At 36.7% G+C, this 142,197-nt stretch overlaps 15 protein-coding genes, 1 long non-coding RNA gene, 1 other non-coding gene and 1 pseudogene across 25 annotated transcripts; 10 read left to right on the top strand and 8 right to left on the bottom strand.

The window, feature by feature from the left end:
• Positions 1-7,506: 7,506 nt before the first annotated feature.
• Positions 7,507-9,446, bottom strand: LOC104790522 (uncharacterized protein At3g28850 pseudogene; annotated as a pseudogene). The gene has a single exon (XR_015559405.1). The product of XR_015559405.1 is annotated as an uncharacterized protein At3g28850 pseudogene (transcript).
• Positions 9,447-35,671: 26,225 nt separating this feature from the next.
• Positions 35,672-37,260, top strand: LOC147942319 (uncharacterized). The gene has a single exon (XM_087456014.1). It carries the CDS (start codon positions 35,710-35,712, stop codon positions 37,258-37,260), a length of 1,551 nt encoding a protein of 516 aa, XP_087312140.1. The 5' UTR covers positions 35,672-35,709.
• Positions 37,261-46,894: 9,634 nt separating this feature from the next.
• LOC104698742 (glutathione S-transferase T3-like) lies at positions 46,895-47,823 on the top strand. The gene has a single exon (XM_010414145.2). It carries the CDS (start codon positions 46,895-46,897, stop codon positions 47,819-47,821), a length of 927 nt encoding a protein of 308 aa, XP_010412447.2. The 3' UTR covers positions 47,822-47,823.
• A 900-nt stretch (positions 47,824-48,723) lies between these two features.
• LOC147942318 (uncharacterized) lies at positions 48,724-49,494 on the top strand. Its single transcript, XM_087456013.1, has 2 exons — positions 48,724-49,219; positions 49,391-49,494. The coding sequence occupies exons 1-2, from the start codon at positions 48,724-48,726 to the stop codon at positions 49,492-49,494; spliced, it is 600 nt and encodes a 199-aa protein (XP_087312139.1).
• Positions 49,495-53,292: 3,798 nt separating this feature from the next.
• LOC104790521 (uncharacterized) lies at positions 53,293-54,510 on the bottom strand. The gene is made up of 2 exons (XM_019246518.2): positions 54,094-54,510; positions 53,293-53,983 (listed from the first exon to the last, which is right to left on the bottom strand). The coding sequence occupies exons 1-2, from the start codon at positions 54,289-54,291 to the stop codon at positions 53,462-53,464; spliced, it is 720 nt and encodes a 239-aa protein (XP_019102063.1). The 5' UTR covers positions 54,292-54,510; the 3' UTR covers positions 53,293-53,461.
• Positions 54,511-56,266: 1,756 nt separating this feature from the next.
• On the bottom strand, positions 56,267-57,845 carry LOC104790520 (uncharacterized). Its single transcript, XM_010516298.2, has 3 exons — positions 57,780-57,845; positions 56,860-57,687; positions 56,267-56,776 (listed from the first exon to the last, which is right to left on the bottom strand). The coding sequence occupies exons 1-3, from the start codon at positions 57,813-57,815 to the stop codon at positions 56,522-56,524; spliced, it is 1,119 nt and encodes a 372-aa protein (XP_010514600.2). The 5' UTR covers positions 57,816-57,845; the 3' UTR covers positions 56,267-56,521.
• A 2,904-nt stretch (positions 57,846-60,749) lies between these two features.
• Positions 60,750-62,748, bottom strand: LOC147942317 (uncharacterized). Its single transcript, XM_087452872.1, has 3 exons — positions 62,349-62,748; positions 61,383-62,267; positions 60,750-61,285 (listed from the first exon to the last, which is right to left on the bottom strand). Exons 1-3 carry the CDS (start codon positions 62,697-62,699, stop codon positions 61,025-61,027), a joined length of 1,497 nt encoding a protein of 498 aa, XP_087308998.1. The 5' UTR covers positions 62,700-62,748; the 3' UTR covers positions 60,750-61,024.
• Positions 62,749-73,267: 10,519 nt separating this feature from the next.
• On the top strand, positions 73,268-75,266 carry LOC104790519 (uncharacterized). Its single transcript, XM_010516296.2, has 3 exons — positions 73,268-73,666; positions 73,748-74,632; positions 74,730-75,266. Exons 1-3 carry the CDS (start codon positions 73,316-73,318, stop codon positions 74,988-74,990), a joined length of 1,497 nt encoding a protein of 498 aa, XP_010514598.1. The 5' UTR covers positions 73,268-73,315; the 3' UTR covers positions 74,991-75,266.
• An 11,771-nt stretch (positions 75,267-87,037) lies between these two features.
• Positions 87,038-87,144, top strand: LOC147942316 (small nucleolar RNA R71). The gene has a single exon (XR_015560559.1). It is a non-coding gene; the product is annotated as a small nucleolar RNA R71 (small nucleolar RNA).
• Positions 87,145-93,074: 5,930 nt separating this feature from the next.
• LOC104790518 (uncharacterized) lies at positions 93,075-95,689 on the top strand. The gene is made up of 3 exons (XM_010516294.3): positions 93,075-93,614; positions 93,714-95,078; positions 95,174-95,689. The coding sequence occupies exons 1-3, from the start codon at positions 93,261-93,263 to the stop codon at positions 95,414-95,416; spliced, it is 1,962 nt and encodes a 653-aa protein (XP_010514596.2). The 5' UTR covers positions 93,075-93,260; the 3' UTR covers positions 95,417-95,689.
• Positions 95,690-97,138: 1,449 nt separating this feature from the next.
• LOC104790517 (uncharacterized) lies at positions 97,139-99,085 on the top strand. The gene is made up of 2 exons (XM_087454048.1): positions 97,139-97,592; positions 97,675-99,085. The coding sequence occupies exon 2, from the start codon at positions 97,705-97,707 to the stop codon at positions 98,773-98,775; it is 1,071 nt and encodes a 356-aa protein (XP_087310174.1). The 5' UTR covers positions 97,139-97,592; positions 97,675-97,704; the 3' UTR covers positions 98,776-99,085.
• Positions 99,086-100,949: 1,864 nt separating this feature from the next.
• On the bottom strand, positions 100,950-108,219 carry LOC104698740 (uncharacterized). The gene is made up of 3 exons (XM_087454021.1): positions 107,863-108,219; positions 101,639-107,581; positions 100,950-101,555 (listed from the first exon to the last, which is right to left on the bottom strand). Exons 1-3 carry the CDS (start codon positions 108,202-108,204, stop codon positions 101,184-101,186), a joined length of 6,657 nt encoding a protein of 2,218 aa, XP_087310147.1. The 5' UTR covers positions 108,205-108,219; the 3' UTR covers positions 100,950-101,183.
• Positions 108,220-111,246: 3,027 nt separating this feature from the next.
• On the top strand, positions 111,247-113,752 carry LOC104790516 (uncharacterized). Of its 7 annotated transcripts, none has more exons than XM_087456287.1 (10): positions 111,247-111,423; positions 111,641-111,895; positions 111,988-112,154; positions 112,229-112,327; positions 112,412-112,480; positions 112,556-112,696; positions 112,802-112,891; positions 112,976-113,143; positions 113,245-113,326; positions 113,419-113,752. In XM_087456287.1, exons 1-10 carry the CDS (start codon positions 111,348-111,350, stop codon positions 113,547-113,549), a joined length of 1,278 nt encoding a protein of 425 aa, XP_087312413.1. In that variant the 5' UTR covers positions 111,247-111,347; the 3' UTR covers positions 113,550-113,752. The 7 variants fall into 7 exon arrangements, with proteins under 7 accessions (XP_087312413.1, XP_087312412.1, XP_087312415.1 ...); XM_087456286.1 differs by having other exon boundaries at positions 111,266-111,423; positions 112,556-112,711; XM_087456289.1 differs by having other exon boundaries at positions 111,275-111,423; positions 111,724-111,895.
• Positions 113,753-113,834: 82 nt separating this feature from the next.
• On the top strand, positions 113,835-114,994 carry LOC147942315 (uncharacterized). The gene has a single exon (XM_087456293.1). It carries the CDS (start codon positions 114,023-114,025, stop codon positions 114,776-114,778), a length of 756 nt encoding a protein of 251 aa, XP_087312419.1. The 5' UTR covers positions 113,835-114,022; the 3' UTR covers positions 114,779-114,994.
• A 262-nt stretch (positions 114,995-115,256) lies between these two features.
• Positions 115,257-117,652, top strand: LOC147942314 (cytochrome P450 81D11-like). Its single transcript, XM_087456285.1, has 3 exons — positions 115,257-115,974; positions 116,367-116,750; positions 116,874-117,652. The coding sequence occupies exons 1-3, from the start codon at positions 115,474-115,476 to the stop codon at positions 117,492-117,494; spliced, it is 1,506 nt and encodes a 501-aa protein (XP_087312411.1). The 5' UTR covers positions 115,257-115,473; the 3' UTR covers positions 117,495-117,652.
• A 6-nt stretch (positions 117,653-117,658) lies between these two features.
• On the bottom strand, positions 117,659-122,098 carry LOC104790513 (FACT complex subunit SSRP1). The gene is made up of 16 exons (XM_010516282.3): positions 121,643-122,098; positions 120,976-121,164; positions 120,763-120,868; positions 120,496-120,632; positions 120,315-120,398; positions 120,142-120,236; positions 119,921-120,029; positions 119,700-119,786; positions 119,490-119,582; positions 119,201-119,398; positions 118,973-119,118; positions 118,730-118,880; positions 118,538-118,642; positions 118,266-118,451; positions 118,012-118,090; positions 117,659-117,925 (listed from the first exon to the last, which is right to left on the bottom strand). The coding sequence occupies exons 1-16, from the start codon at positions 121,694-121,696 to the stop codon at positions 117,798-117,800; spliced, it is 1,947 nt and encodes a 648-aa protein (XP_010514584.2). The 5' UTR covers positions 121,697-122,098; the 3' UTR covers positions 117,659-117,797.
• A 5,994-nt stretch (positions 122,099-128,092) lies between these two features.
• LOC147942313 (uncharacterized) lies at positions 128,093-129,088 on the bottom strand. Its single transcript, XM_087456011.1, has one exon. The coding sequence runs from the start codon at positions 129,086-129,088 to the stop codon at positions 128,093-128,095; it is 996 nt and encodes a 331-aa protein (XP_087312137.1).
• A 967-nt stretch (positions 129,089-130,055) lies between these two features.
• LOC104790512 (uncharacterized) lies at positions 130,056-133,387 on the bottom strand. Of its 2 annotated transcripts, XR_768698.3 has the most exons (7): positions 132,979-133,387; positions 132,166-132,419; positions 131,506-131,591; positions 131,280-131,395; positions 130,983-131,102; positions 130,822-130,900; positions 130,394-130,661 (listed from the first exon to the last, which is right to left on the bottom strand). It is a non-coding gene; the product is annotated as an uncharacterized LOC104790512 (long non-coding RNA). The 2 variants fall into 2 exon arrangements; XR_015560472.1 differs by lacking the exons at positions 130,394-130,661; positions 130,822-130,900; positions 130,983-131,102; positions 131,280-131,395; positions 131,506-131,591 and adding an exon at positions 130,056-130,147 and having other exon boundaries at positions 132,074-132,419; positions 132,979-133,374.
• Positions 133,388-142,197: the final 8,810 nt, after the last annotated feature.

Here is a 142,197-nt window from a genome sequence, read left to right as displayed (position 1 = left end):
AATTGGGGCTCCCAATGGTGATCGAATAAATCCCTTCTCAAGTAAATCCTCCAATTGGGTCTTGAGTTTGGCTAACTCGGGTGAGGCCATTTGATATGGTTCCTTAGCAATTTGGGTTGCACCCGACTCCAGGTTTATTGTAAAATGATGACTTCTCGGTGGAGCTAATCCTTCTAATGGCTTGAACACATCTCCATAGTCCTTGACTATATCAATGTCATTAACCTTCAAGTCTTTTATGTCACCTCCCCCAACAGCGGTAAGAGTGACAAGATAGACGCTATCTTCCTCAATCGAGTTTCCAACTCTTATGGTCTATGCGAAATATGCCCCTCTAGTTGGACTAATCCCATGGAAGATTAAAGGTGGCTCGCCTCCTCTCTCCATTGTCACTCTACTCTTACTGTAGTCGAGACAAGCTTCTTACCTTGATCGCCATTCCATACCTAAAATGATTTCTAATCTTTTCAACGGCATAACAAGATGATTTGCCGGGAGATTTGTGTCATGCACGGCCACTGACACTCCTTTCAATATCCTCTGGGTCTCTAAAGGTGGTTGGTTACTGATAGAGAGCGGAAGCTTAATAACGGACGAGAACGCTAGATCTCATGGAGAACTCGGATTCACGAACGGATTTTGCTTAGAAGTCGTAACTTGACGAAGAATCAATAGGGATAGGGTCGAGATCGGGAGCGATATCGACGTGGTTTTGCAAGTCATCCTTGCAGGGCTTGAACAAAGACTCTTAGGTTGAGAGTCCTCCTCTCTAGGCTTTACACAAAACTCTCGTAAAACTTGTTTATTCAATAATCGATAGTTCTCCCATTATACAAAACCTAAAACAACTATTTATAATAAATCTAAACACTCTACAAAAACCCTAAAACAATTAAAAGGAAATTATCTAAATTATAATAAAAAGACTTATAAAATATTTGGAGTTATCCAAATATTATGCTACATCAGTTATCTAAATATTACGCTACATCACTTCTCCTCGAGTTGGAAAAGATTCGTCCTCGAATCTTGAGGGGTTCTTGATCGAAGCTGGTTATTTATATTTATTTTTTTCCTCTTCTTCCAACCATAGTAATTTCCAAAAGTGAAGATACAACGTGCCTTCCATCCACACTCCTTTAATGCTTTGTTGAATCGTTGGGGAATTTGACTCATGATGTCATGAGGTGGAATTGGGGGTAACTTTGAAAAAGCCCAAAACATTGTGTTGCTCTTCACGTGATTGATGCCGTAGAATACAGAGACATCCGCCATGGAGGTGGAGTTTTGATGAAGTAGTTCAAGTCTCGCCACCTACAGCCTTTGAATGTCAATTAAATCTTCAACATAGTTTGCATATAAATATGTGAATACTTCACCACCATTACTATCATCGATTGGCTTGTCGTTTGCTGCATACACGTCGAAGATAGGATCACCACTTATATCTGCTAAAGTGTTGTCGTTGTGGACAGCCTTGTCATGGAACGCATCTGCATCGGCTTCTAAGAAAACCTTGTCGAAAACTAGAAAAGTGTTGCCTCCGTTGGTAAATATAACAGGTTTTGTGTGTATAAATTTCACATATTCCACCGCTTGATTAGCGACGTCGTCAACGTCGTCTTGAACCGGAGCCTGGTCGACTCTATTTTGAATAGGATCGTCGTGAACCCCGTCTCGGACCTCGTCCTCCATGTTGAAAACACCAACCTCTTGACAATGATCATCATGCCCAACACGATCTGCATCATCATCGTCATCGTCTTCGTCATATGTGTCGTTGGTATTGACACGATCATCGTTGGCTTTTACATCGGCAACACCGACACCGTCCTCCGAGTCGACAACAACTTCGTTGACATCAAATTTTGGATCTGTAACATACACCATATGATTCAAATCTTTGTTATCACCGTAGATATCAAGAACGATGAAATCTTTGTCGTCAAAGTAACAACTCTCTTTGTAAGCCACCAAAGACCTTCGTCGTTTCAAATTTTGCAAACGATTATACACCAAACTATGGTAATGATGAGGCAAAAAGTGTGTGCATAGCTTCTGCTTAAGTTTATCACAAGATTTAATAGGGTTTTTGCCAGCTTGCTTGCGTGTTTTCTTGACATGTTGCCACCATGTTGCAGCGTGTCCTCGAAATTGTTTAACCACAAGTGAAACAAATCGATCATCTGAAACGCTTTGAAACTCCAAAATCTCTTCAACATCCATCATCCAATCTAGTAATAATTCACTAGAAAATCCACCGTGGAACTTGGGAATATCTACCTTAAAGTCCGTGAACATGATCGAAAGGAAATCAAACCACCAGGAACGTGATGGCTCTGATACCAACTGATAGAGAGCGGAAGCTTTATAATGGATGAGAACGCTAGATATCCTGGAGAACTCGGATTCACGAACGGATCTTACTTAGAACGTCGTAATTTGACGAAGAATCAATAGGGATAGGGTCGAGATCGGGAGCGATATCGACGTGGTGTTGAAAGTCCTCCTTGTAGGGCTTGAACACAAGCTCTTAGGTTAAGAGTCCTCCTCTCTAGGCTTTACACAAAGCTCTCGTAAAACTTTTTTATTCAATAATCGATAGTTCTCCCATTATACAAAAAACCTAAGACAACTATTTATAATAAATCTAAACACTCTACAAAAACCCTAAAACAATTAAAAGGAAATTATCTTAATTATAATAAAAAGACTTATAAAATATTTGGAGTTATCCAAATATTACGCTACATCAGTTACCATCAGTGTGAACAATAACACTAACTTCCTCTTCCTCAAACCCTTTCTCAAACTGGTCGACCATCTCAGTTGTCACAAAACTGTTGGTCGCCCCAAATTTGAATAATACATGCATTGGGTTACCACCCACCAGTAAGTTTCCTTACCACGGTTGAAGTTCCGGTTTCGATTGATCTCTTGTTTGCTCCTTCGAGAATTCACCACCCTACCTTGTGGCATCATCTCTTCCTTTTTCTCCTGACCCACTCTACCTTTTTCCTGTTTACTCCCTTCTTCAACGTTTTCGCATCTCTCTTCAAGTTAGGTGACACTCGCATAGGTAACATCTTGTAATCTACTCGAAATCTCTGGTCGGAGTCCCTTGAGGAATCTTCGAACAATTGAGGCTTCATCATCATTTCCATTATAAAAGTACTTCTGAAGTGTCGTAAATACTTGGCCATAGTCTCGAATGCTCCTTTCCCATTGCTCTATCCCTATGAATTGCTTCTCCAAGCGATCACGGGACTCATGAGGAAAGTACTTGAGCTCGAACTCCTTCTTAAATGTTTCCCAGAATATTGGTAAGTAAAGATAGAGAGAAGCCTCTGTTTCTCACCATGCTCATGCATCTTCCTCCATAAAATTAACTGAGATCTGCCTCATGTACCATCGGTCTCGAAATGCATCTCCAGAGTGTGTAACCATCGGTCTACTTGCACAGTGTTGGTCTCTCCCGTAAACTTTCGAACCCCAAACATCTCATCGTCTTCACCAGCTTCACAATCTGGCCCATTGACATCTCAGCCTGCTGGTATTGGATCCTATGAGTCAAAAGATTCTGAATCATTGAGAGAGTCTATTGAGTCTCTGTAACGCCCGCGAACCAATTTATGAAGTTTTGGTTAGGGTGTCGATCGACACCACTTGTGGTTACGGTCGACACCGTTTGTAGACGGTTTGATGGGTTTGATTTTAATCGTCCGGTTTGCATGGTTGGTTTAGGGGAAGCCCTAAACTCGAGTTAAAAGGGGAACTCGACTTATTTCGTCCTTTTTAGCCGTTTTTGTCAGAGAAACAGAGAGAAGAAGGAGAAAACGTTTTTGAGAGAGATTTGTGAGATCCTTGGCTGTTCCTGATAGATCTAATACTGTGGAGTGAAGATCTTGTGCTTGGAACAAAGGAGAAGGCTTCTAAGTGTTTGATTCGTCGTGGTTGAGTGAGAATCTTCCTGCAAAAGAGGTGAGTGCATGACCATGGCTTATCTAAGTCTGAGAATCCTTTGTTTGATTGATTGGTTTTGTTTTGTAGTGTTGTTCTTGCTTGTGGTGGTTGTGTTATGGTTCTTATAGGTTCCTGAAGCTTTTGGGTGAGTTTGGAACGGATTGGAGGTGGTTAAAAACGGAGATACGAGGATCGGCTTCGAGCAGAACGCGTCTGCGGAGTTGGTGTCGGTCGACACCATGTTTGGGCCAGTGTCGATCAACACCATGTTGGTGTCGGTCGACACCAACTTGTCTGATTCGTGATTTCCTGGTTTGCTGAGTTTGTTTGTTGTTTGTTAAACATTGGAATCTCAGTTGCTTGTGTGTATAGCCCAGTAGATGGGAGGATTGCCTCACTAAGTGTTTATTAAATACTCATGCATCTCAATTTGTGTTTGCGGTGCAAGTAAAGGCAAAGTGTGAACCTGGAATCAAGGCGATGAGGAGGAGGATGATCTAGGGTCTCGTTTGTGTGATGTTGGTTATGTATGGTTATGTTGTTGGAACCTTGGTTAGAGTCATGTTAGGTTGTTGGATAGAATGGCTAGGAATGATATTATATTAATGATATATTGGTTTGGTATTATTAGTATGTTTCCGATGTGCATAATGTTTGTTACTGGTTTAATGATGAGTTGTGGTTTGTTTGGTTTAGTTAAGTAGTATGGGATGCTTAATTATATCTTGTATTTATTATTTAAAAATAAAAAACGGGTTGTTTCAGTCTCAAACACTCTCTGCTCTCCATTGTTTCCTTTCTGACCTCTTTGACCTCCCCTTTGCTTAGCCGGGTTTAGTTGTGCAGCAAACTGCTCGACATGACTGTATTGCCGAGTTCGCGGATATGTAAACTCTGGCGCGTCATAACACATGGGCTCCATCGGAGAATTCCTTGATGTATCTCTGGTATAATTCAAACTAAATATGTTACCCACGTCTAGTGTTTGGTGATCATTTAATTTGATTATTATTTGAAATCCTGGATAGTGCATAGAGAGAAGTTATAAACTCTCTCGGGGATGAATAGTATCTGGAATGACCTTCTAGTGATCGACAATATTTTTTGTTTGTAAAGATTTCACTCTGTATAAACGATAATTTATGCTCAGTCTAGGACGGCACCCCATTTTTAGTTACCATCAACACCAAAATCCAAAGCTCAATTTTCTTTTAACTACTCATTTTTAAATAATGGCTGTGATTGGAGACTTATCTTTTGCGGAATTCATTTTTTTTTTTGAAAAACGCACATGAACACCAATCAACAATTTTGTTTAATAAATTTGTAGTTTTGTACCGAAAGCAAAAAGTGACATACTGCGGTTTTGTAAGTAGAAAATGGCTTTAGACCGCTTTTTTAGAATGAATTTGTTTTTAACCAGCGGTCCGATCAAATACGCAACAGTTCTTTTTTTAATAATTAAAATATAGTGTATTATAGATGTATTATTATTTCTTCCACAAATATATTTTTATCTAGCTAATATTTCTTCTATCCTATCAAACAATATAACAATAATACTGTATTTTATTTTATTTTAGTATTAGATAAACATTGAAAATATGTGATATTATGGCGTACTAATTTTTGTTAAAAACATGTTATAAGAATAATATTCTCACCCTCAACATGTTATAAATATAATTATTCTCTCACTTTTTTTTAAAACATTTTTCTCTTTCTTTTTTCTATTGGACAAAATCTATTGTACATCTTCATTAAAATTCATAATGGTATTTAAAATTCAGAAATTAAAAATTTATTTGTTAATAAAAATAAAAATAGATAATTATACTAGTTATTAATAAAATAATATGAAATCCGCACCACAAATTTTTTTCACCGATCAAACATTATTTTGTACCGCTTATTTTGGAATAACCGCACTTGTCCCGCAAATATATTTGTCCCGCACGTACCGCAGTTGAACCGTACCGCACTATCAAATTTTTTGTCCCGCACAACTAAATCCGCGGTTACCATTCGGACCTAATGTCCACACTGTTCAGAGTGTGAAGCACATACCTCACCTACTTACCTTGTATATTAAATAAAAAAAATCAATATGCATAAATAACTATGTATATTAAATAAATAAAAAAAGTCAATGTGTTTAAAATAAATATTCAATAGAACACAAGAGTTTTGCATATCTATAAATGAAGCAGTCAACTTTTCAGATACACAATTTTATAAAATAGAAAAATCAATTGTATCATAAAATCAAATCTGATAAAAAAATCATGAATTTAACTCGACATCCAGGCGAGACGAATCAAAATAATGATCTCACATATCATAAACCATATCTTGGACCACCAGGAAAACGAAAAATTTTTATCATCATGATCGCTACCACCTATGTTTACGTGTTTTTTATTCAATGTTTTCTTATTTTTCATATTGTTTTTCTTGTCATTTTCTTTGTCAAATGTCGTGGTAATTGTCATCGTTACATTTACCGTTTGGTTCTTCGTTATACTCTTTTTGTTCTTCTTCCTCGTCAACTTCTTCACATTCTTCCACTGAAATTTTTTTTTAGAGTACCACACAACTTGTTAACCCAGTAAACTCCAAGAACAAAATCATTTCTTTTCTCATAAAAATAAAAAATAAGATAGATTTGAACCTTCTAAAAATTTTCAATATTTATAATAGTTTAAAATTTTAAACTTATAATATTTAAAAACTTTGTAAAAGCTAAGAACTTTTAAAAGTTTCAGTATTTATAATATTTAAACTTTTAAAAATTTTAAATATTGTAATATATTTTTTTGAAACTTTTTAAAGTTTTAATTTGATCAAATAAAAAACCGGATCAAACCGAATATACTTTTAAACTTGAACGGCTGATAAATCAAGATTTCCTGCTCATTCGTTGTTGGAAACATATTAATCTTATTTATACTGGTTCTGAACCATTGTATAAAAAATTTCTAGCCGATGTGGGATATTGTGCATAGTTCTTTTATTTCCATAAATTTAAAATTTTCTTTTTTTTTCTAAAAATTTCTGGAAATTTAAAAAATGTTAATACATATCAAATATATATTAGTATATATTTGACGCATATCAAATATATATTCAATAAATGTATTTTATAAACTAGTACAGTACATTTAATTTAATTCCAAGGTGGAATCAGAAAATTGCATTTACTTAAATATAATCTTCACATTGCGGTTTACCCTGAACAAATACACTTTTTGTTCCTCCATGTCTCTCAACTATGCTTTATATAACAATTAAAAAGGGAACATCATATAAGAAGAGTCTGACGTATCGACAAAAAGAAAAGCTCTAGAATTTTGACAAATTCTCCTTTTTCTCCGGTCATATTTTGTTAGCTGACAAATACACTCACCTTTTAAATATATGAGTCAAACATAGATGTAAAAGCATGACTAGAATGTCAAAGAATAGACGACGACAACAACAACACATCCTGAATTTAAATTTGACACTTTCTGAATCAAAAACCTCTTTATGTACAACAAAATCTTTAGAGGCAAGAAAATTAAACTCTCAATCACTCAAAACACAAATTTTGTAAAACAAACATAAATTTAAGGTTCCCTTTTTTTTTTTATGTATGTATGTAAACTAATCACAACAAACAGGACATCTAACAAGACCATTCTCATTACAATCAGGACATGTTTGAAACCCATACTCTCTCTCTTCCTTTACACTTTCATCATCATCCTCTTCTTCATCCTCATTGTCTTCATCTTCATATTCATAGTACACTTTGCAGCTCCCTGAACATGTCTCACACGGCACAAACCTTACATCTCCACAAGCCTCGCATTCTTGACCATTACCATTTTGGTTTTCTTCCAGCCTCTCGCAGCTTTCAAGAAGCTTCTCCAACTTCCCATCTTCATTCAACTTTCGAATCTCCTCTGCTCCACCAAGATACTTCCTCCCCAAGAAAACTCTAGGCAATGTGATCCCAACGCCATTGTTGAACTTATCCCCTAGCAGCTCCTTCAACTCCTCCTTGAAACCCGAATGCATCGATACATCTCGCTCATCCACTCTAATCCCAAGACTTTTTAGTATAACCCGGACATCGCAGCTTTCCTCATATGTCTTCCTTATACCTCTAAGACTTGTGAAGTAAAGTGTCACTTTCTCTTTAGCAACAACACATTCTCTTGTTTCATCCAAAGACTCCTCCTTTTCATCAACAGAGAAACTAAAACTTGGATTCAATCTGAAATCGTGAACCGAAATGTGAAACGGATGATCAGAAGGAAGTTCTTGAAGCGATTTCCTAAACGAAGAAATGATCTCAGGATCAAAATCTTCAAACCCTTCTGCTTCCTCCATTTGAAGCCAAAGCGTCTCACCATTACCATTCGACTTAGCATGTTCGCAATCACCACCATTACGTGAAACATTAAACGAAAAGCTCCTCACATGATTTGGTGATCGTAAAGGACTAAGATTGTCTTCAAGCCCATCCATCATTTCCCATGTATTAATCGTTTCAGGCTCCCCTGGAGGCGTCTCAATCGGTGTCTTCGGCACAACCTTTGGGATCTTCTCATTCATCATACTTGACCAAACCTTTGCCTCCATAAGCTTAGCCTGCAATTCCAAATTCATTTTCTCCTTATCAGACTTCTCTCTGACCACATTTGAACCAAACCCATTACCCGTTTTCGCAGATTCATCGGAAACAAGCTTATCGCTCAAGTCTGCCAAGTGTTTGTGATTAAGCCCAAAAGAAGAATCGCATAGCTTGAGAGATCCGAGGCTAGAGGAACTTAGAGCCACCATGTGACAGCTGCTATCTTCAGAGTTTTGTGGTTGGTGATGCACAGAGTGGCTTCTCGGTACGTTTACCGGAGAATACCCTCGCTGGCAATGAACACAACGCTTACTACGATGCTTGGAACTCGCACAACCCATAACTGATCTCAAAATCAAAAGCACAAAAAAAATGGATTTGGGGAATAAAAAGTTGGATTTGGAGACAAGGATTTTGTGAAATCGAGATGAGTTATGTCGAGATTTGTGAAAATAATAGCTGGAAACAAAAAAGCAAAAAGATTTCGAGATAAATCTGAAATAAAAATTAAAACTTTTTTCTCTTCTCTGGATTTGAGATCAATCTCCAAAAACAGAGATCCCAGAACAGAGACCAAAACAGAGGATTATGGATTCTAAGGAAGAAAAAAAAAAAAGAACGAGAAAGAGAATGATTTTAACAAAGAGAACACAAGGACATGTTGTTCATCATGATGATCATCGTCTGGGTTTTACAAAGTCTCTCTCTCTCTCTCTCTCTCTCTCTCTCTTTTTAAAAATGTTCGAAGAAGGAAGGAGAGAATGTCAAAGTTTTAGAAAAGTTGAATAATTTTTATTTCAAGGTCACAACACAATTTGGTAATTTTTTCAATTTGACTCTCCTTCTAGTCGTGTTTTAAGGGTATGTGAAGGTGCGTGATAACACGCTCCATTTTATTTTAAAACTTTTTTGGATTGCTTAAATTAGGAATCATATCTACTAGTTTTTGATATGTCATTTTCTTTAATTTCATTTTTTTTTCCTTCTTCTTCATTTCGTAAAATAGTAGATTTGATATTTAATTTTATAAATGATGAATTTGATTTTATAGGAATTTATTTTGTTTTTGTATCTACTAACTGTGTGATAGTTATTAATGGCCGGCATAGTATTTCAAAAATTTATAAGAATTGTAGGTAAGGTTTAAGGATCACCACAAATTATTTCTATACATTTTTTTGATATTTTAATTAATTAATATTATATATATGGATATCCATGATAAGATAGAAATTAATCAAAAATTAAAATAAAATATAAAATAAATAGCAAGAGAATTTTGTTTACTAATATATAGAGGTATATAAAATAATATACATAAATGGTTTGCTTATATATAGAAAAGTCTCCTTATATATAGTACTGATAAATTCTATTTAATCATTTATTTTCATTTTAACATTATCACATTATTCAAGACTTTGGATATATATATATATATATATAATAAATTACTAAGGTTAAAAACATTATCTATTAAAATTTTGTATTTAGTTACAACAGACATATTTAATACACATAATTAAATATACTTTAAGTAAATTTATGAGACTCTGGTATCTTATTATATAAAGTTAGGTTTTGAAAGTTAGCCATTAACAAAATTTTGACATGTGTCAAGCTATCAAGATTTTGACATATGTAAAAGTTAATAATTAATAGAAAGAATTTGATTACAAAAAAAAATATTATTTATAAAAAAAGATACAAAGTTTTTCTATATACTTATAAGGAGATTATATATATATATATTTCATAAAATTCGAAACTATATTTATTTACTTATTTTTAATTTTAAGTTATTAATTCTACAAAAAAATAGAAAACGGGAAAAGAAAATATACAGTTAATTATTAATTCTAAATTTCAGAAATAATTTATTAATTCTCATATTTAAATAATTTATTCAAAAACAAAGTTTTCAACTTTTTTTAATTGAAGGAAAAAATTAATGAGAAGGTAAATTTTTTCTTATTTTTTTAAACCAAAATTTTCTCCTACTTACTCTTTTTTCAGTTAGGAATAGATAAGAATTAATATGTTGACCCAAAAAGGTTAATATATGCGTCTTCTTTTTCTACTACTGTATTTTAAAATTTCTTGTAGTACTTTTAGATTGTTTTATTTAATTTATATTTTTATCTTTGAAATATTTGGGATTCATATATTACCATGCTTATAATTTTTGATTGTTTCTTTAATTATGCCAATTAATTTTCTTCTAATTTTTCAACCTTGATTGGTTGGTCAGAATCCCTTTTTTTTTTTTGCAAACATAATTGTTACCATTATTAATTCAATCTCAAAGGAAGATAACTAGTAGAATCTCATCAATTTAATGAATGGATAAAATAGGCTAATCAAACACAAGCGTACAACAAACATAGATAGATAGATTGGAAAAAAATAAATCGTTGTTGATAGATCCATAGGAACTCAAAGACTCTAACACCCTGGTTTGTGGAAAAGTTTAAAAGAATTGATTTGGTCACATACGTCACCAAAATATACTTATTTTTTTGTCAAAGGTCATGAGAGAACTTCGTAATAGGTGACCTTCCTGGAAGTGATTGTCGGAACTGTGCTAGTGAGGACAAAAAACAGGAAAATATCATTTGTTGATTTATAAGGTCGGTAAACAAGTTTTTAAAACCTCCCAGACGTAACAAACCGGCCATGGAATATGGGTGGGTCCACAAGCCATGAATAGATGTAGGGCCCACTTAGAAAGGTGAGACCATGGATTGAGAGTGGACATGGGCTCACTAAGCAAGGCGGCGGTTAAGGCGTTATAGAGAAAGATGCTACATAATGGTGTGTCAAAGACAATTCCACGAATACATTAAGAAATTTAACATTAGTTACTATCAAAAAAATTTGTGACGTTAGAAAAACGTTTTTACTTTCATTGGTTGTCGGAGCAAGCCATTTTGAGATAGCAAAAAGACGTGAACATATTCTCTCCATACAGGAGGAGCACAGACCCGAGGTTCTCTCTATGGTAGAGAAAGTTGAACATAACGTTTTCTACCCAAGAGAGGAAGGTCGAGGAGGTTGGACGCAAGGTTGTCTTCCCAAGGGAGGAAGGTGAACCAAGGTTCTTGAAACGATCTGACCCGTTTTTTTTTAATAATAATAATAATAATAATAATAATAATAATAATAATAATAATAATAATAATAATAATAATAATAATAATAATAATAATCATAATAATAATAATAATAATAATAATAATAATAATAATTAACTACGACTAGTATTCCCATACCCACTAGCCACCTAACCACAATCACAAAACAACAGTGGAATAACAATACCAATTAAATAACCAATAATAATCCAATATAGAATAAGCAATATCCAATCCTAACCATTTCAATGTCAAACAACAGGAAAACAAGGAACCGGCAACCTAGCAAGTTCTAAAGACAACCTCTAGCAACCTAGCAACGCGAGACAACATCCAAGACAACATCCAATCGAGTCCCTACAACATCTTCCTCTTCATTGCCTTGATTCCACGATCACACTTTGCCTTTACCTGCACCACAAACACAAATTGAGATGCATGAGTATTTGATAAATACTCAGTGAGGCAATCCTCCCATCTACTGGGATATACACACAAGCAACAATGACTCCAATGTTCCAAACAATCAACAAACAAAACACACAAACCAGGAAAACGAACATCGTCACACTGGAAAGGAGGTGTCGACCGACACCAGCTTAGTGTTGACCGACACCAGCCTAGTGTCGACCAACACTGGCATTGGTGTCGACCGACAATACCCCACAGTGTCGATCGATGCCCATTTTTTCTGGTGTCGACCGACACCAAGTGGTGTCGATCGACACTCCACCTGCAACTGCGATCCGCACGAAGCCGAGAGTCGAATCTGGCTTCCCAATTTCCTCCAAATCATCCAATACTCAAAACCCATGCCAGAAACATCATTAGGAACCTATATAATCCAATCTCCAGCAAGAAAACACACAAAAACAACAACAAACAAGCAAGAACAATGAAATTAAGGGCTTAGATTAGCCAGAGTCATGCACTCACCTCTTTGCACGAAGATTCAGACCAATAGCAACGAATCCAACCCTCCTAGCAAGCTTCTATCTCCCCCTTAGCCTCAAATCTCCCAAGAACAGCCAACAATCTTCTCAAAAAATCACCAAAATCTCAAGAACAAGGTTTTTCTCTCTTTTCTCTCAAAAACAAGAGAACGGCGACAAACACCACTTGCCAAAACCCTCTTCTGCGACAAAACACCTAAATAGTTCGGTTTCAATGGTTTTCTCTGAACCAAACCAGTTCAAATCGATAATTAAATCGATTTGATCAAACCATAATCGATTTGACACCACATGAGTGTCGATCGACACCCACCCCCAAAACGCAGAGTTTTTGTTCGCGGGCGTTACAATTCTCCCCCACCAAAATAAATTCGTCCTCGAATCTCGAACAACTCCCAGTCAAGGACTCATGTGCTACCGACTCCACGGCCCGCACTCCTCCGACTGATATACGAAAGGTCACCTTTTGGTGATAGACTCACGCTCCATGCGTTATTTGCTCTCGAATTTTGGACTCACCTTTTTTTACTCACATGCCCAAACCTTGAGTTTTTATTGGCTCATCATCAGACCGAAGTCTGCATGCCATAATATTAGCTCCTCATCGGGCCTTAACCCGCATGCCATAATGTATATAAGGGAGTCCAATACTCGTCTCTCGGGTTGCCACCCTACAGCGCGCCCCCGGATCGTCATCCGAAGTCGATATACCAGCCATACTCCCAAGCCACAAAGTCTTAGAATATGACAGTTCCCCAAGAGTCGCGAGCAAACAATTCTGCACACGTCTGAGTCCTATCCCTATCCAGGTTTCCTTCCCGTGACTCACATAAGACAACACAATGTCCTACCAACCATATATCCCCTCACTGGAATACCCCATGACCACAAAAGGATCATCTCACTGCCCCACGGGCCGCCACAAATGCCAAACAAATGTCCTAAACAGGACCGCCACAAAGGCCAAACAAATGTCATTAACAGGGCCGCCACAAAGGCCAAACAAATGTCCTAAACAGGACCGCTACAAAGGCCAAACAAATGTCCTAAACAGGACCGCCACAAAGGCCAAAAAAATGTGCTCAACAGGACCGCCACCAAGGCCACTCGTCCCGAAGGACCGTCACGAAGACCATCTGTCCCAAAGGACCGCCTCAACAGGCACTCTGGCTAAACAGCCTGCCACGAAGGCCATACAATGGCTAAACAGCCCGCCACGAAGGCCACACAATGGCTAAACAGCCCGTCACGAAGGCCACACAATGGCTGAATAGCCCGCCACGAAGGCCACTCAATGGCTAAACAGCCCGCCACGAAGGCCACACAATGGCTAAACAGCCCGCCACAAAGGCAACACAACGGCTAAACAACCTACCACAAAGGCCAGACAAGCCCTCCCCCAGGCTCTCTGCCACCAAAAATGGACAAATTCTATCTCACATAAAACTTTCTATTTTTAGCAATTACCACTTTTGGAAACTTTCCACTTATAGCAACTTCTAATTCAGGGAACTTCCCACCAAACACTGCGTTGGGGAAATTTTGTACCCCAAACACCACCTCATCTTGTTACTGAGTTGCACAACCAACCACCCCAAGCGACCGAGTAACAAGGGAGATGGGCCGGAATAATCCATTCCTGCTCCAGCCATGGACTACAGATGGGACCAGGCTAGGCAAACTCAAGTCGTGGCTTGCTTCTCATACCACTGCTTAAACCTTGCCTTCATCCTCGCCTCAGGCTCCCAAGTCTGATCCTCAACAATATCACAATCCCAAAAGACTCTCATCAAAGGAATCTTCTTCTTCTGAAGTTCCTTGATCCTCCTCTCGAGAACCCTCACTTGTCTCGCCTCCAAAGTTATGTTGGGCTGAAGATCCTCAAGGATCTTAGCCAACAACTGGTCATCCTCACGGAGACACTTCCGCAAAATAGACATGTGGAAAACCTTATGAAATGCACGCATAACCTCAGCTAACTCCAGCCTATATACCACTGGTCCAACTCGCTCGCTCACTCTGAACGAACCCATATAACTCGGACTCAACTTTGTCTCAGTCAATGAACTGTTCGGACCCCGCAACATGGCCATCTTGAGGTACACTCTATCTCCAACCTGAAACTCAAGATCTATCCTCCTCCTATCGGCATAACTCCTCTGCCGATCCTGAGCTTCCTTCATGTTCAGCTTGAGAACCCGAATCTTCTCCGAAATCTCTTGAACAAAATCTGCCCCGTACATGCTCCTCTCCCCCACCTGAGTCCAGCATAACGGTGTACGACACGGCCTCCCATACAAAGCCTCATAAGGAGCCTTGCCAATACTCGCCTGGTAACTGTTGTTATAAGCAAACTCTACCAAGCTCAAGTGATCTGCCCAATGACCACCCCAATCCAACACACACATCCTCAGCAAATCCTCCAACGTCTAGATCGTCCTCTCCGACTGTCCATCTGTCTGGGGATGATAAGCTGTACTAATATGCACCTTAGTGCCCATCTCTGCCTGAAATGCCTTCCAGAACACCAAAGTGAACTTGGAATCCCTATCAAACACAATACTCGCTGGCACCCCATGCAACCTGACTATCTCCTTCACATACTTCTTAGCCAAGACTGCTGCTCCATCAGTCTTCTTAATGGCCAGAAAATGAGCCGACTTAGTCAACCGGTCCACAATGACCCAGATAGCATCAAACGCCCTGGACACTGGCAAACTCACCACGAATTCCATAGTAATCATATCCCACTTCCACTTTAGAATGGAAAGACTCTTCAGCAAACCACCAGGTACCCGATGCTCAGCCTTCACTAGCTGACGCACATCGCACCTCGCAACCCAACTAGCCACGTCCTTCTTCATCCCGATCCAGTGATAGTACTTCTTGAGATCTCGGTACATCTTAGTCGTTCCTGGATGAATAGAGAACATGCTAGCATGAGCTTCTCTCAGAATCTCCTGCCTCAACTCCTCATCCTTTGGCACTTAGATCCGCCCATGCACTAGAATAGTACCATTAGCCGAAACCTGATACTCTGAGTCAACATCCTTTGAGGCATTCACCAGCCCCAAATTCGACTCCTGAGCCAACCGCACTCTGCTCAACAGATCTGCTCGATCAGCTGTAACCAAACCCAATGGTCCTGAGAAACCGCACACAAGCTCAACGCACTGATCTCCCCTACCAGAGAATCCATATCCTGCTTCTGAGCCGAAGCCGCCTGCTTCCGACTCGAAGCATCAGCAACGAAGTTAGCCTTACCGGGATGATAGGCTATCTCAAGATCATAATCCACCACCAGCTCCATCCACCGCCTCTGCCTCAAGTTCAGCTCGGGCTGAGTGAATATATACTTAAGGTTCTTAGGATCTGTAAACACCTGTACCTTTGCACCATAAAGATAATATCTCCAAATCTTCAGGGCAAGGACTACAGCACCCATCTCCAAATCATGAGTAGGATAGTTGTCCTCATGCTTCCGCAACTGCCGCGAAGCATAGGCAATCACCTTCCCATGCTGCATCAACACACATCCCAAACCAACTCTGGATGCGTCTGTATAAACCACATAGGGTTCTCCCTGCTCAGGCAAAGCAACCACCGGAGCAGTGGCCAACATCTCCTTCAGGCTTGCAAAGCCCTCCTCACACTCCTTTGACCACACAAAAGGGACATCCTTCCCTGTCAACTTAGTCATAGGTCGTGCTATGCTCGAAAGCCCCTGCACAAACTTCCTGTAGTATCCTGCCAACCCAAGAAAACTCCTGATATTCGTGGCATTTTGCGGTCTAGGCCAATCCTTGATAGCCCGAATCTTCTCCGGATCTATAAAAACCCCATCTGCACACACAATGTGATCCCAAAAACCCATCTCACGCTGCCAGAAACTACACTTGCTCAGCTTAGCAAACAACTTCTACTCCCACAGCTTCTCTAGAACTGTCCTCAAATGCACTGCATGTTCTTGAGGACTCTTAGAATAATCCAGGATGTCGTCGATGAAAATGATGACAGACACGTCCAGAAACTCCTGAAACTCGCTGTTCATCAATCTCATAATCGCAGCTGGTGCGTTAGCCAACCCAAACGGCATCGCCATGAACTCATACCCATACCACGTCCTTTTACTTGACGAACAACACCGATGCTCCCCACGGTGAAGTAATAAGACGTAAGAATCCCCAATTTTCTTCCTCAGCTCTACTAGACTAATAATCAAGTATGCTGACATCAACTCACCACCACCCGGATATCCACACCTCTTGTCCATCCAAGAACCTCTAGTAACTTGCCTCTTAGGGAAACTTCCACAAGATAGCTTATTAGAAAGTTAGCTTTTCGCTTAGCAATTCTCCACAGCAAATCATCAATACGAGCATAATAAAACAAACAAGTACCATACGTTCGCACATTCTGATTCACCGCATCAAATGCTTTGCAAGCCGCCAACTCAAACCACTTGCCTTATTTCCCTCAGCAAGCTTACCAAAACCTTGAATCTAGCAACCTTGTCCATCTCCAATGAACGTAATCCAAATCGTCGAAACGATTAGATTATCCTGCCATGAAAGCTTCTCGTGAACTTATGTATCTGGCAAACATGCCTTTCCCGGCTCAAACCTGCTGCAATTCCCCTTCCCGGGACTCCAGCACCCCGACCTCATAATCCTGGCGCAACAGCCACACATTCATAACCGCTCCAGTCAATAAAACCCTGGCCCATTGGTCAACACATCTAAAACCCGAGATTAAACCACCATCAATCTCTCAAGGTCTACAATAAATCCTTATGTTTATACTCACGTCCTAGGCATTGCTTGCTCCCAACTCCTCCACCCTTAGGTCGTAACCTTTGAGCCCTACCGATCTCACTTTCAGACCAGCGTCTTCGAGTTATACCGTCTCACTCTTGGACCACCATCCGCAAGATCTCGGTATCAGGGGAACTACTCATCCCCTCAGGGGAACATAATCCCCTTTGCCACTCTCGGAGCCCCAGCCCCTCGAGCTATCAGTATCCAGGTGAAACACCATCCCCTCAGGAGCAACAATCCTTAACGACTATAAACATATCTCGACCAAAAGTTCCTCCTATGGTTCGAGTATAACATTGCAATGTTACACCTTCCCACTCAACTTCTCATAACAACCAGGATTACCCATCAAACAGAGAAGTATCTGATCCAACTGCATATAAAAACCTATCTGCCCCTCTAGGCTCGATACCTCTCGAGAAGAATCTCGTACCGGTCATCTACAACTGCTCCATCCTCCTAATAAAAGATGGATAGTCCTCAACATCCACAACCTCGGCTGCACTCCGCCTCATGCGGTACACTGGAGCCTGAACTGGTATCCCTCTCGGTAACCGCTCCCACAACATGCCAACAGATCCACCAAGCGATCATCTCGACCCTGGGCTCCACCTGCTACAACCCCACACTTGGGTTCCCAGCCCTGGCACGCTCTCCAGCTAACCCCCTCTGGGACCTCCTGATACGCTTACGATCCTACGACGTACCTCCTCGTGGAACTCTGGACCACACACTCACTGGCCTCGGGAACCCGCCCGACCACGACCACGACAACGCCCATGTCCACGACCAAAAACTCAAACACCTTTAAACATTGCACTTCCAAGAATAGGGGCTAACAAACAATCTTAACATAACACAAAAACACAAAAACTCACCGTGGAATCACACTGTAGGCTCGAAGAGATGTTCTAGGACTCCATGCCATACACAATTGACTAACTCACATCAATCAATCAAGACATGCAATCCCACACAACACAACAGAAACCTAGTGAATCCAAACCTAGAACCGTAAGGGCTCTGATACCAAACTGAAACGACCTGACCCGTTTTTTTTTTTTTTTTTTTTTTTTTTTTTTTTTTTAAATAATAATAATAATATGAATAATAATAATAATAATAATAATAATAATAATAATAATAATAATAATAATAATAATAAACTACGACTAGTGGTCCCAGACCCACTAGCCACCTAATCACCATCACAAAACAACAGCGGAATAACAATACCAATTAAATAACCAATAATAATCCAATATAGAATAACCAAAATCCAATCCTAACCATTTCAATGTCAAACAACAGGAAAACAAGGAACCGACAACCTAGCAATTTCTAAAGACCCACTATAGCAACCTAGCAACGCCAGACAACATCCAAGACAACATCCAATCGAGTCCCTAGAACATTTTCCTCTTCATTGCCTTGATTCCACGATCACACTTTGCCTTTACCTGCACCACAAACACAAATTGAGATGCATGAGTATTTGATAAATACTCAGTGAGGCAATCCTCCCATCTACTGGGCTATACACACAAGCAACAATGACTCCAATGTTCCAAACAATCAACAAACAAAACACACAAACCAGGAAAATGAACATCGTCACACTTGAAGGGAGGTGTCGACCGAAACCAGCCTAGTGTCGACCGACACTACCCCACAGTGTCGATCGATGCCCATTTTTGCTGGTGTCGATCGGCACTCCACCTGCAACTGCGATCCGCACGAAGCCGAGAGCCCAATCTCCTCCAAATCATCCAATACTCAAAACCCATGCCGGAAACATCATTAGAAACCTGTATAATCCAATCCCCAGCAAGAAAACACACAAAAACAACAACAAACAAGCAAGAACAAGGAAATCAAGGGCTTAGATTAGCCATGGTCATGCACTCACCTCTTTGCACGAAGATTCATACCAATAGCAACGAATCCAACCCTCCTAGCAAGCTTCTATCTCCCCCTTAGACTCAAATCTCCCAAGAACAGCCAACAATCTTCTCAAAAAATCACCAAAATCTCAAGAACAAGGTTTTTCTCTCTTTTCTCTTAAAAATAAGAGAACGGCGACAAACACCACTTGCCAAAACCCTCTTCTGCAACAAAACACCTAAATAGTTCGGTTCAATGGTTTTCCCTAAACCAAACCGGTTCAAATAGATAATTAAATCGATCTGATCGAACCAGAATAAATGGTGTCGACCGACACCACATGAGTGTCGATCGACACCCACCCCAAAAATGCAGAGTTTTGGTTCGCGGGCGTTATTGTTGTTTCTATGGTGGAGGAGGTTGGACGCAAGGTTCTCTCAATAGGGGATGAGGGTGGAGCTGAGGTTTTTTCCTTGGCGTTCATACATTATTGTTCTGATACATCATTGATTAGTATATTGTGTAATATTTTTTTTATTGAAAATGTTTTTTGAGTAACCAATTTAGTAATTAAAAAACTATGTACAAGTGAAAGTAAAATAGTTGGTTTAATGTGTTTATATAGACATTTCTAGGTGGTGATAAAGTATACATTTGTAACATAGAGTATATTTAGGTGTAAAAAATACACTTTTAATAGTAACATACATAAAGTATTTGTAAATGGATATAAATCAGTGTATTTTAACAATAATAAAAATTTATAAATAGCATACAACACATTTTAATATATTTTGTTAAATTTAATTTAATTTATAAAACTCTAAACCCGCACATCGGGCGGGTCCTTATCTAGTTCATTTATATACATAAAGAAATTTTGACTTATCACAAACATAAATTACTTATCAAAACATAAAAAAAGTTTGACTTATCAGAAATTATGCTACCATTGGTAGCTACTCGTAATTTGTTATAGGCAAAAAAAGTTTAATAGCACATTTTGACACTTACATAAACTACAATTTTGCCTATAACAAATTGGAAGACTTTATTAGGCGCTAAACCAACACCTAGACGACCGCCTAAACCGCCTAAAATCACATATATTTTGATTTAATATATTATTTAATTTTTAATTATGTATATTTAAAATTTAAAGTTTTTATTTATATACATAATAATAAACCTTTATATGTTGTTGATATCAATTAAAAAAATATTTTTTTTTCTAATTTTTGTTTATGATTTATTACTTTTATATTTGTATCTATAATATCACATATATAATGTTCTATGTTGAAAATGTTTAAATCGCCTAAAATCGCTTACACCCCGATTAAGTGTTCTAGGCGGTAGGTGTAACGCCCGCGAACCAATTTCTGGAATTTTGGTTAGGGTGTCGATCGACACCACATGTGGTGTCGGTCGACACCGTTTGCTGACGGTTCGATTGGTTCGATTTTAATCGTCCGGTTTGCGTGGTTGGTTTAAGAGAAGTCCTGAACTCAAGTTTAAAAGGGAAAATTGACTTATTTCGTCCTTTTAGCCATTTTTGGACAGAGAAGCAGAGAGAAGAAGGAAAACACGTTTTTGAGAAAGATTTGTGAGATCCTTTGTTGTTCTTGAGAGATCTATTGCTATGGAGTGAAGATCTTGTGTTAGGAACGAAGGAGAAGGCTTCTAATTGCTGGATTCATCGTTGTTGAGTGAGAATCTTCCTGCAAAAGAGGTGAGTGCTTGACCATGGCTGATCTAAGCCTGAGATTTCTGTTGTTTTGGTTGTTTCTTTTTGTTTGTGGTGTTTTGCTTGTGCGGGTTGGTTTTATTCATGTTCCCATAGGTTCCTGAGAAGTTTGGAAGAGTTTGGGACGGTTTGAAAGCGGTTTGAAACGGAGGTTCGTCGTTCGGCTTCATGCATATCGATTCTGCGAAGGTGGTGTCGATTGACACCAGTTGGTGTCGGTCAACACCATGTTGGTTGACTGTTGGTCGACACCGACCTAGTGTCGGTCGAAACTAGTGACGCGTTAGCGTCGGTCGACCCCAACTTAGTGTCGGTCGACCCCAACTTAGTGTCGGTCGACACCAGACTTAACCGAGTCTTGTTTTCCTGGTTTGTTGTGTTGTTTGTGTTTTGGTTGTTGGCTTTAATAATAGAATCTCAGTTGTTTGTGTGTATAGCCCAGTAGATGGTAGGATGGCCTCACTGAGTGTTTATTAAATACTCATGCATCTCAATTTGTGTTTGCGGTGAAGGTAAAGGCAAGTGTGTGTTGTTGGTTATTTATGGTTATGTGTTGGAATCTTGGTTAGAGTTATGATAGGTTGTTAGATAGAATGGTTAGGAATGTTATTATGTTAAGGATATGTTGGTTTGGTATTGTTTGTACATTTCTGCTGTGTAAGATGGTTATGGCTGGTTTAAATGATGTTTTGTGGTTTGAGTTGATTTAATTAAGTAGTATGGGATGCTTAATTATATATATAGTATTAAAAAAAAAACGAGTCTGGTCGTTTGAATTTCGTATCAGAGCGTATACGGTTCTAGGATGGTCATGTGGATGTTGTGGAGCGGTTTAGGGATTTAATTGGTTGAATTGATCTCTATGTTGTTTGATACTTGATGTTTGGTGATGAAATTGATTATGAGTAGTTAGTCAATTTGCTTGTTGTATGGAGTCCTAGCATCATCCTTTTCGAGCCTTCAATGAGATTCCACGGTAAGATGTGTGTGTGCTCTGTGTGTGGTTTTGAATTGTGTGCTTAGCCTTCTGTTCTGTCAGTGCAGAGATATGGTTAGAGAGGGTGCTGTTGCTGGTCGTGGTCGAGGGCGCGGACGTGGTCGTGGACGCGGACGTGGTCGTGGTAAGGATAGAGTTCCAGTTATTAGTGAGACTGCGGACCAGAGTGTGACAGCCGAGGGTGTTGACGAGTCGCAGGGTGTCCGGGGAGATTCCATGAGTGTGACCGGAGGGGGTGGTGTTGATGCCCCAGTAGCCGGTGATGTTAGGGCCCCAGGTGTGGGAGTCTCAGTGGGTGGAGTCCCGGGTGTCGACCTTGCGGGTTTGCTGGCACAGTTGTTAGAGCGGTTGCCACCAGTGGCACCGGCTTGGACTCAGGTAGTGCCACCAGTGGTGGCGGAGGAGCAGCAGCCAGTGGCAGAGGAGCGGCAGCCAGTGGCTGCGGATGTGCGGGTTCATTCTCATTATGTCATTATGCTGAGGGAGATGTACAACATCGGTACTGAGCAGTTTTTGGGTGGTACTGATCCTACTGTTGCAGATGCATGGAGGACGAGTGTGGAACGTAACTTTCAATCTCTCAGATGTCCTGAGGATTTTTGGGTGGACATAGGGGTCCACCACTTGATTGGCGATGCTCAGTTGTGGTGGAGATCAGTGGCTGCTAGGAGAGTGCAGAGGAAGATGTCTTGGGCTGACTTCGTCGAGGAGTTCAACCGCAAGTATTTTTCTTGAGAGGCATTGGACCGATTGGAGGTACAGTTTCTACAATTATCTCAGGGGACTCGGTCGGTGCGGGAGCTGGACTTGGAGTTTAGTCGGCTTCTAATGTATGGTGGTCAGGTGATGGAGTCTGAGGTGGCTCAGATTAGGAGGTTCATGAGGGCGCTTCGTGAGAACTTGAGGGCCCACTGCAGAGGGAGGAATTATGCTACGAGGGCGGAGCTAGTGGAGACTGCAGCTGAGATAGAGGATGAATTGAGGGGGAAGACTGTGGTGGTTAGCCCTACCGGTCAGACAGAGGAGACATTGGAGCCGAGCGTTCCGAGCAATGGTAACAAATCAGAACAAAGGCATAAGAGGGAGCGGGAGGAGACGTCGGTGACAAACCAAGGCGGTTAGAGATGCTACGGGTGCGGGAGCATGGATCACAGGTTGGCAAGCTGCCCCAAGAGAAGCGGGACGCAAGAGAACATTCGAATGTGCTTTTATTGCAAGGAGGTGGGACATATCAGGCCACATTGTCCAAGGTTAAAGCGGTTGACAGTGAGAGGGGCGCAGCCGAGGGAGGGGTCGGGCGTCAATCCCGGAGTTTAGTTTCTTTATGTTTTCATTGGTTTTGTTAAGCTTTTGCGTTTTGGAATTGTAGACGTTTGTTGCATTTGAGAATTTAATAAGATGATTAGTTCTTATGAAATTTTGATGCGTAATGGATGAATGTTTATGTGATTTGTAAATGGAGAGAAATTCCTGATATAGACGTTTCTATAAGTGGACAATTTCCAAAAGAGGAAAATTCTAAAAATGGAAAGTTTTAGAGAAGATAGAAGTTGCCATTTTTAGCGGTTGTGAGCCTTGGAGGGGCTTGTGTGGCCTTTTTGGCGGGCTGTTTAGCCAATTGTGTGGCCGATGTGCTTACTGGTGTTGTTGAAGAGGATTTAATAAGATGATTAGTTCCTATGGAATCCTGAGGTATACTGGGTTGAAGGATTATTCGATTTCTATAAATGGAAAGTTTCCATCAATAGAAAGTTTATAAAAATGTAAAGTTCTATGAATAGTTAGGACTTGTCTATCTCTGGAAAGGGGATGTGAAACACCGGAGTTTCGGCTTGCAAAGCATTTGATGCGGTGAATCAGAATATGCGAACGTATGGTACTTGTTTGTTTTATTACGCTCCTATTGATGATTTGCTGTGGATAATTGCCAAGCGGAAAAAGCTATTTATGGAGATTGCAGTTGCAAACAAATAAAACGTTCTATAAATAGTTAGAACTTGTCTGTTTATGAAAAGGGCGTGTGTAAACACCCGAATGGTTAAGATGTGTTAGAGTTGGCCTGATTAGTGGTCATGATGGTCTTGATATTCCAGTGAGGGAATATGGGGGTTGGTAGGACATTGTGATGGTTTATGCAAACCATGGAAGGTGGTTCCGATTAGGAGATGCTTATAGACATTAGGACTTGTTTGCTCATGAGGAGAAGATTAGTTCTCCTGGGGGAGATGGTTAGTTCTCCTGGGGGAGATGATTAGTTCTCCGGAGGAGATGATTAGTTCTCCTGAGGGGGTGATTAGTTTCCCTAGTGCACCGCGGGCTTGACGGGTTGCATCCTGAGAGCGGCAGAGGAGATGATTAGTTCTCCTAAGGGATGATTAGTTCCCCGGAGGGGATGAGTAGTTCCCCTGGTACCGAGATCTCGAGGGTGACGATCCGAGAGTGAGACGGTATGGCTTGAGGATGATGGTCTGAGAGTGCAGGTGGTGTAGTTCGAAGGTTGCGACCTGAGAACGTATGAGTGAGAGAGCAAACATTGTCTAGGATGTGGGTATGAGCATAGTGGCTGGATGTAGACCTTGGACGTCGGGATTGATCTTGTCTTTTTTGCGTTGTGATGACTAGTGGAGTCAGGGCTGTGTGGACCATTGAGTCACCTGGATGTGCGGGCTGTTGCGACAGTTGCACAGAAAACTTTGGCCTGACAGTGTTCAGTCCGGTCGGATATTGTGCAGGCCGTGGTGACGGTTGCACGGGGGTTCTTGCTGGAGGGATGATTTTGCGGGATTCTAGGACAAATCCTTTTTGGTGGGGGAGAATTGTAACGCCCGCGAACCAATTTCTGGAATTTTGGTTAGGGTGTCGATCGACAACACGTTTTTGAGAAAGATTTGTGAGATCCTTTGTTGTTCTTGAGAGATCTATTGCTGTGGAGTGAAGATCTTGTGTTAGGAACGAAGAAGAAGACTTCTAAGTGTTGGATTCGTCGTTGTTGAGTGAGAATCTTCCTGCAAAAGAGGTGAGTACTTGACCATGGCTGATCTAAGCCTGAGATCTCTGTTGTTTTGGCTGTTTCTTTGTGTTTGTGGTGTTTTGCTTGTGTGGGTTCGTTGTTTTCATGTTCCAATAGGTTCCTGAGAAGTTTGGAAGAGTTTGGAAGCGGTTTGGAACGGAGGCTCGTCGTTCGGCTTCGTGCAGATCGATTCTGCGAAGGTGGTGTCGATCGACACCAGTTGGTGTCGGTCGACACTATGTTGGTTGAGTGTTGGCCGACACCGACCTAGTGTTGGCCGACACCGACCTAGTGTCGGTCGACACCAGTGACGCGTTAGCGTCGGTCGACACTGACTTAGTGTCGGTCGACAACGACTTAGTGTCGGTCGACACCGACTTAGCGTCGGTCGACACCGGACTTAACCGAGTCTTGTTTTCCTGGTTTGTTGTGTTGTTTGTGTTTTGGTTGTTGGCTTTAATAATAGAATCTCAGTTGCTTGTGTATATAGCCCAGTAGATGGGAGGATGGTATCACTGAGTGTTTATTAAATACTCATGCATCTCAATTTGTGTTTGCGGTGCAGGTAAAGGAAAGTGTGAACGTGGAATCAAGGCGATGAGGAGGAGGATGATCTAGGGTCTCATTTGTGTGTTGTTGGTTATTTATGGTTATGTATTGGAACCTTGGTTAGAGTTATGATAGGTTGTTGGATAGAATGGTTAGGGATGTTTTTCCGCAGTGTAAGATGGTTATGGATGGTTTAAATGATGTTTTTTGGTTTGGGTTGATTTAATTAAGTAGTATGGGATGCTTAACTATATATATAGTATTTAAAAAAAAAAAAAAAACGGGTCGGGTCGTTTCACTAGGCATTGGGTCACCGCCTAGTTACCTCCTAGCATTTTCTTAAACATTGGAAAAAACATGTGCAAATATTCTAGGGACATCAAGAAATCTATGAGTAGCTACCAATGAGTGCGGTAACTTATACACACTCTCGCATTTTTCATCCCACTGAAAATCCTTTTTCCCCGCATAAAAGTTGATAAAACGGTAAGCATCTATCAGTTGATCAGTCGATGAAACGATTCAAAGTCTATGATGCAACATGACAATCACTATATCCTTCTTGTTTTTTTGACGAAAGAAATTTGATTACAGTGACAATCTTTTTCAGATTGGCTTCAATCCCTGTCTCAGTAACTATGTATCCAAGGAACTCTGTTGACGCGATGCCAAAAGTGTATGTACCTGGTTCAAAATTCATTTAGAACTAATCCTATATATTGAAATAGCCCCTCATATGGTCATTATGATTCTTTACAAAAAGAGATAAATTTGATAAGCATGTCGGCAATGTAAAATTTCATCTTATAACAGAGGATATCAACGAACATATTTTTGACATGTCGCTGGTAGTTTGTACTGAGGTTTTCAATCCAAAGTGCCTCGGTTTTTACGAATATGTTCTATTGTCGGTTATGAAGATGATTTTCTCTCATCATTGGTTTTATCTTTCTTTTTCCATCATAGGTTTGTGTAGAGCTCATCGGACTTATGTTGACGGGCTGAATATGACATTATTGGTTTATTCTTGATTTGAACCAAGATAACCTGAGCAGAGGCAGAGCTAGTGTACAACCATGTGGGTTAAATGATCCTGGTGAATTTTTAAAACTAATTAATTTTTTAGGGAAAAAAATCAAATTGACTCTTGTAAAATAGCACAATTGACCCCAGTAAACTTTTTTTAACCTTGGTAAACTGATTTCTTTTGTAGAGTCCGCCACTGAACCGGATGATTCTAAAAATTCGTCATATACAAAAATTTCATATAAAGCGATCTTAAAAATCAATATTTTTGTTTGTTTATCTCGGTCTTTTGTACCTCTACTTTATACTATATTAACTATGTTTTTATCGCTTACTACTTTCTTCACCTGCAAAATTTTTGTATGGCGTTGTGTTAAAAGTCATACCTATTAATTTATTTTAGATTTCATCCTAATCTTTATTTTATCTCAAATCCCAAGTATGAAAACTCTTGTTGGTTACTTTAAACAACATATAACATGTATAAATATCCATAAATGAAACAATGGACATAGGCATTTAAAATTATTTATACAGATTCACGAATTCAGCTAAGGTTAAACAAAATGTATAGTGTCTTGAGTAGTTCGAGCTAGATTCTCGTGGTTGACTCTCGGCATAAATGCCTTGTAAAATAGTTTTTAGTTAGGCCATGATACAACAACTAAGAAGGTTTTCAGGATCAAATATATAAAGCTAAGTTTTTATGAAGTATTTAGAGAATGATTATCAAAAGATATAATAAAGATCTTTATATAAAGCGAGAAGCTTTTATTATTTAAACACTTAAAGAATTACAAGGATTTTTGAAATTTTTACTCAAACACACTCTCTCAAGCTTGAATGAAACTCTTCACCAACCCTCGCTATTTATAGTAGAAGTCTTACGAAATATTACATAGAACATTCTTTAAGATATTTTCATACTTTATTTTACAACATCATATTTATTCAACTCCTCTCACAACCATATACTTTCACATCATATTTTGTCTTTTATTTATCACACATGTTTTTATGATCTATCACACACTTGTGTCACACTTATTCCCCTGTCTCCAAAAGAGAGGCGACATCCATCTTATCTGTTGTCGTATTTTTTTGCTCTTTGAGGCGACTTCTGTGACATAGATCTTTTGGTCTATAACGTATCGCTTTATCTTATATGTTTTTCCTTCAACTCTATAGACTGGATGATCTAGATTAGATTGTGGCCACGCGTATTGATCATGGAAGTCTGCTAACACTTGTCGTATTTCTTCTACCAATCCTAACGGATAGACGTGTCTATTGGGTCAGTGCTATGTGTGAGGACAACAAAAATTGGGGTCAATTTCAAATTCATCAAATCCATTTAGTAATGCTATTTGCTTTGTGTGTTAATGAAAGTTCCCCAAGTTAAAAGCGTCATTATTGTAGCTTGTCTCAACGTTTGCATCATATTTCTTTATGATAATGATTTCGCCGTCTTGTTCTTCTTGGATTGTAGTGATCCTGAACGTGACAAGTATTTCCAGCTCAGGCTGTGCTCGAACATGTTCTTGCCACTAGGTAACATCGTGAACAACGTGAGCCATTTGTATAGTAATTTATAATGCGTCTTTCGTCTGGTCAATATGCATTTCTCCAAGTGATGGACTTTTGTGGATGAGGAATGCAATAGTGTATAAATCTGCCAAATACTAAAGGAGGTGAAACAACCCTTTCCGGGTTTTTATATATCATAATCTCTAGTGGTTTCATACCCACTAGCAAACTAACATCAATAATCAACATCGGATAACCAAAGAATTCCATTAACCAATAAAAATCCAACAATTAAATCATCCAATAACCAATCAAGTAAATAACAAATTCCAACATCCTACAATGTTCTATCAACTCAACTCTGGAAACCTAACAATAGCTAGACCACAATCAATCAAGCCTCTAGAACATCCTCTTCCTCATCGCCTTGATTCAACGATAACACTTTGCCTTTACCTGCACCACAACGACAAATCGAGATGCTTGAGTATGGTCATAAACACTCAGTGAGGCAATCCTTCCATCTACTGGGCTATACACACAATCAACTGAGATACCAATGTTAAGCCACACAAATAACACAAACAAACACATTAAACCAGGAAACAAGTGTCGAATATGGTGTCGATCGACACTGACTGCTGGTGTCGACCAACACTGACTGCTGGTGTCGACCGACACTGACTGCTGGTGTCGACCGACACTGACTGCTGGTGTCGACCGATGCCATATTGGTGTTGATCGACACTCCTCCTTGGTGTCGATCAACATTGACTCCACAGATGCGATTTTCTCAAAGCCGAACGTCGAACCTCTGTTTCCAACCATCTCCAATCCGTCCCAAACTCACCCAAAAGCTTGAGGAACCTATAGAAACCATAATACAACCAACCCAAGCAAGAAAACACCACAAAAAAAATAGAACAAGCAAAACAAAAGAGATCTTAGGCTTAGATCAGCCATGGTCATTCACTCAACTCTTTTGCAGGAAGTTTTGGCTCTAAAACGATGAATCCAAAACCTTAAGAAGCTTCTCATTCGTTCCCAGTAACAACACTCCCTTCCAGAGAAACAACTTTCACTAAAACAGTCAAGAAAAACCTAAAAACCTCTAAACTCACAAGCTCTCTCTTTCTCCCTCTGTTCTTTCTCAAAAATGGCGACAAACACACTAAAACCCTCGACTTAGGTCGCTTCTCCGCTTAAATACATAGTATAGAGATTCCACTTAAACCCAAATCAACCCAAATCTACAAAAAAAATCAACCCGGTCGAACCAAAATTTGCTGGTGTCGATCGACACCCACCCCCAAAACACACTTTTTGGTTCGCGAGTGTTATAGTAGGAGGTATGCTTCTATAGGGAATCGGCTGTAATGAACAGAGTTCATATGAATAGTGATGAGGAAAGGATAGGCTGGATGATAAAGGAAGTCAAGAAATGGATGTTGGTTAATACAATATGTGTATATAAAGTTTCATGAAACCATGCAGTGTCTCCATCCCTATGTAGATCAATAAGTTGTCGAGCAACAATTCTCTTATTCCATGCGGCATATCGACGATCATTCTTCGTAGATTATATTCCGTTGGATTGTCTGGAATGAGGATGTAGATCATTGGTACTATTTTTGAAATCTGTCGCTGAGTCCTGGAAAGAAAGTCCAGAAGGAAGTTGTCTTTTCTTTTAATGTGTTTGACGTCAAATTTTCATTGGGAAAACCAACTTTCCCACCTGAATAATTGAGCTTGTGGTAGAACTCTCTGCATGAATTGAATCATTTTTGGAAAGGATGACATGTTCATCTCGATGAGGAAAATTTTCCCACCAAATAAAACTCAAATTTTTCTATTCATCTTTTGACTGCGAGTATCTCCTTATAAGTAAAATGGTAGTGTTTCTCGCTATATTTATGAACTCTATTTTTGTAGCCACATATATGTCTTTTTCCCTTCTCATCTCTCATCTTCTTCTGAGAGTATTGTTCCCCAATAGCAATCACTTGCGTACGTCAGCAGAATCCTTTTTCCTTTTGCTGAGATTTTCAGAGATAGTAAGGTCATAGAAATTTTCTTCAATTCATTTACTGATTTTGTGCATAGCTGGCTCTATTTCTTGAGTTGAGCATAGAGAACTGATCTATGTTTTGCAAGAGCATTGATGAAATCCGCCATATAGTTGACAATTGCCTGCAACTATTGGACTTGCTTGAAGGATCTGGAAACTCATTGAGCTGGGTGGCAATGGGAGGTTGAAGGTTGTATTCGCCTTTAAAAATGTGCATGTCCAGAAAATCAAATTTCATTTCTCCAATCACCATCTTCTTTTCAGATAGCATAATACCGTATTTTTGTACGATACAATGAATGTGCGCCATTAATGATGTGTGGAAAACTTTGTCTGACGAGAACATAAAATAGTCATCAACGTACACCATCGCATTTGGGAGGATAGGCTCGAATATCTTGATCATAGCCTTCTGGAATAGTGAAGGGGGTAGCAGCCAATATCCTCCTTTGTCTTTGGTCTGTCTTCTGGTTTGATAGCAGCCAATATCCTCCTTTTAAGTTAAAATTTGAGAAGATTTGCGCTTGTGGAAGTTTTTGGAATAAAACTTCTCTCTTCGGCAAGGAAACTTGTCGTTTGCAAAAAAATGCTTGAGTGGTTGGTAGTTGATGACTAATCTGAGTTTTCCTCGCACTTGTTAAGCTCGTTTGTTGACATCAAATGCTTCACATGCGCAAGGTGAAGTGGTCTTCTCAATGAGGTTTTCTGGAGTTGGTCAATTTCTTCAAGCGCAAGATTTTAGTGATCGTTGTTCATTCTTAGGTGGCTTACTTTGGTTAGGTTGTCATCTTCATTATTCTTGAAGGATAATCTCCGAATGAGAGGTGGCTTAGGACGTCTTTGCAATATTTTCTTTCATGATTAAGTATCTCCATATGGTACAAATGAGACACTGTTGTCCAAGGTAGTAGATGGTTTTTGTGCTTGAGAGCTTTCAGGTTCCATGAAACTCTCTGAAGGATATGAATAACATCAAATCCAAGTATAAAGTCTTTTCCATGGAGTTCAGAACCATAGACTTTGGATTTAATCGTATTCAGGGAAGAGTTGGATGTAGATTGTCTTGTTTATAAGAGAGATGTGGAATATCTGGCCGTTTGCTGATTTGAAGGCTACGGAGCATGAATGCCAATGTGAGGCTAGGAGGAGGTCTCATTTGATGATGGATGAGGCAGCTCCAGTGTCAAACTAGGCTATGATCCCTATTGGTTTATCATAACTGGTAGGGAAGATGTAGATCTTGGCATTTGGAGATGGTTGGTTTAGATACACCAATTCTTCTTGATGTGGTTGTTCCACTTTCCAGAAATCTTGTAGAGGTGGAACACCATGAATTGGTCGTCTTTCTCGCCTTCATCTCCGGTAACTTCTTTTTATGATTCATCTTTAAACTCCTGACCCATTGCAAAAACTGTATCATATATTGGTTCATCATCAATAGAAAATATGGATTCAATATCCGAGTCATCAATATCTTCAACTTGTTCTAAGTAGCCATGGAGATTGTCTCTCTTTTTCTTGTTAGGACACTTTTTTTGCGTAATGTATTTTCTTCTTTCAGATTTAACATCTATCTGATTTCTTGAAACCTCTTTGAGTTTTCTTCCTGAAGAATTTTTATTTTTTTTGGAAGATAGTTTTCCATATCTCTTCTGCCACTTACTTTTAAAGCTCATTTCTTTTCCATGACTTGTTGAACAATGGCATTTCTTCTCTCTGCATTTGATAGTGAAATCTTGTCGATCACATGCTTGTCCCAGAAGCTTTCCTTGTTCTGGAAGTTGTTTGAAGAACTTCTGGTTGTTGCATAGCTTTTCAAAGGCTGACAGATATATGATATATATCTCCAAGTGAAGCTTGGTTTAAAGGCATATTCTTGAGAAACAATTTTTATGACATCTCATTTCTAAGTGGTTCTGGAAGTTAATTCATGTACGCCTGCTTAAGGCTGACATCATCTATCCCATTCAGGGCATAAAATCTCTTTGACATTCGCTCATAATGTCTTTCATTATCCTTCCTCTTGAAGGACCATCATCTCATGTAAGATATTTTTCTCTCGCTTGGACAGTATAGTGATTCCATGTGCACAGAAATTTATTGTGGATATGTCCCGCCAAGGCATCAACTGTTGGAGATTATCGGATTTGCAGTTGATGATATTGACCTAGGCTTATAAATCATTGCCTGAGGCGTCCTTGGAATTTAACTACCAGATTATTGATTGATGTAGGTAGAGTGACTCTTGTGTTAAGAAGTTGTTATGTCATCCAAGCATTCATCTCGTATACTTTGTCACACCATTTTGAAGGGGGGATATCGTCAAAAGAGAAACCTTTATGTGGTTCTGTAATAAAACCGCATATTTCTTTCTATCTGAGTTCGTTTAGATTCTTGAGTCTCTTCATATACGTTTTTGCCTTCACTATGCATGTCTTCTTCGACCACAGTAGGTTCAACAATCATGAATGTTGAGATTTTGGCCTCGTAACCTCATCCTTTAGCGTTGTTGGTGTCCTTTTGATAACACTTTTTTTTTTTGCTTAGGCCCCTTTTCTGTTTTGCGACTTTTTCGAGAAAAGTAGTAATTGGATTAGCATGCTCCACCACTAATTATTCTCTGCTTTTTTCGGGTTGGTCTTGAGATTTAGATGTCTTGGTCAAAAGTTTGGGTGGTTCAAGTGTTAACTTCCTTTCTTTTTCATTTTTCTATTGTTTTTTTCTTTTTGGTGGTATGTTGTTCGGAAACAACTTTTGTTGGTAAGAAAAAGGATGCTCCAAATATATTTGGATCTTGGAAAAATGACAAATGTTGTGTTTGGGATGTGTAGATGGGATATGGTGTTAAAAGGTCATATTGCATTGGGGGTTGGGTTTTTTGTTGCTTTTATAAGGAGATTAACTGGGCTTTGAGGGATTTTAGTTCGGAATCCTTTTGAGACATGAGGGGAGTTTATTGAGACAGTAGGTGCAAGGTTGAGGAGTTCTTGGTGGAGAGAGGTTATTCTTTTGGTGAGTTCTTTAATAAAAAGGTCCATGATGGTTACCTTTTCAATGTTTTGGCGTTCTCCGACTGCCATTTCAATGTTGCTTCTACGTCACTGAACTGCTTCACTTAACCATCTGGATTCTTAACATTCAGATTCCAGATTTTCCATGAGTGCTTTATATTGTTTTCTTCAAACTATTTGGATGGAAATGGTGAAGCCTACTGAGATGAGGGTCCGAAAATATAACTTAGCAGCACCTCTTCTTGGTCAAGTGTTGTGGGAGTTGAGCCACCAGAATACAAAACATAGTATTCAAAATTCTTGCCACTTTTGAAAAGGCCTATTTGTGGCTCTGCGGAGTCCGGACTCGTATCATTATTTAAGAATTTGTTGTGAAGTTTTCTTCTTTCTTCTATGGTTTGGGGTATCATCATCATCATATCTATCTACTAGACAATGTTGGCAATCACAAACATAAAGAATTTGTGGCCTGATTTATTTTCAAATGTGTAAATGGGATCTACTGCGAAAGTTATACTAATAACTAAACAGTGTTTGCTTGATCTCTTCCCACTAATGATAATAAAAAGAAGAAAGCAAAATTCCAAACTTTGGAACTCGATGTACAGTTCAAACATAACGGAAAACATGGTATTAAGTAATATATAGAGAGTTTGATAATTTAACTTTTTACCAAAAAAAACAAAGAAGTTTGACTGAATAAAAAATATAAAATGATACTTAGGTCCATAACGTCAAAAGTGTTCCGTGTTTTTCTTATATGAGTTATAGAACACATGGTGTTATGTAGTTAAGTTAATAACAATAAGTCTTCCTCTTAGCTGTTCAAACAAAATAAATAATACTAATAATAATTTTAATTTTTAAAATAAGTATTTTAATTAATTTAATATAACACGGGTTAAACCATCAATTTATTATATTTTCAAGATCATCAATATCAAAATATTATTAGACATGCTGAACAATGTATCTCCATAAAATTTTACAACATTGATGTTTTATATAAAAAAAGATATTTTAAGAAAACAATTAGTTGTAAAATTATATTTTACTTTGAGAAAAATTACAATATTAGAAAATTCTTGATGAAAAGTATACTTATACGTGGAAAAGGAAATTAATGTAACTTGATTAAAAACAGTTTTCTGATGTAGGATAAATTAAATGAAAGTGTTACTCTCATTTTCGTCCTCAAATTATAAATGTATAATGGTACTAACTAATAATAAAGTTTCACATTAAATCCAAAATAATATTATAAATAGATATTTTTGTAATTTTATATTAAATTAGAACACCTCTAAAACTTAGCATTATGTCTATGTATAAAAACTTTCATGGGGTAAATATATAGGATTTTTGAAACAAAATTCAGTTGCAGCTTAGTTTTCATAAATAACTAAATATTTATTTTGTTTTGTTTTTAATATGTATACACTAACACAAGTTGAATAGTGACGCTATTTATAGTTCTAATTATTTTTGTCATCTGTTATAATGATCATAACTCATACAATTATATAATATATTACAATTAACCCGTCGCATGCGATAAATATTTTAAATAATCAGATTAGAGTATAGAGAGCAAATTAAACTAGCGGAGAATATCTCTTTCTCTCGATGCGTCTTTAGGTTTCCGATTTGGTTTTCGATTGCGGTGAGCTTACGATCTGGCGGATCTCGCCTCGAGATTCTGGGGGTTTTTATTTGGTTTCTCTTATCGGTCTCCTCCTGATTTCGGTATTTTGTTTGCGGATTTGAGGCTTCCTGTGTTGGGAATTTCCGGATCTCCATGGGATTGCCTTGGTGATTTGATGGGAAGACAGGTAGGGGATCGAATCCTCTTTGGCGGATTTCACGGTGGGAATTTTCCCAGGTTTGGGCACATTTTGATCTGCTCTGCTCTGGTTCGATTTCAATGGCGATTTTGGGTTGGGTTTACAGATCCTGGGGCTCAGATGAGGGGATTTGCTTGGACGGATTTTGCTCTGGTTTCCTCTGGTTCGATAATCGTCAATTATTGCCCGGTTTCTGGCCGAATCTTTGGGTCAATTATTGTTGTGATTATCGTCATTATGGTCGATCACGTCGAGGGGGTTGGAATGGGTTATAAAAGGGGCTCTAGAATCGTCTTTGCTTCTCACACTCATCTGTGTTCTTTTGTCTATTCACTTAAACTTTCCTGGTCTGAAACTTGTTGGTTATTGGTTCCTTTATTCTCTGTTTGTCCTTCTTCTCTTCTTCGTACGGATACTATGGCTCAAACCGGGTTATTGGTTTCTCAGAGGTCTTCGGAGAGTTTGTCGGGGTCTACTGGTAAGCTGAAGATTAAGATCCCAAGGTTTGATAACTCGGCACTCATCGAAGGGTATGCAAAGACACTCATTGGTCGATGCATGAACCCTGCGATGCAGGACATGAAGGCTCTTTTGTTTATGCTGCCAAAGATCTGGAAGATTGAAGAGAGGGTTGTGGGTGCGGACCTGGGTATGGGGCGTTTTCAGTTTGATTTTGATCAAGAGGAAGATATTTTGGAGGTTCTGAAGATGGAACCTTACCACTTTGATCATTGGATGCTCTCCCTGGTCAGGTGGGAACCGGTGGTGGACCATAAGTATCCGTACCTCATCAAGTTCTGGGTCCGCATGATGGGAGTCCCACTTCATTTTTGGGCAGACGAGACCTTCCGCAGCATTGGTTCAGACCTGGGAGAGGTTGTAGAGGTTGACATCGATACTGGTCGGGTTCAAGTCTTGTTCGATGGTTTTAAGCCATTAGTGTTTGAAGCTTCGGTCGAGTTCCATAGTGGTGAAGAAACGGTGGTAACCCTGCGGTACGAGAGGTTATATGGCTATTGTCGCCGGTGTTTCAGCCTGTGCCATGATGTTTCCCGTTGCCCGTTATTTGGTAATACGGGGAAACAACAACAGGCAGGTGGGTCGGATCCTCGTCCTGAGGATAGATTACAGAGTTACAAGGGAGCAGTTGCGGGTGGTTCTAGTTCTGGTTCTGGCTCAGGTATGCGAGGGGCTCATCCCCAGGGTCCTGCTGTAGGAGGAGAAAGGGGTGCTGGAGGTGGTCAGCGTGACAATCATCGCCACAAACAAGGTTTTGGACACAAGTCAAAACGGGGCCGTAGGGAATTTCAACCAAAGGAGCAAGCTCCACCACATGTCCCGATGACTGATACCATTGCATTGATTGCGGGTGAGGGTGTTGGTCCAACTCAGGGTACGGATGAGGGTGTAGGGATCTCCCTTTCAGCGACAGAGCAAAAGTTGATTGACGCTTTTGTGGTGTCTCCTACGGAGGAGGTTGCTGTTTCTTCTGATCAATCTCTGATTCAGGGGGCTCTTCCGCTGACTGTTGTGGTCCCTTCTGGTGAGAATAATCCGGTGTGCAAGAACCTCTTTCCTGCATCTGACACTCACAATGTTACTACTCGGGATATGGTTCAGGACCAGCAGGAGGATCTCTTTTCTGCTGCTTTGAGTGATTTGCTGGCTCAGGAGTTTCAGCTCCCTGATGCACAAGAGATCGGAGGTCTGGGTCCGATTATGGAGGAACATGGGGTCGCATCTGGGTTAGCCTCTGAGGAGGTTCAACCCATCGTTGATGAGGAGGTGACGTTTGTCACCAAGGACTCTGGTCTAGGGGAGTCCCAGGAGCAGGATCTTCATGACGATGAGGATACCCTCGCTAAGGAGGGTGACCATACGGCTTCGGAGCAGGGAATCAAGGCAAAGAATGGGGTTCTACCACCTCGGTCCAAATCAGTCAAGAACAAAGGGGTCCTTCCTGGTGCAAGCACTAAGAAGCGAAACCTTTATGCATTAGCTTCGCCGCGCAAAAGACTTGGTTCGTCGGTTTCGACGGTGGGAGGAGGAGTGCAAGGGAGTGCAGGTCCTACTCATGGAGGAAAACCTCCAACTAATCCTGGTAATTGATGTTAAGTGTCTGTTTGTGCTGGCAAGGAGAGGTGGGTCTAATTCATCTCATCTGTTATTGGTGTTTCTTCCACAAGAAGACTGTGTTCTGGCGTAGTCGGGTTTTTATCTCTTCTTTTCTTTCTCTTGGTTTCAATAATACTATAATGGGTGCCCCATTGGTTCACTTTTGTTTTTTGCTTCAGTTCCCTTTAAAAAGGGTTTTTTCGCAAATTCAGGCTCTGACCTGTTGTAACCTTTTCATAAGAACAATAATAAAACTATGCTGGTGTCTTTGTTCTTACTATGGGGTATTTTCCTGTTGGTCACAGCGTTTCTCTCAGTTTCGGACCACTGTTTTTGTCTTCGTGTGTTGGATATTTCATTGGGGATTTTTATTATGCCTATGGGATAATTTCAATCTGGACTGGGGTCTAAGGTATTGCATCAATATACCACAGCCTCTTAGTTTTTCTTTGGTTGTTTCTCGTTTTTGGAGTTTCACACTCGGACCAGGCTGGTGTTGTGGGCCTTGGGCCTTAGTGGATATTATTGGTGGTTTTCGGACTAAAGTGGTGTTCTTTACTTTGGTTATTTGTCCGTGGTCTGGACGGGTAGCATTATGTGGTCTTAACCACATTTTTTTGGGGGTTTAATTAATGAATATTATCAGTTGGAATTGTCAAGGCCTAGGTAACAAGGCAACAATCGGCAATCTGCGGGATCTATGGCATAAACATCGCCCGGATTTTTTGTTTTTGATGGAAACAAAACAGCCTCGTGTGGTTCTGGAAAAATATATAGGGCATTTTGGCTACACAGATTTAACCACAGTGGAACCTATTGGTTCAAGTGGGGGCTTGGCACTTTTTTACAGTCAAGCGGATTTTAATGTTACAATTTTATTTGAGTCTAATCGGTTAATCGACATTGAAGCGGTTTATAAAGGACGGGTCATTTATTTAACGTTCGTTTATGGTGATCCAGTCCCGAAGAACCGTGACATGGTGTGGGAGCGGTTATTGCGTATTGGTGTGTCTCGGTCCTCTCCATGGTTTACTGTTGGTGATTTCAATGAATTAACTGGTAATCATGAGAAACGAGGAGGCAAATTACGGCATCCGTCTTCATTTCTTCCTTTCAATGGAATGATCCAAGATTGTGGTTTTCTGGAATTTCCATTCCTAGGAGATTGCTTATCTTGGCGAGGTTGGCGGGATAAAAAGCCAATCCGGTGTCGGTTGGATAGAGCCCTCGGCAATGAAGATTGGCATGATCTATTTCCAGATACGGTACTCGAGTATTTACCTATGATTGCCTCTGATCATAAGCCCGTTGTGGTCAATATAGGGGCAAAAAGGCCACGGGGAAAAAGACGTTTTATGTTTGACCCACGGTGGATTGGGAAGGAAGGGTTGATGGAGGCAATCGAGGCAGGATGGGTTGGGGGGACTCCTCAGAGCTCACCCAATTTTTTAGATAAAATTGTAATTTGTAGACGGGCTATTTCTAGGTGGCGTAAGGACCACGTTCCTTTTGGTAGGGAAACAATTGAGGATCTAAAGTGCCAGTTGTCTGTCGCGCAGGCTGACGATGCAACTCCACTTTCGGTTATCGCTGATTTAAATGCTAGACTGTGGGAAGCCTATAAGGATGAGGAGGTGTATTGGTATTTGAAGAGTCGCAATAAATGGATGCAGATGGGCGACCAAAATTCAAAGTACTTTCACGCTCTGACCAAGCAAAGACGGGCCCGCAATCGGATCATTGGTCTTTATGATAAAAATGAGATTTGGTCTACGGAGGATGAGGACATCTGCAATATTGCAGTATCGTATTTTGCTGATCTGTTTACAACATTACATCCGACAAATTTTGATGAGGTCTTACGTGAGGTACACCCAGTGATTACAGCTGAGGCCAATGCTCAGTTAACAGCCCGGGTCACAGAATCAGAGGTCCGCGCGGCTTTATTTATGATGCATCCGGATAAGGCTCCGGGTCCAGATGGGATGACCGCTTTGTTTTACCAAAAAGCGTGGCAGATTGTTAAAGGAGACCTTGTCTCACTAGTTAATGGTTTTTTCGAGGAGGGGGTTTTTGATAGAGGTTTGAATACTACGCATATCTGTCTCATTCCGAAGGTGGCTAAGCCGACTCGGATGACGGAGCTGCGTCCAATTAGTTTGTGTAACGTGGGATATAAGATTATTTCTAAGATCATGTGTCAACGGCTAAAGAAGCTTTTACCGGACCTTATTTCAGAAACACAATCAGCTTTCGTCCCGGGAAGGCTCATTTCGGATAACATCCTGATTGCTCAGGAGATGTTTCACGGCTTACGGACTAATCCGTCTTGTAAAGGGAAATTTATGGCTATTAAGACAGATATGAGCAAGGCATATGACAGGGTGGAATGGGAGTTTATTGACAAATTACTTCACAAGATGGGGTTTGATGAGAAATGGATTAGATGGATTATGTTTTGTGTTAGTTCGGTGGAGTACAAAGTTCTTCTGAATGGTCAACCGAATGGTCTGATTATTCCGGAAAGGGGATTACGACAAGGAGATCCTTTATCTCCTTATTTATTTATTTTATGCACAGAGGTTTTAATTGCCAACATTCGGAAGGCGGAAGCAGAAAAATTAATTACAGGGATTAAGGTGGCCAACAAATGCCCCCCAATCACCCATCTCTTATTTGCGGATGACAGTCTTTTTTTCTGTAAGGTCGCCAAGGACCAATGTGAGGCCATCTTGAGGATTTTACGGAATTATGAGGCCGCCTCGGGTCAGCAAATTAATTTTGCGAAATCCTCCATCCAGTTTGGTCACACGGTTGCGGAACAGACAAAACTGGAGATTCAAGGGGTTCTAGGGATCACAGCTCAGGGTGGTATGGGATCGTACTTGGGGCTGCCCGAGAGTTTAGGGGGGTCGAAAACAAAAGTGTTTTCGTTTGTCCGGGAACGATTGCAGGGTCGAACGACGGGTTGGTCGGCGAGACTGCTCTCTAAAGGAGGGAAGGAGGTTATGATCAAATCGATTGCTACTGCGGTACCGACGTTTGTGATGTCTTGCTTTCGGCTACCGAAGACGATCACATCCAAATTGTCCAGTGCGGTGGCAAATTTTTGGTGGAGTTCGGATGGAAGGACGGGTGGTATGCACTGGCTTGCCTGGGAGAAGCTTTGTTGTAGTAAGCAACAGGGCGGCTTAGGGTTTCGGAATGTCGATGATTTTAATTCGGCTTTGCTGGCAAAACAATTATGGAGGCTTATTGAATATCCGGATTCTTTGTTTGCCAGGATTCTTAAGGGTCGGTACTATCGGAACTCGGATCCCATGGAACCGATTCGTTCCTACTCTCCTTCCTACGGGTGGAGGAGTATAATTTCAGCTCGCTCTCTGGTACAAAAAGGGCTTATTAAACGTGTTGGTTCGGGCGAGTCCATTTCAATATGGACTGACCCCTGGATACCAGCTCAATCCCCGAGACCAGCTCTTAGTAAGGGCCCTTTTAAGGACCCTTCTCTTAAAATCTCACACTTGTTTGATTCTCGGACACGTTCATGGCGGATGGATGTGCTCTCGGACCACTTTGATCCTGGCGATGTTGCATTGATAGGTGCACTGCCCTTAGGAAGCTGCCCCAAGGATGATACTCTTGGTTGGCATTTTACGAAAAATGGGAGGTATACTGTTAAGTCTGGCTATCATGTGGCCCGTTTGACGAAAACAGGGCCTTTTAAGGCGGTTGGGGTCGGACCAGAGATTACTTCTCTTCTGGCTAGTGTTTGGAAGGTGCGTTGCCCACCAAAACTGCACCATTTTATGTGGCAGGTTTTGTCAGGGTGTATCCCGGTTTCACGAAATTTGCGGAAACGTGGCATTTCATGTGATTTGTCCTGCTCACGTTGTGGTGCAGAGGAGGAGACAGTAAATCATGTCTTGTTCCTTTGCCCCCCGGCACGTCAGGTGTGGGCATTATCCCAGGTACCGGTCGGTACACAGTGTTTTCCGGTGGAGTCAGTTTTTGCAAATATGGATCATTTATTGGACCCCAATAGCCCGGGCTCTCATGTGTCCGCTTTCCCGTGGATTTTGTGGTATTTATGGAAGGCGCGTAATGCAAAGGTTTTCGAAAATATTACAGAACGCCCAGAGGAAACGGTCCGGATAGCTGAAGGTGAGGCTGTATCCTGGCATAAGGCTCAGGAGGGAGGTGAAGATGGGGTTATCTCTGACCAACCTACGGTAGCCGAATCCCGCCCACAGCGGCCCAACGGCTCTCTACCTTTGTTCTTTACAGGTTACCGATGTTTTGTGGATGGTTCTTGGAAATCCAATGATCGGTTCGCAGGAGCAGGGTGGTTCTGTATCCAGCCCCATGACCCAAGGCCAGGAAGGGGTGCTACTAATTTCCGGCAAAGTCTTTCCCCCTTACACGCTGAAGTGGAAGCTTTCATTTGGGCAATGCGCTGCATGATCGGACACGATTACTGTGATGTGGCTTTCTACTCGGACTGCGCTGACTTGGTGAAGATGGTGTCTTCACCGCACGACTGGCCGGCTTTCTCGACTTACCTACATGACATAAGGACGGACAGGGAGGAGTTCTCTTCCTTTTCCTTATCTTATATTTCCAGAGATGCAAATTCAAAAGCGGATCTTCTTGCACGCTATGCGCGCACTTCTCCGCAAAGTGTTCTGTATGTAAACAAGTTCCCTACGCATTGGCTCGTTTGAGCTAATCTATTGTTGTCAAAAAAAAAAAAAAAAAGATTAGAGTATATGTAATTTTTAACTGATCTATTCAATTTTAGGCAATTTTTACAAATAGCACCAACTTCAAGTTATATATATACTTGATTTTAAACTATAGACTTGACTTTAAGTTGTATATACTTGATCAACTTCAAATTATATATCTACTTGATTTTAAACTATATGACTAATATGATGAACATGCTAAACTATTATATATATACTTGATTATTAAACTATACGACTAATGTATGCCCAAAAAAAATGACTAATAATGACAAACATGCTAAACTATATTCCTAATAATTTGTAAGTTAAATTTTCAGTTCAACATGTTATATTAACATTATACAATACATAAAGCTTCTCATGTTTTTGTGTGGATAATCGTCTCTTTATTTTTATATTTTAGTATTATTTCTTTATCAAAGCTTTTGATTTTATAATGTCAAAAAAATATAAAAGACGTCCATGATGAACATATATTTCGTACACCCGTTTGTGAATCGCATATGGTTGTAAATGAGTTTTTAATAGCAAATAATAACTTAATATTTTGATATTTATTTTTATAAAGAAATATATTACATATAATAATTTTAAATTTTGATATCTATTCGAAATAAGGATAAAATTATCTAAATTTTACAAAAAATAAAGTTATATTGTCAAGTGTACGTACTTCCAAATTAATAATAAGATAATTTCTCTATCTTAGAAATTTCGGGACATTTGCAGGACACTGTCATCCAAAATAACACGATTAGTCTCAATGCTAATGATTAGTACAATTATAGTTTTTGCATGATCTAAAATTCTGTGAACATGCACACAGTACAGCACAAAAGCCACGTACTAAGTACCAAAGAAATTAGACGTATAAGAAAAAGTAACCAATAGAAATAGTAAAACTTTGAAAAGCAAAATTAGTGCTAATTTTGTTGAATGTGTTGCAAATTGCTATCAAACAAAGATGTAAATCCAAATCTCAGCCTCAATTTCAGGATTAATGCATCTATGCGTCGTACTCTTCAAATATATTTATGCATATACAAGAAAACGACAACAAAAAATAAATATATAACTATATCCCCCTCGATTTTAGTCTCCGATATTAAAATTGTGTAGTTTGACTCAGCACAAAGTCGACTAGTAAATGTGATCTTATTGTTATATGTTAAATGGCAATTGTTGGACATAATTTTATTATCATAAATAAATAAATATAATTTATAAAGTTAAAATATATTTTGTTGGATAAAGTTAATGTAGATATGAATTTATCTTATAAAATGATAGTTTTCCCGATTGGTTCAGTGAACCAAGAATCTCGTGACTGACTCTATCACGAGACCGAGAATCTCGCGACTGGTTTCATCAATAGACCAAAAGTCATATGACTGGATTTGTTAATGGACCAAGAGTCTAGCGACCGGCTTTACTAGTGGGCCAAGAGTCTTGTGACCGACCCTATCATAGATAGACTCGATGAGCCCAAGACATATCCTAAAGGATTAGGGTTGAGAGATCTCTATATAAAGGAGAGAGGCCTCCACGAGAGGGGGCATCAAGAAACAAAGCAAGAGACCTAAAAACACAAGACACATGACTCAACTCTAGAACGCGGCTAGGACTTATAGATTAATTCGTTGTGCCTTGAGTTTTTGTATTTGAGCTCGAGACTTTGATCAATAAAACGAACTGTTCGACATTTGTTTCTTGTTTCCGTAGTCTTTAAACAAATCGATTATTTTTGCCCAAACACCAATAAATTTGTATATAGCATTTTCTGAAAATAAGTTGCAGGAGTATATAAATTCTTAATGCTTGAATACAACTAACCATAGCTACAATAGAAACTATAAATTAAATAGCTAGCTAATACTGTTCCGCATCAAAGGAGAAAGAAATTTCAAAGTTATTTATTAATCTTCCAATATATATTACTGATGCATGTAATTCAAATTAAGACGATGTTGGAGTCTCTATAAACTTTGAATACATGCTTATTCACAAATAATCTAATCTTACAAATACAAACTTCCTTTTTAAAAAGAAAAATTATGTGTAAATTCATATAAATATAATTTTGCTTATTAATCTGACTTATAACGTACAATATTACAAAATTCATATAAATAACTACGCTACAAACTTTGGACATGTAAAAATACATTATTATTATTTCCTTAACAAAAAATAAATACATTATATTATTTGATCAATCATTAGAGAACAATACTTTCAGGGCCAAGCCAACGAATGGTAAATCTTATACATCAAATTAAGTGTAAGATATGAATTGAAACAAAAGATATAATAAATGCAGTCGCAAAATATTACCCAAAAATGGGGATTATGGTTTATGGAGGGAAGAGAAAACAAAAAGAGGAGTGGGTTACTAAGTGGCTTCATGGATGGTAATGTTGGTCTTCTGTCTTGTTTTGTGTTGCCGTTTCGAGACAGGTGTTAGATGGCCTCCACTAAACCTTATTTTATGAAACTTATCTTAATCCACTTAGGATCAGTTTAGCCATTTTAATAATGTTAGCTCTTTATATGAAATGGTTTAATATTATTTTAGATGTAGAAGTAGAGTTTGACAAAAACTTAGGAGTATTAGATTAAATTATATAGCTTTAGCTGTTAAAGTTAATTCAGATTCTTTCCAATTTCCATGCGTCGTCATTACTCATGAATCATCATCACTAACAAAAATTTCATATAACAATACTAATACATACAACATAAATTCCGGAACGTACTAATATATCCGAGTGTACTGTATTATACATCGGTAGGTTTATATACAATTTTATATACAACAGTTTAAATTGGGATTTGTTTTGTTTTTCTTTCCTTGTGTCACAACAAAGATCTCCTATAAATTAAAACTAAATCCCCTGATAAACTTTTGGGACTGCCCAAGAGACTCTTCCTTCTCATATATGAGCAAAGAATACATGCATGAGCATACAGACTTCCTTTATTCTGTAGCGTCTGTAGCTTCAATGAGCTGACATACAGACATGCATGAGCATAAAGGGCTTTATCATTGCCAAAATCATTGACCTTCTTGTTGTGGATAGAATTTCACTTCCCACATAAGGCCCGGCCCATAAAACATTTGCAGAAACCTAAGAACTATTGGAATATGAGAGCATGTGCATTAGCGTATATATGGTCTGTCATTCAGTAATAAAATCTTAAATTTAAATAGAAATCAACGATATATCGAAGGAACGTTCCTATAATTGAAACGTATTTTGCTTCGTCCGTCTTAACACGTATTGGCGTCTAATTTGTTGTTGTTTTATGGGTAGGGTGAAGCAAAAAAAATCGAAGTATCGAGATCATTTCTTTTCTCTCCGAGTCTCTCTCTTTACTCTCTCTCTCATAACGGCGATTTGTTTGCTCCGGCCGATCTGAGCTATCACCTTGAAAATTTCCTCACGCAAAGGCCGATCTGCTCTATCATATTGAAAGTTATCTGCCGGTTTCAATTGAAAGAGGTTTGTGTTCCAAATTCGTTTCCGGTTTTGATGTATTCTCGATTTAGGGTTTTTATGATGTATTGTCGATTTAGGGCTTAGGGAAATTGTTTGTGTGATTCGATAGATTACACATCAATTCTCGATTTAGGGTTTTTATGATGTATTGTCGATTTAGGGTTTAGGGAAATTGTGTGTGGGATTCGATAGATTACACATCAATTCTTGAATTAGGATTTTTATGATGTATTCTCAATTGTTTGTTTGTGTAATTCTCGATTTAGTCTCTGAGTTTTGTTTGGATAGTTTACTATATGTGTTTAGATATATCTTCTCTATGTTTTTGTTTCGATTTAGGGTTTTGGATTATGTTATGGGTTTCGATAGTTGAGTGTGTCAGTTTTGGTTTGAATTTGGTGTTTGGATTATGTTTATGGGTTTAGCTAGTTGAGTGTCCGAGTTTATGACTTTGTCTCTTAAGATTGTTGTTAGTTTGTTTCGATTATGTGGATTCTTTTATGTTAAACTCAGTATAGCCTTGCAATTGTTTGTTGAACATGAGTTTCCTCAGCGTCACTTGAAGAAAACCACACATAACGGGAAATCACTGAAGAAGTAACAACAATCATCGAGTAAGAGGTAAATAATCGATTCCTTTAGCTTCAGAAATGTCCATTTATTGTTGTTTGGTGGACTCAGTTGTGTATGCTTTGGTTGTTGTATAGTTGGTCTTTGTAGTGGTCTCATTAATTGATTTGGTGAACAAGTTAATATGACTGGTATCTTGAGCATTAAGTGAGGATGTAAAATGTTTGGTAGTTGATGATTGAAGTCTGTTAAAAGTGAGCGAATATTAGTGGTGATGATCTCTGTTAAAACTCAAAGATTATTGCAAAACTAACATATATAAAACCGGAAATATTTTATAACTTAGTTTTAAAAATGTAAAACTTTTCAAAAAACTCTATTCTTACTAAAAACAGAGTTAAAGTCTATAATGTTTGTCTTAAACCATCTCCTCTATGAATTTAATGAGATACTATATTGCTTTGTACTTGTATAAGTTGTCATAAATTGTGATTAGAATTAGGTAGTTGAAGGATAGGTGATAATGAATGGTAACTTATTACTTGATACATTTTCACCTTTTAAACACCAAACCAGCCTTCAATCTTTCTCCATCATATTCTATCTCTCTTCTTTGGTGCACCAACAACATATCCGATACACTCTGTTCCTCATAATCTTAAACTCTTTCTCCATCATATTCTATCTCTCTTCTTTCTCCATCATATTCTATCTCTTTTCCTCTTTGGTACACTCTGTTCCTCATAATCTTAAACTCTTTTCCTCTTTGGTACACTCTTTCCCGCATCATCTTAAACTCTTTTTCCTATGAGTTCTTACAATACATTCAGTCAGACCTCTTCTAGTTATTTAGAGCTTCTCAACAGTCAAGAAGAGTCTCTTAACCAAGATGGTGCTTATGAAATACCTCCTTCGAGCTCTCAACAATCCCAGGATGAACCTCTTTCTCAAGATACACCTGTCAAAAAGGATAGGAAGAAATGGAATCCGGCTGACGATGAAACTCTTATCAGTGCATGGCTGAACACTTCAAAGGACCCGATTATTGCAAATCAACAAAAGGGAGGAAGCTTTTGGCAAAGGGTTAACAAATACTATGCAGAAACTCCTCATGCTATAGCCAATGGTGAACAGGGGATGAACATAAACTGTAAGCAGAGGTGGTTTAGGATCAACGAGTTCACTAACAAGTTCTGCGGGGCTTACGCAGCTGCAGAGAGAGTAAACAGTAGTGGACACTCTGAGAACGATGTGCTGAAGATGGCTCACAACATCTACTTCTCTGAATATAAGATGAAGTTTACAATGGAGCATTGCTGGTGTTTGTTAAGGTTTGAGCAGAAATGGCTGAACCTTAACGCTATTAACAACCCTTCAACTTCAGTTAGAGCAAAGAGGAAACCAGTTGCTGTAGCTTCACAATCCAAGTCAGGTTCACAATCCGAGGCAGCTTCACAATCCGAGTCAACCCACACTGAGCAAGACTTTGAGATAAGGCCTGAAGGTATCAAGGCTGCAAAGGCGAAGAGGAACACTGCCCAAGAGAAGAGGAACACTGCCCAGGGGAAGGCTCTAGCTGAGTACAAGAGCATGTGGGAAGTAAAGAAGGTGGATATGGCTGAAAAAGAGAAGCTACAGAAGCTTGGCATACTAGACACACTTCTTGCCAAACTAGAGCCACTTAGTGAAGCTGATCAACTTATCAAGGATAAGATAGTGGCTCAGTATTTCTGAGATTGATGTATTGACTTAAGATGCAACTTAGTATGATTTGGTAGTATCTAAGTTCGAATTTCGTAATTTGTTTTGTAATGTATTCAATTATGTATGTTCTTGTTTCGTCAACTCGGCTTAATATGCAACTTTTATTCGGATGGATGAGGCTGAGAGTAGCTTCGTCAATGCTCCGGAGGCTCAATACCCTCCTCAACCTGAGGTTGAGTTCGGATTCCCCAAGGTATGCTACTGTGGTGGTCAGCCCCTGTTATCCACAAGCTACAACAGAAGGTATGTTATATTTTGTAAACAGATTATGAAACGTTTTTGCTATGTTTTAATTAATATATGTTATTGCAAGTTCTACACTTGTGGTAATGTTGACGATGGAGAGATGCATATTCACTATGAGTCACACATGAATAATGAAACAAAGCAGAAAATAGTCCGGTTAGAAAAGGAAGTGTTTGAGCTAAGGAAGACCAGGAATAGGTTTAGAATTGGTTATTAATTGATGGTTTTGGTAGCAATAGTAGGTATAGTATCCTGTTTTGTCAATCGTCTTTGTAAGTGAAGTGTTGTTTGTAAGCTTTTGGTTTTGGTAAGTATCACGGATCAATGTAAGCTTTTGGTAGTTTGTGGTATCACTGATCAATGTAATAAGCTTTTGGTAGTTTGTGGTATCACGGATCAATGTAACCTTTTCGTATATATATGCTTCACAATAACTAAAGAACATCTACACTTCTCTTTTCTTTTGTACTCATTTTCTCAATAACAAAACAATACCAAACAAACGAAAGAAGATCAACGTTTCTTTGGCTCTTTTGTACTCGCTTTCTTTCTCAATAACAAAACAACATCTACACTTTTTTTTTATGGCATCTTCATCATACCATTATCACTACCAAAGAGATGGTATGGATGATGATTTTGATGCTTATTTTGATAATTATCCCGAAAATTCTAATCTCATTCAAGAACCAATAGAGCCAAAGAAACGGATATTTATCCCAAGAAACTGCGAAGAAGGTCACAATAATCTTTGGAATGATTATTTCAGTGATACTCCAACATACCCGGACTATTTGTTCTGGCGACGGTTTCGCATGCACATGCCATTGTTCATGCGTATTGTGCAACGTCTCTCTACAGAAGTCGAGTATTTTCGTCAATCCCAGGATGCAACCGGTCGGGCTAGTCTGTCACCTATACAAAAATGTACTGCAGCAATTCGCCAATTGGCATATGGTACTTCGTCCGACACAGTTGACGAGTATGTACGAATTGGTGGATCAACAGCTCGGAAATGTTTGCACGAGTTTACCGCTGGAATAATCCAGTTGTTTGGCGATGAATACCTAAGACGTCCCAGACCCGACGACCTAGAAAGACTACTCTATGAAAATGAAAAACGTGGATTTCCCGGGATGGTTGGGAGCATTGACTGTATGCATTGGGGATGGAAGAATTGTCCAACAGCTTGGAAAGGGATGTATTCACGATCAACCGGAAAACCAACAATCGTGTTGGAGGCAGTAGCTTCGTACGACCTCTGGATATGACATGCTTTTTTTGGAGCTCCAGGTACTATGAACGATCTTAATATTCTAGATCGTTCAAATGTTTTTGATGACATTCTTAACGGTAAAGCTCCGGAGGTCAACTACTTTGTCAACGAAAGGGAGTAAAATTTGGCGTACTATCTCACCGATGGTATTTATCCCAAATGGGCAACTTTTAAACAATCTATCCGGCTTCCACAATGTATGAAAAATTCTCTCTTCTCTAAAAAACAAGAAGCTGTGCGGAAAGAAGTTGAGCGTGCCTTTGGAGTCTTGCAAGCTAGATTCGCCGTTATTAAAAATCAATCTCGTTTATGGGATAAATACAAAATAGCAAATGTTATGAGAGCATGCATAATACTCCATAATATGATTGTCGAGGATGAAAGAGGAACATACAGTTATCGAAACATTGTTTCTGAATTTCAACATGGAGAAGATGTGGATCAAACATATACCGTCGGTGCCGCCAATTTGGGTTCCAATATGATCACTACGATTACTCGTCTTACAGAAATTCGGGATAAAAAAGTCCATGAACGGTTAAAAAAAAATTTAATTGAGCATATTTGGACTAACTTTGGACATCTTCCAGATAATAAAGATTAATTAAAAAAATATATGTATTGAATAAAATGTTTGTTTTTATCCTTGATGTTTGTATGGTTTATATTTTTTATCTTTCATGTTTTAATTGTATATTTTGTTTTTTTTCAAGTTTTTGTAACTTTGTAATTTTCTTATGTTTTTAATGTCAATGTTATATGTTTTATTTAAATTAAAACTTTAATATGTTTTTACTTATTTATTTAAATAATTAATTTTTAAATTAAAAATACTATTATTTTTTTCAGGGACCAACTGTGAGGAACACCAATGCTCATATCAAACTTAAGAAACTCTCAAAATAAGATTAAAATATTTGTAGGACCGAAAATTTTCCTACACTCAATGCACATGGCTGAGTGGAAGTATTTCAGTCATTTTCGGTGGACGAACCAACACAGTATCTGATAAATAGGGGAGTATGATACTTGGAAAAGGGATCGAAAAAAAGAAAAGGAAACGGTTAGAAAAAACGACAAGCCATTAACGGCCGATTCGTCGATAGTTTAAATTGGACAAACCACTTGGGTCATCTATTTTCTTGTAGTCCGTTATTGACTCGTCTAGTTAAGCTTTGTAGTCCGACTTTCACGTGCCTCAACATATAATTATAAGGGTATTTCGATATTTTTTCCACCAAACAAAATCTCTAATTGGGACCGATAAAAACATCAACATTTCTTTAATTTCATTGCACTCCAGGTTTAGTATTAGATGTTTTTTTTATTATAGTGTAGTTTTAGATGATTTTGAGAGTGTTATTTAGTTCATGTTATTTTAGTCAATAGAACAAACCTTATCATAGGCTTATTTATACCTTATTTTTTATGTTTAGGTGTCCGTATAGTTAAAATATACAATATAACAAAAAAAATCTAATTAGTGGAATACTTATTGTCAATCTATTTAAATAGTAGACACCTTGATATATTTCCCAATTTGGCACCTTTAAAAGTTCACAAGATCAATAAAAATAACAAAACGACTCCGTTTTCAGTAAGGATCAAGGGCACTTCAACACTTCATCTCATAGCTAGCTCTTGATGAAACTCTAAAGAGGTTCTTACACTCTCAAAGATCAGGCATGCCCTTTCCTGTTTTAACATCAAATGTCTGCTCCCATACAAACTCTATTGGTGTGTCTTTAGAACCAGCTGCAAACAAAAAAAAGTATAATTAATCTTTTAGTATGAAATTGAAAACCTCTACTTTCCTGTCTGTTTTGAATATATAGATATATACAGATAGTAAAATGTGTGAGTTGAGCTGTTTTTTTTCACATATGTTAAAATCAAGAATCTTAGTTGTTTCAGCCATGGCGATATATATAGGGCAAGCTAAGAAAGCATGTACCGGTAGACTATAGTGGGTCTTGGTGTTGCCCTTATCTTTAGAATCTCTAGGCGAGGAATAATAAAACCAGATGTGCCTGTGCCTTTAGCTACTCTTACTTTATAAGTTGTAGTTACACCAACCTTAGAGCATTGCCATCGATCATCTTTTAAGAGTGTCAAAACAATAAAAAAATATAAAAATAACAAAAAGTTGAGGAAAGAGAGAAACACAATGTCTAGACAGACTTTTACAGACACTCTCACATTTCCTTCTTAATATGTGTCATAATCTGATTGGCTGATTTTTAAAAAACAAACAAAAATTGAATTAATTAATATAATTACATTTAAATATTATTTCTGAATCCATTTCCAGAGTATTACAGATTGAAATGCTCTTACAAGGCCTCCTGAGGTATAAAAGAAATGACTCACTTGACAGCAAAAGAGTAACTAGTGACAGTAGAGCAAAGCGACATCATACTTAGTGAGTGGATCAATAACTTGGACATTTGAGGCGTGAAAAGGAACCTCTACCGTGAAAATTTCACCTTCGTGATCAGGGACTCCCTTTATATGCTTCTTGATCTGCGAATACAGAATAATTAACATCTTTAAAATATATATATACATATAAAAAGTAGTAGAAAACAAGGTATCAATAAGAAGCCAAAAACTAGAACATCCAAAACGAAAAGAGCTGAACAATTCAACATTTATCACGTATCCATTAAACAAGACAATCTCTCACCTTATTCTTGCCTTCAACAATAACACGATTTTGAGATCGTATGACACGCTTTATGTTTCCAGTCTCATTCTTATCTCTTTCCCACGAATCACAGTTACCTGCATTATAGAAAATCAAACCCCAAGAAGAAATCAAAACTAGGGAACCATTACGAGCCAAATATTTTAACTTCGAATTGTTTTAGGTGTTTAAAATTATATATAAAAAAAGGAAACAACCGAGAACCGAATTGAAAACTAATCCGTTATTTATGGTAGAGTTTTGAAATTCCAAAAAAACTGAAAAAATTGATTACACCAAACCGAACCAACCAACATTAACCGAACTCGTATGCCTATTAATAACCCGTGTACATCTCTTTCTTTCATTCCTTTTTATATCTTAAATCAAACATGTTGGTCTTTCGACCGAAGCCTAGAAATTTAACTTTATTTTCCTTCTCCCTTTTGGCTAGTGGTCAATTTCTCTTTTATTTTTTGCTTTCTCATTGAGCGTATAAAAGCATTCCAAAGGAAATCTCCTGTTTTTCATCTTAGAACGTAGTCGTGATATGTCTTCCGCACTTCGCCTAGCAGACTAAATTATCCAGAAGCACTGAATCTATGTCATCAGAGGGTTATGCTCAGTGATCGAATTGCTTTCTTTTGGTTCACACAAATATATCATCAAGCAACAATGATGTTTTCCCACTAACACTACCACCACAAACTCAATCTATTGTATCACAAAAATCCAATCCGGGTAATCTAAAACGAAGAAAAAGTCAACACTAATTAACCCGAAACTAAGAACTGCATGGAAGCATCTCAGATTGATCATGCATGTGATTTATGCATGCAACATGAAAGGGAGTCACAGCTATTTTTAAAGATTAATTAAATTATGTATTAATATTACATCAAGATTTGATAATAGTAATTGATTGAATATCATTTAGTGTTTTTGAGGATTTTATTTTATTTTATTTTGTGACCTTACTAAAAAATTGTGAAAGAAAAATGTATACATATTCTTTCAATCTTTCCGTTATCATTTGAGGCCACAAATTACCGAAGCATCTCCTAGGGCATTTGGTTTAATATGTTTCTCAAACTTAACTCATGTAAATGCAGAGAGAGAGATTATACATCACTATCTAACAATCAACCCAAACCACATTTGATCAGATCAACAAATCAAAAAGAGATTACTGGTTATTTATTGAATGCATTGGGCAACTATATATCGAAAATATTAGTTAAAAAAAACTTATAATTTATTATCAAAAACAGGCTTTATATATATAGTGAGCCAAACATTCTACAGCTCGCTGCTTAAATTATGCTTAGCAGGGCCGTCTTCTTATTTAAATAATATTATTAATACTTTTAATATATATATTATATGCTAGGTCGGCCTTTCTTCAGCTAGAGCCAGCAGAGGTTACGTCTTGTTGGGCTGATGTGGTTTGTTGAGACTGGGAGGATGCCTTCCCTCCGTGCTGAATGTTCACAGCAGCTTTAAAGGAGCTTCCATCACCATTAGAACACTTACTTGTGGTGCAACTACTAGTTGGACTTCCAACAGCTGTGGTGCCAGTGCCAGTGGTCGTAGTGCCTCCAGCTGTGGAACCAGTGCCAGTGGCCGTATTGCCTCCAGAAGGGGTACCAGTGTCAGTAGTGGTAGAGGTCTCGGTATTGGTAGTGGACTCTCCAGTTGCGGTGGCACTCGCGTCAATATCAAGTCCTAAAGATGAAATATCAATTGTTTTTCCGTTCTGTGCTGCAGGACTGACAACGAATTGACCAATCGTTTGTGTCCATTTCGCCATAGACATGATCAACTCTTTCCTTTCTCCAAGCGACATTGTTGGACTGCTCTCTTGCTGGTGGCCCAATGTCTTACCCATTGACATTAATGTTTCCATAACCTTGCTGGAATCAGCCTGGTTACAAAATTAAAACAAACATTATTGAACTATACAGTTTTTTTTGTTGGAATAAATTTAACATTTCATTCATAAAAACGAAGCAATATATTATAGGAAGTTTATACCGATGCTCCGCCTTTGCCACTCAATGCAGAAATAGATGAGTAGAGGCCCTGGGCTTTTCCTTTCAGGTCGGAGTCATAGTTTGCCGACCCGGAGGCCGAGTTTATGAAGTTCATGTAAGACTTTAGGTTTCCGAAGAAGCTCGTGTATCGTGGCTTCAATGGACACAAAGATTGCAGAAGGGTCACAAACCTCAACATACCTTAGCAAGCAAATGGTCGAAAGTCTCTGTTCCTTCTGGGAAGTTTCCTCAAGTAATGCCTCAATAAAAACGTCCCTTGCACTTCGTATACCTCACTTAATGATACTAGTAACAATAGACCTAATGCTAATGAAATTCTTGCCATTTTTTAGGTTTTTTTCTTTTATCTTTTTTTAATGTTTATTTATTTTTTTTTGGTTTTTTTTTGTTATGGGATGATTTAAGTTCCTTGGAGGATCGGTTTATAAAGATGCTTAAATGGTCTAAATTTAGGTTAGATATAAGAGAAAATTGTGGATTGAGTTAAGGTCGCAAGAAAGACTAGCAAAATTTCTAGGTTTTACTCTTTCTTTATTTTGAATGCTCTCCGAGTTTTAATCTTTGTCATTATTATTTTGGAAAGGATACTTTTTTCGTGTAAGAATATGGACTTAGGTTACCCACCCTTTATGTGCGGACGTTGGGTAATGTTTTAATAATAGAACCTCTATAAATTAATACTCGGTAAATTAATAACCTCTATAAATTAATAAATTTTTCTGGTACTAAGTTGGGATTAGTGTAATTTTGGACACTATTAGATAAAATAATAAATTAATAATATTTATAAAAATCCTATGTAAAAATATGGTCTCATCAATATCATAAATTAATAATCAAATAAACTAGTATATATATATCTAAGAAAATCTAATGAAATATGAATCTATTGTTGTTTGTTTGTTCTTGAATTTACATTCTTGTTGGAGAGCATCTCTAATCTTTCTGACTGCATCAAAAACTTTTGGTGTTGTCTTCTCAAATCGCATCTAAAAATTGTAGAGAGATCTTGACGCGATAATTGTTTCTTTACGTGTAACTGGTTTTAAAGGTACCGTTATATCCTTTTCAACTTCATCATCACCTTGAAAAATAGTAGCAGCAATTTCTTCTAAACTCTGAATTTCTGATAAAAAAATCCTCTTCATAAATTAATTTATCGATAAATTAAACTTCTATAAATTAATAAAATTTCATGGTCTCAACATTATTAATTTATAGAGGTTCTACTGTACAACTGAAGTTACAGGGGCGGGGCGCATGTAGAGAAGAAAAGGGTTGGGCACGTACGTGTAAACGTAATGAATTGCTATGTGATTATATGTCTGTATAAATTTTCAGTCCAATTTTATTTAGTGATGAAACTATAAAATTATAAATATCATTTTAACATTGGTACCAAAAACAAAGTATATATAGTACCCGTATAATTTAGTTACGAATAAATTTGAAACAGTGGTTAAGATGACATTTCTATATGTGTTCTTTCAATAATTAAAGAAGATAAAAATACTATTAAATACTTAAATTACATATCAAATATTTCATTCTAATTCTTATTATGTTAATTATTAGTTCAAATAATTTGATAATAACAAATTTTCAGAAATAGATATTTAATTAATTTTGTAACATATATGGATTCCCAAGTTAAACTAATAATATATACAAATAAAAAGGTCTGATTGTTTACTATTTTAAAATATTTATTGTATTGAATTTATAATCACTATTAATAACAAATAATTCAGTAGTTAATAAAATACCTGAAAATTGTATATTAAAAAAATATTTAGATTCAAAGGCATATCCAGTGATAAACTACAAGTTTGGAGTTAAAGTCTTATACGTACTTCTCAAATAATATTATATATAGGAATTATTTAAAAATGAAATGTTATCATATTATAGATTAATAGATCAAAGAAAAAATATCATCACCGAAGTTTTGTAGGAACTATTATATATAATATTATAGATTAATAGATCAAAGAAAAAAATAAATTTTCTAGGAATTTTAAGAAATCATCACCGAAGTTTTTTTAAAAATTGTTGAATCCACCACCGCAGTTGTTGTGCTAAAGAAACATGTTATGAGAGAAACTAATACATAAAAAGAAACCTTATTCACATATGGAAGGAGACGAAAGATAAATTCAAAATCCCTTTTATAGGTATATCACTCACTTTTGTATGTTACCCATACAACGCGGTTACAGTCTATCTTTGTTTTGTTTTTTTACAGAGTTAGTATTTGCATACGTCGGTTTATACCGATCTTAGTTTTATTTACAGAAAAAATATATATATATATAAATGATCTAGCTACTTATTATAATATTTGGCATTACTGGTTTTGTCTTTCTTGGTGATCTTTTGGCATATTAATGCAACTTTTGCCTTTGAACTCAATTGTTCTCGACCATCCTTGCACTGCCTTGCTGCTGAGTTGCAGAAGAAGATGAGGATGAAGACGAACTTGAAGAAGCAGCAGTCTCCACAAATTGGGTGGTGACTTTTTCCCACTTTGTGATTGTTTGCTTGAGCTCTGACTGTTGTGTCGATGACGCTGTCTTGCCACTCACTATTTTACTGTTGATATCTTGTATTTGTTTGAGACACTTCATCATTTCATCTTTGCTGGTTTCCATGTTGCTCTTCATCTATCATACCACAAATATATAATTTTATGACTTAATATTCAATCTTAATCAACAGGAATGACCATAAATTAAAGTTTACGCACCTTTGCTGATTTGACATTCTTTGAACCCACTAAAGCCATGGCTTCAGATAGTTTACCGGTGGCTGCTGCTGTGGCAGAGACATAGTCCTTTGATGTTTTGGAAGCAATGCTTGAGGAAGCTTGCATGGAAGCCTTCAGTTTCTCGAAGAAAACCTTGAGTTCCGTCTTTGCGGAATACTTCTTCTCGAGTTGCGTTATGAATGACATTACTTCTTTGGAAGTCTCACTTTCAACTTGTTTCACTGATATGGTGGATGAGCTCTTAAATGAACTTTGGCTCGATGATTTGGATCGCTTTTCGTTTGTTGTCTTTGTTGCTGAATTAGCCGAGAAACTACTTTTGCCGCTTATGCTTCCTTTAGCATTTGCGTCTTCTGTAGCACTTTCACTTCCTTTAGAAGGTTTGGCATTGGGGGTTTCACTCGGACTACCTGAATTTTTACCTGTAGTGTCTTTGTTAGCTCCACCAGAACTTGCACCGCTCGATTCTTTTGTCTTGGATGCAGCAGAACTTGCACCACTGCTTGATTCTTTTGTCTTGGTAGAAACACTTCCAGCTTTAGTTGATGAGGCTGAACTACTTTCGGTGTTTCCAACAATAGAACTGTCGTTAACATCGACATCAAGGCCATATGATCCAATATCGATGGACTTTCCTTTCTTCTCGGAGGCCGACTTCACGAATGTAGCGAGCATGTTAGTCCATTTCACCATAGAACCGATCAACTCTTTCTTTTGCGTCAATGTCATTATCTTTGTATTCTTCTTCTGCTCAACCAAAGTTTTTCCCATTGCCAACATGGTAGCTTTCAAACCACCAGCATCAGCCTGTTCATACAAGCATCAATTATTATACAAAAAAGGGGAAAAAAATAAAAAAACCTTTAATACTATATGAATAGAAATGGAGTAGGACTTACTGATTTTTCGCCTTTACCGCTGCTTATTGCAGACATAGCCTTGAAGAGCCCATTACATTTGGTTGTCACCTCTTCAATCTATATTTAGATGGATCAAATTATAATGCAATTGACTTATATCAAATTTGTGCGACAATCTTTAAGAAAAATCCTTGTGGCGATATTGTTCATCTAATTTTGTAATTGACAATTTCATATCTTATGATTCACGTTTTACCAATTTCTTTGGTTTTTGGTCTATGCAAATAGTTACTTCTTTGACTATGCACTGTATATGGTCTTTTTCTTGCTAGACTCTAGTATATGCTCCTACTAGATTCATGTGTCCTTTTATCGTGTTGAGCTTACTCGCATTCATATGGTACTCGATCTTATCACTGCATTTAATTAGGATACTCGATCTTATCACTGCATTAAATTAATCCGACTAATTTATAGTGCTTGCAAGAAAAATTAATTAAAAATAAAAACTTACAAATGTATTTCCTATCGTGTAGTTCGGTCTTTCTTCTCATTTGTAACATGTCCAAACAATGATGTATTTTTCAAAAATGCAAATAAGACAATGACTTAAAACTGATCATTAGTTTGGCTGTGTACATATGTTTTCACTAATTTCAGTGAAAAGCCATGTTTTCACTAATTTGCATATCTATGATCCACGATTATTCTAGATTATATTCCACCCTATTGTAGACTTATTTGTAAATTCAACAAAGTTATATCAATTTCCAATACGTAATAATAGTAGAATCTTAATATATTATCATACTAGAAGTAGCGCGAGATAAATTTATAATAATTTTAACATATATTAGATTTATTAAAATATTTAAAATTATATATTTTTTGTTTTGATAAATTATCTTATGTTTGTTATTTGTTTTGTTTTTAAATAAGTATTCTTGGTCACTTAAAATGAATGACTATTGATTAGTAAAGCACTAAACTGAATTTTTTTTATTAATGGAATTTGGAAAAGAAAATTTTCTGTTAGATATTTCTATATTTTCATCACGTATTTTATATCTATTGAACATACTAAATGCAAACTGAATTTTAGTTGAGAATTGAGTAAAAAAATGTTATTGATATATTATTATATCAAATAAAGGACTATGGAAATGGTTATCGTAACAAAATTAATAAATATATTCAAACGCAGTTGTAACGTTAAGGAACAAATTTAAAATAATAGTATTCAAAACAGTTAATATTTGTTTAAACTCATTTTCATGGGTAATACATACAAACACACTTATATAAAATATAATATGGGTAATAAGTAGCATAAATATTGTGACTAAGATATAAAATCTATTAGAGTTTATGAATTATAATCTAAAACTAAAATTTTTTATATTAAAAATTTATCAAATGGATAAAAAGAAAAACAAATAACAACATTGATATACAAAATAGGCATTTGAAACAACATTTACAAGTGAGAATGTGTTACGTGCCTAAGACCTTCTTCATCTAACTCTTTATAATGAATAACCATATTTAACATGTTCACTTCTATATATGCTCCAAAATTTCGACTCAACTTATTTATTTCAAAACCTAAAAATGCCACATATAGGAAAACGTTAAATATTACAAAATTTAGAAACTTATGTGAGAGGTAGAATAAGATGTTTAATGAAGACTTTCTCTAGCTATTTATACATGAATTTGTAGTAGTATGAGAGGTTTTTCAGTTTTTTTTAGGTCAAACATTATATGAGTTATGATTACATTTCAAAGAATAAATATACCATAGGTTTTGTCTGTGTTTTTTTTTTTTTGTAAAACACAAATTGTATTGCAATTAATACATTAAAGTGTATTCATATGATGAAAGATTTGTTTTTAATTTTTTTTTCAAACATCATGGGAGTTACATTTTCAAGAATTAATATGCAATAAATTGTGTTAATGATTACTATTAAAGAAAAATTAAATATTATATTGTTTTAATATAAAATAAATTGATTTAATATTTTGGGACAAAAACTGTGAAACAAATATTATACTTTTTATCAACAAATAATTATTATAATATTATAATATTTTTATAGCTTGAAATTAGTAAAGAATTTAATAACTATCACATTATATTTTTACAAAATTATGATATTAATATTTAAATCTTTAATTATCAGAAATTTATTTTGTCTAAATTTATAATATTATTATTTAATTCTTTCTTATTTGCAAAATTATAATGTTATGGTAATCTTATCTAAAATATTGAAAATGATACCTATGAAAAATTATAATGTTATGTTAATTATAGAAAATATTGATAAATGATATCTATATATAATTACTAAAAGGATATTGCATAAATGTCAATATATTTTTTAGTAGAGAAATTTCATTTATATTTAGTGAATATGAAAATAATGTATGTACCTTTGAGAAAAATAAATTAAAAGAATTTAATAATTCAAAAGTGAGGACACGTGTTGAAAATATATGCTGCCAAATGTCATCGTGTTATGGAAAGTTAGGAGAAAATCTTCTCATATTATATAAGATAAAAAATTATGAAGCAAAAATACTTTTAAAGAAAACTTTAAAAAATCAAAGGAGACATCTCAAATATAATTCTAAAATAAAGTTTTTTTTTTTTATGCATTCCATATTCATGCTTTTAAGGTTCAAATCATCTCATTATTCTTATTATTTTAAGTCTAAATTTATTAAATTAATCTGACTAAAATAGTAAAACCTTAGAATTGAATACGTGAACAATAAACACAAAAAAAATATTTTGAAAAATTCGTTTGATTCACGTTAGCGGACCTTGTAGTACCTTGGACATTAAATCTGATGGGGCTTCTCTAGCTTGCCACAAAATGAAGAGATGAGATGAGGAGCAATTGCAGCGCTAATGAACTGCTCAGACCAAGCCTTAGTGATTATTAATGCCCATTCATGAAGCAAAAGATATATTTTCTCTATATCATTTGGAAAGGAGAAAGAGAAGTATCAAAACTTTATTAATGTGAACTCACTCACTGAGACTCACTTGAGACTTGAGAGTGATTGTTACAATCTATATTTGTCCTTACAGAGAAATATTCCTTGCAGAGGACGATCAGCAGATCTATGCCTATACTGATCTTGATTTTATTTACAAAAAAAAAAAAAAAATGAAAATCTAAATTTATTGTATAGCTAGTAATTATAAGATAAGGTTATTTTTGTTTTTGATGATTTGTTGAGAATGAATGTAGATAGGCCTTTTTTTGAGTTTAGTTTGCCACCATCTTGCCGGTGGAAGATGTTGAAGACGAGGACGTTGTCTCGGTCTGGGTTGCAGTCTCAACGAATTGGGTAGTGACTTGTTCCCACTTGGTGATTGTCTGCTTAATCTGCATCTGTTGTGCTGGTGTGCATGTCAAAGACCCTTCTTTCTTGCCTTTGTTCTGACTCACAATTTGACTGTGGATTGTTTCTAACTCTTGGAGAGTCTTCATCACTTCTCCCTGGTAAGTTTCCATAGACTGTTTAACCTGTCAACATAGTACACGAGAAAGAAAAAACATTACGATCGAAAATGGAGTTTGCAATTGTGAATCACAAGATAAGGGCAATGTCTTGTTCCCGCACCTCAGCTGATTTGCTTTCAACTCTTGACCGAATAAACGCCATGGCACCAGATACTTTACCAGCAGCAGATTTAATCCTAGTAAACAAATCTTTTCCTTCTTTGACGGGAGCAATCATTGTACCCTTGAGTTGCTCGAAGAAGGCTTTGTATTCTTCCTTCTGCGGGCACTTCTTTTCGAGGTTCATTATGAATGATGAGACTTGTTTGGAAGTCTCAGCCTCGACTTGTTCCACATTTACGGTGCCGCTCTGACTAGTTTCGGTATTTTCACTAGCGGAGCTCTCACCGTTAGCTTTAGTATCCGTAGAGGAAGTTTCTTTTCCACTTGCAGCGGATGAACTTTCTCCGTTAATTTTAGTATCCTTAGTGGAAGTTTCTTTTCCACTAGTAGCAGAAGATTTCTCATCGGTATTTTTAGTATCCTTAGAGTCAGTTTCTTTTCCACTTGCAGCTGAAGATTTTTCATCAGTAGTTTTATTAGCCTTAGAGTCAGTTTCTTTTCCACTTGAACCAGATGGGCTGCTGGATGGGCTTCCACTAGGACTGCCGGAGTTAGATTTTGATTCTTGAGTGTCTTCGGAAGAGCCTTTACCTTCAGAGCCAGAGCTTTTGCTTTTGTCGCTTGAATCTCCTTTCTCAGTTGTTGAAGTTTCACTCGAAGAAGAATCTTTTGTGCTCGTTATCATTGTGTTTGTTATGCGAGCAATAATCGTTTCCCATCTTAAGATCCCTTCTTTGATTTCTTTTTGTTGTTCTGCTGATAGCTTCATTGATTCTTCGCTCTCCTCCTTTTTGCGGCTGCCCAAAATCTTAGTCGCAACAAATCTCATATACTTGAATGTATTAATGACTTCCATTTTCTCTTCTTGAATTTCCTCTTTTATCTGGTATATATTTGCATAATGAAGTAAAATTAGATGGTTCATTAGCCATAAATATAATCTTCACCTTGACGAAAAACTTACCTTTCCAATCGCAAAAGATGATATGGCCTGAACGAGGCCCCCGGCTTTGGCCTTCAAATCGCGGTCGTAATCTACTTGGTCTTTTCTTTTTATTGGGCAAACATACTTGGCGTATGCCCTAAGTTTCTCAAAGAAGACCTTAAATTTACTTGTCTTGGGACATTCCTTCTCTAAGTCTGATACGAAGACCATCACTACTTTAACGGTGTAAGGTTCCACATCCTTCAGCGTCTTCGGATCTTCAATCTGAGGCAAGCTTGGCTTAAGCTTCAGGTGTGCTGAAACGACGTCCAGAAGAGCCACCGATGCTAAAAGGATAGTGAAGCATAAAAATAGTTGAACTCTTGCCATTATTCTAAATCTTATGAGAAACAAAAGAAGGTTGTGTAAAAAATGAATGAATTTAAACGGGATTCTTTGTTTGCTTTTATATTTATGTTTCTCGTTCTATGTTTAGAATCATTGATCCATTGACCATTGAAAAATTTGTGGATTAATATTGCCAAAGTAATAGTAAGAGTCTCACGCCCTTCCGTTTCACAAAATCATTTATGGTCATGTTTTACGATACTATACGTCCTACATGCATTGGCTATTTTTAGGAAAATTTAAAATGATTTTTTAAAATTTCACAACAATAACTCATAGCTATGTTAAAATATCATTTACATATCAAAATTTTAATAAAATTCTTCCTCATATAATTGATTAAACTATTACAATATAAAAAGCAATTAGATATTCTTTTATTACAATAATGCTTTGACAAAGCTGTTTTATGAATTAGCTGCATATTATAATAGTGTAAAAATTAAAAGTGAAAAATAACTGAAATTTTACTAACCAATATAATATTTATATCACTTTATGAGAATTTAGTGTTTATTTTTGTTATTATAAGAGTTATCATTAGATTATTGAGTTGTCTGGTTTGCTTGCTTTTGTGTATTGTTTGTGTATTTCTTTTTACTTTTGTGTATAGCCCAGTAGATGGGAGCATCATCTCACTGAGTATTTGTGATAATACTCACGCATCTCAATTGTTGTTTATGGTGCAGGTAAAGGCAAAGTGTAATCGTGGAATCAAGGCAATGAGAGGAGGATGTTCTAGAGGCTCGTTGATGTGTTATATGGCTACTGTTAGGTTGCTAGAGTTGGATCCTTAGAATGTTGCCTAGGATTGTTGGTTCCTTGGTTTATGTTATTTTTTTAGAATTATTGGTTTTGTCTTGGAATATTGATATTGATTATTTAAGTATTTGTTGGATAATTTGATGGTTTAATGTTGGTTAATTCCGCTTTTTTATTTGAATTCTATAAAGTTTTTAAGTAGTATGAGATCACAAGAAATTATTGTATTAAAAAGAAAAAACTGGGTCGGATCGTTTCAGTTATGGTATCAGAGCCCTTAAGGTTCTAGATACGGGTTCACTGTATTTTTTGTTGTTGATGTTTGAATTTGTATGTCTTTGATTGATTATGTGAGTTAGTCGATTGTGTGTGGCATGGGGTCCTACAACATTCTCTTAGAGTTTTCAGTGAGATTCTACGGTATGTGTTGGGAGGGACCAGAGGGGTTAGCCGATGAGAGTGTCGGGAGTGCTGGAATCCAGGTTCTAAATTTAGTGCGGGAGTGCTGGGACTAGAGGGGTTAGAACGGTACCACTCCCGGTAACCGTTCCAACAGCTGTGTCAACAAGCCCGCCAGGTCAACACCTCCTCCAGGGGCTCCACCCGCTGGGATTCCCAAACCCGGAACCCTAGCATCACCGGTCACTCTGGCACCAACACCGCACACACCGACTCCCTCAGCGCCTACGGTCCTATCGGTACCTCCACCGGCCACACTCATGAACCCTTCTTGGAAGCCCTGCGACTCGTCAACACCCTCAGCTGTCACACTCTGATCGTTGGGCCTCTGCTCATACCACGACTACGTCTCCGTCCACAACCAGCAACATCACCCTCTCTAACAATTTGCACTACAAGAGCAGAAGGCTAAGCACAAAAACAAACCACAAACACAACACACATCTTATCGTGGTATCTCATTGAAAGCTCGAAGAGGATGATACTAGGACTCCATTCCACAAAAAATTGACTAAATACTCATAATCAATTCTATCACACAACATCATGCATCCAGCAATAGGAATATAATCAACCAAATAAATTCCTAAACCGCTCTAAAGCATTTGCTTAACCATCCTAGAACCATTAGGGCTCTGATACCAAACTGAAACAACCCGACCTTTTTTTTTATATATATCATAATTAAGCACCCATAATATTCAATTGACCATCAAACCACAAACCATCATTAAACCAAAAACAATCAATATGCACAACGGAAACATACCAACAACATGAACATTCCTAACCATTCTAACCAACAACCTAGCATGCTACTAAACCATGTTCCAATATTAATAAATATAATCAAGGCCAACATCACATAACCAATACCCTAGCTCATTCTCCTCCTCATCGCCATGATTCCACGCACATATCTGCACACCACAAACAACAATTGAGATGCGTAACTATTATCACAAATACTTAGTGAGGCAATCCTCCCATCTACTGGGCTATACACAAAAGCAATTGAGAAACTCATGTTTAACAAACAACAACCAAATACAAACAAACCAGGAAATCAAACATCAGCCGACCGCTGAACAGGTTGGTGTCGACCGACACCCCTCTAGTGTCAACCGACACTGGCCCTTGGTGTCGACCAAACCTACGTGGTGTCGACCGACACAGACTTCGCAGACAAGATCTGCTTGAAGCCGAAAGTCGAAAAAGTGCTTCCCATCTCCTCCCAATCGTTTGAAACTCATCCAAAACCCTTGGAGACACATGGGAAACACAACCCAACAAAAAACATAAAGGAAAATACCATAAACAGCCGCAAATCAAGCAAACAAAGGATTCTCAGACTTAGATCAGTCATGGTCATGCACTAACCTCTTTTGCAGAAAGTTTCTGATGAATCCAACACCCTGGAAGGCTTCTCCTTCGTTCCTAGAAACAACACTCTCTTTCACAGCAACAGATCTCACCAAAACAGTCAAAAAAAAACCCAAAAACCTCTAAGCTCACAAGCTCTCTCTTTCTCCCTCTGTTCTTTTTGAGAAACGGCGACAAGCACACTAAAACCCTCGACTTGGGTCGCTTCTCCGCTTTAATACATTGTTTGGAGGTTCCACTTAAACCATACCAACCCAAATAAACAAAACAAATCAATCTTGTTGAACCAGAAATTGCTGGTGTCGATTGACACTACCCTTGGTGTCGAACGACACCCATCCCCAAAATACACAATTTGGTTCACGGATGTTACAAAGTGTGTGACCATGGCTGATCTAACTGATTAGATGTGTAATTTGTATGATTTTGGGTGTTGATTGCTTGTGTGCTTGTTTGTGATTGTTTGTTGTGGTGTTTGTGGCCATTCGAAGGCGGTTTTGGTATCATAGAGCAAAGAGGATTTGGAGGAGATCATGTTTGGTGATGTAAGGAGTGCATCGGTCGATGCTTCTTGGGATTTGATGGAGACGCGAGGTCGTGGTGGATGCAAGGAGTAAATCGGTCGATGCGGCTAGGGATTTGATGGTTTTGTCGATTGTTTGAATAATGTTGGTTATTTTTGTTGTTTGGTGGTTTACTGTTGGTTATTTCCACTGTTTGATTTGAATGATGTTAGTTTGTTAGTGAGCATGGGATAGCTAGAGATTTATTATATTAAAAAGAAAAAAATGGGTCGGGTCGTTTCATAAACTAATATCTACGGAGAAAAGTATGTTTTACTTTGGATTTAGGAGGATATAGCATGAAAAATAGTTTTTTTTTCTGGAAATTAAATCTAGCACTAGACCATTGCATAAGCTTTATCTTTTCTTGGTAATTAGCATGAGCTCTGTCTGATGCTTTGTGATAGTTTTGATAGGAAAACGATATCTCTCTATTTTACACTTTTTTAGGCATCTTTTTAGTCATGTTTTGCATTGTTTAGAGTCCATTCTTTGTGTTTTTAAGTCCTTAACCTTAGATATTTGCATTTAGGTATATTAGGGTGTTGCATTGCTGGATTGTTGCATTTTAGATGAAAAGATGTATTTTGGAGCCAAAAAGAGCAAAAAGAAGGATTCACAAGTTGCAGCTACCACAAGGAAGGATCTGGTGTAATTTATGGGATTTACATAAAGAGATTTGAAACATCAAGAAGGAAAATGGAAGCACCCGACCTTGCAAAAGAGCACTCGGTCGTGTTCATGAAGACCCTCAAAGATCGAATCGAATGAATATTTTTCATTGGGATTCAGCTTCTTAGTTCTTCATCAAAGTTATAGAAAATCGAGTTAGCTTTCAAATTGTGGTAATTTCAGGCCAATCGGAGATTCAGTTGAGTGAACGTACATACATCCATATCGAAGAATGGAACCACCCGATCGCCTATCTGATCATGCACCCAAAGTCACTACAAGAAAACATGACATTTACGACTACGATTAACGACTAAACACGTAGTCACCAAATTTCGTGACTACATACTGACTGCTTAACCACTAATTTACAACTATGCATTATTAGTCATAAGTTAGTCATTTTTTACCGACTGAACTGAGTAGTTGGTTTAGTAGTAGTTAATTAGCGATGATTTTACGACTGAAAAACAAGAAAGTAATATCGTCACCTAAGAGTAGTTAATTTGGCGACTACATGGGGACTACTGCGGCGAGTCGTTAATTTGCCGACTAACATATGACAACATCTGTTAGTCGGAAATTTGGCGACTACTAACTGACTAATGAGGCGAGTCGTAAACATGTCGGCTAAAAAGAAACACGTTTTATTCGTTTGTGGGGTTGGTAAGATTTGTTTGTTTGCGACTGTTAGTTTGAGTCACATCATAGTCGCTAAATAGTCAGTAAGTAGTCGCAAAAAAAACTCTATATATACCATACCTTCGATTCTTATTTCATTCACACCATAAGCAAGAGTATTAATAAGAACAAAATCGAGAGTGAGAAAAATAAAATCGAGAGTGAGGAAGAAAATCAAGAGAGAAAAAAAAACAAGAGTGAGAGTTCTTTAATAATGGCAGGAAGTTCTAATTATAATCATTTTCGGGAGTGGATGTATAAGAGGCTTGATGAAGTGACGGGAAATTTCACGGAAGATTTCAGCACCAGGGTAGAGGAGTTCATGGCTTTAGCAAATAGCCATCGTTTATCACAAAATAATGGTGGTAAGTTTCACTGCTTTTGTGATAAGTACAAAAACTGTAGGCGTCTTCCGGGGGGTACAATTTGGAATCAACTTTTTTGCTATGGGTTTATGCCAGATTATTATGTAAATATGGCTCAATGTTCTAAAGGTGAATCTGAGGGAAAACATTTCTGGAGAATATGTCAACAGTTCAGAGATGACTCTTTTGCAAACCGAAAATGATGATGCTGTATTGATGACTACAATTGAAGATATTGTACTTGACAATTTGGAAGAGGGAGTAAACCCAATAAATCTCGATTACGGCGTTGAAGGTGTGGAACATGAAGATGAATTCTTGTGTAATTTATCATCTTCGGATGATGAAGAACCAGATGACGAAGAATCCTCCTAATTATGTTTATGTCAAATTTGTGCAATAAATAATATGTAATATATACTGAATTGTGCTCTAAATAATATGTAATATATATTAAATATTATGTTTAAAAATAAAAAATTACATGGTTTTATATGTAATACATATTAAATGTTATGTTTAAAATATATAAAAACTAAATTATATGGTTTTAAAAGGATTAAATTAAGCCACTGATTAGCGACAAATAAGTGACTAAGTTCAAAAAAAAAAAAAAATTCTGGTTTTTAATCCCTATAGTCTTCAAATATTCATTAAATCTGGCTTTACATAGTCGCAACACAATCGTCAAATAGTCGCTACATTTAACGACTAAAATCACAACTATTCTCAAACTAATCTCCTTCACATCCCATTAATCGTTAAACTGTCATCAAATAGTCGTAAATGTTTACTGACTACTTTACGACTACACTTACACTACTACTGCTCACATTTTTATTAATCGTAACATCGTCACTAAACAGTCGTAAAACTTTACAACCACATTACGACTAATGTTACGACTACGTGGATTAGTCGTAAAGGAGTCGCTATTTACCGACTAATTTATGACTGAATTTCTTACCGACTAATGTTTTACGACAACAGTGATTAGTCGTAACATAGTTATAATATATGAATTAGCGACTACTAAGCGACTATAAGTGCAGTCGTAAATTGCCTGTTTTCTTGTAGTGAGTGGAGCTCGAGCCCCCTTTCTTGTAGACCTTTGGATACTTGATGACACGGCTAGGCCAAGCGATTTTTATATATAAACCTCCTTTTAACCCCATTTTTGACACAAAAGAGGCGAGAACTGTTTTTACACTTTTCTTTGAGTAAATTTTCCCGTTTTTGTTATTCTTTCAACTTGAATTCTGTTTACATTTTGATATTTCTTCTTTCAATTAAACATTTATCTCTTTTTCATCTTTATGATTATGCAATTTTAATTTACTTCTGGGTTTATGTTCTTTCCCATGAAATCTGAGTAGTGAATCAAAGTTTCTCTAGGGATGAGATATGCTAGTTTGTTTTTTAATCTGTTAGCATGTTTTAACTTGATTGATTTGATGAAAATTTCCTTTTGTATTGGTGTTCTTAGTGCTAGTTTCAGATCGAGAGGTTGAGGTTAGATCCTAGACATTTATGCACTGAGAGCTGTTCGATGAAATGCCTGAATCATCTAATGCTAGAGATTTACTCATTTAGCCTAATAGATTAGATGAGTAATGAGTTGACTGACAATAGTGAATTGGATTTTAATGCATGCTTGATTATATTTTTCCAACGAGAGTTGGGTAAGGGAGTAGTTAAGTCTGATTGTTTCTACCATGAGAGTGGATTAGCATGGATATTAGAAATTCATTGTCTAGGGAATATATTGCTTGAGGCCTGTAAAACATTCTAGGTTGATTAGGAATACTTATGAACTGATTATCCCATACTTAGGAGCTTTTGTATTTGATTGTTTAAACTTTTACCTCTAACTCAACCCCTTACCTGAATTGGTACTCGATCATCAGCTTCGTGTAGTGTCTCGAGTTGTTCATCATTTTGTTCTTATTTTCCTGTTACCTGATCACCTACTCGATCCGGTACTCGATTGCTTTCATCGTGTACCTCGGTCGAGTAGTTCTTTGCATTATTCTTTTCATTCTTGTTCATACTAGGTTGATGGTAAAAAAAAACTCTATTATTAATTGGTTTGAATTGCATTGTTCTGATCACATCTTATCTGCTAGAATAACAACCATTTGGATTGATAATCCTTTGTACTACAACTGCATAGGGAATTGATACTCTGGGTGAAAATCATGTTATTAGAAAATATATCGTTTTCCAAAAAATAAATTAAAGTACAAAAACATGAATATGTTACAAGAAGGGATCTCTCAATCTTTAAAACATTACAAGATAAATTGTTGTGTTTGGAATTCGTTTGTATTTTCCCCATTGTGTTACTTGACCGCCACCTTTCTTAATGAGGTCCATGTCTTCTCTAGGTCTATGGGCTCACTCTTATCCGACGGCCGATAGGCTACGTTCAAGAAGTTTTAAATACTTGTTTACCGATATAACAAATTACCATGTGATCTTTTCATGTGTTTTGTTTTTACTCTCATAGTTCCAACAATCACTTTATGGAATGTTAAATATCTTGAAACTACTCCAATATAAGCATGCTTAACTGTTAATTTTTCTTTCGATTGTTGACCGAAAAAATATATGCACTTTGATGACATAAATGGTAAAATTAATTATTTTAAACCTCTCTGCATGCACAACTATATATCATGAAATTGGGGTGTTACACTCTGTAATAAAGATTCACTAGATTTTTTTCTCTAGGCAGTAATAAATCTTATTATTGGACAACTCTTTTGGACCATTAGGTAGTCTCTAAAACAACATATTACTTTCTTTATTTTTTGACGTAGAATTCATTGCGAGAATAAAATTAAAGCAAGTGTAAATCGTTATCATGGACAGATACTCAATTAATTTAAAACCTGTAATTCAAACCATTTTTTTTAACCTTTTAAACACCACATTTTATTAAGCTAATGAGGCCAACCACTTTGGAATGTAGGAGCTTACATGGAAAGACTAAACCTCGTGCTTGAGCACTCTCTGTGAGATGGTCAATCATTAGAAATGTTAGGGACTAAAAAAAAATGAAGAGAAATTAACTTTTTGTTTTTGTGAACCATTGGGCCACAACAGGTCGGTCTATTAATCAAATCTCTATATTCGTAGGGAGTGTGATTAGATCCCTGGGTGTCATGATGCCTTGTGCATTAAATAGTCACTTCACGAGAAATTAGCTCTTATCCTAGTAAAACAGTCCAATTTTGTGGCTAGCACATGCCAATCATATATCTCACTAGGGATGCTCAAGCAATCAGTTTCAAAATGGAAGTAGTGACCCTCATTACGGGATAATTTTTATCTGAGGAAATTACTCGGGAAGGACTCGAGGAAAAGTGGATCGAGCAACAGGCCAATCAGTTGGTCACCAGACGTACATATAGGCATACGCGGTACGCGCAGGACAGCGTACGAGGACGGACGAGTTAGCGTCTGTACGGATAGTACCGTGACTATGACGGGTTGCGAAGGACGGGAAGAAACCCGTTAAATAATATTTAAATCAAGTGGATTTAAATATTAATTAAACATTAGTGGAACCTCCACTTAGTGTTTAATTAATTAAAAATGGAGTAGTGGAGAGATTAATTTATTTAATCGGTTCGGTGAAGTGGGAAGTAATATTCCTTATTCCTTCGCCACTTGTGAAGAAGCAAGGAGAGGATGACACCTCACTTCTTCGTTTCTGCCAAGTGTTGGCGAGAGAGAATGTGGAGCTGCCACATAACCCCCATGCGTGTGCTTCAAGTGCTCGCCCGCATTCTCTATATAAGACTCCATCTTTCTCATTTGGAGAAGAGAAAGAGAGTGAGTGCCCAAAGGCTGCTCGAGTGAGAGTAGAGAGAAAATAGAGAGATTTTCTTCTAAGTGTGATAAGAGAGAGTTGTTGTTTGCTAAGCCCGCAAGAGGAATCGTTGAAGCAAGCAAGAGATCAGGTTAGATAAGCTGAAGCTCTGCGAAAATCTGTGAGTTCAGGGAGCATATCTTCGATCTAGTTTGGTGTTGGGAGACCCAAACTAGAGTCAACTTGCATGTGCATATAGTTGCATTCTTCTTGATTTCTTGTTAGTTTTCTTGAAGTTTTGCATTGTGGTTGGTGAGTTCCATGGTAGATCATAAACGGTGATGTCGATCCGTTTCTTTGATCTATTGCATGTGAGGCCTCTCATTTTTCCTTGATGTTTATGTGATTTTATATCCATAAACTTAAGAAAATTACTCAGTTGTCAAACACAAGCAAGAAGCAGTTTTTTGTTGAACAACCTGAAATCAAGAAACCAAATGACATAAGCAGACAGACATATAGTCCCAGGATCACCAGCTGAAGTTTTTCTCTATAAATTTCACCATCAAACAACAACGTAAAGAAACAAAATTAAACACCAAACACAATCTTTTAGAAGGACCCCTATCTAGAACCTGGATTCCAGCACTCCCGACACTCTCACCGGCTAACCCCTCTGGTCCCTCCCAACACATACCGTAGAATCTCACTGAAAACTCTAAGAGAATGTTGTAGGACCCCATGCCACACACAATCGACTAACTCACATAATCAATCAAAGACATACAAATTCAAACATCAACAACAAAAAATACAGTGAACCCGTATCTAGAACCTTAAGGCTCTGATACCATAACTGAAACGATCCGACCCAGTTTTTTCTTTTTAATACAATAATTTCTTGTGATCTCATACTACTTAAAAACTTTATAGAATTCAAATAAAAAAGCGGAATTAACCAACATTAAACCATCAAATTATCCAACAAATACTTAAATAATCAATATCAATATTCCAAGACAAAACCAATAATTCTAAAAAAATAACATAAACCAAGGAACCAACAATCCTAGGCAACATTCTAAGGATCCAACTCTAGCAACCTAACAGTAGCCATATAACACATCAACGAGCCTCTAGAACATCCTCCTCTCATTGCCTTGATTCCACGATTACACTTTGCCTTTACCTGCACCATAAACAACAATTGAGATGCGTGAGTATTATCACAAATACTCAGTGAGATGATGCTCCCATCTACTGGGCTATACACAAAAGTAAAAAGAAATACACAAACAATACACAAAAGCAAGCAAACCAGACAACTCAATAATCTAATGATAACTCTTATAATAACAAAAATAAACACTAAATTCTCATAAAGTGATATAAATATTATATTGGTTAGTAAAATTTCAGTTATTTTTCACTTTTAATTTTTACACTATTATAATATGCAGCTAATTCATAAAACAGCTTTGTCAAAGCATTATTGTAATAAAAGAATATCTAATTGCTTTTTATATTGTAATAGTTTAATCAATTATATGAGGAAGAATTTTATTAAAATTTTGATATGTAAATGATATTTTAACATAGCTATGAGTTATTGTTGTGAAATTTTAAAAAATCATTTTAAATTTTCCTAAAAATAGCCAATGCATGTAGGACGTATAGTATCGTAAAACATGACCATAAATGATTTTGTGAAACGGAAGGGCGTGAGACTCTTACTATTACTTTGGCAATATTAATCCACAAATTTTTCAATGGTCAATGGATCAATGATTCTAAACATAGAACGAGAAACATAAATATAAAAGCAAACAAAGAATCCCGTTTAAATTCATTCATTTTTTACACAACCTTCTTTTGTTTCTCATAAGATTTAGAATAATGGCAAGAGTTCAACTATTTTTATGCTTCACTATCCTTTTAGCATCGGTGGCTCTTCTGGACGTCGTTTCAGCACACCTGAAGCTTAAGCCAAGCTTGCCTCAGATTGAAGATCCGAAGACGCTGAAGGATGTGGAACCTTACACCGTTAAAGTAGTGATGGTCTTCGTATCAGACTTAGAGAAGGAATGTCCCAAGACAAGTAAATTTAAGGTCTTCTTTGAGAAACTTAGGGCATACGCCAAGTATGTTTGCCCAATAAAAAGAAAAGACCAAGTAGATTACGACCGCGATTTGAAGGCCAAAGCCGGGGGCCTCGTTCAGGCCATATCATCTTTTGCGATTGGAAAGGTAAGTTTTTCGTCAAGGTGAAGATTATATTTATGGCTAATGAACCATCTAATTTTACTTCATTATGCAAATATATACCAGATAAAAGAGGAAATTCAAGAAGAGAAAATGGAAGTCATTAATACATTCAAGTATATGAGATTTGTTGCGACTAAGATTTTGGGCAGCCGCAAAAAGGAGGAGAGCGAAGAATCAATGAAGCTATCAGCAGAACAACAAAAAGAAATCAAAGAAGGGATCTTAAGATGGGAAACGATTATTGCTCGCATAACAAACACAATGATAACGAGCACAAAAGATTCTTCTTCGAGTGAAACTTCAACAACTGAGAAAGGAGATTCAAGCGACAAAAGCAAAAGCTCTGGCTCTGAAGGTAAAGGCTCTTCCGAAGACACTCAAGAATCAAAATCTAACTCCGGCAGTCCTAGTGGAAGCCCATCCAGCAGCCCATCTGGTTCAAGTGGAAAAGAAACTGACTCTAAGGCTAATAAAACTACTGATGAAAAATCTTCAGCTGCAAGTGGAAAAGAAACTGACTCTAAGGATACTAAAAATACCGATGAGAAATCTTCTGCTACTAGTGGAAAAGAAACTTCCACTAAGGATACTAAAATTAACGGAGAAAGTTCATCCGCTGCAAGTGGAAAAGAAACTTCCTCTACGGATACTAAAGCTAACGGTGAGAGCTCCGCTAGTGAAAATACCGAAACTAGTCAGAGCGGCACCGTAAATGTGGAACAAGTCGAGGCTGAGACTTCCAAACAAGTCTCATCATTCATAATGAACCTCGAAAAGAAGTGCCCGCAGAAGGAAGAATACAAAGCCTTCTTCGAGCAACTCAAGGGTACAATGATTGCTCCCGTCAAAGAAGGAAAAGATTTGTTTACTAGGATTAAATCTGCTGCTGGTAAAGTATCTGGTGCCATGGCGTTTATTCGGTCAAGAGTTGAAAGCAAATCAGCTGAGGTGCGGGAACAAGACATTGCCCTTATCTTGTGATTCACAATTGCAAACTCCATTTTCGATCGTAATGTTTTTTCTTTCTCGTGTACTATGTTGACAGGTTAAACAGTCTATGGAAACTTACCAGGGAGAAGTGATGAAGACTCTCCAAGAGTTAGAAACAATCCACAGTCAAATTGTGAGTCAGAACAAAGGCAAGAAAGAAGGGTCTTTGACATGCACACCAGCACAACAGATGCAGATTAAGCAGACAATCACCAAGTGGGAACAAGTCACTACCCAATTCGTTGAGACTGCAACCCAGACCGAGACAACGTCCTCGTCTTCAACATCTTCCACCGGCAAGATGGTGGCAAACTAAACTCAAAAAAAGGCCTATCTACATTCATTCTCAACAAATCATCAAAAACAAAAATAACCTTATCTTATAATTACTAGCTATACAATAAATTTAGATTTTCATTTTTTTTTTTTTTTTGTAAATAAAATCAAGATCAGTATAGGCATAGATCTGCTGATCGTCCTCTGCAAGGAATATTTCTCTGTAAGGACAAATATAGATTGTAACAATCACTCTCAAGTCTCAAGTGAGTCTCAGTGAGTGAGTTCACATTAATAAAGTTTTGATACTTCTCTTTCTCCTTTCCAAATGATATAGAGAAAATATATCTTTTGCTTCATGAATGGGCATTAATAATCACTAAGGCTTGGTCTGAGCAGTTCATTAGCGCTGCAATTGCTCCTCATCTCATCTCTTCATTTTGTGGCAAGCTAGAGAAGCCCCATCAGATTTAATGTCCAAGGTACTACAAGGTCCGCTAACGTGAATCAAACGAATTTTTCAAAATATTTTTTTTGTGTTTATTGTTCACGTATTCAATTCTAAGGTTTTACTATTTTAGTCAGATTAATTTAATAAATTTAGACTTAAAATAATAAGAATAATGAGATGATTTGAACCTTAAAAGCATGAATATGGAATGCATAAAAAAAAAAAACTTTATTTTAGAATTATATTTGAGATGTCTCCTTTGATTTTTTAAAGTTTTCTTTAAAAGTATTTTTGCTTCATAATTTTTTATCTTATATAATATGAGAAGATTTTCTCCTAACTTTCCATAACACGATGACATTTGGCAGCATATATTTTCAACACGTGTCCTCACTTTTGAATTATTAAATTCTTTTAATTTATTTTTCTCAAAGGTACATACATTATTTTCATATTCACTAAATATAAATGAAATTTCTGTACTAAAAAATATATTGACATTTATGCAATATCCTTTTAGTAATTATATATAGATATCATTTATCAATATTTTCTATAATTAACATAACATTATAATTTTTCATAGGTATCATTTTCAATATTTTAGATAAGATTACCATAACATTATAATTTTGCAAATAAGAAAGAATTAAATAATAATATTATAAATTTAGACAAAATAAATTTCTGATAATTAAAGATTTAAATATTAATATCATAATTTTGTAAAAATATAATGTGATAGTTATTAAATTCTTTACTAATTTCAAGCTATAAATATATTATAATATTATAATAATTATTTGTTGATAAAAAGTATAATATTTGTTTCACAGTTTTTGTCCCAAAATATTAAATCAATTTATTTTATATTAAAACAATATAATATTTAATTTTTCTTTAATAGTAATCATTAACACAATTTATTGCATATTAATTCTTGAAAATGTAACTCCCATGATGTTTGAAAAAAAAAAAAAAAACAAATCTTTCATCATATGAATACACTTTAATGTATTAATTGCAATACAATTTGTGTTTTACAAAAAAAAAAAAACACAGACAAAACCTGTGGTATATTTATTCTTTGAAATGTAATCATAACTCATATAATGTTTGACCTAAAAAAAACTGAAAAACCTCTCATACTACTACAAATTCATGTATAAATAGCTAGAGAAAGTCTTCATTAAACATCTTATTCTACCTCTCACATAAGTTTCTAAATTTTGTAATATATAACGTTTTCCTATATGTGGCATTTTTAGGTTTTGAAATAAATAAGTTGAGTCGAAATTTTGGAGCATATATAGAAGTGAACATGTTAAATGTGGTTATTCATTATAAAGAGTTAGATGAAGAAGGTCTTAGGCACGTAACACATTCTCACTTGTAAATGTTGTTTCAAATGCCTATTTTGTATATCAATGTTGTTATTTGTTTTTCTTTTTATCCATTTGATAAATTTTTAATATAAAAAATTTTAGTTTTAGATTATAATTCATAAACTCTAATAGATTTTATATCTTAGTCACAATATTTATGCTACTTATTACCCATATTATATTTTATATAAGTGTGTTTGTATGTATTACCCATGAAAATGAGTTTAAACAAATATTAACTGTTTTGAATACTATTATTTTAAATTTGTTCCTTAACGTTACAACTGCGTTTGAATATATTTATTAATTTTGTTACGATAACCATTTCCATAGTCCTTTATTTGATATAATAATATATCAATAACATTTTTTTACTCAATTCTCAACTAAAATTCAGTTTGCATTTAATATGTTCAATAGATATAAAATACGTGATGAAAATATAGAAATATCTAACAGAAAATTTTCTTTTCCAAATTCCATTAATAAAAAAAATTCAGTTTAGTGCTTTACTAATCAATAGTCATTCATTTTAAGTGACCAAGAATACTTATTTAAAAACAAAACAAATAACAAACATAAGATAATTTATCAAAACAAAAAATATATAATTTTAAATATTTTAATAAATCTAATATATGTTAAAATGATAATATATTAAGATTCTACTATTATTACGTATTGGAAATTGATATAACTTTGTTGAATTTACAAATAAGTCTACAATAGGGTGGAATATAATCTAGAATAATCGTGGATCATAGATATGCAAATTAGTGAAAACATGGCTTTTCACTGAAATTAGTGAAAACATATGTACACAGCCAAACTAATGATCAGTTTTAAGTCATTGTCTTATTTGCATTTTTGAAAAATACATCATTGTTTGGACATGTTACAAATGAGAAGAAAGACCGAACTACACGATAGGAAATACATTTGTAAGTTTTTATTTTTAATTAATTTTTCTTGCAAGCACTATAAATTAGTCGGATTAATTTAATGCAGTGATAAGATCGAGTATCCTAATTAAATGCAGTGATAAGATCGAGTACCATATGAATGCGAGTAAGCTCAACACGATAAAAGGACACATGAATCTAGTAGGAGCATATACTTATATACAGTACATAGTCAAATTTGTAACTATTTGCATAGACCAAAAACCAAAGAAATTGGTAAAACGTGATTCATAAGATATGCAAAACCGGTTATATTGTCAATTACAAAAGTAGATGAATAGTATTGCCACAAGGATTTTTATTAAAGATTGTCGCACAAATTTGATATAAGTCAATTGCATTATAATTTGATCCATCTAAATATAGATTGAAGAGGAATGCGGATCATCACAACTATAGAAATTGTCGTCAAAATAGAGAGTAAACACATGAGGACCTTTTCAGCTATTCTATTACAACCTTAAATCAAAATCTACCATTTTCTCCTAATCCACCAGCACAACAAATGCAGATTAAGCAGACAATCACCAAGTGGGAACAAGTCACTACCCAATTCGTTGAGACTGCAATTCAGACCGAGACAACGTCCTCGTCTTCAACATCTTCCACCGGCAAGATGGTGGCAAACTAAACTCAAAAGGCCTATCTATCTACATTCATTCTCAACAAATCATCAAAAAATGTTGGAATCAAACGCTGATGAATTACTAAATCTGATTAAGGAACCAGAAAAAGAGAAAGAGAAGAAGAAGGAGAAGCTTCAACGATTGAGGGAGAAGAAGAGACTTTTGTTTTTGTTTTAAATACATTGGGTCACTATCATGTTTAAGGCCCAAACGCTAAGTGGGTTTAGCAGTTTACAAAACCATAGATTATATGCTAAGCGTAGTATATATATATGATGTAAGGATGGATAATGTATTAACAAGTGAGTGTTCTTAAAAGGAAACATAAGTGGTTAAGCGGCTAAACCTAGGAGCATCGAACAAAATATACCTTATCTCATACTTACTAGCTATACAATAAATTTAGATTTTCATTTTTTTTTTTTGTAAATAAAATCAAGATCAGTACGTATAGGCATAGATCTCTGATCGTCCTCTCCAAGGAATATTTCTGTGTAAGGACAAATATAGATTGTAACAATCATTCTCAAGTGAGTCTCAATGAGTGAGTTCACATTAATAAAGTTTTGATACTTCTCTTTCTCCTTTCCAAATGAAATAATGAAATTAAGAATTTAACATAAATCTCTAATACTAAGGCTCCAATTGCACCTCGTGATCATCTCTCCTCTCTGAAATTCCCGCCTTTTTTTTTTGATATGTCTTACGTTTTTTTTTTTATATGTCTGATGTTAGTAGTAGTTTAAGTAGGTATATGTCCAATGTTAGTAGTGGCTAGGCATCTAGCTTTTGTATTAGATTTACTATATATTTCTTACTTAATGTAATATGTTTATTTTCGATATTTACTTTAAATCAAATAAAAATAGTATTAATCTTTGAATTATCTTTAAACACACATAAAATGTTCTTTTAAAAATTTGCAGATTGATTCCCTATGCAGTTGTAGTATAATGGATTATCAATCCAAATGATTGTTATGCTAGCAGATAAGATATGATCAGAACTATGCAAGTCAAGCCAAGCAATAGTTGGGTTTGATCTAACAATCCTAAAATAAACTAAGGAAAGCAAATGAACAAGAGCCACACGACCTAAGCACTCGATGCAAACATTCAAGTACAGGATCGGGTGGAGTGATCGAGTAAAGAAAGAAAGCAAGAACAGCTCGAAGGGCTACTCGAAGCAGGTGATCGTGTACCTGTTCGGGTAAGTGATCGAGTAATGAATAAAAATGCAAACAATCTAAATACGAAAGCTCCTAAGGATGGGGTACTCGACTCCTAAGTGTTCCTAACCAGTACGGATGTCCTACATATCTCAAGCAGATATTCTCTAGACAATGAATCTCTAAAATCTTGTTAATACACTCTCAGAATAGAAACAATCAACATTAATCACTTCCCTACCCAACTATCGTTGGAGAAACATGACCAAGCAGGCAATACAAACTGATCCATTATTGTCAATAAACCCCTTACTCATCTAATCTCTTAAGCTAAGTGGGTAAATCTCTAGCATTGATTGATTCAAGCATTTCATCTACACCTCTCGATGGTAAAACACCTTAGATCTAATCTCAACCTCTCGGTCTGTTGATAGCATTAAGAACACCAATCTAGAAGGGAATTTATAAAACATAAATATAAAAGCTAAGACATCCTAACCGATCAAGAACACAAAATTGTCTATCCCATCCCTAGAAACTTTACTACACTACTCTGATCTCATTGCAGAAAACATAAAAGCATAGATAAAAGAAAATTGCATTGTATTAAAAATGAAGTAGATTAGAAGAGTACAAAATCGAAAATGCAAAAAGAAATGAAATTAAATCCTAACAAAAGTGTGGAAAGAGTTTTGAGTCGCTCAGTTTCTCTTCCAGAAGCTCTCGCTCTCTGTTATGAGGGTCTGCGGCGTGCTAGGTCGAGAGGAAGAAGAGGGGGGGTTTATATATGGAAACCCATTAACCCTAGCTTCCCAGTCCTGCATGAGGGTCTGCTCGATGGGGTGCACGGGGATGAGCTCGGGTTGATCTTCGGGTAGGTCCTCGGATTGTTCTTTATGTTCTTGGATCCTCTTCGATCGGGTTGGTGTTCGGACTATTCTTTTTGCTCAATAGCTCCTTCGGGTACATGCTCGGGTTTGACCTTGTTTCTCCCCATTTTAGGCTCTTAAGCACCTGTTTTCATCCAAAATATGCAAATGCAAGAATGCAATACCCTAAATGGCCTAAATGTGGATTCCTGCAGTAAATGACCTAAAAATGCGAAGGTTAGGGTGAAAATAATGCAATATATGGACAAAAAAGGATGCTTAAAATATGTAAATTAGAGAGTTATTAGACCCCCAAATTTAAATCTTGCTAATCCTCTAGCAAGGAAGTAGGAGGGTGCGGTTCTAAAATGGGACTCATAATCTTTTGAGCTAAGCGAAAGATTCAAGCTATAGTCCTTAAAGATAGTTTAATGGTGCTAAGATCAATCAACATACTTACAAATATTTTTCTATGCTTATCACCATGCATCGATTTAGTTCAACCTCCAACAAACAGCAAAAACTTACAATTCCAAAAAACATCTCTTTCATATTCATTAAAGTGTTTGGCGAATTCTTGCAAATGGAAGGTGAATCAAGCTCAATCGGTTTCAAGGGTAAGGCTTTTGGTAGAGTGGTTTAGTGGTTTTTAAACAATTTCTTTGGGTGGCTTACTCTTAAAAGAAGGAATGCTAGACAGTTGTGAAAACTATCTAAGATTGAGAACAATTAGGGCATACAAAGCTTAACTCTTGATAATCTACCCATTTTCTCATTTACCTTTTTTTTTTTTGTCAACCCCCCTAGAATAAAATTACTCACATCCTTGATTTTAACTGTTTCCCCCCTTTTGTTTATTATCCCTAAGGTCTAAACTTTAGACATTTAGCTCTCTTTTTTTAATTCTTTTTCTCTCTCTTTTTTATTTTTTTCTCTCTTTTTTTTATTTTTTTCTCTTTTTTTTTAAGCTAAACTCCTAGTAATATTCCTATTTTTTTTTTTCTTTTCTAGGAGACTATAGCAAGATCTTTCTCTTTTTTCTTTTAGAGAGACTTATAGCTACTTGAATCGAACCTTAGGGACTTTCTTCTTTAATTTCTCTTTTATTCATCAACCCAACCCCAAATAATCATGCTAACCACCTATCTTCCAAAATCGATCCTAATAGCTAAATCAAGAGCCAGTTCTTTGTCGTTCTCAATACTCTCAAGGTTTCACACCCTATAACACAATGAAAAGGCCTCACTCAACAGTTCACAGAAAGGTTTGAAAGAAAGGTTTGGGTTCAAGGGTAGGGAAAAACGAATCGGGTTAAACGAAAAGATAGGTAAAAATGGAGTGCTAACCCGATTTTAGAGTTACCATGAGCAAGCATTCAAAATCCATAAGCAAGACAATTAGGTTCAGGTTAAGTCCAATAATATAGAGATGATTCAATGTTCAAGCAAGTGGAGGAAGTTTTCAAAAGATGCAAGGATTCAAACAAAGATTTTTCATTTTTTTCCAAAGATTGATCTAGCAACAATGAACTATGATTAAGGGCTATAGCTTCAATCCTAAGGTTTGGCATTAAACAAGGTGGTTTTAATCATTGTCCCCTAAAATGCATATGCAACAATCCTATATGAAGCAATCTAGACTCAATCCTAATATGTAAATGCAACTACATGAACACTCCTTTTTTTTTTTCAAATTTTTATGGTTTTTTTATGCAACTGGTATGCAAAAATTTAAATAAGAAAATGAAACACAATGTTATATACATCCTAGGACCCTCCCCCAAACTTAAATTACACAGTCTCTGTGAAAATAAAAGTCTGAAAAGGAATCCAAGAATTACACAAAATGAAATGAAACTAAATGCAATGTTATTTACAAAGGTGGATGAATGTGGTACCTCATGGGTTGGTGACGAGGGAGGTTGTAGCAGCCTCCATACTTGCCAACTTGTAGCCAGGGTCGCCACCGGCTTCAGAAGGCGCCGAGGTTCGCTCATCAGAGAGCTTAGTTATGCGCACGAACGACCTGCTCGGGTTGATCGGGTAAGGCGTCGCATAGGTCATCAGGTATGGCATCGGGTAGTATGACGGATATGGTGGGAGAGGTCCGGAATGATCACTCGTATAGCCGCTTGCAGGGTGCATCGAGTAGGGCATCTGATACGGCATCTGGTAAGGTGGAGGGAAAGTACATGAGTGGTCACCCGGATGGGTGCTCGGTGGCTGCATCGGATAAGGCATCATGTACCCGATCGTGTCGGGCATCGGATAGGCGTCTAAGTGGCTTCTCCGCGATCTTTCGGATCTCGTGACTCCCTCATCTGCTTGGGGCTCGTAGGACGATTCCCTGTGGGGCTCTGGAGGTGCTAATCCTCGCATTCCTCCTAATGGTCCGCTCCTCCCCATCCATGTGGGTGCATAAGCTGAAGTGGGAGCTGAGGCACAGCTTGCCTTATCTTGCAGCTCCTTGATCTGTCGTCCCTCTACCTTCACTAAGCCAGTGAGGTCTTTTACCTTCTTGGCTAGGAACTTGTTCATCCTTTTCAGCCAGTCGATCCTCTTGTGAGCTTCCCTCACCCCAACAGGTTGCTTTTGAGAGCATACATACTCCTCAAAATCATATTCATCTGAGTTGTCTCCCTGTCCTTGCTCCGCTTGCTCTCCCTCAGCTTCAGATTCCTCCTCCGGATTGTACAGCTCCTCCAAAGGTGGTGTGAAGTCTATGTTGTTCCCTAGCCGGACTTTGGTGCACACGACGTTGGGCAGGATAATTTGGGTGGCTACGGCAGTTGGATGGACAAACTTGAAAATCAGCATGTCGTTTGGCTTTTCATAAGCCAGGAACCTCGCCAATGTGAGGTAGTCGATGTCTAGCCATCTCGGCTCATGAACCACTCCCTTTAGGGGCACATCGCAAGCTACCAAAATTGGTGTGACCAATCCTCCTATGGAGATCTCTCCAGCTCCATCTCTCCTCTTAGTTTTTATTGCCCAAGATTTAAGGTAGAGGAAATGATCGAGCAGCACAAAGACCATGCTAGTATCCACAACATCTTCCACTAGCTTTGTACCATCCCTAGCATTATCTAAGACTCCACACAAGTCAATGTCTAGCAGTTGGAGCTCATGATCGTTCACATTCCCAGTTTCTTTCCTAGCGTACAAGGTACAAGCAAAAGACTTATGAAAGTATCTCAAAACAGGGCTCCTTATTTGAGCAGACTTGGAGCTTGTAGACTTGTAGGGGAGCTTATCTCCTATTGTCAGCCATAGGGACTTCATCTCATCCTTGCTCACTTCCATGTTCTCTCCACTCCCAGCCTTGAAACCGTATAGCTTCTCCCTCCTTGAATGTAAGCCGGTACTCCTTGTTGCGCACAGAGAAGGTGATAAACCTGATCCCCCCATTGGGTAGTAGGGTCAGATGGTCCTCAAAGAAGTGTAACCGCAGGGTGGATAGAAAGTGTACCGTCTCCTTCTCATAAGCCTCGAGGTTGGCTCACATCATCTTGCCCAAGTGGCACATGTCGAACAGGAACTCGACGTCTCTAGCGATGCCCAATTGCTTCATTGTTTCTCTGTGGGGATAGCGGGTACCAACAAAGTTCATCTTGCGGAGGACCTTGAAGAGCTTGGCCGGAGTCTCCACCTCTTTTTTCTTCAGCCTCCGCGAAGCCTGGCGTGTGCGTTCTCTCTGCTCCTCTTCTTGGTCACGGCTCTCTTCCTCTAAGTCTCGATCCTTTTCCTTAGCTGCTCTCTCGACCACCTTCTCAGCCTTTTCAGAAGATGGTCTCTTCCCTTTTGCGACTGCAGCTCTGCTCCTCAACCTAGAGGATTGGATCTCCTCCGGTTCTCCTCCACTGGCATCAGAATCGACCTCCATAGAATCAGTAACAGTTCTCTCGAACGTAGACAGGTCCCTACGTCGAGGAGATCGGCGGATTGCAACAGATATTGGGTCAGGAGATAGAACTCAGGTATTTGCCCGATCGGCTGTTCGAGTTTCTGCTCGGGTGGTGGATCGGGTTGAGCATCGGGTTGGGGATTGGAAACGTCCACTCAATGGTTGGGAATGCGAAACGTCTCCTCCTCCCTGAGTGTCACGAGCTTCGGCGGCATCACCTCCGGTTCTGGTAGCGGCGGAGGTTGATCTGCTCTCCTTCTTTTGGTAAGTTTTCATCTTTGGAGCCATTGTGGAACCCTTGAAAAGAAGGAAAAGCTAGACTCAAAATTAATAGGGTTAGTTCCCAAAAATTTTAGAACACTCGAGTTTGAGAGAGAGAAGAAGTAAAAAGGAAGAAGTTTAGAAGTTTTTAACACTTATCGGTTTTGGCTTGGGGAAGAGAGAGTCTTCTTTAAATAGAAGTGGCTGCCTCTAGGGTTTTCAACTTGGGCTTCGTCGAGAGTGGGCTTGGGGTGTGGAATTCGGACTCCACTCGCCACTCGAAGGAGTACACGACCAGGTGCGTCGGGTACGTATTCGGGTAGAGCTTCGAGTTCCCCAAAATTTTCCTTTCTTCATTTATTTTTTTTTTTTAGATAAATGAAAATATGGGTAATAAAATAGAAAATAAGATAAAATAAATAAATAAGAATTAAAACAAAATAAAGGATATCTATGGGACTTCCTCCCAAGTGAGCTTGTTTTAAGTCACTAAGCTTGACTGTTCATGCTCCTTAAGCATGGGTTTTAGGAGGGAGAGGTTCTGGAATTCTCTCCACTGTAGCAGGTTGATTCAATGGTTTCTCCAAATCTTGACCAGGTTCCACAGCAAATGTAGTGTTGACTTCTTCAAAATGTTTGACTTTTCTCTGCTTTGTCTTAGTGGAAAAGGCTTGTCCATCAATGGTTGGCCTTTTAATTCCATTCTTGACATCAAACTCCATCTTGAAATGCTCTCCATGCTCATTTCTAATCTTGCCTTGTTTAACCTCAATCACTGCTCCTACTGTTGCCAAGAATGGTCTCCCTAGGATCAGTGGATCATCTGGTTTCTTATCCATATCAAGGATCATAAAATCAGTAGGGACTTCCACCCTTCCAATCCTGAGAGGCAAATTTTCCAGGATCCCAATCGGATGTCTGATTGTTCTATCAGTTAGAACCAAATACAGACTACTTGGTTTAAAACTACTGAACCCCATCTTGTTGGCAACTGATAGCGGCATAATGCTGACTGAAGCTCCCAAATCACACAAGCAATTTTTGAAAATCTGAAGTCCTATCGAGCATGGCAAAGTAAAAGAGCCAGGATCTTCCAACTTTTCCTCGATTCGCAGCTCTGGGTCTAAGCATACTCCACTCATGAGAATTTCAAATCCAATCTCCTTGACAGCTTCCTTAACCTCAATCTCTAGCTGAGCTGTCTTCTTGATGATTTCCTCTCGAAGTTCGTGTGGTGGCAAGAGCTTAGGAGGTGGGGCTTTTCGCTTGGCTATACGCTCTGCAAGCGCCTCTAATTGGATGCCAAGAGCAGCATTGAATCTATCCTCTAGTCCCCCTTCTTCTGTTTCAAGCAATTGAGGTTGGTCTGCAATCTAAACATCTACTCGATGTATCATTTTATTACCACCATCGGGTGTGGCATCGAGTTCAACCTCGAGTAGTTCTCAAGATTGTGATTCTGGAACCAGTGCTCGATCATCATCACGATCACTCTCCTCGGGTGAAGGCTTGGGTTCATACTCGGACATGTAGTACTGATACTCATTCATCCCATAATGATCCATAGCCTCCCCATCTTGAACATCGCTGTCCTCAGTGAGGTAGTCCTCATAATCATCATCAAGGAAAATGGCTTGAGCAGTGGCATAATCCTTTGGGTTCTAAACAGCTTTACCTAGAAGCTGGTTGATCTTTTGAGGTGGTTGGTTGTTGTGGTGGCCCTCGAGGTATCTCAGCATGGTGTTGAGAGAATCATACTTGGCAGTCAAGTCGTTGTATCTAGAATCGATCTTGTTGCTCATTTCGACAAAACGTTTGGCATTGTCTATTGTAGTCGATGCTTGACTCTGTATCATTTGTTGAATCAGTCCGCGTAGATCATCTTCTTGGGATTGGTTCTTGCTGTGGTTGGAATCCAGGTGGTGCAATTGGTTGGTAGTTGCCAGAGTATTAGCAACGTTGGTTATTGGACAAAAGGCTTTTGCTGGCCTTGGTTCCCTTGGACTCCGGATGGGTAGACTTGGTCTTGAGGATTAGCAACGTTGGGGTTACGGTAGGACAGATTCGGGTTTGGTTTGTAGTTTTTGTACCCCTTGTTGTAGCCTCCTTGGTTGTTGATATAGTTCACATCCTCAAGCTGAGCATTCTCCCCATCTTGTTGCAGAAACTGCTCTTCCTATGAGATGGCATGGACATGCTGCTGCTGGCTTAGGAGCTTATCCAACTTGTCATTTAGGGCTTTCATGTCCCTCTTGTACTTGGCGGCTTCCTCTCCAGTGGATCGCACAGTGCGATCGTACTCCTCATTGTAATGCCCGTCAGATTGAGCCAAGTTCTCCACTAGATCCCAGCCTTCATCGACATCCTTGTTGAGGAAGTTTCCATTGCTTGCGGTTTCCAGCAACATCCGTATCTTTGGGACCACTCCTCGGTATAGTGTACTTAGCAATGAAGCATTGCTGAAACCATGATGAGGGCATCTGGTAGTGTATCCCTTGAATTGTTCCCAAGCTTCGCTGAACGTCTCATTGCTCTTCTGAACAAAGCCTGAGATATCATTTCGCAGCCTTGCAGTTCTGGAGTTGGGGAAGAATTTGGCTAGAAATGCCTTCTCGCATGCTTCCCAGGTGGTGATGGACTCCTTGGGGAGTGATTTCTCCCATATGTGTGCTTTGTCTCCCAAAGAGAATGGGAAAAGCCTGAGCTTGAATCCATCTTCACTAACTCCATGTGTCTTGGTTAGGCTACAGAGCCTATCAAACTCATCTAGATGATCCAACGGGTCCTCCATTGGCAATCCATGAAACTTGTTGCTTTGTATCATCTGGATGAGACTACTCTTGATCTCAAAGTTGTTGTTCTGGACAGCAGGTGGCACAATGCCATTTATTTGAGTGTGAGTAGATGGAGCATCTCCTGCTCCTATGTTGGTCCTCGCTGGAGGAGCTGGTGGACCGTTCATATCCTCCTCAATTGGTGTTGGTTGTGGTTGTTGTACTTGTTTTTGACGTAGTAGCCTAGGTCTGTCGATGTTGTCGATGAAAGGACTCAAGTATTGGCTACATTTGGATCGTGTTTGCATGCTCAAACCGTTGACCAAGGGCGTACACGAGGGTTAACTTGATCCAGGTGATCGAGTGACGGGTCAGGTGGGTACTCGGGTTGTACCTGAAATGCAAGACAAACAAATACGAAAGTAAACAAGTCAATAACTAACCAAAGTAAATTATAGAACTTGATCTAGCAAGTGTTGAAATCCTAAACGTAGCAAATTCAACCAAATGGCAACGACGCCAAATTGATAGTAGGATTTTCACCCATGGTATCAATTTCCTATGCAGTTGTAGTACAAAGGATTATCAATCCAAATGGTTGTTATGCTAGCAGATAAGATATGATCAGAACTATGTAAGTCAAGCCAAGCAATAGTTGGGTTTGATCTAGCAATCCTAAAATAAACTAAGGAAACCAAATGAACAAGAGCCACACGACCTAAGCACTTGATGCAAGCATTCGAGTACATGATCGGGTGGAGTGATCGAGTAAAGAAAGAAAGCAAGAACAGCTCGAAGCAGGTGATCGTGTACCTATTCGGGTAAGTGATCGAGTAATGAATAAAAATGCAAAAAATCTAAATACGAAAGCTTCTAAAGATGGGTACTCGACTCCTAAGTGTTCCTAACCAGTATAGATGTCCTACATGCCTCAAGCAGATATTCCCTACACAATGAATCTCTAAATCTTGTTAAAACACTCTCGTGATAGAAACAATCAACCTTAATCACTTCCCTACCCAAATCTTGTTGGAGAAACATGACCAAGCAGGCAATACAAACCGATACATTATTGTCAATAAACCCCTAACTCATCTAATCTCTTAGGCTAAGTGAGTAAATCTCTAGCATTGATTGATTCAAGCATTTCATCTACACCTCTCGATGGTAAAACACCTTAGATCTAATATCAACCTCTCGGTATGTTGATAGCATTCAGAACACCAATCTAGAAGGGAATTTATAAAACATAAATATAAAAGCTAGGACATCCTAACCGATCAAGAACACAAAATTGTCTATCACATCCCTAGAAACTTTACTACACTACTCAGATCTCATTGCAGAAAACATAAAAGCATAGATAAAAGAAAATTGCATTGTATTAAAAATGGAGTAGAGTAGAAGAGTATTGAATCGAAAATGCAAAAAGAAATAAAATTAAATCCTAACAAAAGTGTAGAAAGAGTTTTGAGTCGCTTAGTTTCTCTCCCAGAAGCTCTCGCTATCTGTTCTGAGGGTCTGTGGCGTGCTAGGTCGAGAGGAAGAAGAGGGGGGGTTTATATATGAAAACCCATTAACCCTAGCTTCCCAGTCCTGCACGAGGGTCTGCTCGATGGGGTGCACGGGGATGAGCTCGGGGTTATCTTTGGGTAGGTCCTCGGATTGTTCTTTCTGTTCTTGGATCCTCTTCGATCGGGTTGGTGTTCGGACTGTTCTTTTTGCTCAATAGCTCCTTCGGGTACATGCTCCCCATTTTAGGCTCTTAAGTACTTGTTTTCATCCAAAATATGCAAATGCAAGAATGCAATACCCTAAATGGCCTAAATGTGGATTCCTTCAGTAAATGATCTAAAAATGCTAAGGTTAGGGTGAAAATAATGCAAGATATGGATAAAAAGAATGCTTAAAACATGTAAATTAGAGAGTTATCACTGATCTATAATCGACATTCTATTTTATATAATATGAAACACAAATATAAGATACAAACTAAAAGAAAAGTGTTGTTCGAGAGTGTATGAAAAGTCGTCAATCCCAATTATGTCCTTCGCTCTCTTAGTGGACAATATATGATTGGTAGACAATTCTTGTCCTTCAATATGAAACAATTTTCTCCACCCTACAGTCATGCTGACGCATGTACTAGTCTTATTGAAAAATATCATACTCAGCCTTCTAGGAAGCATATTTAGTCAATCAGATCAGGTCCATCATAAATATACCCATCTTATTGTGCTTCCAGTGGACCAAATTAAACGTCCGAACATGTTTTTGTCCACCACATTTATGTCTTTCGGTCTCTTTAGTAGACCAGATCCGCTTTGTTGACACACTTGTCTATCCCAAATATGACATTCGCTCTCGTAGTGGACAATATATGATTGGTAGACAATACTTGCCTTCTATATGAAACCATTTTCTCCACCTAGTAGTCCTGCTAACGCATGTACTGGTCTTATTGAAAAATATCATACTCAGCTTTTAAGGATGCATATTTAGTCCATCAGATCTGGTCCATCAGAAGAAAAAAAATTGGTTCAGATATCAGATCTGGTCCATTAAAGTTCTATAGAGAATGAAACAAACAGAAGAAACTCAAAATTGAGAAATATCATACTTAACCTTGAGAGGAACATCTCCAAAACGAACAAAACACTCTGCTCATCCACGGTGTAGGCATGAGGGTTATATGAAGGTGGTGATTTTGAAAGAATTTCTTTGTTTCGAAGAAAGAAATAAGAGAGAGAGAGAGATGAAAGGTCGAGAGAGAGAAAAAGAAATGAAAATAGAAAAGAGAAAAAAAAAACGGAAATAGATAGTTTTGTCATTTTTAATAGATGAAAGTGGACCTTATGACATTTTAGAAAATGTTTAATTGAAAATGGCATCCCTTAAAATGTTTGTCACTGTTCATGGCATATTCTACAAAATTCTCTATATTATTTGCTTTTCTAGTGGTTACATCAAAACAGTTATATGTTCGTTCTTGAATTTAACATAAGTCTACAATACTAAAGCTGCAATTGCACCTCATGATCATCTCTCCTCTCTCAAAGTCTTGCCCTTTTTTTTTTGGATATGTGTGATGTTTTTTTTTTTTGAGCAACCTGATATGTTAGTAGTAGTTTCAGTAGGTATATATGTCTGATGTTAGTAGTGGCTAGGTGTCTAGCTTTTGTATTTGATTTACTATATATTTCTTATTCAATGTAATATGTTTATTTTCGATATTTACTTATAAATCAAATAAAAATAATATTAATCATTGAATTATTTTTAGACATACCTAAAATGTTCTTTTTAAAAATATGCAGATCTATAATCGACATTTTATTTTATATAGTATGAAACATGAATATAGGATACAAAATAATTAATAGAACATTGTTTGTCGAGAATGTATGAAAAGTCGTCCCAATCACGTCACACATGTAATCTTCTTTTTTTTTTGGTCGAAGCAGAGAGACAATATCTCCCTCAATTTATTAAAAACAAAAATTAAAATTACACTCTAACATTCCGCCGATGTGTTAAGGGAATGAAAGCAAATGTCCCGCTAACATCATTTAAAAGCACTTGGGAATGACAGGTATAAGTGACGATGTACGATGTATAAGACAATGTCCCGCTAACATCATTATTTAAAAGCAAATGAAAACATGTACTTAAGGGAAACATATGAAAACTTAAGGGAAATGAAAACATGTACTCCTCGGGTTAGTAAGTATAACTGATGAGACACTTGGGAATGACAGGTATAAGTGACGAGACACTTGGGAATGACAGAACATATTTTCCACAGTAGTTTGGTTTATGGGTGTTATGCTCAAATTTAAATCTTAGAGATACTCTTTTAAAATTAAGAGATTATTTATGGGTTGAATTCCACAAAGATTCAAGATTAAACACAATAAATTATAGAGTTTTATTATTACGCTTAACAAAATAATTTAAATTAATGCAAAATATTAAATTAAATTGTTGTAAATTCAAGGGATTAAAAAGCTAGGTCTAGAGAATTTTTGAGGAAATTATGGAATATCAAATCAATAAATTAATTAGGATTCAAGCAATTAAAAATCATATCTAGAATTCTAAACTCTTCTATAAAATAAATCAGTTCTCACTGCAAATATTATCTAAATTTAAAACCAGAAAATTCAAATCTCTTTGTAAAATTCTAGTCAAAAATCAGCTTTAAAAACAGGTTTAGATAAGTTCACAAAATTACTAAATCAAATCTCTTTGCAGAAAGTAATTTTGCTCATCAAAATGTTTTATCAAGAAAAATCAATTATATTCTCATATCAATTTTTTAAATCACTAAAATTAAAAAAAAAGTATATTAGAAAAATGAGTATTAAAATAATATATTAATAAAAAAAAATTTTAAAAAAAACTTACCCCGCAGTGTACCGCGGATCATAATCTAGTATATCTTATATAATAGGAGAAGGTTATTTCTTAGCTTTTGCTAAGGAAATGAAACCTGTCCTTTTTTGTTGTTTGGGCTTAATTAATTAAATTCATTTGTACTTTCGATCTAAGAATTCGAGGCCCATAAAAAAACAAAAAAGACTTTTAACATTTCCTTTTTCCCTTCTTCAATAAGAATCCGTGGTAGACCCCTTATGATCTAAAGCCACCATTTATCAGTTTGTGGTTTCATTTTAGAAAAAAAAAAAAACTGATTATAGTTTATTTTGAAATTCTGCTTAAATAAAAAAAATCAAAATGCTGCTTTCGAACCTCCAACCATACACAAATATATTACAACTTTGTTTATGATAACCACTGTATATAATATGTTTGAGTTGTTTAAGCATTTGGTTTTATTTTTCGATGGTCGCAAGTTCGAAACTAACAAGCAACATTTTAATTTTGTTTTATTTAAGCTATCAAAACGATGTAGTTTTGATATGTCCAGATGCCACATGGTTGCTTTGTTGGCGTCTAACTCAGCACCGTTAAACGGCCAAATAACTCCGTTTACGGATATGTTGAATTCTGTTAAATTTATAAAGTTGAGGTAGGAAATTTAAATATATAGTCTGTTCAGGTTGAAAAATGCACAATACCATAGGTTGGATATGAAAAACCATTCTGTAAATAGTCTAGATTGATTTTGGCCGTTTCCCTAATCATTGAATACAATTATCTTCAACCAAGTTGGAAAATAATTCTAAGTCACTAGTGATGTTCAGGTTGTGTGTTTTACTGAAATTTTATTTTTGAACATGTTAGTAATGAAACAATAATATGAATACTCATGCACCTGAGTAACAGTAAGGTACATGTTATTATAAATCTAATCATATACATATAGTGTTTCCTTTAAGATAATTTCAATAGTGTACCCTCAATAAAAAATATCTTTTAGATCCACAATCCGTTTACAGGTTGTTCTAATTCAAGCTACATGCTCCTACCATGTACACACAGATGATTTTAAGTCAGAGATGTCATAGATCATTTTTAGTGTGATGAATTCATGAATAAGTCAAGGGTTCGAACTAGCATGACCAAAAGTTTATAATTTATAACTTGTACACACTTGGATTAATCAGAGTCAATAATTTGATCCTTCTAAATATAGATTGAAGAGAAATGCGCACAACAACATAAATTACAGTCAAAATAGAAAGTAAAACATGTGAACCTCTTTTGCTATTCTCTCGTGACCTTAAATCAATCCACTATTTACTCGAACTCACTTTAAAATAGACTCTTGAGCATCTATATAAACCAAGTTTCTCCTAGGAACAAAAATCATAAAAAAAACTAAAAAAAAAAAAAAAACTAAAAAAAAAAGAAAAAAAAAAGAAAAAAAAAATATTTATTAAAACAAAAAAAAAACAAATAATCGTCTTGTTCTGTTCTATTTTAACTTTTCATTTTTAATAAGAAAATGGCGAAAAATTTACTAGCAATATGTCTGGTGGTTATGGTTGCATCAAGTGTGGTGTATGAAGTGCAAGGAACTTTCTTATTAAAGTTATACGTGAGGAGGATGATTCCCAGACGTTGTATGGACTTTGCGCCTTTTGCTGGCAAGGGTATGTTGATGCTCTTGAGCAACCTTCAAGATGGATGTCCCGCAACTAGAGAGTTCAAGGAATTCTTTTCAAGGTTCAAGTCTTACATAAGCTTTATCATCTCGGCATCGTCCTCAACGAAAAACATTGATACGGAGATAGATGGGAGATGTGAATTACTTGCCAAGGCTATGTCTGCATTGAGTGGTAGTACAAGCAGTAAAACAGTAAGTATTGTCCCAAAACATTAATTCATATGATATATATGAACTAATAATTTTTTTTTTTGGTGTGTTTTTCTTACAAAAATTGTTTCTTATTGACAGTCGTCGGATTTAAAAATCACCATGCTGTCAATGGGAAAGACTCTGGTTGAGCAGAAGAGGCAAGGTTCAACGATAATGTCATTTCAACAAAAGAAAGAATTGGTTAAGGCTTTTGTGGATTGGACTCGACTTGTTATTATATTCGTAAAGAGTGTCGCGGAGCAGAAAGGAAAGTCGATTGATGAATCATCTTATGGTCTTGATGTCGATATTAATTCCAGCATTGGAAGTGGAAGCGATAGTGATGATGATTCATCCGATAGTGAGGGTTTCTCACCTCAAGGTGGAACTCCCACAACTCCCACTCCCAGCACCGAAACTGGATCCTCACCTCAAGGTGAAACTCCCACTCCAACCACTCCCACTCCCACAACTCCCACTCCCAGCACTCCCACTCCCACAACTCCCACTCCCAGCACTCCCACTCCCAGCACTCCCACTCCCACTCCCAGCACTCCCACTCCCACTCCCAGCACCGAAACTGGATCCTCTCCTCAAGGTGAAACTCCCACTCCAACCACTCCCACTCCCACAACTCCCACTCCCACTCCCACTCCCAGCACTCCCACTCCCACTCCCAGCACTCCCACTCCCACTACTCCCACTCCCACTCCCAGCACCGAAACTGGATCCTCTCCTCAAGGTGAAACTCCCGCTCCAACCACTCCCACTCCCACTCCCACAACTCCCACTCCCACCACTCTCACTCCCAACACTCCCACTCCCACTCCCGCTACTCCCACTTCCACCACTCCCACTCCCACCACTCCTACTCCTTCAACTTCAGACAGTCCGAGTGGAAAAACCTCTGAAAAAGAAAGCGAGAGTTCTAGCGGAGGTGCTTCAACGAAGAAAGAATCCAACAGTCAAAGTACTGGTAGTTCTGGTAACACAGACAAAGACACTACAACTTCGGGCAGTCCAAGTGGAACTCCCACTGGCACCCCTTCTGGTTCGACTCCTACAGATAGTGAAACCTCTGCTCAAGGAAGTGCTACTTCTCAAAAGAAAGAATCCAACAGTGGAGGTGATTCTTCTCAAACGAATGAAGAATCCAACACCGGAGGTGATTCTTCTGAAAAGAAGGAATCCAAAAGCCAAAGCTCATCTACCACCACATCAGTCAAAGAGGTTGAGAGCCAAACATCCTCGGAAGTCATGTCTTTCATTACGAATCTTGAGAAGAAGTATACAGGCAATGTAGAACTCAAAGTCTTTTTCGACAAACTAAAGACTTCCATGTCTGCTTCCTCAAAGATTTCTACCTCAAATGCACAAGAATTCGTCTCTGGGATGAAATCTGCTGCTTCCAAACTAGCAGAGGCCATGATGTTCGTGAGTTCAAGGTTTAGCAAATCCCAAGAGGTGCGTAAAATAATATCATCTTTTCGAATTCTTATATTATGATTTTCTTTGATAAAAATAAAGTCATTTGTGTTTTATATGTTTTGGAATGATAGACCAAGTCCAGCATGGAAACTTCCCAACAAGAAGTGTTGAAGACTCTCAAGGAACTACAAGACATCAACAGCCAAATCGTAAGTGGAAAGAAAGTGACATCAACACAAAAGACAGAGCTTAAGCAGACGATCACCAAGTGGGAACAAGTCACAACCCAATTCGTTGAGACCGCTGCTTCTTCAAAGTCATCTTCATCTTCATCTTCTTCTCATGGCAGTGCAAAGATAGCCCAGACGAACTGAGTTGAAAGCCTTAAGCACCATCAATGAACCCTAAATCAGCAAGAAAGACAGTCTAGTACCGCCAAATATTATATTTTAGTAGCTTACTAGAGATTTTGTTTTCGGTTTTTAAATAATACTAAGATTGGTATAGGCCAGCAATGGCTATAAACCAACGTATGCAAGTAAAAAAAAAAAAAACTCTGTAAAAAAAATTGATAGATTGTAAGCGCTCTGTATTGTTGTTAACATACAGAAGTGATCAGTAAGACCCATCAAAGGGATTTTGAATAATTTTCTTCTTATGATGCATTTAACCAAACTAACTTTACACAGAAACTTGAAATAAACTATATATAATATCTTATGAATCAAATTCATGGTTTATAATAAGGAAATTGAGTTAGATGAGCATTATAAATGTACTAGCAATATTCCTTATTAGGTGACATGTTCCATTCCCCAAAGAAGTCTCTCTTTATCTAACTCTCCATGCCCTGCGACATTTACCTCACATTTGTCGTTCCCAACAAGAGTTTGTCTCTCCAACTCTTACCATTTCCGTCATCAGTATGCTCAAAAGTTCAAAACCCTTAATATACATGGTCCGTACGTGATGTATGACTAATTAGATAAAGTTTCCACTCTTTCTTTCATTGTAGATTACAATGACTACATTATGATGTTTTTGTTTTTTGTTTTTTTGTTTACAAACAGATGCATGTCTACATTTTGAATACATTTAAAAAAAAAAATTATATTTCCAAAACTACTTTCGTTAATATGTAACTACTTTAATATACTATTTGTTTAATTCAGTTTCTGATTTATATATTTTTCTAATATATTTTTCTTTTTAAAAAACTTTCCCTATTGTTTTCTCTGATAACTAGAGCTAGAGAAGAGCAGTGTGCTGCCCTTTGCAACAAGGTTATTCCAGAGACTTCTCTTATTTGATATTTTTAATGCTTCTGAGATTCAACCGTCCGAACCTCTGATCTGTAATCTTTTCGGTACCCGAAATCAACCTTTAATCCATTCCAATTTTTTTCCATTTTTAAATACATCATTGTCCTAAATGGTAACTGAACTTGAGGCATCAAGGAACCAAACCTTTTGTACTACCACTAAGGCACCAACGGTTTGGTTAGTGTAGAGTATATTGGAACCTAAGGCCTTGATACGTAGGATTATAGTAAAGTTGTATAGGCCTTGATAAGTAGGATTATAGTAAATTTACGTGTCTATATATCAGAACCATTTCTTAACCATAAAGATTACTTCAAATATATATCTTACATATATACTACTTACAAATGTATATCTGAAATATTTTAGATCGCAGCACATGAAAATAGTTGTGAGATTACGATAGTATGTCATTATTTAATTTAACTTTGCAATTTAATCTAGTAATGACTATCCTTAATTACGTGCCCGGATGTAATTAATAAGTATTCAAAAGATTCTATCATTTCTACAAAACATATATTGCATTGCTTGGATAGTACTTTAATGTTATAAGTTATGTGTGAGGTAAATTTATTCACTAAATAAAGAATGATATACACTACTGCCACAATTTGCAACACACAGTTTGCCGTCCAAATCGGTTTGGAACATGAAAACAATTAATAGTCTCTTTGGCTATTCTCTCGCGACCGTAAATGAATCCACCAATTTCTCTTACTCAAATTTAGAATTTTTAAGCATTTATATAAGTCGAGTTCTCTCTTAGAAATTAAATCATTCAAGAAAAACCCAAAAAAAAAAACTAAACATAAACTTAAAAAACAAAAAAAAAAATAGAAATCCTTCTAATATTGTTTACCCATCTGATAAGAAAATGGCTAGGTTTCATATAGCGATACGTCTGATGTTGATACTAGTAGCATCAAGTACCATATACGAAGCGCAAGGGACGTTCTTATTAAGGCATTACATGAGGAAGTTTCCTAAAATGTCCCAAGATTTTGAGCCTTTCGCTTACAAGGGTATGCTTAGTTTTGTGGACAACCTTGAGAGTATGTGTCCATTAAAAGGAGAGTACAAGGACTTCTTCTCAAAGCTGAAGGCTTTCATATCCTTTATAAACACCGCAAAAGGGTCGTCTTCGGAGTTCCAGTCTCAAATGAAATCACAATCTGAGGGTCTCTTCAAGGCAATCTCTGCATTAGGTGTCAAAGGAGGATCATCGGTACGCAAGAATTTATATTTTAATATTGTTCACATGGTGAGTGTTAGAGCATGTTCAATATTGTTTGTTGGTTTTGTGATAGGCGGATACGAGCTAATTGATCGAGAGTTTGATGTCAATGGGAAAAACTTTTGCTGAATTTAAGAGGAGCGGTGCAACAACGATGACCAGTGAGCAAAGAAGAGAGCTGGTCACATCTATGTCAAAATGGGCACAAGTGATTGGTCAATTTGTGAAAACCGTTGGCGAGAAGAGTGGTGATGGCGGAAATATTGATCTTTCATCTATTCTTGGCATTGGAGGCTCTGGTGGTGACAGTGGAAGTCCAAGCTCTGATACCAGTTCCCCCTCGACCGACGCTGGGACTCCTACCAACAGTGGAAGCTATCCTGACAGCACCGGTGACAGTGGAACCTCAGCTGGTGGACCGAGTGGAAGTACAACTGATTCAGGAGATGGAAGTATGGGTGATACGGGTAGTGGAAGCACTGCTGGTGGCCCAAGTGGAAGTACAACTGATAGTTTAATGGGTGCCGGAGGTGGAGCTGCTGCCGATGGCGAAAACGGTCGAACTGCTGCCGGTGGCGAAAACGGTGGAGCTGCTGCTGGTGACGAAAGCGGTGGAGCTGCTGCCGATGGCGAAAGCCGTGAAGCTGCTGCGGGTGTCGAAAGCGGTGGAGCTGCTGCGGGTGGCGAAAACGGTGGAGCTGCTGCCGATGGCGAAAGCGGTGGAGCTGCTGCCGATGGCGAAAGCGGTGAAGCTGCTGCCAATGGCGAAAGCGGTGGAGCTGCTGCCGATGGCGAAAGCGGTGAAGCTGCTGCTGGTGGATCAACTCAACGTACTGAAAGTGGTGGAGCAAATTCAATGGGTGGCGCAACTCAACGTACTGAAAGTGGTGGAAGCGCTGCTGTCGGTGGTGAGAGTGAAACTGAAAGTTCAATGATTGGTGGAGGTGCCTACATAGATTCTACAGGTGGAAGTCCTGCCAGTAGCCCCTCTGCTGGTGGCCCGAGTGGAAGTACAACTAAAAACTCGATGGAAGGTGTTGCGGGTGGCAGTGTAACTGTTACAAGTTATCAAGCTGCCAACTATCAAAAGACACACTCAAAATCGTCAGGCAAAAGCTCCTTTAGCCATTCTTTAGAGGAGAAAAGCTCTGGAGGTACCAATGCTGACTCGTAGATTCAGACCCGTAGAAGTCAAAAATTTATTAATACTATATTATTTCAATAAAGAGATGGCCCTGCTTAGTACAGCGAGCTGTAGAATGTTTTGTCGTAAGTCTATTAATTACAGACACTCAATACTAGAGAAATTACAAACATGCGTATACTGCATGGATATCAAATTAACTCTCTTTTTTTTTTTTTAATATTTTTGTTGTAAAAAATATTGATACAAGAAATTTTGGTTATCGACATGATACATTGAGTAAAAATTTTGTAAAACCTCGAGCATGAGAAGTTTATTTAATAAACACATTAAATCAAAATTTTGATCCCTATCATCATGTTTTATTCTCTTTTAGTTTTTTTATCCAAAAATTTAATCCTCATTTAGTATCCCCTTGTTAAGATTATTATTTGTGATATAAACTTGACAAGATCTTTTAGAAGAGCCGAAATAGTCAAATAGAACAGGCAAGAGACATACAAAGTAAAATAAATTGTCTATATTCTAATAGTACTATCTTGTTTTATCCCTCTTGTGAATTGTGATTAGTAAAAATATAGAAAACAATACATGTCTTACCAGAAGAGCTGTCAAAATGAAATAACCCATAGCAAATTAAAATAGTTAGAGCAGTTCGTAGAGTTTTGCTTAAAGCAGTTCTTAAAACTAAATTAACCCATGAAACAGAATCGATCGAGGTTATTAATCAGGCGGACAATAATAAATTGTTATGGGAAGAGGCTAAGTCTTTCTATTCGGCTACCCTATATCTATTGCCTGCGGAGTCTCGGGATTCTTCTCCCCGGTGTGAGTTGATGGTTCTTGGAAAGCTTCATATCCTCTTGTAGGTTTGAGCTGGTGGTTTTCTAATAGTGAGGATACCACGCTACTACTGGGAGCACGGAGTCAACGTCGCAGTCCTTCCCCTCTACATTCGGAGTTTCAGGCTTTGATTTGGGCGATGAATTCCCTATTGACGGCGGATGTTGACTGTCAGAGCTTCGAGACGGATTGCGCAAAATTAGTGACGATGGTGCAGTCTCTTGATGAATGACCTGCTTTCTCCAACCTTGTGGACGATTTCAACTTACTCCGACCATCCTTCCCATCCTTCCAGCTGTCAAGGATTCCACAGACATCAAACGTATGGGCAAATTGTCTGGCTTGTTTTTCGAGATCTTTATCTTCTGAGACTTCTTTTGTAAACTCTTATCCCCCGGTTTGTGCAACCAATCTTGGAGTTATTTTCTAGATTAATGTTTGGTTGAATAAAAAAACTAAATTAACCCATGGGAGTCTCTTACTTAGAGTTTTCCTATTAAAATAAAAAAAAAATGAAAAAGTGAAGAAAGAGTCGAGATAAAACCATCTCCAATTGTAGAAATTTTTTAATTTTTTTTTTTACAAAACAATATGTATTAAGTGTTGTATACAATATGGCAAAGTATTGAAGAAAAAAAATTTGACCATTTTCTCCAGTACTATTGTGAGAAATATTCCGGAGAATAAATTTTTATGAATATCCCTCAAAAATATGTTAGGATATCTGATAGTTTATGTATTGCTATTTATGAGTATATCAAGAATTAATAATAATTAATTAAAATAAAATAAAAAATTAGAAATGTGAAATTATTCTTAAATCATAAAAAACATTATTATTTAAAAGAAAACAATAATAATTTTAATATGAAAAAAAACTAAAATTATTAAGATTCACCAAACTGTCTCAGCATCGATTCTGTGAACTTTGTGTTCTCTACGCTATTCCAAGTGTTTTTTTTGTCCCCGCTTGATCTCTGCATTATGCGCTAAGATTTTCTCGTTCGTCTAAAAGCATTGGATTTTTTATGCATATGATTTGGCAGGATTAGAAAACACCAAAAAAAAATGAACAAAATATACATATCCAAAGAAAATCATTAACCACATAAAACATGCAAGATTATTTAAGTCCTAAATACATGAAACATGTGATCATATGAATGACTAATGAGACTTTTTGTTTTTACATATACATGACAAGAATCAAGGTTGGCCCAAGTTTATTGGATGCCTAAAACAAAAATAGTTTTATTCACCATTAAACATAAAAAGAAATTATATGAAACACGTATTTGCCAAGTTTAAACTCGGCAAACTTCGGAAATAAATGAAAGTGTTGACCACTGCACCACAAAAACTTTTCAAAAATGATCCCGTAAGTTCCATTATCTTAGTTGCTGCCTAAAGCCTTTGCTTTACCAACGTTAGCTACGGGACAGGCCAAAGAAAAATGCATGATTTGCATCCACATTTACATTCTTTTATAAAAGTCTAAACCTCAAAACGATTTGGATTTAATTTACAGTTAAAAATATTTTCTAATTAATCATAAATAATATTATTTTAGAGTTTATTATTTATATATGTACTATCTAACCATCCATATCCAGTCCCTTTAAAGTTTCACCGTTGACCTTGAAATCCAAATTTGAACTTGAAGTTGAGCTCGAAATCAAACTTGAGCTCGAACTAGAGTTAGAACTCTTCTTCATGTGATACCCATTTCCGGTTGAAATCTCGATTGAAAATTGTTTCTCACTCTCTGTTGCAACTTTCACAAATTGAGACATAACTTGTTCCCATTTCAACACTATCTCCTTGATTGCTTCTTGTTGTGATAGTGTAAGCGTGAACAAACCACCGCTCGTAGTTTGTTTTTCAGATATGGCTTTGGTCATAACTGATTGCAAGATGTTTAGAGTCTTCATCACTTCTTGTTGATATCCTTGTAGTGTTGTTTTCATCTGTTTAATAAATAAATTAAAGTTTCATTTTTCACTTTCTAATTTCTATAATTTTTTATGAGTATTGTATTTAATTAACTCACCTGTCCTGACCCACTTTTCTTGGCTTGCAAGACAGCCATAGCATCTGAGAGTTTTGTGGCCATATTTACCATTTCAGACATGTAAGAGCTTGAGTCTTTTGCTTTTAATGTTGAAGAGACTGGACACAAGTATTTCATGTAATCTTTAAGTTTCTGAAAGAAACTTTGGTACTCTTGGGTACCTGGAGATTTCTTCTCAAGGTTTGATATGAAATTTGTAACCTCTTTAGAAGTATTGGTCTCGATATCTGTCCTTAGTTCTTGTTTTGTTGTGGAATTTACGCCATGTTCTATTGTTTGATTATTCATAAAGTTATTATTGCTTCCTCCATCATTATTTTCTTTATTCTCCTCTTCTACGCCATTCACTGAATCTCCATTACTACTTTCTTGAGCTTCAATTGTCTTGTTTTTCATAGAATCTCCACTCATATCTACTTTATCTCCTTTAGATTCCTTTGATTTAACGCTTGTTTCATTTATGTTACCATTTTTAGAATCTTCTTTCACTCCATTGGCTTCAACTATCTTACCATCTGCCGTCAAATTTGTAGCTCCATTTAAATTTTCTGTCGCACTATCCTTAGATTTTTCCTCCATTGAATTGTCTTTACCTCCAATTATTCCAGTTGTTTTATCATCATTAGAACTTTCTTCCATAGTTACTTCTTTACCTCCATTAATTTCATCGGACTTACCTTCTTTGAAACCTTTATTTGTAGAGTCTTCTTGACCTTTATGCACTTTATTTATATTACCATCTTTAGAATTTTCTTCTACTGAAACATTTTTACCTCCATTGGTTTCAGCTCTCTTAGCGTCTTCAGAATTTTCTTTTATGAAATTTTTTTTATCTCCACTTGTTTCAGCTCTCAAAGCTATGTTATTATCATTGGTTTCATTTACGTTACCATTTTCAGAATCTTCTTTAACATCATTGGTATGAACTATCTTACTATCTTCAGATGTATTTTCCGTCGAATTTGTACCTCCATCTTTAGATTTTTCCTCCATTGAATCTTCTTTACCTCCATTTGCTTTAACTTTTTTATCATCTTTAGAACCTTCTTCCATATTTACTTCTTTACCTCCATTAGTTTCATTTGTCTTATAGTCTTCTTGACTTTTATCATCTGTATGATTAGCTTTAAAAGTTTTTTCCATTGAAACATCTTTACCTCCATTGGTTTCCACTGTTCTACCACCTTTAGAACTTTCGTATGTAGAATTTGTACCTCTACTTATTTCAACTATGTTATCATCTTTCAAATCTTTTTTGTTTCCATTGATGTTCGTTGTCTTATCATCTACAGAACCTTCTTCTCTGTGATTCTTGCCTCCACTTGTCTCAACTAACTTTCCATTTTTAGAATCTTTATTCATGGAATCTTCTTTACCTTCATTGATTTCAGTTGTATTACCATCTTTAGAACCTCTTTCATTAAAATCTCTTTTAGCTTTGTTATGTTCATTCTTCTTATGAGCTTTGGAATTTTCTTCCTTACCTCTAATGCTGTCTTTGGATCCTTCTTTTAAAGAACTTTCTTTACCTCCTTTGATTTCAACTTTCTTACCATCATTGGAAACTTCTTCTATGGAATTGTTCTTATTTTGATAAGATTCAATTCTTTTACCATCTCTGGACTCTTTATTTTCTTCTCTAACCTCTATACTCGTACCATTTACTAAATCTCTGTTAGTTTCTTTAGTTTTTCCCTTTGATTTTTCAATATTTGTGTGACCCTCATCAATTTGTTTTTGCTTCATTAAGGCTTCATCATTTTCTTTAGACGCATCATCACTAGACTCATTTTGATATTTCTTCTCACTGATATTTGATTCCTTATTGGCTTCTTGAACCCCTTCATGTTTTTTCATCGAGAAAGCTCTACTATCTTCTTGCTTTTTTTGTGATTTTTTATTTTCTATCTTTTTGTCTAATGCCTTGTTATCTTCGATGATCTTTCCAGATTTTTTTTTAAAATGTTCATTTTTTTCTTTACCGACTTTGTCTTCATTATCTTCTTTACTATTTCCTTTCTTATATTCCAAAGATTCTTCACCCTTTACTTGATCATCTGCTTGCATTTCTTTCTTAGCATTCTTATTATCTCTTTGAGTTGTTGCTTCCATTTCTTTCTCATATTTTTCTGATTTACCATGTTTAGACACTTTGTTATCTTCTTTCGTCTTCTTTTTATTCTTTTCAGAATCTTTGTTACTAACTTGAATCCCAACTTTCTTTTCTTGTCCATGATTTTTCTTTTGTTTTTCTGTTTCTCTTGACTCGAAATTCTTAGATTCTTTCTTGTCTTTATTTTCTTTCATCGAGTATTCTGTATTTGACTGAAATCCTCCTTGCTTTGAGTTTCCAATGTGTTTTTTACTGTGTTTTGATTTATTGTCTTGAGACTCTTCCTTCTTTTCTTCATTTTCTTCTCGTTCCTTATTTTTTGCTTCAAATATTGTTTTCTTCTTTCTATCTTTCTCATTTTTTTTCGTAATTTTGTTGTTAGACTCTTTCTTATCTTGTTCCTTTTCCTTCTGTTGGTTGTGTATGGAATTTTTCTTTTCTTTTTTCTTTGATTCACTGTTTTTATCACCTGTCGTTACGCTTTTATCTTCGATATTTTTATTTTCTTTCTTCTTTTTCTTAATATCTTCATTCTTCAATGATTTACCGTCTTGAGACTTCTTCTTCTCTCTCTTATCTTCTAGTTTTTTCTTTGATTTTTTTTCTTCATGCTCATTCGTTTCTTTTTTCTTTTCTTCGTTTTTCTTCATATTGTGATCCTTAAACTCTTTCTTCTCTTTTATCATTGATTTCTTCTCTTCATATTCATTCTTTTCCTTTTTATTTGCTTCATGTTTCTCTTTTAAGGTATTTTCATATTTGTTGTTCTCTTTCTCCTTTTTCTTTAATTTATGGTTTTCTGATTCTTTCTTCTCTTTCTTTTCGACTTCATTTTTATTAGCTTTACGATCTTTGAATTCTTTCTTCTCTTGTTTTTCTTCTATCTTTTCCTTAGATTTACGGTTTTTGGAGTCTTTCTTCTCTTTGTTCTTATGTTCAAAATTTATCTTCTTGTTTTTATCTTCTTCTTTTCTCTTTGGCTTGTAATCTTTTGAATTTGTTTTCTTCTGTGTATTCTCCTCTTTTATCTTTGATCTATTGTTCATGTTTTCCTTCTTCTCTTTTTTGTCCCATTCTTTCTTCTCTTTATTCTTTGATTTAACATCACCAAACTCTCCCTTCTCTTTAATATCTTCGTTTTGTTTCTTCAATATATTGCTTTCAAAATCTTGCTTCTCTTTTTTATTTTCCTCTTTTTTCTTGTAATCTTTCGAATTAGTATTCTCTGTTTTACTTTCGTCTTTTATCTTCAATTTGTTATCTTCATATCCTTTCTTCTCTTTATTCTTTAATATATTATCTCCAGACTCCTTCTTTTCCTTTTTATCTTTTTTTTGTTTCTTCAAAATACTCTTTCTAGACTTTTCATTCTCATGATTATTTTTTCTTTTTTCCTTTGACTTTACATCAGTTGTATCTTTTTTCTCTTCTTTCTTTATATCTTTCTTTTTTTCTTTCTTGTGTTTCGTTGACTCTCCGCTTCTTTTTTTAACATCTATATCTATGTCATTACTAGAACCTTTATCTTCTTTTGTATTCTTTTTTGGCCTTGCATCTTCAGAACTGAAATCCTTTACTTTTGTTGAACCTATGTCATTTCTTTGAGCTTGCTCTTGCTTTTTCTTCACAAAATTTTCTTTATTTGTTTTTGCCTCCACTGATTTATCATCCTTTAAATTTTTACTATCTTTTTTATTATCTATCTTTGTATGCACTCTAGTATTTTCTTGAGCACTTTCTTGTTTTTCTTTATTTGCCTTTTTTTTGCCTGATTGATAGTTCTTTGACTCTTTCTTTTCTTCTTTGTTATCTTCTGTATTAAGGCCTCCACTACTACTTCCTTGACTCTTTTCTCGGTTTTCTTTCATGGAAATTTCTTTATTTTCCTTAGCTTTTACTAATTTTGCATCTTTAGATTCTTTCCTTTCTCCAGTTTCTACCGTCTTGGATTCTTTGTTGTTTCCGTGAACAAAATCTTCTCTATTATTTTTCTTATTTTCATTAGTCTTTATTGACTTATTTTTACTAGACTCCTTTTTCTTTCCCTTAATTTCTACTGACTTATCATTGTTAGCTTCTTTCTTATCTCTCTTATTTCTTTGAGCTTCTTCTTGATTTTCTTTAATAGAACTTCTCAAATTTTCCTTATCCGCAACAGACTTATCATCCATTAAATCAGTTTGACTTACTTGGGTCTCCAAGTTCTTATTATTCAGTGAACCTTCGTTTGTCCCTTGTCCCTCTTCTCCCTTCTCCTTCCTAGAACCTCCTTCATTTTTGTTTAACTCAGCCTCCAACTTAGCGTCATCTTTACTCTCTATATTGTTGCCATTAGTTGAGTCTCCAACATGTACTTTATTCTCCTTGTTAGAATATGCATTTCCACTTTTATTCTCCATTATCTTACCATTCATGGAAATATCATGACCTCCTTGCCTATGTTCATCTTTTTCTTCCTTAGATGTTTCATTATTTGTCTTTGCCTCTATTGGTCGATCGTCCATTGATTCTTTCTTATGTTCTTTGTTTTCTAAGTTCTCATTTTTCATTGATCCTTCATTGTTTCCTTGATTCTCTTCCCTTTGGTTTTTTGTATAGTCTTCGTTTTTCATAACCTCTACCGATTTATCATATTTTTTCTCCCCATCAGCTCCTAGGTTCTTATCTTTTGTTGAAAGTCCAGCATTTCCTTGATCCTCTTGATAGCTCTCATCTGTACCATTAGAATTTACCTCTGATTTAACATTTTTATTGTCATTCGAAATTGTACCCTTTGTTAAGTCTCCAATACTTTCTCCTTGAACATTTGTTCCCTTCTCTTTGTTCAAATTTTTATTTTTATCTTTGGTTGTTTCTTTGTTCATATAGATTTCATGACTTCTTTGAGTCTCTTCTTGTTTTTCTTCCATAGAAATTTCATGACTTCTTTGAGTCTCTTCTCGCTTTTCTTCAATAGAAATTTCATTAGTTGTGTTCTTCTTTGTTGATCCATTTCCCTTTAGAATTTTATTACCTACGTTGTTTTCTAAGTTCTTATCCTTCTCTAATTCTCCATTGTTTTCTTGAGTCTCTTCAATCTTTTGATCTTCATCATTTGTTGTAGCATTTACCATTTTATTATCTTTAGCCTCTTCCCTACTTCCTTTGTTCTCCAAATTCATATCCATTGTTGAACCTCCATTGTTTTTTTGAGCTTCTTCCAAATTTTCTGTCACGGAACTTCCATCATTTTTAGCATGTACCTCAGACTTGACATCTTCTTTAGTTTCCAAATTCTTATCATTGGTCGAGTCACCCAAATTTTCACCTTGTCCCTCTATTTCCTTCTCAATATTAGATTTTACATTTTCACCTTTAATGTCTTTTGTTTCGTCATTCTTAGAAACAAGATTACCTTCTTTAACATCTTCTCCCTTATTTCCTTCTTGAGTCTCCATTGATACATCGCCTCCATAACTTCTTTTAATGCCATATGCTTTTTCTTGAGTGGATTCTGAATCTTCTCCATTGGTCTCCACCATGTTACTATCCATTGAAACATTGTTGTGCTCAGAAGTATTTCTTTCATGCACCGCAGCCTCAGTTGAACCTTTTGATTTAACTTCTACAATAATCTTCACGATTCGGGTAATCGTTTGTTCCCATTCAGTTATCGAGTTTTCTACCGCATTCTTTTGTTCCACCGAAAGAGACATTGAATCATCGTCACCTTTTATATGTTTCTCTATAATAACTCTACCAATTGCAGCATGTAATTCAGTGAGGATTTTCATCACTTCAAATATCTCCTTTCTTACACTTGAACTCAACTAGAATATTCACAAAAGAAAAATATTGATTAGTTCCATATGTTCTCAAGCCATAACTTTGTCATTAGCTTCATTGTCTAAGGACATATGATGAGACTAGACCTTTAATTGTTTAAAATGCATAATTTGTTTTTGTTTACGTTAGAATAGATTTTCATAGATTTGAAAATATAATATTAATTTAGCAAAAGAAAAAAGCTTATAAAAACAGAAAATCAATCAAAAAAATCATCTATTTGAGTTATTCTAAAGGATGAGTATTTTAGTTCACGATAACTTACCAGTCCTCTCCCAAGCATAAACATCGTTTGCAAGAGATTTTCGGATTTTGATTTTAGATCAAACTTGAATGTATCGGATTCATTGTTCTCGATCATCGGCGTAATAGATGATTCCAACTTCAAGAGATCCTTTAACTTCTCAAAGAATGATCTTAGTTGTTCTCTTATAGGACAATTGTTTTCCAATTTCAATACAAACCCAAGAGCTCTATTCGAGATGTATGGCTCTATATCTTTAACCGTGTTTGGAGGAGCGACGACCATCTCGTGTGCTAAAACTACATTGAGACTTAAATTTGTTACAACAATGCAACAAAGAAACAACAACAAAACTTTTCTCATGGTTGATGATGATATGATTATGGAAAGTTTCCTTCTTGATCTATTATATATATAAACTGGAAAAAAATATGTGACAGCACTAAGTTTGGAATTATGAAATCAATGACTTAGAGACTTTGATGGACTCATCTTTGAATAAAAATAGCAAACCAAGCTTATTAGTGGTTTTTGATTTTCTGAACAATCATGTGGATTTGGAGAACTTGAGAATAAAAAATAATTTGTAAAACTTACAATGACAGATGTGAAAAATAATAATAATAATAATAATAATAATAATAATAATAATAATAATAATAATAAAAATATGCAATGATGTGGTTTAAATGAGGATGATGTTGTTAATCATTTTATTGTAATAAGTTAAATATTTTCCCCTAACATGCTATATTCTATGTAACATATATATGTTTATTTTGATACGAACGATTTAGGTTAAAATTCAGAATTTCAAATTTGTGGTTTATATATCTTTGATAAATAAGAAATTCATCTAAAAAATCACTTGATCCTAATTATATAAATAAACTAGATAAGGGTCCGCACAATGTGCGGATTTTAATTGTTAAAAAAAATAAATCTTAAACCCTAAACAATTTTTTTAAAATATTAAAAAAATATATTTCCTGAAGTAAATATATTAATAATTTTAATTAGAGAAAAAATCATATTTGTATTTACCTTCATACACTTATTTATATTTTTATATTTTAAATATATTATAACAATTATTACAATAATCTAAAGCTAAATTATACTCCGCCAAAACTTTTACCAAATACTCATCATTACAAATATTATTATTGAAAATTTTCAAGAACATTTCACAACTTATTACCAAATATTTTACATGCAAATAATTCATCAAAACAACATATAATTAATAACCACGTACAATTTTATTGTATGTTTTACCATTAAAAATACGCTCTTACACCTAAAATTATTTTATTCTTAAAGTATGCTCTTTATCACCACTTAAAATGTCTTTTAAACAAATTCAACAAATTTTATGTTACTTTACTTTCATTTTGGCATAATTATAGTTCTTATAATTAGTAAAATTGTTTTTTGACATAATTTTTTTAACCATGATTTTTTTTACTCCAAAGATATTTTGGATGAACAACTGGTGAAAATTATTAACTCGAGTACAATAATTTTATGACCAACCCAATAAATATTTTTTTATTGAGAAAGTGAAAGAAATGTAATATAACATAATATTTGCTCCAAAAAAAAAGGTAATATAACATAACAAAAATAAAAATTTGAAAATTGTAATCATGATGGTATATATAAGTCTTAAATAATTCAGACATACAAAATAAAAACTTCATAAAAAATCCAAAACATGACATATGTCAGATCAGATTGGTGCTAATGGAGTTGTTTGTCAGCACTTTGAGACGGACAGCGCCAAATTAGTTACGATGATTCAATCTCCTGAAGATTGTACGACTTTCTCTAATATCCTTGACGATTTCCACCTGCTTCGGGCCGCCTTTCCTCTCTTCTCCCTGTCCAAGATTTCTCGTTCATCGAATTTGAGAGCGAATTGTTTTCTCGGTCGTCTAGATCTTTAAGTTCATCTATTTCGTTTGTAAACTCTTTCCCTCCGACTTGGGTCACCAATTATGGAGTACTTTTCTAATTAATGTTTGGTTAACAAACAAAAAAATATATATATATATGACATATGTCATAATCACGTTAAAGGATCCATGACCTTGTCTCAAATATTCTCGAATCGTAAGTTCTCAGCTTATTTCTACCCGATTCAAAAGTTCTCATATATTTCTCTATATACTTGAGTTTAAACGGTTTACGAACCAAATCCGATAAAAATCCACATAAATCCGGTTTGAAACCAATTTTAAAACGGTTTACCGTTCTAACTTCCCAAATTTCAAAATCGCTTCTCAATTACTTTATCAAGTAGCTTTTGTTTCAGTACCGGAATCATTGACATTATCCATAAGAGAAAACTCTAGATTTTGACCAGAAACATCAACAATCGACTAATCTTCGAAACTTATAACGCTACTAACTGTAGAATCACTTTTGGAACCTCCATCAGTGTCTCTATACTCGATTAATTTAGCATGCTTTATATACTTTGATTTCATATCATTGCATATGATAGCTTACATTGAAAAACCTGCACGAATCAAAGACCCACAATAGATAAGCAAAATTATATCAGAAAAAAATCAAAGATCAAAGCTTTCGATATAAACATGTCAATTTATGTAGATATAATGTTATTTTCTTAATTAGCTGTTCTATTACGTTTCAAAAATATTAATTCTTTTGACATAACTTATGTTATTCTATTTAGATTTGTTATTCCCTATTTATTGATTAATAATATACATGTTTAATGAATTCTTTTTTTGTTTATACATGTCAAAATCTAATTAAGAAAACATGTATAATATAATTAGTGTACAATGAAAAATATATTAGTTCAGTAATTTTCCTTATTGATTTAGAAATTTTTTTTAGATATAAAAAACATGTAAATTTTATGTAGATTTAATGCTATTATCTTAATTAGCTGTTTTGAAAACTATTAATTTTTGGCACATGTCAACATCTTATCAGTATATTTGACACATGTCATGATCCTATTAATGGCTAACTTTGAAAACACAATTTTATGTAATAAGATTTTATAATTAGTAATTCTCTTTTATTTCTTGATTTTTTAAAAAGATTTTTCTTTTACGGTTGGAAATTTGTGTAAAATTGACACTTGTCACAATCTGGTGAGTTAGTAACTTATAAAATTGACACGTTTAACGATCTGGTGAGTTAGTAAAATTTTTTGTTTTAAAATTAGAAATTTGTATAAAATTGATACTTGTCACGATCTGGTAAATTAGTAACTTTTAAAATTAACACGTGTCACGGTAAGTTAGTAAGTTTTGAAACTATATATTATATAATAAAATTCGGGAAAAAAAATAAAATAATATTAGACAAAATAATCTAAAAAAAAACACTATTCATTGACACTATTACTTTTCTCTCTATTTTAGTTTCTTTTCAGGTAAACCGTAGACCCGACCGGTTTTTGGCCAACCCGAAATGATCCAACACATTGTCTGAAAGAGAAGAAACAAAAGATCCAAAAGGTTATGGCTTTGTCTTTGGTCTCCTCTGTTTCTTATATACAACCCTCAAACCAGTTCCATTGTTTCTCTCTAAGAAAAGGTTAGTCTTTTTTCTCTTTGTTGTGTTGTGTAAACTATTTTGCCCAATTCACCATTAACATTGGAGTTCATGTGTTTGCCTTTTGAAATCTTGATTTGAGTTTTAATTTCATCTGGGTTTTGTAGATAATCGCATAAAATTGAGTAATTTTTAGTGAGTTCTTGTCAAGTTTCTTGATTGTGTTTTGTTTCTTACTTGAGCTATGTTGAGAATGCAGAAAAATCAGAACTTGATAGATTACTATTGTGGAGCTCTCATCAGAAAAATCATAAACTGATTAGTAAAAGAACGTTTTCTCAGAGATTTGCTGTGAAAATGTCTGCTTCCACTACTGTGCCTATGAATCTTGGCCGAGCAAAGAAGGTTTGGATATGGACCGAGTGCAAAGAAGTGATGACAGTTGCGGTGGAGCGAGGATGGAACACGTTTATATTCTCATCAGACAATCGAAATCTATCCGATGACTGGTCATGTAACAATGCAGAACTATGTTTTCCTACATGCATATTTGGTTTTAGAGCTATGTTTCATGAGTTTTGAAGTTATGCTCAACGGGTTTTGCAGCGGTTGCGTTGATGGATACATTGTTTATTGAAGATAAGGGAGTTACTGATGGTAGTGGAAACGTTGTAGCTTCGGTCTTTGAGGTATCAACACCTGAGGAGCTACAGAAGCTCAAGATTGAAACTGAGGAGAGAGAGAATATTGTTCTTGATTTCTTAGACTGGAAGGTATAACTTTCTTGGCTTTGATTGAACTCATATGAATGACCTGGTTAGTAACAATGGAAGTTTCATTTTGGCAGTCGATCCCGGCGGAGAATCTAGTGGCGGCTCTTCAAGGAAGTGTGAAAACAGTGTTTGCCATTTCAAATACTTCTTCAGAGGCGACTCTATTCCTCGAGGTTGGTTTCAGTTTACTGATGTTGAATTCAACGTTTTCACTTTCTTTCAATATAGTTTTACTCTTGTGTTACGCTTGGCTCTAGGCTTTAGAGCACGGTCTTGGCGGGGTCATTCTTAAGTCCGAGGATGTTAAAGCTGTTCTTGATTTAAAGGTTAGTATCTACTACATCATAAGTATATAGCTCCTTTCTTGTTGTTATAACTGATGCTTTGAAAAAATGTATTAGGAATATTTTGACAAGAGAAATGAAGAAAGTGATACATTAAGTTTGAAGGAAGCTACTATAACTCGGGTTCAAATGGTTGGTATGGGAGACCGAGTCTGTGTTGATCTTTGCAGCCTCATGAGACCCGGTGAAGGTCTTCTTGTATGTTGTTTACCTGTATATACTCTTACTTCAACATGGATTATCAAATTCTTTTACTTAGTCTTACAAGCACTAAAATATGAATCTGTATTCTTTTTTTACAAGGTTGGTTCTTTTGCGAGAGGACTCTTCTTGGTTCACTCAGAATGCTTGGAGTCTAATTACATTGAAAGCAGACCATTTAGAGTTAACGCTGTGAGTTTGTTTCTTTTTTTCACTTTTGCTAAATCAGTTCTTATTATAGATATCATCATTTACTAAACATCTCAATATATACAGGGGCCGGTGCATGCGTATGTCTCTGTTCCAGGTGGAAAGACTTGTTACCTTTCAGAGTTAAGAACGGGAAGAGAGGTAACTGTTGTTGATCAGAAAGGGAAACAGCGGACAACGGTCGTTGGACGAGTCAAAATCGAGAAGCGTCCACTTATTCTTGTAGAGGCTAAGGTTCATAAATCACATTCTTTACTACACTCTTATAAATTGTTGATTAAGTAAGTTTCTTGGTGTTTGATTCGATTTAAGGTTAGCTGCTTCATCTCTTGCAGCTTAGCGTAAAGGAGGAGGAAACGGTTTTTAGCATCATCTTACAGAACGCGGAAACAGTTGCATTAGTCACTCCGCACCAAGGTTCTTTATCTTAAGAGTCTCATCATCCTCATTGCAGTTTGCTACTAGTTTACATTAAAGGGTGTATGATAAATCTATCTTTTTTCTTGCAGTAAACAACTCATCTAGAAAAACCGCTGTTCCGGTGACCTCGCTGAAACTTGGGGATCAAGTTTTGATCAGATTACAGGGCGGTGCACGTCATACCGGTATAGAGATTCAAGAATTCATCGTCGAGAATTGATCAAACACTTTTGCGGGTAACATTGAGACATATTCAAATAAAATGTTTTTGTCTCTATTCAATTCTTCTTTTATGTATAGGTGTCGCTTATTTTGGTAGATATATAAGGACATAATATAACGAAGTAACGAACCAACAGGATACTATTTACAATTTCGTTTCCATTTTAATTAATATAAACGTAAATAATCTATTTATATAAACCGGTAATGATTTGTGTCCACATGTTGTTAAATTTATTCAAACAAAATAGCTTTAACCAGAAAGAAAAATTTAAGTGAACAGCCATGAATCTCTCTCTCTGCATTGTATTGGTTTTGTCTGTTCTTGTAACCCTTTGTTTGTAACTATTATTAGGCTGTGTGAAAACGTATATATACCTTTCAAATCCCTCCATTCAAACTCGCCCACTTCATTTTTTTATTCTAGTTTATTTATTATTATTTTTTTTAACCTTGCCCATCAATACAACCATGGCAAGGATCTCTCTGTTGTTCTCTTTAGCCTTAGTTCTAGCCATCGGGTCTGTCTTCGCTAACCCACAAACCCACAAGAAAACAAAACAGATCTTGTGTCCATCCACTTTGTCCGAACTCCAATCTTTCTCCTACAATGAGATCTCTAAATTCGTTGAGGAGCAGGCTCAATCCGCACCGGACAAAGTTCAATTCAAGGTTTTGTTCGACGCCTGCAAGGGCTACACCGAGTTTCTTGGGAGCTTCAATTATACTGGCGCTAAAGAGGAGGTGTTTGAAAAGAGTCATGCCATATTCAATGTATTGACTAGGGCGTTGGGTGCGGCACAAGCACAAGTTGGTGTTGTTGAACTTGGGGCTAAGTTGAGCAGGAATTATGCAGTGATGGCTCAAAGTTATATTCGCCTTGTGTGGAGAATTGCTGCCATCTCGGGGGAGTATAAGTTCAATGCTAATGCTAAGATAAGCCAAAGTGAAAGAGCTGAGATAGATAGCCATATGATTAGGTTGAAGAGTGCCATAAAGGTTTACGTGAAGGTGATCACTCAGTGCACCAAGAAGTTCCCTGTTGGGAACAACATCGATCTCCCCTCTATGCCAGGCCTATTCACCGGAATGTCTAGGAAAAAATCTGGCTCATATATTGATATATCTATCGCAGCCGGCGCTCAGGGCCGAGCTGGAACTGGATTTGAATTCGGAGCTGACCGTCATGCTAAAGGCAAATCCTTCCTCACAGCGAAAGGCAATTGAGCAACCCTCACGAGAAACACTTAGACTGAGCAAAAGGCACAATGTTTTTAAACAACAGATGAAGGAGCCATGAGTTCATCTCTTATTTTTATTTTTTATTTATCATTATGAAGGAGGGAAGCGCCATGCGATATTAAATCTATATTTTGTTACCCATTATAAAAAACATTATACTGTATTTGTAACTCATTAATATAATATCGCATGTTTTCTTAATTACTAATTACTCTCGTTGAAAATTGTTTAACTATATGGAAATCTCTGTAGTAAAAGAGAATTCACTCCGAACACCATTACATCTATAATGTTCTAACTCCACTCCCCTCAAAGTTTGGTTCAATGGGTCCGTGTATGACCTTAATAGAAACCAAACTGATAGATCAATGACATATGCAATGACGTTAAGTACATCACATGATGGATAACATAGCACGTGTCACATGAAGATCTTATAATCTCATGAAGCTTATTCAGTTTCATTGCTCGTAGGCAGTGACATCACCACCAACTCTTTTATTATCCACTTCTTTTTCTTCTTCTTCCAAAACGATAATTATCACTATAACATAAACGTAACACGACCAACCAATCTCACACTCACTTATGACTTAGTATTATAGTTTTTCACGCTTCAAACCGTCACTATAAAACCAGCTTTAACATCACATGTTCCATATTAAATTAACAACTCAATAATGGAAACTATATACCTAATCCTCTCTCTCTTCTTTTTCTTCTTCCTCTCTCTCAAGTTCTTGTTCGGAACACGGCGGCGCAAACTTAACCTACCGCCGAGTCCAACACGGCCATATCCGATCATCGGACATCTCCACCTTCTAAAGCTACCACTACACCGCAGGTTCCTATCTCTCTCCGAATCTTTAAACAAAGCCAAGATCTTCTCCCTCCGCCTCGGGACACGTCTCGTTTACGTTGTTTCTTCTCACTCCGTAGCCGAGGAATGTTTCACCAAGAACGACGTTGTATTAGCCAACCGGCCGCAGTTTATCGTCCAGAAACACATCGGATACAACTCAACCACTATGGTTGGAGAGGCGTATGGTGATAGTTGGAGGAATCTACGACGTATTGGCACCATTGAGATCTTCTCGTCTCATAGGCTTAATAGCTTCATATCTATCCGTAAAGATGAGATCCGACGGCTCATATTATGTCTATCGAAAAACTCTAAACACGTACGTACGATTTATCATTATACCAGTTCTTAATTAATGTCTCGATTCCTACACAATTTTTTAAAAACTAATTTTTCTATAAAGTATCTGCGAAGTTTAACATATTTTAATCAATGTCTCGAGTCTCGATTATTACATCTTATTTAAAAAATTAATACTATATATTTGCAAAATATAATTGACTTCTTTATTACGGCTTCGATTGTTACACCTTTAAAAAGTTTAAAATTAATTTATGGTCTCGGGTTTTTTATTCTTTCATAGAATATGTTTTATAGCAAATGAGTCGATTTCAAACATCACTCCTTACAAGAACCGAATACAAAAGATTTTAGATACCAATTATAAACTTTTAGATTTAACCATTTTTGGTGTGATAACTGTAATTTCAGGAGTTTGTGAAAGTGGAGATGAGACCAATGTTTATGAGCTTAACTATCAACAACATCATTAGGATGGTGGCCGGAAAGCGATACTACGGCGATGGCACAGAGGACGACAATGAGGCAAAACACGTGAGACAGTTGATAGCGGAGGTGGTTGTTAGTGGCGGCGCAGGGAACGCAGCTGACTATTTCCCGATCCTTTGTTGGGTAACAAATTATGAGAAACGGGTTAAGAAGTTAGCGGGCCGTGTTGACGAGTTCTTGCAAAGTCTTGTGAACGAGAAACGTGCAGAGAAAGTAAAGGGTAACACATTGATCGATCATTTGCTTTCTCTACAAGAAACTCAGCCTGATTACTACACGGATGTGATCATCAAAGGAATCATACTTGTAAGTAAAAGAGAGGTCAAGATAGTTACCATTGGTTAAGGTTTTAAAACAGAGGTCAAGATAGTTACCATTGGTTAAGGTTTTAAAGTTGTAGTTTAATTAACTGTTTTTAATTTGGATTAGGTAATGATACTTGCCGGGACTGACACATCAGCTGGAACGTTAGAATGGGCGATGTCGAATTTACTGAACCATCCAGAAGTTTTACAAAAGGCAAAAACAGAAATCGACAACCAAATCGGTTTAGACAGTTTAATAGAGGAACAAGACATAGTGAAACTTCCTTATCTTCAGAACATTGTGTCAGAGACTTTACGACTATATCCGGTGGCTCCAATGCTTCTTCCCCACTTGGCATCAGAAGATTGCGTGCTTGACGGCTATGATGTCCCACGTGGTACAATCATATTGGTGAATGCATGGGCCATTCATAGAGATCCTAAGTTGTGGGAAGAGCCGGGAAAGTTTAAGCCAGAGAGGTTTGAGAAAAAAGGGGAGGATAAAAAGTTGATGGCCTTTGGGATCGGACGACGAGCTTGTCCTGGATCAGGGCTAGCTCAACGGCTCGTGACCTTGGCTCTTGGATCGTTGATCCAAAGTTTTGAATGGGAGAGAGTCGGAGAAGAACATTTAGACATGAGAGAAAGTGAAAAAGGAACTACAATGCGTAAAGCTAAGTCGTTGCAAGCTATGTGTAGAGCTCGTCCCATTGTCCAGAAGATTTTAGATGCTTCTTGTCCATAAATTAAATTTTCATCCTACAGAACCTCGTTGAATAAATATTTCCATGTGATCTTTGTTAGATAGAAGGACGATCTACATTGTTGATTTAATTCATCAAGATCCAATCACTCTTGTGTATCTTCTAAATAAAGGGATGTTCTTGTGTACGAATGAACAAACGATCATTGTCATCAGAAGTATTCTAGTTATAACTCAAAGCAGCTAAAGATAAGATTTTATAAGTCATATCGTTATTTTATCGTAATATCGCTACATTTGAAAAGATGATACTACTACTACTAGAGAATCTTGGGGTATCAAAGTTTAGGAACTGTCGGACTCGTTTCCTGAGTCCACGTTCATCGGTTGAGGGTTCTTGTAATCACTAATCTCATCCTTGTAACGCTGCTTGTCAACTTGTGCTTTGGCTTCATACGGCTCTTTTTCCTCAGCTACAGTTTACACACGGATTAGGAAATAATCATGCTAAGATAAAACCAATAAATGTAGTTGCTTTGCCAAAATTTTGAGGTTTTACCAGACATTTGACGCCACTTGTCTCCAAGCACCTTTCCCACCTCTCCAAATGCTATTCCTGGGTGTTCCTTCTTAATATTCTGTTCAATTCACAAATGGAAAATGACATAATCAGGATCGCTAAGTTTGTCGGCCAATAAAAGGATCTGTAAATTGTAGCTCTCATGTATGCAAAAAGACTGAGGATACTCCATTTCGCAACTTCGTGTAGATCATAGAGCTACTAAAGGTAAAACAAAGGAGAGAAGAACTCACATCTCTTTCCATTTGAGAGAAGAACATGAAACCAGACATTGCTCTTTTTGGTGCGTTGGGATCTTTCTTCTTTTTCTGCTTCTTCTTCTTACTACTGCCTTCATCTGTGGCTAACACTTTCTTCTTAGGAGGCAATCCTTTCGAAGATGATGAAGCTTCTCTCTTGAGATCCTTTTTGATAGATTTCTGAAACAAGTCAATGGCAGTAAGTTATGTGAAACAGACAGTCTGATGCTGAAGGAGTTCGAAAGAAGTCTGTAAAAACAGTTTACGTCTTTCTCTCCTCCGCCGCCTTCACTAGCATCAGAGTCGTCCTCGCCAGAATCATCAGTTGGTGAACCACCGTCGTCATCCTCACCCAGAACAAAGTCTTCGTCCTTCACAAATTAAAAGTATCCATTGTCAAAATCGTGATCATCAGAATTCAGAACATCAAGTAACTCAGTCAGACATAAAGTACTTGCCTCCTCATCACTCTCATCAGCAGCTTGGTTTCTGATACGCTCAAGATGGGGGTCAACAGCATCATCATCATCATTATCCCCAAGAACAGCAGCAACACCTCCGTCTGCTCTTCCGGCACCTCCAAGGTTCATAATCTTCAAACCTTTGGCGCTGCAGCAAGAAAAGATAACGTTTATTCACCACAAAATCTCAATGCACTCTCAGTAACTTTAGACAGTGATAGTGAAATAAACCGTGCTAACCTTATGAAGGAATAGAGATTGTGATACTCGTTCCTTTGAATGTTTCGGAACAGATGTTCATGATCAGTTTTCAGTTTTATGAGAAGATCGAAGTAATGCATGTTAGAACCACCAGCAGCATGCCTTTCAAACTCCACATAGTCAATCTTAAAAAAAAAAACGGTTAAACAACCCAACTCTATCTCAGAGCCTACAAAAATTCTTCAATCCTTAATAACCACAAAATACCTCATCATGAAGTATAAGCGTTGGAGGTTTAGGTAAAAAGAAAAAGCCCTTCTCAAGTGGATAAAGAACCCCATCTTCTGCCTTCAGAGATGATTTCACTGCAAAGCCATCTTGCGCACTGCGGAACTTCCCTGGTTTAGTGATCTTTGCACCAGACAGCCAACGCAACACGGTGGTAAATACTTCATGAATGAGACCCTGAAAATTCATAGCCGAATCCTTACCAGTCGGTATATAAAGACTTTTTTGAATAAAGGAATGATAACATAAGCGCAGACCAGAGAAAGACCTTATAAGATCGCTCCAGCTTGTCCTTGAACTTTGTATTCATAAGATCATTACTAATTGACAGTTCACTTTCTACAACGGCGTCAGTCTCAAACTAGAAAAGGTGGTAGAAACAAATGTAAGATCAGAGCATAAAAAAAAAATTGCAAAAGAAAAAAAGACAATTATAAAAAGAAAATTGAAAGGGAGGGAAAATATAAGTAATGCTTACCTGCATCACAATGTGGGGGTACATTGTCTGACCTTTCCGGATTGGTGGGTCTAGAGAGATAACAACAAATGTGTGTGGTTGATTTGACTGCTCAGGCATCAAACAGGTAATACAAATTCAATTAAATAGTACAAGATTCAGTGATCATTGTATGAAAATCCTCCTAATCTGATGACTGATAACATAAGTAAGCGACCTGAGATATGCTTAAAAATAAATACCTTAGGAAGCAAGAACAAGCGGACAACACTACTGTATTGGATTTTAAAGTCATTAGCTTGTCCTAGCAAACGTAAGAAAGAAAGGTGAAGTTCCACACTGTACCGACCCCTGCATAAGAAAAAAGAGAATCATGTGGTCATGAGAAGATACAGCCATACAAGTGATAAATTGATCATACATACTCTAATACTCAAAAGGAAGGTGAAGAAGAAATATTTACCTGGGTGTGAGAATTGCAATACTCTCGAATGTGACGACCGCCTCCTCAGCTCCAGCAGTAACATCAGCCATTAACTTGATTTCGTCATTAAAAACCTGAGACATGCTCTTGTCATCCAAAGGAAAATATATATGACAAGCATGCATGTAATTAAAAAGGGTTCTCCAACTTACTTGAGCAGGCGGACGGTTTTCATCACCAACAAACTGGGTGTTGGAATTAGGAATATGAAAACCTATCTCCATCAGTGAGTCTTTCTGCAAATGCGCATAATCAGGAAATCAGCTACCGTATATGTATATTAGCCAAGAGATTACACTTCCAAAGAAACCAGGTTGCAGTAGAAATGAGTACCTCATTGGCACCAGCAGTATCATCAACGTGGAACTCCAATATGACATCATTTTTTCCTTGAAGCTGAGTCTGCGAAACATCAGCTAAGGATACTTCAAAAGCTTGCTTTGCACCAACCGAAAAGGTAAGTGTATTCCCTGCACAAAGGAATTCACTTTAAAATAACAAATAGACGATGGAAGCTTCCATTAACTTGAAAGCCTTCTACAACTTAAAACAGTCAATATAGGAGGAAAAAAGCAGACCATAAGGAGATAAAGAACTGACCATTCAAATGAACCTCTCCCCAATTTCGACCACTAACAGATAACTGTTTCTCTTCAGGTGTTGTCCCATAACTACTTTGGAAAAAGCTGGTCAGACTTGCAACATCCTATATCACCAAACATAATAAAAGCATGAGAAAACAAGCAAAGACAGAGACAAAAAAAAATCGAATAACTCGAAAACAGAGAGCAAGAAGATATAAAGGCACAAAACCTGATCCCGAAACCCAATGAACTTATAGTATAACCCATCTTTGGTTTTGACCCCCAACTGATTATTAGTCTTTGGAACTTTCATCCAACTAACACCTACAATATCAGATTTGTCAACTTCCACAGCTTTCCCACCACCTTGCTTCTTCCATTGAATACCTCCAGAGTTAATCTTAAGAAGGCCAGGGTTCTAAAAGTACCAAAATTTGAAAACCCTATATTAGCACATCACATTTACAATAAAAACCCTAAAACAAGAGCCGCGCATCATTATGTAACCCTATAGGGATTTCAGAAACCCTAAATTAATCTAAAGAAGGCCAGGGTTCTAAAAGTACCAAAATTGAAACCTAAATTACCACATCACATTCTACAATAAAAACCCTAAAACAACCGCCGCACATCATTATGTCACCCTCTAGGGATTTTAAAAACACAATTGTGAACAAGAAAACAAAATTGAAAGCAACAATCTTTATTCTTCTAGAAAAAAAAAACGAATATTGGGTTTCTTCTGAATCGAACGATATGAATCAAAGCGGCTACAGGAACAAGAAATTAGGGTTTTTTTGAAGGAAGAGGAAAAAAAAGGCGAAAGCTTTAAAGGAAGTGAAAGATCTTTTGAAGAAGCGGCGTAGTAAGAGAGATAGGGAGAGAGAGGAACGTACCGTTCCGCCGCGACCGCTGAGAGAGATGTTATTGAAGGAGTGGCCGTCCGTCATGGCTTCCGATGAGGAGACGACCGAGAGAGAGAGCAAAAGAGAGTGTGAAGAAAAAGAAAAAACTGATATGATTTGTGTGTAAAGGAAAAAAACACAACTATATAAAGTTATAAACACTCCGAGGCGGTGGTGTTGGACTGCTTTTTCTGAAAACAAAATCAAGGGGTTAATTAGAGAAAATAAATTAGCTTTGGTGTCGTAAAATAGAGAGTTTAGGGGACGAAATCTCTTAGTCTTATTAATTAATATCGAGGTTTACACAAGTATATATAGTAGAGTACAAGAGCTAAAGTCCATAAACCGACTAGGACATAGAATAGGCCAACGGACCGAAAAGCAATGGCCGATGGGCCATACAAGGACGGACCGAACATGGACCGGTTATGGAGTCCACCATCCAGTGTTTTACAACACTCCCCCTTGGATGACATAACCGTGCATGTGCTGGAAGAGGATCTCTGTAATGCGCTTGGGGATGTTGCCTCATTAAAACCTTACCAGGAAAACCCAATGGGACAAAACCTTGGTGAAGGAAAAAGAGTACAGCACGCATTACTCCCCCTGTTCCAAGCATCACTCTAAGTCTTTAAGCCTCTGCATTCCAATCTGGTGCGTGAGCTTCCTGAATGTTGTTGTCGGTAATGCCTTGGTGAAGAGATTGACGCATGATTGAATTTGCACCACTTGAACTTCAGTAAGATGTGCTTCGTCCGATCTTCCTTGATGTAATCTTCCTTGAGTTGTGCGATGCAGGCCGAATTGTCCTCATATATGAATGTTGCTTCTTTGCTGTCGTCCATGCCGCTATCCGTCCGTATATGTTGAGTCATCGAACAAAACGCACTAAACCTTCTTTGCTATAACCTGCATCAGCAATACCAACTAAAACCTTCTTTGTTATAGTTAGTAAAATATAAACCCAAAAATTAAAGTTCCTTGTAGGTAACGTAATAAATACTTAATTTCACTCTAGTGCCTTTGGGTTTGACAAGAACTAATTCTTGCTAGGACGTTCATGGCAAAACATATGTCTGGTCTAGTGTGGCTAGCCAAAGACATTAACACTCCTATAGCACTGAGGTATGGCATTTTAGGTCCGAGAACTTCTTCATCGGCCTTCTTTGGACCAAATGGATCTTTATCCAAAACAATGCTCCTTACAACCATTGGGCTAGTCAATGGGTGAGCTTAGTCCTTATCAAAACTCTTGAGTACCTTTCTGTATATGCCATTTGATGCACAAGGATTCTATCATTTATGTACTCAAGTTGTAACCCCAAACAGAATTTTGTTTTCTTTTGCCTAGGTCTTTCATTTCAATTTCTTTCTTGTTTGGGCGATTTAACCAGGGGTTCCAAGGATGTTTAAATCATCCATATAGACTGCTATTATCACAAATCCTTTGTTTGCAAACTTCTTTATAAATACATGGACTGATGGGATCATTCTTATAGCTTTCTTTAGCTAGGTACTTGCTCAATCTATTGTACCATATACACCCACTTTGTTTCAGTCCATAAAGGTATTTGTCTAGCCTTATGCAGTATTTTCTCGAGAACCACTCTTATAATTGAGCTCTATACCCTCTGGTAATCTCATATAGATTTCATTTTCCAGTGGACCATGTAAGTATACGGTTTTAACATCCATTAACCGTAAATCCAGTTTTCTTTTTATAGCCAGACTTATTAAAGTCGTTGCATCCATCACAGGGAGTAAGTCTCCTCATAATCTATTCCTGGTCTTTGAGAGAATCCTTGTGCTACAAGCCGTGCTTTATCTCACGCTTTCATTACTCTCATTTCTCTTTCTTACAAAGACCAACTTATGTCCAACTGGTTTATATCAAGTGTTGTCCTTAAGGTCGGACCAAACACATTTCTCTTCTTTAAAGAGTTTAACTCCACGTCAATGGCTTCTTTCTATTTTAGCCAATCTTTACTTTGAGTGCACTCTAATATAGACGTGAGTTTCTGATCCTCATTTACTTCAAGTGCTACCTTACATGCAATTATTTCATTAATGTCGACATCTTTGCAATTCCATTTTATTCTAGACATGATATAGTTTATCGAGCTCTTATTATTATTAATACCTTAAGGACCTTGAGGTTTAGCATCCCAAACCTCATTGTTGGTACCTTAGGATTTGCCGCGGCCATGTCTATACTCTTTCCTTAACCTCGGTTTTATTTGCACCTTTTTTAGATTTCCGAAGGTTCTTTTCTATGGAACATATTGGTCTATTTAGACTCTGTAGAAACTTGATTATTGTGTTCCTTTTGAACATCAATACGTACTGGTGCATTACAAGCTGGTATGTACGATTTCATAATCCTCTTTGGGTCATTAAAAGAATCTTGGCAATTGAATAGCTATCTTTTGCAAATGTATAATCTCGAGGATCTTGCCAATTTAAGGATGTTTGATTACATAATATTTCTTTGACCAGCTTGTCTGTCTCTCCACATAACATAGAAAACTCGGATTCAACTAAGTGACAATTCGCGTATCTGGCCACATATAAATCACCCATAGTTTGGCTCAAGATACTTAATAATGGTGGGAGAATCATATTCATCATATATTCCCATCCTCTTTTAAGATCCCATTTTTGTTCTCTGTGATGATGCAATATAAACGGCACACCCGAATATTATTTGAGATGGGATATGTCTGGCTCATGACCCGTTAGTAAATGGGATGGTGAATATTCTATGCTCACTAGATGGCCTGATGCGTATAAGCTCTTACTACATGTAATAGTGTGTGTCCCCAAGCCGACACAAGAAGCTTCGACCTCATGAGTAATGGTCGAGCAATCACTTGAATACGTTTAATGAAGGATTCATTTAATCCATTCTCTGTATGTTCATGTGCCACAGGGTGGTCCACACTCCCCCCATGGACATACCATTATTATTAAACGCTTGGGATATAAATTCACCAGCACTATCTAGACTTATAGTCTTAAGTGGATAATCTCTTTATTTAAATTTACTGGTGATGGCCTTATAATGAGTTTCCCTTGTGTACATGCTACACACGTGAGATTCTTTTAGGAATAACTCTTCTCTCTTTTAGGAGTGTGCCCATTTTAATATCGGCTTACGCATCATGTTAGGACCCGGATGGCCAATCCAGTCATGCCATAAAGTGAATTATTGAACATTTCGTTCATTGCCATATTAGCCTCTATTTTATTAATCTTAGCATGGTAGAAACCAGTGTCTAGTGCAGGTATAGGCTCTAGGACTTTCTTATGTCCATGAGTGATTTCAATATATAGGAACTCTCTGTTTCCTTCACCCTTTATTTCAATATGGAAACCATTCAAATGAATGTCCTTAAAGCTCAATAAGCTTCTCTTAGAGCTGGGTGATTATAATGCAACACTTAGTTTAAAATGTGTGCCATAAAATATATGCTTGGCCGTAGCCTTCACTTAGGCTTGCTATACCCGCTTATCTTTGCTAATATTGGCTTTTTCAAAAATTTGTGTGGCTTATCCACTATCCACCACACTTATTTTCTTGTCCAAGAATTTATGTTTTAATATATATTAAAGGAAATAAAATAATTGAATTTAAACCAAAATAATAATTCAATCAAATTCAAAGCATAGAAATTAAATTAATACACCACATGAGTTTAAATATTTTTCTTTAGGCAATCAAAATCTCATAATCCAATTTAGGAGTTCTGCATGTCTTTATCTTATGGTTTTCTATACCATAATTATTATTACAAGTGGACTTGGTCTTATGTTGCGGGTTTAGATAACCCGCGGCCTTTACCCCGACCACGGCCGAAGCCTAATCGGTTTCTATAGCCTTGACCATCATAATTATGTCTTTGGTAAGTCCCACTACCAGGACCACCATGTCCACTTCTTCCTCGGCCACGGCCATACTTGTCTCTATGGACATAGATAGACTCATTAGTCTCTTTGGCTCTTTAGGCTCTTTAGGATTTTTCTTTGTCATGTCAACCTTGTGAGCTTCGTTGCACTTTTCATTTATAATTGCTCATTGTTTTGGTGATACCATATCGGTGACAAACCGATTTAGCCTTGATTTGCGGTTTAAAGGACCCACGGCCCCTACCACCGCGGCCACGACCACCACGGCCGTAACCATCAAAAACGGATTGCCTGGCCCCAACGACCACCACGTCCTCTGCCACCACGGCCACGGCCATAGTGTCTTTTTCTGTGAACGTAGTTGGTCTCCTTGGGCTTTTTAGGCTATTTAGGCTCATTCTGTTTTGCCACATCAACCTTCTGTGTTTCCGGTAATGGGGTTGTACCGGGAGGTCTCATAGCACTATTCATCAACAGCTCATTTTCATGGTACTGTTGCTGAAGTACTATATTGTGAGTACTAAAAGTAGACAAAGTCTTCTCTAGTAACTCTCTCTCCGTGACTTCAGTACCACACAACCTAAGGAGTGAGACAATCCTAAAAAGCTCAGAGTTATACTCATCCACGGATTTGTAATCCTGGATCCTTAGGTTCTTCTAATCGAATTGAGCCTTTGGTAGGAGCACCGTTTGTTGGTGTCCGTATCTGCGTTTAAGCTCTGTCCAAAGGTCAAGAGGATTCTCTATTGTGAGGTACTGGTCTTTGAGACTCTCAGCAAGGTGTGCATATGCATAACCACCTTATATATATTTTCTTAGTGCAATCATTATCATCCTTAATGTACTCACATAGGTCTTTTGATTTTACAAAACATGCACCCGATTATATCATGCGGTTTTTAAGACCGAACTATGTAATTCATTTGGATCATGCCATGCGGTGTTTAACAACATTTGGCAAGAAGTTGAAAATATAATTTAGTCACTATAATTTTTTTTTGTGGTTTTCCGGTTTAACTGAATTTGAGTTTCAAAATTTTAGCTTAAAAAATAGGTAAACCGATTTGGATATCAAATCGTGTATAAAAATTTTGGTCCGATTGAGATTTGAATAAAAAAATTAATAGATAAATTTCAAAGATTATAAAATATTATAGACTTTTTTAGTATATATATATTTTCATTGTAATTTTCTTATTTATAAATTTCGGCAAATTCAATTATTAGTTATCAATCGTGATTTATTTTGAAAATCAGGATTTATTTCATTAATGTACTTTTTTTTTGAGTATCTAGGTTTTTTTTTTTTTGAGTATCTAGGTATTTCATAAAATTATGTTTTCCCACAACTGCAGAATATCGTTTTTCCGCCAAAATCGTAAAAATTATTTTTTCTTGCCAAAACTGCAAATTTTTATTTTTCCACCAAAACCGTAAAATCTCGTTTTCGCGCCAAAACACTCAAAATCTCATTTTCCCGTGAAAACATTAAAAATACGTTTTTTCGTGAAAACAAGATAATTTCATTTTAAAATATTTATTTAACAATATATAAAAATTATTTAGCTTTAAACATAGTTAAAACCACTAAAACATCTTTATCACAAAATAAAAGATTTTTTGGTCATTTTACATATATTGTATCCATATACAAATATCATATTACAAAACAAACTGAAACATAAGTGCATCCAAATACAATTTCTAAATATATAAACCAAAAAAACTAACATCATTTAGATGATGCGTCTAGATATTATCTCTTGATATTGTATTTGTCTCTGGTTCAAAAAACGAAAATAGCCTACATTTACTAATTACTACATTTAAATTTAAAGGAAAAGTTGAGTTTAATTTTTTAAAAGGTTAACAAAATTAATACATGGTTACAATTCGTACAAAGCTATATATACTTGTAAAGTGTCAAGATTGATTATACATTTATACCATTCAAATATTAATATTGCAAAATATATATAAAGCTAACCACACAACACTGAATCACTTAATTCCGGTTTGATTCGGTTTTTTGAATAATTTTTGCTCACTTCTACGAAAATCACTTCAAATCTACCACAAGTTTAGCCTAATTTAAGGACTGTTGTACGCAACTAGCTAAACCAAAACCAAATGTCAGCGATTGAAATTGCATTCTGAAATCTAATTTTTACATAGTCATTTTTGTCACCAAGTTTAGCACAAACTCCACACTTAAAACACAAGCCAAAACCAAACCAAAAAAAAAAAAAAAAAAAACCACAACCAAAACCGAAACCAAATTAATCTATTTAAAAATTACATTAAAGAACCTGAATCAGATTGTTGTTTTCCTTCACTTTCACTTGAGATTATTGTGCAACAGAATCTTTTTGCATTGGAGAAAGTCTTTTAAAAGTTTTCTTCCAGCCACGTTTCCAGCTTTCTCGAGCAACCGTGAGCTCACTCAGTTTCTGATTCAACCGTATCAAGATCACAGGTAAAGCTCCATGGTGATCTTCTCTCACTATTTCAAACATGTCTCCGCGGTATAACCTTTCAACGCATCTGTAAAACTTCACTCCAAGATCTTCCACTCTCATCTCTCCCCTCATAACTTCTCTCCGCACTGTCTACTACACTTCTCAAAGCACTCATCAACATATCTGCCTCGTACATCTGATCGTCGCATTTAATCATCTCTTCTTCGACTCCGGTTAGCACCTTACCTCCCTCAAAATCATCATATCTCTTCACAACACACGTGTTGTTCAGTACCGGGTCTGAGACCGGTGACCGTAGCTCCTCGGGGATAAGCCTATAGTTAGGTGTCACTCGTCGTTCAGGATTAGACCTTTTCCTTTTCTTCAGAGGGAGGTTCGAATCCTTTGGACACAAAATTCTTTTCTTATTCTTTACCTCCAAGTTGGTCTTATCCCACTTGCCTTCTTTCGAGTTCTCATCAACTTCAACCCTAAACTCAGGACATGTTCCAATCTTTGGATCACTAAGTGTGTCTTCACCGTGTCGGGTCTCTCCAACTTCATCTTCTTGTAATTCTTCTTTGTCAGTACCGTTGGCAAATCGTATGAAGCGATGATAAAGACTCTTCTTTTCCTCGATCAACACTAGAAGATTCGTCACGAATGTGCCATATCCGATTCTATGGGACTGAAAGTTTTTACACAAGGAAGTGTAAAGTCTCATCTGCCTCAGACTTAGCGTCTCCTCGATGGCTTTCAATAAGTCACTCAACTTCTCTTTCACTTCTGAGTGGACTTCCATCTTCCTCTCCTTATCGATCTTACCTAACCCATGATTTGTAACAACTTCTTTAGGGTTATCATATGGTTTAACCCTAATCCGTGCGTTTTCTTTCGGCTTCTCAACAATCTTTGCATCACGAAGATTGTCTTTTAGCCTAGAGACGAGACTATTAAATTCGGTCGTTCCGATTATACCGAACCTAAAGTCTTGAGTCGAGGATCTAAACTTTGTCTGTTCCCATGGATTCAGTGTCTCAGTCATCTTGAGCAGCGCATCAACTTCTTCCATCGTCTCAATCGCTTACAGAGAAAAAAAAATTACAAACTTTGAGAATTAGTGTAAAACACAAACAAGGTTTAGGGTTATTATATAGAATCTGATTTCCATATTTCCATACTTATAATTTCAATTGAATTATAATTTCCATATTTGAGGTTTAATTTCCTTTTTGTTTTTGAAGTGTATCTTCTCTTCATTAAATGATGATGATACATGTTTATCAATCTAACCGTTGGGATTTTTTCACCACCACAGTTCACAAAAAAAAAAAAAAATCCTAAATTGCTCTCCATCATTAGCTCTCTCGATTGGTCATCTTACATCTCAACTCTTCTCTCTGTGTTCAAATTCACTAACGTTTAATTATGTCTTTGCAGGCTTTATTTGATTACTAGATTTTGACCTTTGCATACATACTTATTATTTGTGAAATTTAATATAATAGAATTTAAAGCAATTTTTACAATATAATTTGATTGTATATTATCAAATTATTTTTAGTAATTTAAACAATATAATTTTGTAGTATATAATTATCAATTTATATGTTACTACTAAAAGTAACATTAATTTGTTAAAAGTAATATATTGGTAAGTACTTTACAATATAATTTGGTTGAATTTTTCTTACTTTTTATATTATACAAAACATTGTGGGATTTTTTCACGCTATTAACATTATGACTGACTCCTTACAGGAAGCTGCCACATCGTAGTCAACATATAAAGGTATATCAGCTACGTCATAACTTATATATATGGATTTACTCTGAATATTTTTGGTGTGTTTTTGTTTTGATTTTATATTGTGGCATTAGTTTTTTGTGCATCAAGCCAATCAGCAAGTTCAATGGTAGATACTAAAAAATGATATTTAAGTATGTTTTTTATTATAATATTTAGAAATAATGAAGTTAAAAACTTTTTTTTAAACTATAAAATGGTATGCTCCAATCATAATTTTGGATTCTTAAAATTTTTGAAAATTTTCAAAGGCTAATCACTTAAGATAGAGGAACCTTAAAGCACTCAAAGTTTCAAGAAGTGATTTGTGTATTAACGAGACAACTAGGATCGCAGCCGCGCTACAACGCGGGGAAATGTTTACAAATACATGTTGGACTATTATATATTAGGGATAATTATGGTGAAATAGTGGAAGAGAAATAAGCAAATAAATGATAAAATACTGAGTTTTTATACAATAAAAGATATGAAAAACAAAAAGAAAAACATTATCATATATTTGGAATAAAAAAGAATAAAAATAATAAGTAAATGATATTAATGTATGAAAATAAATACATGTAAATATTTTGCAAATAATTAAGTTTGAGATATATTTTTAAAAATAATCAATATAAAATACATGAGAATATAAATATTTTTGGTTAATATAAATACACGTAAACTATCTGGGCTTTGTACAATATTGCCAAAATTCATGTAAACGAAGGGTCGACATAGTATTGAAACTTTCTCAAATCTTCTCTATGTTTATTCCTTCTCCATATTTTTGCAGTTCATTTGTGAAAACAGAACCACCGAACCCAAATGTGAAGTCACATTAATACAACTGTACCTGCATAAGAGAATCCAAAATATACTACTTTATTATCACATGAAGATTTAAAATTTCTTCGCTAATCTACCACCACCAATCTTATAATCTTCACAAACAAAAACCAAAGATTATAAAGATCAGATTGTTCTACAAATTATTTAAGCAGTTACACTTATACATTTTGTTGCAAGTCGTCGTCTCTCGTTGATATGTCTGCATTTTTTAAGTTTTTATCACTTTAGAAGCATAACAAAGTTCTGCAACAAAGGAAGTGTGTTATGGCCAAGAGCTTGGATAATTTTATTAGTCAGTGAAAAAGAAAAAAAACATTGAACTTACTTGATCGTAGAGATAACGATGTAGATTCTTCAAGTTGAAGATGAGAGACTTTATCTCTACTTCTCTCCTGAGAAGATGTTGTTGGACTTATGATTGTTGAAGCTGGCTCTTGAATAAAACCTTTAAAGCAACAATTTGATTTATTTGTGTCATATATTCGTAAGTGTGTGAGATTGGTAAATAAAAACAGTGAAGGATCTTAAACAGATTTTCTAGAACTAATAAACAAAAATATAAAATTCTGGAGATTAGTGATTGTTCTACAAAAGAGACTAATTGAATCAAAGGCATACTCACCCGCGAGAAAGACGTGCCCCTTCCAAGAGGCTTTCCAATGCTAGAATCACTTAAAGGTCATCTCTTTTGTGCATATCTTTTGTGCCTTTGCAGAAGCATCTGAAACCTCTTTAATCCTAATTAACAAATTATAAAATAAAAAAATAAAATAAAAAACAATTTTAAGATCAAATGACAATAAATCATTTGAAATAAATCTGCTTTGAAATTGAGTAAATTATATAACCCTTGTTAAGCTGCTCCGCTTTAATCTTCCACCATGAGCATCATCGCCAACAACACACCATTGTCATCGTGGTGTATGAGTTGAAGCTGTATGACAAATGCGTATTTCACATATCAAAGGTATGAGTTGAAGATGTCTGACAAATGCATATTTATACTTATAGTATATTCTAATAATATATTCTCATAATTGATTTGATAATTGATTCGGTAATCAAATTTTAGAAAGTTAACCTTGGTGGATTTTGTTATTTTAGGAGGATGATTATGCGATTTCTGTTTTCGAAATCAATTAGGAGACTGAAAATTAGGAAAATATATTTGGTAACGATTTGATATCTTTGATAGTAAAGTTTGGATTTATGATTAATATCCCATTAATTTTGATTGTTTCCAAAATTATAGGAACTGTAAATATACACCCGACCCTTTTTAAAATTCAGAACTATTCATTTGTAGATTTCGGATATTAACAACCCGAATCCAATAAAATCAATTTCGGATAATTTTTTTTAATTGACCCAACCCAAAAATCATTTTGTACTTCTCTTTTGCTAATATAGAGATACTTTAACCACATAACAATTGAGACTTTACAATGGGATGGTTTGTTTTCAGTTTTGCCAAACGAAACAAGATTTTCAGTAAGATAACTCCTCACCTGTAGAGTTTGGATTCTGGTTACCAGATTTAGCCTCACACAAGTTGAATTCCTGAAGGGTTCTTCGAACAGGACTTGAGAGACCATATGGTGGAACCAAGACTTTCTCTTTGTTACAATCATAATGGTGTGCTATGTGACTTGAAGGAACATGAGCTACTGAAGTATTTACGTTTGGTGGTGCGAATTGTTGGTACTGATGGAACTCTTGCACAGGGAATCGATGTCTCCTCAGGTTCATATTCAAGCTCATTCTGCATAAAGGTTTTAAAAAGAGTAAACACAATTAACTTTTCAGACCAAATTCAAGATCTTTGGACTTCTAGTATGCGAAGCTAGTCAAACAGAAGGAAGAGGACATAATCAATCCAAATACCAATAACTTAAGCACAAGCTTAAAGCTAGAGTGATCAATAAAAAAAAAAAAGCAGGCACTTCAAGATCAAAACACCATAACTTTTGATCAGTTAGACCACTTATCAGATTTATATATCGATGAGAACCAATTCAGAGTGTCTCTCTATCACCAATGATTCAATAAACGACAATCGAACAACTCAAAGAGAGTATAGCAAACAGGGCAAACAGGGCAAAACAACAACAGAGGAATCAAAATTGGATTTATTCATGAAATTCAGTAATACCCTCACCAATAACTTTAAACAGCAACCAAAACAAAAAAAAAACAAGCCTCAAGATAGTGAACCAAAATCAAACAAGAAAAAGTATTGGCTTTTTATCGAACCCAGAAACCAAAATTGAGACTTTGATATAGAGAACAAGGTCTCAAGAGAGAGAGAGAACAGAACATACCATGCCGTGACGTTCACCGGCGAGGAAAGAGACGCGTTGATGGCTCATGGCATGTATAGAGCTGAGAGAGCGAATCAGCAGCGCCTCGAAACGCTCCATACATTGTTCGATCAACCTCATCGAGCCGTGTGGCTTCCTCGGATTTTTGCTTCTTCACCATTAGAGTCCGAACAAATCACAAAACCTAGGAACGAGGACTCGTCGACTACTCAACCTCTCTTTGCGCCTCAATCACACCCTCAGCAGCAATTGAGAGAGAGATATCAAACCCTAGATGAATTTTTTTGGGATCGGCTCGTGAAATGAAAGAGGAAAAAAAAAGCTTCCGTCGATGTTTTTTTTTTTTCTTTTGTTAAATTCACCAACCAATCAGACACAACCACATATGAGATGAGATGAGAGAATCGATACTATTAGAATTTTAAAGTGTTTTTGGTTTTAGATTTTTCAAAAATCTACTTTAAAACCAATTAAGATTATGCAAAAATTGGATTTCCTAAAAATTAGGGAATCCAGATTTTGTTAGTTTTTGGTAATTTTCAAATAAAAACCAAAATATATGTTTTACTAGTTTTTCATTTTTAAGCGTGACTGGAATTATTTTTTCTATTTTTTTTTAATAAATTTTTAACACAAAATCTAAAAACCATAAACCAAAATCTAAAATCTAAAAACTAGAAACTAGAATTCAAAAAACTACTTAAAAACTTGTAAACATTCATGGCCTAAAAATGCTTAATTAAGAATCGATTTTAACCTTTTATCATGTACATTATGATTTATTTTTATTCTTAAGCAACCCTAAAAACCCTTTAAATACCACCGTTGAACAATAAGTTTCCCATCCAACATGTTAATAGTGAATTGAATGTCTTGTGTGTGCACTATTTCATGCCGAATGATTAGAAGCGTCTTACCATCCTCCATATCTTTGGTAGGATTTGAAATACTGTACATGCATGATGCTGTTCAAACATCAGACAAGTATAGGATAGCGCAACCAAGTATAAAATAGAGCAACAAAAGACTAGCCGTCCTCACTACCAAGAACATCACTCCATCGATTTCATGGTAAGATCTGTTGACAAGCCCATTCACGATTGTATCACCTCTCTGCATTATTCCGAATATGGTAAATACGGAGGACTCTCAAAACAGTGGCTAATGACTTCGAAGCTAGAATTGTGTTTATGCCTCTGTTTTCTGCTCAAACTCTGGTTTTTTTGTTATTCTTAGGTAGCCCTGGGATTTTAAACCGAACCGAAATAACTAAACTCTGTTTTCTTAATTTGTTTTCGGAAACTCGTGGAAACTCGGAAACAAGGCATAGAAACACGATACCTAGAAATTTACATTTGGAAACACGATGGAAACTCCATTTCTGTTTTGGAAACACGACGAAAACCTTTTTTTTAGTTTAAAACTTAATAAATAAATAATTTGGAAATATACAACTTTATAATAGATATAAATATATATTATTATTAGTGTTTTAATCAAACTATTTAAAATTTATATTTTGAAGCTTTTTGATATGATTTTTATGTTTAGTGTTTTATTATATATTTATATATATATATATATATATCTATAAATATATATATATATATATATATGTATATATCCCTACGTTTTCAAGTCCATTTCCTAATTTTAGAAAAAAAATCGTTTCCCGTTTCCGAAACGTTTCGCTTCCGCGTATCCGTTTTCGTTCCATGCAACCTAGGTAGATTGTATAAATCCTCATGTGTGATGATAAGAAAATCAATTACAAGAGGAAAAGACTAATAGTTATTAAAAAAATGAAATTTAAGTTTCATAATATAGACTACAAACTAAAAAAAAAACTGATCAATATAAATTACAACTAATCATACATGTTTTAGTTAAAGTATTGTATATATATTAAGAATATAAAATGATCAAAATTAAAAAGTGTATCTTATATTGGGCGTAGCCCGGAGCAACCCCTAGTAAGTAGTAACAATATAATTGTAGAGAAAAATACTTAGGTTCACCTACTCCCTCCCCTCTCAACCAATCAAAATGTTATATCTAATATTTTATTTAAAAAATAAATCAAAATTAAATTAAAAAGCAAAACAAATTAAGAAAACAAATTTTGTATACTTTTCTTTAAAGAAAGTTAAATATTGAGTTGGTTTTTTTTTTTTTTTGTCATCTGATAGAAAACAGAGTTTGGGAGTTACAGGGAAGCTTAAAAAGAATAAAAAGAAAATAAAAAGAAACACAGACTAGCAACTTGATAGTGAGACTACAAGAGCCCTCCAAGTTAAGCGTCTGCAAACTGAAAGGGAAAACCAGGTTTTCAGCAACCATCGGCCATCAACAGGTCTTGAAGCCACAAGGGGCCTCCCAAAGACATATACGATTGAACACGACCCTCACGAGTCACACTTCCCGCGATGGCTCTAGCCACCTTGTTAGTTGTTGCGGCTGTATGTCTGCATTCCCAATAGGTAAAACAAGCCAAAGTATTGTGTATATCATGAAGGGTAAAACAGAACCGGAGCCAATCTTGGGGGTTATTTAACATTGACACCACCAAAGCGCAATCAAGCTCAAAAATCACATGGTCTACATGCAATATCTGTAGAGCTTCAGCCGTCCATTTAAAAGTCTGCAACCCCACCATAGCCAAAGACTCTAAGCTACTAAGAGAACTCCTGGCATGATACAACACCTGACCAGAAAAATCCCTGATTATCCAGCTTCCTCCAACCATCGAAACACCCACATTGCATTTTTACACCCCTTGTGGAGGTTTTCTCTAATTGGACTCCACACATATCTTCTTTTTATCTGAGGACACGTTCACCTGGGCCGCGATTAGATGCGACTCCTTCCACAGCTGTGAATCCTGGAATGCCTTAACGACCAGCTCACGTATGTCCCCCTGCTTCCCTTGGAACACCAGAGTATTCCCGTATTTCCACACACCCCAAAGCAGCCACGGGATAGCGAGCCGTATGTCTTCCGGGACCAGAGTGTCTTGTATAATTCCAGCTAGGAATTCATATTGGCTTGGTTTAGATTTTACAATTAAACGAGTTTATATATCGGTTTGGGTTTATAAATGAGAATTAGGGTTTAGATTCTATAATTAAAACGAAATTATATGTCGGTTTGGGTTTACAAATGTTATGGTTAGGGTTTAGATTTTACAATTAGAACAAAATTCTATTTGGGTTTGGGTTTACAAATGAAATGGTTAGGGTTTAGATTTTACAATTAGAATGAAATTATCTATCTGTTTGGGTTTATAAAACAACGGTTTAAGTTTTTAATTTTATAATAATGTATACAGATTTTATTTCCTAATTTTATATGAGGGTGAATGAAGAGGTTCAACCCATGTATGTCTCAATTGTAGAATATCAACTAAGCCCAGAAAAATTAAATTAAGGAAGAGTATGATTGTGTTTTGACTTTCGAAATAATTGAATAAAGTATTTAATTAGAAGATATCATCATAGTAATCAAAATATTTTTTTCAGTATCTATTAGCATTTCAAATGGAAATATGTATTTATTTACATATTCTTAACTTTGTGAGATAAGTTAATATATATGAACTTACATGTTGACAAGTGGCAAGACTCCCCATTTTGAAGGTATAGAACCACTCAAGTTCCTAGCGAGAAAACCGAAAAAAAACTATTAGTTATATGGTGCATTTAAGTATAAAAGTCATTATATGTTCTAATATGAGTATTTCATACATTAAGCTGTTAATAACTATAAAACCATACTATTGATTTGGTGATCTATATTTGAACTATGAGAAAGACAACAACCACAAAAATGCTCAAATTTTTCATAACATATGCACAAAATTTCTACAAAATAGCACACATATATAACATAGTCAGATTTCCAAACCTAACTATAATAAATATATAAATAATTGAGTTTTAGTAAAATAATTTTATGCATAATACTATAAAATTGTGACAACTACATTAAAATGATAAACTAACTAAAAATCTTTTAGTTCTAGTTCAAATTTTTGGATGAGGTTTGAAATTTTTTATTAGAGAGCAAAAAGGTAACTGAAAAATTTATTATGTCTGTTTATTACTTTAATGTTTTAAAATTATACACAAAACTAATGAATTTTCGGATATAAAGTTATACACAAAACTAATGACTTTCGTATAAAATTTGTTCTGTCTATATATAATTAATCACAAATAATATTATTGATAATGGAATTATGGCATATGTGGACAACCCATGAGAGATTGCGTAATACATCAAAATATTAAATTAATAAATAAAGATTCATGTCCAGTCATGCTGCTTATCATACTGAAAATAATATTGGGCTGAGTCAATTAACCTTACTCTCAATAAATATGATAAACACTACACATATAGACTATGAGATGAGCTATTGACACAACTAAGCTATTGACATAGGTATAGGCCCATATAACCTACTTGCATAAAGAACCCTATGCACACATACATCATCATTAGCATAGCTGTTTATCTCACGGTCGCGCTTACCAACTGGTCCAAGTTCTCTGGAAGGAAAACAAGAACTATCGACGAGACTTGTGTGGTTACGGCGATTATTACAATTTAGTTGATGGTTTCCAGTGTATTCGATTGGGTTCAAGCTTTGCGAGTTGTTGCGTTTCCCCTTCTTCGGCTTTCTTTGGTTCCTCACCGTGACACAACAACAAGAGTTGTATTGTGTTTATTTTGTTTATGAGGATATTATTAGTTGTATCGAGAATCTTCTTATTAAGCCGGTTCTTAATACAGAATGTGTAATTTGTCTCCTTATATTGTGTTTTGTTTATGATGGAAAAAAAAAAAAAAAAAGATTTTACAAACTCTCAAGCTCTGTCCAATTCTCAATTAAATTTGGAAGGTTTCCTCTAAACTGATTGTCACTTATACTGATGTTGATAAAACCAATTATAAACATTAGTACCACAAGGTAAATATCTATAACTTATTTAAACAAGGAGATACTTACAAAACCTTCATGCTGGTCATTTTTGAGAATATAGATGAAATCTTTCCCCTGAATTTGTTTGAGTTCAGAAAGCTGAGAAAATTAAACAAGATGGTTCCTAAGACACATGAACAATTAACATGCAAATGATTCATTTTTATTGTATCGAATTTCTTATGGTTACATTTTTTAGATTTATTCCCTAAAAGAATTATTCTTACATTATTAGTTTTTAAAATTTTTAGTGTTTTTAAATTTAACCTGTAAGTTTTTAGTGTATTTAGATTTAACCAGTGAAAGAATTATATCTTTAAAAGGTATCATGCTGCGCAAATTAAAGTATATTATAAAGAAAAAAAATTTGGTTCACCAAAAATTGTCTTATCATAAATACTCTAATTTATTAGATTTAAGACGTGAAATAATTATTCTCACATTTTTTTATCAACATATTAGTAATCATTAAAAAAAAAATTGTTTCATATCAAACAATATAGTTATTATTGAATATTAGAGTTTTGAAAGAAAAAAAAAGATATTTTATATAAATATAAAAATTATTTTAGGAAATTATAAACCAAATGCTTAAAGATAATTTAGGAATCTAATTGATTTTTTTGTGTGTATTTTTTTTAGGAATTAATTTTGCAAATAAGTATAACTTAAAGGATAGAACATCAAATGTATTTTAATATAGATAAATTTTGTTAATTTTTTAGAGATTAAATTTGTAAATAAGTATGGCTTACAAATTAAAACACCAAATGTACTGTTAACATAAATGTCGATTGCCAAAGATATATGATAATAAATGCACATGTGGAAACCGTATAAAACATGGACACAAACAATTGAGAGCCACACATATTTTAGAATTTAGACCATCTTTAGTTCTCCAATTTCTTTTAATAAAAATTAATAAAAAATAGAAAACAAAAAATAATTGTGTTATTTTTATGGCGTCCTTTCTCTCTGCAAAGGGTGATTTTTTTGGCAATTTACAGTTATTTTGGCGATTTTCTTCTCCTTGCCGGAGTGCCTCTCTGATTGAATCTTACTCCTTCTTGGATTTTAGATTTGTCGGTTTCTTCTCTCTGCCTAAACGGTTAAATGGCAGTTTTTTGATTCCGTTTATCTCGTTAGATAACTTGTAACGTCCGCGTCCCGCGATCCTAAAGGGGGACAGTTTGTTTTAAGGAAATTGATAGCTAAATGAGCTAAAGTAGCTAAGCTATTAGCTCAAACAGCTAGAATATGAGCTGAACGAGCTGAAAGAACTCGATGAACAAGTAGTTCAGCTATGGACAGCTCTTGGCCAGCTACGGACAGCTAACGGCCAGCTGCGGACAGCTATCGGACAGCTGCGGACAGCTATCGGCCAGCTGTGGTCATCTATTGGCCAACTGCGGCCAACTATCGGCCAGCTGTGGACATCTATCGGCCATCTGCGGACAACTATCGGCCAGCTAGCGTCAGCTCGACCAGCTGCCAATGAGCTCGACTGAGCTCGGCCAGCTGGACGGTGGTGGACAGTGTGTGGGTCAGCTGGACAGCTCGTGGACAGTCATGGGACGCGGTGATGAACGGTCATGGCCGAACAGACACGGTTGGACAGGCGCGGCCGAACAGACACAGACGGATGGTCACGGCTGGACAGGCACTGACGAACGTGCACGATCGAAGGGTCTTGTCGGACAGGTGCATTTTAGGGCCTAGACTTCGGCCAGGACCCTATAAATAGAGGGCTTGGCCTTCATTTCCAGATACCATCATCCTTCCATCGTCCATCTAAGCCTAAGAAGAAAAGGGGGTGCGGCTCGGCGAGTTTACTCGTCCGAACTGACGCGCATGCTACCTCTCTATCAAAGGTCATCGACGGTCCGCGTCAATGGATGGATCGATCATGGGTTGACCGGTGATTCAATCGCTAGTCGAATCAGGTGATCAAAGGATCGACGATACGAGCCATATGTTGGATTGATCGGTCGGGTAGTCGACAAGTCTGTCGGAAGTATCGGTCTGGTCGGAGGTCGATCGACGATTCGATTATGGGGTCGGATCGTTTGATCGGACCAGGCGCTTATACCAAGACCGACGAGTCGATCGGGGTACCAAGGTATGACCGGTAGGTCAACTAATGGCACGTCCGATGCTAAGCTTCGGGAACACGAGTGGTTCGGGAAGCCGATAGAGCAACCGTTCACTATGAACCGAAGGGACTATATGTCCCCATCCATAATATGTGCAAGCCTGTGGGGTTGGTTGGTTGTATGACTAAGCACATAGGGATGGGTCAAGGTTAAATTTATATTCTGCTGCGTAAAAAGGTTATGATGCAAGGCCGCGAGCCAAAGCTAAGTAACCGAATCAATGGGTATTCGGCTGGGAATGGGGCCGAATGGAAGTCGTGACCGCGGATGCTGGGACGTCTGGGTCGGGGTCTTTCAAGTTGGTATCAGAGCATGCGTGATCCTGTGAGGACGTATGCAGTTATGTTATGTGTTCGGACGAAATGAAAATCTTAGATAAGACCGAAAACATGCTTGGGAACGGGAATGTGTTTGCCACAATGTGCTTGTGAATCGAGCGATTGTTCAAAACATCGAACACATAGCATATCGACCAGAAGGTCGGGAACAACGACCCCGTCCGGGAAGGACCAGGGTTGGGAACTACGACCGCGTCCAGGAACGACCACGGTCGGGAATTACGACCATGTTCGTGAAGGACCAAGGTTTGGATATATCGACCAAAAGGTCGGAGAAGATACGACCTTCGGTAATGGCGACCGTGTCTGAGAGGGACCACGGTCTGAAAATTGTCCTAGTCGGGATGGAACTAGGACGGGAAAAGACTTAATCTATTCGGATTGAGACCAAGATCAAGGTAAATAGATCGCGTCGGGAAAGACGTAGATCTAGGAAAATGACCAAGTCCCAAAAAGAGCATGATCGAGAATAGTTCAAGTCTCAAGTGGACGAAGGTCGAGAATCTCTACACCCACCGAATTCGAGGACAAATTCATTTTAAGGGGGGTAGACTTGTAACGCCCGCGTCCCGCGATCCTAAAGGGGGGCAGTTTGTTTTAAAGAAATTGATAGCTAAATGAGCTAAAGTAGCTAAGCTACTAGCTCAAACAGCTAGAATATGAGCTGAACGAGTTGAACGAACTCGATGAGCAAGTAGTTCAGCTACAGACAGCTCTTGTCCAGCTGCGGACAACTAATGGCCAGCTGGAGACAGCTATCGGACAGTTGCGGACAGCTATCGGCCAGCTGTGGACATCTATTGGCCAGCTGCGGACAGCTATCGGCCAGCTGTGGACAGCTATCAGCCAGTTACGGACAGCTACCGGCCAGCTAGCGTCAGCTCGACCAGCTGCCAAGGAGCTCGACTGAGCTCGGCCAGCTGGACGGTGGTGGACAGTGTGTAGGTCAGCTGGACAGCTCGTGAACAGTCATGGGGCACGGTGACAAACAGTCATGTCCGAACAGACACGGTTGGACAGGCACGAACGAACAGACACGGACGGACGGTCACGGCCGGACATGCACGGACGAACGTGCAAGATCGAAGTGTCTTGTCGGACAGGTGCCTTTTGGTGCCTAGACTTCGGCCAGGACCCTATAAATAGATGGCGTGGCCTTCATTTCCAGATACCATCATCCTTCTATCGTCCATCTAAGCCTAAGAAGAAAAGGGGATGCGGCTGGGCGATTTTACTCGTCCGAACTGACGCGCATGCTACCTCTCTATCAAAGGTACGATGAGACGAGCGACAGTTCGACAAGCGGGCCGATCCGATCGTAGGATAAGCGGTGGTTCGTCCGTGAAGACGAACCGATCGCAGGATGATTGACGGTTCGATCTTAGAGTCGGACTGATCAAAAGGTCATCGACGATCCGCTTCAATGGACGGATCGATCAAGGGTTGATGGGTGATTCAATCGCTAGTCGGATCGGGTGATCAAAGGATCAACAATATGAGCCGTAGGTTGGATTGATCGGTCGGGTGGTCGACAAGTCTGTCGAAAGTATCGATCTGGTCGGAGGTCGATCGGCGATTCGATTATGGGGTCGGATCGTTCGATCGGATCAGGCGCTGATACCAAGACCGACAAGTCAATCAGGGTACCATGGTATGACCGGTAGGTCAACTAATGGCATGTCCGATGCTAAGCTTCGGGAACACGAGTGGTTCGAGAAGCCGATAGAGAAACCGTTCACTA

Source organism: Camelina sativa, chromosome 6 (assembly GCF_030686135.1).
Source record: "Camelina sativa cultivar CO46 ecotype springtype chromosome 6, ASM3068613v1".
Taxonomy (NCBI): Eukaryota; Viridiplantae; Streptophyta; class Magnoliopsida; order Brassicales; family Brassicaceae; genus Camelina; species Camelina sativa.
The sequence above is the reverse complement of the archived record's forward strand: the minus strand, read 5'-3'. Positions and strand labels throughout refer to the sequence as shown.

Coding starts and splice junctions, on each gene's coding strand:
- LOC104790517 (XM_087454048.1), top strand. CDS start 97,705: ATGTCAATGGGAAAAACTTTTGCTGAATTTAAGAGGAGCGGTGCAACA.
- LOC104790521 (XM_019246518.2), bottom strand. CDS start 54,291: ATGTTGAGGTTTGTGACCCTTCTGCAATCTTTGTGTCCATTGAAGCCA. Junction 53,984..54,093: donor GTGGCAAAGGCGGAGCATCG/GTATAAACTTCC, acceptor TTTTGTAACCAG/GCTGATTCCAGCAAGGTTAT.
- LOC147942317 (XM_087452872.1), bottom strand. CDS start 62,699: ATGGCAAGAGTTCAACTATTTTTATGCTTCACTATCCTTTTAGCATCG. Junction 62,268..62,348: donor CATCTTTTGCGATTGGAAAG/GTAAGTTTTTCG, acceptor AATATATACCAG/ATAAAAGAGGAAATTCAAGA. Junction 61,286..61,382: donor TTGAAAGCAAATCAGCTGAG/GTGCGGGAACAA, acceptor CTATGTTGACAG/GTTAAACAGTCTATGGAAAC.
- LOC104698742 (XM_010414145.2), top strand. CDS start 46,895: ATGAGTTCTTACAATACATTCAGTCAGACCTCTTCTAGTTATTTAGAG.
- LOC147942314 (XM_087456285.1), top strand. CDS start 115,474: ATGGAAACTATATACCTAATCCTCTCTCTCTTCTTTTTCTTCTTCCTC. Junction 115,975..116,366: donor TATCGAAAAACTCTAAACAC/GTACGTACGATT, acceptor CTGTAATTTCAG/GAGTTTGTGAAAGTGGAGAT. Junction 116,751..116,873: donor TCATCAAAGGAATCATACTT/GTAAGTAAAAGA, acceptor AATTTGGATTAG/GTAATGATACTTGCCGGGAC.
- LOC104790516 (XM_087456286.1), top strand. CDS start 111,348: ATGGCTTTGTCTTTGGTCTCCTCTGTTTCTTATATACAACCCTCAAAC. Junction 112,481..112,555: donor AAGCTGTTCTTGATTTAAAG/GTTAGTATCTAC, acceptor AAAATGTATTAG/GAATATTTTGACAAGAGAAA. Junction 112,712..112,801: donor TTCTTGTATGTTGTTTACCT/GTATATACTCTT, acceptor TTTTTTTACAAG/GTTGGTTCTTTTGCGAGAGG.
- LOC104698740 (XM_087454021.1), bottom strand. CDS start 108,204: ATGAGAAAAGTTTTGTTGTTGTTTCTTTGTTGCATTGTTGTAACAAAT. Junction 107,582..107,862: donor TTATGCTTGGGAGAGGACTG/GTAAGTTATCGT, acceptor TGAATATTCTAG/TTGAGTTCAAGTGTAAGAAA. Junction 101,556..101,638: donor AGAAAAGTGGGTCAGGACAG/GTGAGTTAATTA, acceptor TTTATTAAACAG/ATGAAAACAACACTACAAGG.
- LOC147942319 (XM_087456014.1), top strand. CDS start 35,710: ATGAACCCTGCGATGCAGGACATGAAGGCTCTTTTGTTTATGCTGCCA.
- LOC147942313 (XM_087456011.1), bottom strand. CDS start 129,088: ATGGAAGAAGTTGATGCGCTGCTCAAGATGACTGAGACACTGAATCCA.
- LOC104790520 (XM_010516298.2), bottom strand. CDS start 57,815: ATGTCTGCAATAAGCAGCGGTAAAGGCGAAAAATCA. Junction 57,688..57,779: donor GCGGTAAAGGCGAAAAATCA/GTAAGTCCTACT, acceptor TTGTATGAACAG/GCTGATGCTGGTGGTTTGAA. Junction 56,777..56,859: donor AGAATGTCAAATCAGCAAAG/GTGCGTAAACTT, acceptor GTGGTATGATAG/ATGAAGAGCAACATGGAAAC.
- LOC147942318 (XM_087456013.1), top strand. CDS start 48,724: ATGGATGATGATTTTGATGCTTATTTTGATAATTATCCCGAAAATTCT. Junction 49,220..49,390: donor ACTCTATGAAAATGAAAAAC/GTGGATTTCCCG, acceptor TTGGAGCTCCAG/GTACTATGAACGATCTTAAT.
- LOC147942315 (XM_087456293.1), top strand. CDS start 114,023: ATGGCAAGGATCTCTCTGTTGTTCTCTTTAGCCTTAGTTCTAGCCATC.
- LOC104790518 (XM_010516294.3), top strand. CDS start 93,261: ATGGCGAAAAATTTACTAGCAATATGTCTGGTGGTTATGGTTGCATCA. Junction 93,615..93,713: donor GTAGTACAAGCAGTAAAACA/GTAAGTATTGTC, acceptor TCTTATTGACAG/TCGTCGGATTTAAAAATCAC. Junction 95,079..95,173: donor GGTTTAGCAAATCCCAAGAG/GTGCGTAAAATA, acceptor TTGGAATGATAG/ACCAAGTCCAGCATGGAAAC.
- LOC104790513 (XM_010516282.3), bottom strand. CDS start 121,696: ATGACGGACGGCCACTCCTTCAATAACATCTCTCTCAGCGGTCGCGGC. Junction 119,787..119,920: donor GCTTGTTCTTGCTTCCTAAG/GTATTTATTTTT, acceptor ATGCCTGAGCAG/TCAAATCAACCACACACATT. Junction 119,119..119,200: donor CGCTTATACTTCATGATGAG/GTATTTTGTGGT, acceptor TTTTTTTTTAAG/ATTGACTATGTGGAGTTTGA.
- LOC104790519 (XM_010516296.2), top strand. CDS start 73,316: ATGGCAAGAGTTCAACTATTTTTATGCTTCACTATCCTTTTAGCATCG. Junction 73,667..73,747: donor CATCTTTTGCGATTGGAAAG/GTAAGTTTTTCG, acceptor AATATATACCAG/ATAAAAGAGGAAATTCAAGA. Junction 74,633..74,729: donor TTGAAAGCAAATCAGCTGAG/GTGCGGGAACAA, acceptor CTATGTTGACAG/GTTAAACAGTCTATGGAAAC.